Source organism: Coenobita brevimanus, chromosome 83 (assembly GCF_032717465.1).
Source record: "Coenobita brevimanus isolate Jiangsu-jjx chromosome 83, ASM3271746v2, whole genome shotgun sequence".
Classification (NCBI taxonomy): Eukaryota; Metazoa; Arthropoda; class Malacostraca; order Decapoda; family Coenobitidae; genus Coenobita; species Coenobita brevimanus.
In genome coordinates, this window is record NC_137036.1 from 9,157,635 (window position 1) to 9,301,813 (window position 144,179).

Sequence of the window (144,179 nt, forward strand, 5' to 3'; positions counted from 1 at the left end):
TGGTAAAGGCTTGTGGGTCCTCCCCAAAGGTTGTTCCACAGGCAGATGGGTCACTCCTTATAGAAGCCAGGGATGCTGACCAAAGCGCTTGAATCCATGCATCAAATGTTTAGCTTCCTGTGATGTTACAGTCGCCAGTCATTCCACCCTGAACCAGACTTGGGGTGTTGTCTTCTCTAAGGAGTTCCTTAGGTACTCGAAGGATTACCCCCTGGATGGGCTGAAAGACCAGGGAGCAATGAAAGTGAGAGAATAAAGAAGAAGGTCTATCTATCTATCTATTGCCAGACGCCTCAATCCCGTTTGGGGTGGCCACAAACAAATCGCCTCCAAGTCGCCCTGTACCCCGCCATTTCACTGCCCTGCTCCCAACTCACACCCCCCTCTCTCATATACCTCTCCACCCCATCCCTCCATCTCATCCTCGGCCTCCCCCTCCCTCTTCCCCCCTCCACCTCACTCACACACACTCTCTTCGTCAGTCTTTCACCCTCCATCCTCTCCACATGGCCAAACCACCTCAGTGTGTTCCTCATAACGCTTCCTATCACAGCCACATCAACACCACAAGGTAAATGGGATATTGACCATCACACCATCACTGATTGTCACCTTTGATTGGTCGACATTCTGCTGTCTTAGAGGCAGCTTACTACCGCCTTCGTTTTATGGCATATGTGCCAAGACCTAGGCGGTGCTTTCATTGCCAGAGACTTGGGCATGTCAGCAGGTCTTGTTGCAGGAACATGCAAGATCTCCCACAGGTGTGTGTTAAATGTGGTGGTAATTCACGTGGTGAGATGGACTGCCCGAATCCCCCCTCACGTATCAACTGCATTGGTACTCAGCCAGCATCATCAACACAGTGTGACCAGTTTAAGTTTGAGAATGAAGTCATGTCAGTTCGAACTCGGGAGAAGATTTCTTTTGCATAGGCAAAGGAAAGGGTCAGAGGGATGTTTATCTGTCCTGGGGTCACCTTTGCTTAAGCTCTGTCACGTTGTAAGGAGGTCCCACAGTACAAAGAGACTACACTTCATGCTGCCCCACATGATTCTTGGGGTAATAAGTCATCACAGACGTCCCAGCTGGGGGATGCTATGTGACGGCAACACATGGAAGGGGCCCCATTCCATTATCCACTCCTTCAACTTGTGAATGCAGAATCATGTCCTCATTGTCAATAATATTTGTGAGAATGACGCTTGCCTGACCGCTGCTCCTCCGCACCCTCTGTGGTGGCACAGTTCTTTTATGGTGGCAGATGTCCACGTTGACCGGACTCCTCCCGTCTTACCCAGTATGACCGAGCCTCCATCTGTACCTGGCAAACATCACTGTTGTTCGTCAGAGTCCTCTGAACATAAAGACCGGCCGACCATAAGGTCTCTAATCTTGACTTTTCCGTTGACACCTCTCCTGTTCCCTCTGCCCTGCAGGCTGAGAGATCTTGCCAGGTGACATCTGAACCTGATCATTCATCTCTGATCCCATCCCCACCCAGGGATGTTGTTGGACAGCACATTGGTGCTTCAGATCTGAAGCATAGCATGGCATCCTCAAATGATTCGAGGCCTGTGGACTATACTTCCACTTCTGGGGCTTCTGGTGGGGGCACTAGCCATCCTACATCTCCAGAGGTGGCCCCAAAGCCGCCTTCCAAACAAACTGGTATGCCCAATCCAGGAAGTAGTGTTGTAAAACTTACTTCCTCATCCTCACGTTTGCCTTCAGATGTTAAACCCCTCCAAAGGGGTTTCATAAGCATCAATCCACACTCACTCGCTTGTTAGGTGTACAGTCCTGCACGTAATCATCATCCCTCCACAATGGGTTCTATCATCCAGTGGAATTGTCGGGGTTTACATGCAAACTATGAGGAACTGTGTCATCTTGTTTCTCAATTTGCTCCTCTGTGCATGTGCATCCAGGAGACCATGGTAGGTGATGCTGTTCCTTCTAGTCTTCCTGGTTATCATGCATTTTATTCTGATCCTATACCTGGCCAAGGACATCATGATGGTACCGCAATCTTAGTTTGCTGTGATGTCCCATTCACCTGTCTGAGTCTTTCAACTCCACTACAGGCTGTTGCCATTCAGATTTCCCTTCGCCACCAATATACGGTGTGTAGCCTTTATCTCCCTCCAAGTACTTCTGTTGAGAGGGTAGATCTTGCCTGCCTTATTCATGACCTTCCATCTCCCTTTCTTCTACTCGGTGATCTGTGGGGTGACAGTACAACTAACCCTAGAGGTCCTTTTTTGGCTTCTTTGGTGGAGGATGAAGTGTTGAATTCAGGTGTTGAATTCAGGTGCGATGACATTTTCATAGTCAGACTGATGCTTTCGTGGCCACTGATTTGTCTCTTTGTTCATCTACTGCTATTTTGGATTTTAAGTGGGGTGTGTTGCCAGATTTGCATGACAGTGACCACTTCCCGATTATTTTAACCTCTGCTGAGTGTGAGCCACAATGTCGTCTTCCTCGAAAGTGCCTGGACAAGGCGAACTGGCCACTCTTTAGAATGTTATGTTCCACTGACCGCACTGTGAACGATTTTGGTAGTGCTGATGGTTCCGTGGCGTATACACCTGATGTAATGCTCTCAGCAGCCCTTTTATCTATTCCCAAGACTTCTGGTCGATTTCCTAAACGTCCAGTTCCCTGGTGGATCCCTCTGCAGTGAGGGCCAAATGGATTGCCTTCTCTCAGCTTCACCATCATCATACGGTCAGTCAATATTTGGCGGCTTTTCGGAGGGCATGCGCTCATGCACGTCACGTATTGAACGAGGCCAAACGTGCTTCATGGCGGGAGTACGCTTCCTTCCATCACTCGAGGACTTCTTTCGCCCAAGTGTGGCACCGGGTCAGAAAGATTTCTGGCAAGTTTCCTGTTCCTTTCCCTCCTGTTTTATCTGATGCAGATGGGACTGTGACTGATCCCTTTGCTGTTGCTGAAGCGTTTGTCAAGCATTTTGCTGGTGTTTCTATAAAGAACACTGAATCGCCTTTGGCATGCCAATGTTGGCTCCAGAAATCCTGAAGCCTCAGCTTCACACCTTCTGGGGAAGTGTCTTACAATGTCCCCTTGTCTATTTTTTAGCTTTGGTCTGCTTTGTCAAAGTGTCATGATTCGTCTCCAGGCTGTGATGATATTCTGCATGCCTTTTTATGTCATATGTCTGATGAATCCCTTCCCTTTTTGCTGGCATTGTATAGCAGTATTTGGTGTACTGGTGAGTTTCCGTCTTCTTGGGGAGTTGCTGTCGTAATCCCCATCCCAAAGCCTGAGAATGATCATCTGCAGGCAACATTTTATCGTCCCATCTCTCTGACCTCTTGTGTTTGCAAGGTGTTGGAGAAGACGGTTAATGACCGGCTCATGTGGTATTTGGAGAGGGGCAATTACATATCACCAGTCCAGGATGGTTTTCGTAAAATGCGATCTACCACTGGTGCCCTACTGTCCTTCGAATCTTCAGTCTGTGTGGCTTTCTCCATTAACCAACACCAGGTCACGGTCTTCTTCGATTTGGATAAGGCATACGACAGTGTCTGGCATCATGGCATTTTACTTTCACTTCATGAGTTTGGTCTTCGTGGGCACTTGCCTAGTTTTATTCAACATCTTTTATCTAACCGTTTTTTAAGGGTCCAAGTGGGAGGAGTGCTTTTCAATGCCCTAGCACTTGAAGATGAAGTGCTACAGGGGAGTATCCTTAGTGTTACCCACTTCGCTGTGGCCATCAACAGGGTAATCAGCGTACTTCCTGATGGTGTGCAAGGTTTATTATATGTAGATGACCTCTTAGTTACCTTCACTGCATCTAGAATGTCTCTGATAGAGAGGAAGTTGCAGCTGGCTCTTAGTAGAATTTCTGAGTGGGCTGAGTCTCGCTGCTTCCATTTTTCTTTGCTAAAGGCAGTGGTTATGCAGTTTTGTCGTTTTAGGGTGGTTCACCCAGTCACTGATTTGTATCTTTATGGTCGGAGGATATCCTGTGTGGAGGAGACTCGGTTTGGGGATCTTCTGTTTGATAGACGACTAACCTGGGTTCCTCATATTCGTTCTGTGAAGGCAACTTGTGTTAAAGATTTGAGTCTTCTGAGGATTATGGGACATACTTCTTGGGGTGCTGATCATCAGACCCTTCTCCTCTTGCACAGATCTCTTATCCTTTCTAGACTTGAAACTGGGTGTGAGGTCTACTCCTCTGCAACAGATGCCCAACTCCGATTATTAGATTCTGTGCATCATATTGGTGTATGGCTGGCAACCAGGGCATTCAGATCATCCCCGATTTCAAGTTTGTTAGTGGATGATGGCGTACTCCCCTTGGATTTGCGATGCCAGTTGTTGATAATATGTTGGAATGGTTTGTGCCACATTCCAGACTCAATTTCTTGTACCATAGTCTCCCAGGATTCCCGATTTTCTGTTTATGACACCTCTTCTAGTTTCTCGAAGCCCTTTGGTTACTGGGTCCGGTCTGCTATGTTAGTCCTCTCTGTTCCAGGACTGGCAGTGTGTCCACATCGGATCCCAAGGGTAGGTTCTTGGCTACCCCCTTGTGTGACATTTTGTAGGTCCGTTGTTGAAAAAAAGGGGCTCTCATATCTCTCAGGTGTCCCTCTATCTCTTTTTAGAACATGCCTCCACTCATGAGGCTTCTCTCCCTGTCTACAGTATACTGACGGGTCTAAGATTGCTATTAGAGTACGATTTGGTGTTGTCTTCCCTTCCTTTAGTAGGGGTGGTAGCATTCCTGGCATTACTTCATTGTATACGGCGGAACTGACTGTCATTTATTATGCACTTAAATTCATTTTTACTCTCCCCCAATTCGTTTTTGTGATTTTTAGTAGCTCGCATAGTGCTGTGTCTGCACTAGAGTCTTTTAATGCATCACATCCATTGATTTTATTAATTTTAGAATGGCTTTTTCTTCTTGGCCGTCGTGGCCGCCATGTGGACTTCTGTTGGGTTCCCGCACATGTTGGTGTGGTGGGCATTTACTGGGCATAAACATTAGCTAAAGCTGAGTCTTCTCAGCATGCCCCAACTAAATACCCGCTTACTGCTTCTTAAGTAACACCTTACTTGCGGCACGCGAATCGTACGTGTTAACAAAGACACTTTTATTTTTATTATGCTGTGAAGAAGGAACCAAAGGCCACGAGCCAGCAATACTGTTCCTTCCAAGAGAAAAACTAAATACAAGAGAGAGCAAAATTCAAGATCCGATCATTTCGAGATGCCTGGACACACTGCGTTTGAAAGACTGGACATCATAGCTATCAGGAAATACAGACAGAGGGAGACAGTTCCAGAGCTGACCTGTTGCATAAATGAAGGACTGGGAGTAATGGTTAACTCTTTCATTAGAGAGCTGGACAGAAAAGGGATGAGAGTTTGCTGCTAGACGGGTGATACGTGCCCGTCGTAGAGGTGGAGGGATGCAAGCAGACAGTTCAGAGGAGCAGTGACCATTGAAGTAGCGTTACAAAAGAGATAAAGATGCAACAGTGCGGCAAAGAGACAGAGGTTGAAGGAAGCCAGTAAGAGAAGGAGAGTTAATAAGACGAAAAACCTTTGACTCCGGCCTATTGAGGAATGTTGTATGTAGGGAACCTTCCCACACATGAGAGCTGTACTCTACACAGGGGTGGATAAAACCCGTGTATAAAGTCAACAACTGGGCAGGGGTAAAGAGCTAGGGAACGGAGTAGGCCTAGCACTGGTATGGTGTTGCTCATAATAAACTAAAAGAAATCTTTCAGAGAGTGCTGGTGCCAAGGGTTCTCCCCTCCATGTCTCGACGATTGGAGGTAGCTCTTGCTAGGCTTCACACTGGGTGCTCTCGGCTTACACATGGGTTCCTCATGGGTGGTGAGACTCAACCGTTCTGTGATGACTGTCTTCTTCCCCTTACTTTCCGTCACATGCTGGCCGAGTGTCCGAGTTTGGGGGGACCTACGTCAGAGATTCCTCCACAGGCATAAGGGGGCAGATGGTGCCTACTGTTAGTCTTCGATGCTTAGTGAAGCCTCTAGCGATTTTACTGATGTTTTTAGTTTTCTTCAGGAGGACGGCATCCTTCCACTTTTGTAAGTAATTACTACTTTATAAACCATTCTTTTATTATTTTTAGGGTTTTATTCCTACTAACAGATGTTAACTTTATTTTGATTATACCTTTTGTATTTTTCTGAGTCATTTACCTTGTTGTCCAGTGGTGTATGGCCCTGGCAGTTGCGCCGCCATTTATTAATACAATCAATCAATCATCACACTCACATATTCCATTTCCTCCTCATGCAGCCTCACTGTAGATTCAGTAACTTCATTTCTCTCAAAGACAATAACTTTACCCTTCCCTACTTTCACTTTTAGATTCCGCTTCTTACAGACACTCCCAAACTCATTCACCAAGCCTTGCAGTTCCCATTTGTCTTCACTTAACAATACAATATGATCTGCAAACAGCAGTACAGGAAGTTTCCATAACTGCCCTCTCCTGCTAGGGTCGCTCCAATATCCACTGCCCTACATTGTTTCTCTTTTATAACCCCATCCGTATACACTTTGAACAACCATTGGGACATAATACATCCCTGTTTCAATCCAACATTCAGATAAAAAAAATTCCCTCATTTCACTATCCACATGCACTGCAACCTTTGCACCCTCATACATACTCTTCACAGCATTCAACAACTTCCCATGTACTCCATAATTATATCCTTAATAATTTCCACATTCCACGTCTATCTACCTTGTCATATGCTTTCTCCAAATCCATGAAGGCCGCATACATCTTCTTTCCTTTCTCTGGAGACTCTTCCATTAAGGACGTAAGGTTGAATATTTGAATATCTGCTCTACACAACCTCTTGCCATCCTAAAACCTCCCTGTTCTTCTCCAACTAATTCCTATGTTATTTCCCTAACTCAGACAATAGATTTAATATTATATACTTTTCCTATTACACTAAGAAGACAAATGCCCCTATGATTACCACACACTTCATTTTCCCTTTTTTCCTTGTACAGGGGAAAAATTATACCTAACTTCCAATCCTCCTGGATTCTACCTCCCTCCTAGGCCAATATGCACATCTACCGTATCCATTCTACCACTATCTTTCCCTCATTCTTCAGCATTTCACCACGCATTTCATCAATGCCTTGGGCTTTCCCCATTTTGACTTTCTTCATTGCTTCCACTACTTTCATCCCACCATAATCATCATCATTGGTTTATCTTGTTTCTCAAAGGAGCCAGTTATCCAAAATAATTCCCTAGCCTCACAAGTCTAAATAATATAATGATTAATTTATAAGCTGAACAGAGTGAGAACAGTCGTTAGCGTCTGATAAGAAAGCAGTACAGTAGATTTAAACAGGGGCAATGCAATTTAGTGGATCAGTAGCTTTGAGTCGTTACTGCAGATTGTCAAACGTTTTATCAAATTCGAAGCAGGCAGGCTGCTTTCTCATGTTAGGTGGGGTTTCACCTAAATGCACGTAAAAAACTAATTACTGTTCATAAATGCAAATGAAAAGAAACAGCGGTTTCTAACAAAATAATATATGAATATTTGCTACTCAACATGACAGAAATATGCCCTAATCAGCGTGATACAAATATTCCATACTTAGCATGGTAGTAATATTCGCTGCTCAGTTTAAAGAATTTCATTTGGGAGGACGAATATACAGAGAATATAAAAGTATCGACTTAGCGGTTGATTTTATAATAAAAAACTGGAATAGAATAAACAAAAATAAGGTACCAGAAAAATAGGTATTGCTGATGAAATCAATGACATACAGTAAGTGTAACGCTAGTGGCTCACCAGAGCCGACTGATCCCCAGGTTAGTATAACTTCGAGGTTAAGGGATGAAAGCCAAAGGAATTTCAAGCGGATTGCGAAACATGAAAGATATAAAGATCATTCTCTTCTGAATTAGTGACTGAAAGGGAGAGTAGCAAACAATAAAAATAATAATAAACAGGAAATAAGAAATAATGTATACTTCAGAAGAAAGAGTAATGTTTATGCAACATAAAGAATCGAGGACACAAAAGCCAGCTGAGTACGGAAAAATCTGTGAATATCATGTTGAGTATAATGATGTCGTAGGAAACGTGAAACAGGTAATGCTTATGGTCATATACTGTGAGTTGGCCCTGTAGTTAAAACTGTTTTCATGATACTAGTAGCAGTATCAGAAATAAGAGAATGGATTCCATATCAAGCAAACATACTCACGTGACCGGCCTTCCTTAGTTGAGGAGAATAATATTTATCGGTAAATGAACTGAAAGACCAGTTAGTACTGAAATATTTCGAGATGTAAGGAAAATCGCAGCTACTAAAGAGGATGTTAATGCATCCTGATTGATTTGGATAAATTAACATGTGAGGTGAAAACTGTTAAATGAGATTAAATGACTGTTAGTATACACGCTGAAACCGAGAAGCTAACGTTTGATACTCCGTGAACAGAAATAATGGATGCAGGAGATCTGGGAAATCTGCTATGTTTCCAAAAAAGCAATAAATATCAATCAATCAATCAATCATTTCCTGTGGCACCCTCGGGGATGCATAGGGCCTCGATGAACTCACACCACCACATCCTATCTTGTGTTAACTCCTCAAGATTTCCCCAACACTCATCTCCAGCTTCCCGTCTCATTGTCCTCACCCACGTCTCTTTTGGCCTTCCTCTACCTCTCCTACCAGGTGCCACCCACCCTGGTGTACCTCGTACTATTCCCTGTCTCCTATACACATGCCCTAGCCACTTCCATCGTGAGAATCTAACATATTCATCGATCGGCTGCACTCCCGTTATTTCTCTAATTCTACTATTTGGTATCCTTTCCCACCACTTAACTCCTAATATTCTTCTAAGTGCTTTATTTTCAAACACCAAGAATTTATTTTCCATAGTCACTGTGCTGTACCAAGACTCGTGTCCATAAATTAAGATACTCCTAACCATTACCTTATAAAGTTTGATTTTTGTATGCACAGAGAAATTGTTATTATTCCAAATATTTTTAAGCATTCCCATTGCCTGATTAGCCTTCTTTAACCTTTCCTCGAATTCAAAGTTCAAAGAACCATCCTTGGCTAAATAAGTACCTAAATATTTAAACCTATCAACTTGCTTTACAACCATACCTCCAATTACACATTCCTGCGCATTTTCCATATTCATATTGATTATTTCAGTTTTTCCACAATTAATAACCAAACCCACCTTGCGACCTTCACTCACCAAACAGTCCAACACTCTCTGCATCTCTTCTGGCCCATCACAAATCAAAACTATATCATCTGCATAATCTAAATCCAAAAGTTTCCTGTTCTCTCCCCAAAGTATACCTGCACCGGTTTCTGTTCCAACACGTTTCATAATGTAATCAATGACCAATATAAATAGTAAAGGCGATAGAACACCACCTTGAATTACTCCGGACTTGACTTCAAACGAATCACTCAGACAACCATCAACCATCACTTTACAAAATGTGTCCTCATGCATGTTCATAATGACCCTCACAAACTCCTCTGGTATTCCATAATGTCTCATGATCTTCCCCATAGTCTCTCTCGAAACACTATCAAAAGCCTTTTCAAAATCAACAAAACAAAGACTTAACGGTACTCTCATTTCATTAACTTGCTGCATCAAATGCCTAACTATAAAGATCTGATCATTGCAACCACGTCCCTTTCTAAAACCAGCCTGTTCATCCCTCAGAATACCCTCAACCAGCAATGGTTAAAAAACATAATAGTAGGGAGCTTCATCACAAAACACAAAGTTAATCTCTAACTTTATTAGTCAAAAGGTAAACCACATCTGGAAAATTGTGTTCACATTTCCACGAACCTTCAGGCTATTGTAAAGTCGAGATGGTGCAGCGAAGACCCACTGAACCCATCACCGCGGAATTTGTTTTACGAAGACTGAAAAACGTGTGTTTATTAATTATTATTTTTATTTTCTTTTGTCTCTATTTTGTCAGTTATAAAAACTTCATATTATATCGCGATTAAAAGTAGCTGTTGTTATAGCGCAGTTACTCTTACCTAACAAAGATCTACAATCCCTTTAAGCTGAGTTAATACCCAAATAATGTCAGATTAGAGAGGTCGATCTGGCTTGTAAGCAAGAATAGTAATTTCTGCCCAAGTTTCATCGTTATTTTATGCATATGACAATAGCTTACTGATGATTGTATTTATGTATGCACTCATTTTTGCCAACATAAAATAATGTCTGTCTGTATGTATGTGATAAGTCTGTCTGTCTGTCTGTATGTGTTAATTAATTGACTTTAAGCATTAATATCCTCAAACCCCAAATACTTCCTATTACACATCTACCTGCGGTCGTTTTCTTATAACTTGAATCTGTCGGAACAGGTTTTAAAGATCTTCATGAATAATATACCAAAGTATTATCCCATGTATTTAATGGGAAGTGAAAAATATACAGCAAATACACCTAAAGAAATCATTTATTCCTTTTAATAGTAATGGTCCACTGCTATGCACTAATTAGGCGCTGATAGTAAGTTAATATTTCACACGGCAATGAGTTTCTCAAATACTGGCACTTCCCAGTTTCCAATTTCCAGGCAGGACTAAGGTGATGTGCATCAGATGATTGATTGACTGACTGAGTACAATTAAAATCTGGCGGCGCAACTGCCAGGGTCATATGCTACCAGACAAGGTAATAGAAGTCGCAAAAGAAAAAGTGCATATTTAAAATAGGGTTAAAACCCATTAGTGGAAATAAAACACTGGAAATAACAAAAGAATAGTTTATAAAATATCAATTACTTATAGAAGTGGAAGAAGGCCCACCTCCCGAAGGAAGCTAAAAACACCAGTAACATCACTAGAGGCTCCATCAAGCATCGAGGACAAACAGTAGGCACCATCTGCCACTTACGCCTCCGGAAAAATCTCTGACATAGGTTTTCCAGACTTGGACACTTGACCAGCAAGTGACGGATATTTTTTTTTTTATGCTAGGAAGAAGGAACCAAAGGTCACGAGCCCGAAATAACTGTTCCTTCCAAGAGAAAAACAAAATACAACAAAGAGCCAAATTCAAGATCCGATCATTTCGAGATGCCTGGACACACTGCGTTTGAAAGACTGGAGATCGTAGGAAGCAGGAAATACAGACAGAGGGAGACAGTTCCAGAGCTGACCTGTTGAGTAAATGAAGGACTGGGAGTAATGGTTAACTCTTGCATTAGAGAGTTGGACAGAAAAGAGATGAGAGTTTGCAGCTAGACGGGTGTTACGTGCCCGTCGTAGAGGTGGAGGAATGCAAGCAGACAGTTCAGAGGAGCAGTGACCATTGATGTAGCGATAGAGAAGAGATAAAGATGCAACAGTCAGGCGAAGAGATAGAGGTTGAAGGGAACTAGTAAGAGGAGGAGAGTTAATGAGACGAAAAGCTTTTGACTCCACCCTATTGAGAAGAGCTGTATGTGGGGAACCTCCCCACACATGCGAGTTGTACTCTATACAGGGGCGGATGAAACCCGTGTATAGAGTCAACAATTGTGCAGGGGTAAAGAAGGAACGGTGTCGGCTTAGCACACCTAATCTCTTGGAAACAGATTTTACAAGAGATGTAATATGATCTTTCCAAGATAAGCCCCGAGTGAATGAAACCCCAAGCATGTTCAAGGATGATGTAGGATTAAGCTGAATATTATTAAACATTAGTGGGTACACCTGTGGAAGATTTTGTCGGGTTGATAGGTGTAAGAACTGAGTCTTTGATGCACTAAAAACAACCAGATTATTTTTACCCCAGTCAGAGATACAAGCCAAGTCAGACATTAGGTGTGCCATAGCCTCATCTCTTGTTTGCTGAAGTAACTGGTGAGATGGACTTTGCGGGAACAAGGCAATCGTCACAGTACGGTTGAGTCCCACCACTCATCAGGAACCCATGCGTAAGCCGAGAGTGCCCAATGCGAAGCCTGGCAAGAGCCACCTCCAATCGCTGAGGCATGGAGGGAACTCTTGGCACAACCACCCTCTGAAAAATTTCTTTTAGCTTATTATTAGCAACACCATCCCACTGTCTTTACCAACATAAACGAATTGCGTACTGCAAGTAAGGTGTTACACCGGAAGTGGGCAGTGGGTAGTCGGTTGGGGACCATCGAGAAGACATAGCTTTAGCTAAAGTATCTGCCCTCTCATTGCCCACCACACCAACACGCGTGGGAACCCAACAGAAATCCACACGACGGCCACAACAACCAGGAAGAAAAAACCACTCCAAGATTGATAAAACCAGTGGATGGGATGCATTAAAAGACTCCAGTGCAGACAGAGGGCTACGGGAGTCACTAAAAATCACAAAAGCAGATTGGGGGAGAGTAAAATTAATTTCGAGAGCATGTATAATCCCAATCAGTTCTGCTGTATACACTGAAACAATACCAGCAAGGCAACCCCTCCTACTGAAGGAAGGGAAGACAACACCAAAGCCTACCCCAGTGTCAGTCTTAGATCCATAAGTATAAACAAGGACAGAACCCTCATGAGTGAAGGCATGTTCTAAAAAGAGAGAGAGAGAGAGAGAGAGAGAGAGAGAGAGAGAGAGAGAGAGAGAGAGAGAGATCTGAGAAGGAAGTGAGCCCTTTTTTCGAATAATGGACCTACAGAATGTCACACGAGGGAGTAGCCAAAAACCCACCTTCGAGATCTGATGTGGGCAGACTGCCAGTCTTCGATAAATGGTCTACCATAAAAGACCGGATCCTGTAACCAAAGGGTTTCGGGAGACTAGGACAGGTGACATAAACAGAAAATAGGGAATCCTGTGAGACGAGGCACACGAAACTGAGTCCAGAAGGCAGTGAAGATGATTCCAACACCTCATCATCAGTGACTGGTGACGCAAAGCCGAAAGGAGGGCGTCAACATCCATCAACAAACTCGAAATCGGGGGTGACCTGAATGCCTCAGTTGACAGACGTACACCAGCATGATGAACAGAATTTAATATCCAGAGACGGACATTGGTTGCAGAGAAGTAGATCTCACACCCATATTCAAGTTTAGAATAGATAAGAGACCTATGCAAGAGGAGAAGGGTCTGACGATCAGCACCCAAAGAGGTATAACCCAAACCCCTCAGAAGACTAAAAACCTTAATACGTACAAGTCGCCTTCACGGAACAAATATGAGGAACTCAGGTTAGTCGTCTATCATATGGATTACCCAGAAACCTCGTCTCATCCATACAGGATATTTTCCGACCATAGAGGTACAAGTCAGGGTCTGGGTGAACCCCCTGAAGATGAAAACATTGCAAAGCCACTGTCTTTCTAAAGAAAAACGAAAACCACGAGATTCAGCCCACTCAGAAATTCTAGTAAAAGACAGTTACAACTTCCTCACTATTGGAGACAGTGAAGGAAATTGAGAGGTCATCTACATATAGTGAGCCTCGTACACCATCAGGAAGCACACTGAGTACACTGCCACAGCAAAGAGAGTAACACTAAGGATACTCCCTTGTGGTATCCCATTTTCAAGTGCACGGGCATTAGAAAGCACTCCTCCCACTCGGACCCTTAAAAAACGGTTAGATAAAAATTGCTGAATAAAAATAGGTAAGTGCCCACGAAGACCAAACTTACGAAGAAAGTGTTAAATTACATAAAGCCAGGCAGTGTTGTATGCCCTCTCCAGATATAAGAAAATCGTTACCTGGTGTTGTTTGGTGGAGAAAGCTTCACAGACAGAAGATTCCAAGGACAGTAGGGCATCAGAGGTAGATCGCATTTTGTGAAAACCATACTGGACTAGTGATAAGTAATTGCCCCTCTCTTAATACCACACAAGCCGTCCAATTACAATCTTCTCGAACACCTTGCGAACACAGTGGGTCAGAGAGATGAAATGGTATTTTGTTGCCTGCAGATGATCCCTTCCAGACTTAGGGATGGGAGATAACCACAGCCATACTCCAAGAAGATGGAAACTCACCACTACACCAACTCTGTTATATAGCACCAGTAAAAAGGAAAGGGAATTATCAGACTGATAACTTAAAAGGGCGTATGGAATATTGTCATAGCCTGCAGACGAATCATGACACCATGACAAAGCTGCCTGAAGCTCAGAAACAGAGAACGGGATACTGTAAGACTCTCCTCCATAAAATGTGTAACTGAGAGTGCATTATTCCAAGCACCTACGTTGGCATGCCAGGGACGAATAAGTGCCCACTTTAAACGCACTAGCAAAATGCTGGACAAGCGCTTCAGCAACTGTGAAGGGATCTGTTATAGTCTCACTTGCATCAGATAAAACAGACGGGGAAGGAACTGGAAATCTGCCAGAAATCTTTATGACCCGGTTCGACACATGGGTGAGAGAAGCCCTTGAGTGAAGGGAGGAAACATACTGACGCCAAGATGCACGTCTGGCCTCTTTCAACACGCGATGTGCATTAGCATGCCATCTCCGAAAAACCACCAGATATCGAGTGTCCCCACGATGGCAGTGAAGCTGACAGAAGGCGACTTATTAGCCCTCAGTGCTGAGGTGCATTCAGGGGTCCACCAGGGAACTGGATGTTTAGGAAATTGACTGCAAGTCTTGGAAATAGATGAAAGACTTGCAGAGTGCATTACATCAGTGTTATTTGCCACCGTCTCATCAGCACTACAAAAACTGTCCACAGTGCAGTCAGTGGAATATAACTCCCTGAAGAGTTACCAGTTTGCCTTATCCAGGTGCCAGCGAGGAAGACGACCTTGTGGCTCACACTCAGCAGAAGTTAAAATAATCGGGAAGTGGTCACTGCCATGAAAATCTGGCAACGTTGTCAGGGTTTGGCTTCGATAATTCCTTCACAGAGTTAGACAATGAAAGTGAAAAAATTACCCTGACTCCAAGGTTGTTATAAAAAGACTCCAGATGATCAAGTTAATAACACAGTGTCGGGGTACGTCAAAAGAATGTAAAAATTAAGATATTTATACAATTAAATATATATATATATATATATATATATATATATATATATATATATATATATATATATATGGTAGGTGGGGGCGCCCATCATCCACCCCTTTAGTGTAGTGGTACTCTGTTTTTAGGGTAGCTCTACATCGAGTGGCCAAATGATTTCCTGTAAACCAGGTAAGCATTTACAACGCTGGGTGGTAACCTTATAACCAACTGACACGTGTTCCCTACATGACAGCAAGTGGGTTTGGGAGGGTTAGTGCTCCTCCCCAGAAAATAACTAACTAAAAATACGAACAGAAGCCTTGGACAAGGACGGATCAAAAGATGACGACTAAGGACCGAACAAAGGACATGACACGGATGGCGAAGTGGAATGTAAGAGATGCAAATGATGAGGTGAAAGAGAGAGAGACTGTCCAAGTACTTGGGGGTGTGAAAGTGGATGGATGTGGGAAGGTGAGAGCATGAGAGAATGAGAGTGGTGAGATTGATTGATTGATTGATTGACTGGAAATAATTAAAATCTGGCGGCGCAACTGCCAGGGTCATATGCCACCGGATGGCAAAGTAAAATACACAGCAAAATAAAAAGTGCATATTCAAATAAAAATTAAAATCTGTTAGTAGGATAAAACACTGAAAATCATACTAAACTAGTTTATAAAATATCAATTACTTATAAAAGTGGAAGGAGGCCCACCTCCTGAAGAAAACTAAAAACATCACTAATCGCTAGAGGCTTCACCAAGCATCGAGGACAAACAGTAGGCACCATCTGCCCCCTTATGCCTATGGAGGAATCTCTGACGTAGGTCCCCCAGACTCGGACACTCGACCAGCAAGTGACGGATAGTAAGGGGAACAAGCCAGTCACTACAGTACGGTTGAGATTCACCATTCATCAGGAACCCATGTGTGAGCCGCGAATGCCCAATGCGAAGCCTAGCAAGAGCCACCTCCAATCGCAGAGACATAGAGGGAAGAACCCTTGGCACAACCACTCTCTGAAAGATTTCTCTTAGTTTATTGTGAGAAACAACATCCCAGAGTCTCTTCCAACACACACGAATTGCATACTGCAAGTAAGGTGTTGCATCAGAAGCAGGAAGTGGGTAGTTGGCTGGGGGCTGTTGATAAGACGCAGCTTTAGCTAAAGTATCTGCCCTCTCATTGCCCACCACATCAACATGTGCGGGTACCCAACAGAAATCTACACGGTGGCCACGACAGCCAAGAAGAAAAGGCCACTCTAATATTGATAAAACCAATGGATGGGATGCATTAAAAGACTCCAGTGCAGACGAAGCACTACGTGAGTCACTAAAAATCACAAAAAAGGATTGGGGAAGAGTAAAAATAATTTTAACAGCATATAAAATTCCAGTCAGTTCTGCCGTATACACTGAAGTAATGCCAGGAAGGCTACCGCCCCTAATAAAGGAAGGGAAAACAACACCAAATCCTACTCCAGTATCAGTCTTAGACCCATCAGTATAGATGGGGACAGAACCCTCATGAACGAAGGCATATTCTAAAAAGAGGGAAAGGGACACCTGAGAGGGAAGTGAGCCCTTTTTTTTTCAACAAGGGACCTACAGAATGTCATGCGAGGGAGCAGCCAAGAACCCAACCCTTGGGATCCGATGTGGACAAATTGCCAGTCTCGGAACAGAGAGGGCTAACATAACGGATCGGACCCTGTAACCAAATGGCTTTGGGAAATTAGGACGGGTGTCAAAAACAGAAGATCAGGAATCCTGGGAGACGATGGCACAAAAAATTGAGTCTGGAATGCGGTGAAGACAATACTCACACCTCATCATTAGCAACTGGCGTCGCAAATCCAAGGGGAGTACACCAGCATCCACCAATAAACTTGGAATCGGGGATGATCTGAATGCCCCGGTTGCCAGACGCGCACCAGCATGATACACAGAATTTAACAACTGGAGATGGGCATCTGTTGCAGAGGAGTAGACCTTACACCCATATTCAAGTTTAGGAAGAATAAGAGACCTATGCAAGAGGAGGGTCTGACGGTCATCACCCCAAGAGGTATGAGCTGAAACCCTCAAAAGACTCAAAGCTTTAAGACAAGCCGCCTTAACAGAATGAATATGAGGAACCCAGGTTAGCCATCTATCAATCAGAAGACCCAGAAACCGCGTCTCGTCAATACAGGATATTCTCCCACCATAGAGATACAGGTCAGGGTCTGGGTGAACCCGTCGAAGATGACAAAAATGCATAGCCACTGTCTTTGTTGAAGAAAAATGGAAACCGTGAATTTCTGCCGAGTCAGACATTCGATTAAGAGCCAGCTGCAACTTCCTTTCAATCTGAGACATTCTAGATGCGGTGAGGGAAATCGAGAGGTCATCGATATATAGTGATCCTCGTACACCGTCAGGAAGTACACTAATGACACTGTTAATGGCTACAGCAAACAGAGTAACACTAAGGATACTCCCCTGTCGTACTCCATCTTCTAGTGCTCGGGCAGTAGAAAGCACTCCTCCCACTCGCACCCTTAAAATTCGGTTAGATAAAAACTTCTGAATAAAAATAGGCTAATGTCCACGAAGACCAAACTCATGAAGAGAGAGTAAAATACCACGACCCCAGGCAGTGTCATATGCCTTCTCCAGATCGAAGAAGACCTTGTCATGGTGTTGGTTACTGAATAAAGCCTCACAGACAGAAGATTCCAAGGACAGCAGTGCATAGGAGGTAGATTGCATTTTTCGAAAACCATACTGGGCAGAGGATAAGAAGTCACCTCTCTCTAAAAACCACACAAGCCTAACATTGACCATCTTTTCCAAAACGTTACATATACAAGACGTCAAAGAAATAGGCTGATAATTCGTCGCCTGTAGGTGGTCCTTACCTGGTTTGGGGATGGGGATAACTACAGCAACACCCCAACAAGCCAGAATCTCCCCAGAACACCAGATCTTATTAAACAGTGAAAGCAAAAACAACAGGGACTCATCAGACAAGTGGCGTAAAAAGGCATAAGGGATATCATCATAGCCAGGAGAGGAATCATGGCACTGCGACAGAGCAGCTTGGAGTTCAGAAATTGAAAATGGAACATTGTAAGGCTCTCCTCCAGTAGAGGCAAAACTGAGACCATGAGACTCTAGGCGCCAACGGTGGCAAGCCGAAGGCGTATCTGCATCCTTCTTTGACACACTGGCAAATTGATCAGCAAGCAACTCTGCAACAGCAAGTGGATCAGCCACAGATCCACCTGCTGCAGATAAAACAGGAGGGGAGGGAACAGTAAATTTTCCTGAAATTTTCCTTACCTTGTTCCACACCTGGGTGATGGAAGTCCTCGAATTAATGGAAGAAACATAACCCTTCCAGGATGAACACCTGGCCTCATATAAAACCTGCCTCATATGAGCTCGTGCCTTCTGAAACACCACCAAATACTGAGGATCCCCACAGTGATGACGAAGTCGAAAGAAGGCGACTCGTTTGGCTCTCACTGCGGAACCGCACTCAGAGTTCCACCAAGGAACTGAACGTTTAGGAAACTAACCCTATGTTTTTGGAACAGATAACAGGGATGCTGAGTGCAACACAGTATCGAAATATGACAGCCTCAGTAAGACAGCCAAACTCGTTGACAGAAAGGGAAATGGAACTTAATTCCCTGAAACTTGGCCAGTCAGCCTTATCCAGAAGCCAGCGAGGAAGACGTGGCTGAGGTCCACCAGCACTAGTAGTTAAAAGTAACGGAAAATGATCGCTGCCATACAGGTCTGGCAACACATCCCAGGTAAAATCTAAAACAGCATCAGCTGAGCATAAAGACAAATCAATGGCAGTAAAAGTTCTGGTCTGACTATGGAAATAAGTCATTTTATTGGCATTGAAAATGCCTCCTCATCTTCCACTAAAGATGCCAGCATTACAGGGTTGGCCTCACTGTTTCCCCATCGCGGATGGTGGCCATTCATATCTCCTAATAACAGAAAGGGAGAAGGAAGGTCATGAATAAGGCGTTCCAGATCAGCCCTTTCAACAGTAGCACTAGGAGGAAGATGAAGACTGCAAACTGTATACTGCCGACGTAAAAACATCCGGACAGCGACAGCCTGAAGAGAAGTGGGGATTTCCTGATGATTGTATGGAATATCCTTGTGAAGGAAGATAGCAGCACCTCCATGATGACCTTGGCCTGGCACAGAATCAGAATAAAAGGCATGGTAGCCAGAAGGACCGGAAGGAACAGTATCACCCACCATAGTCTCCTGGATACACATTATCAGAGGAGTAAATTGAGAAACCAGATGACGCAGTTCCTCATAGTTGGCACGTAAACCCCGACAGTTCCACTGGATGATGGAACCCATAATGGAGGAATGATGATTAAGTGCGGGACTGTACACCTGACAAGCGAGCGGGTTTCAATTAATGCCTATGAAGGCCCCCGACAGGAGCCTGTCCAGCACCAGTAGCCCGCACCCTCTGTTGAACAGCCGTAGGTTAATGAGAGACTGAGGAGTAAGTTTTACAACCCTCCTTCTTGGAGTGGGCATACCAGTTTGTTTGGAAGGTGGCTTGGAGGCTGTTTTTGAAGGTGTAGGACTGCCAATGCTCCCACCAGAAGCCCCAGAAGTGGAAGTAGAGTCCACAGGATTCGAATCATTTGAGAGGGACATCCTATGCTGTAGATCTGAAGCACCAGCAAGTTGTCCAACAACCTCCCCAGGTGGGGACCGGACCAGCGGTGAACCATCAGCTTCAGCTATCACCTGGCTAAATTCCTCTGTCTGCTGGGCTAAGGGAACAGGAGAGGGGTCGACACAAGGGTCGAAAACAGAGACCTTAGGTGGCCTGTCTTCATGCTCAGAGGACTCTGACAAACAACGGTGACGTTTGCCAGGTACAGATGGAGCCTCGGTCATACTGGGTAAGACAGGAGAAGGAGTCCGGTCAACATGGACATATGTCACCACCACAGAAGTGTGCAAGCAGTCAGCCACCATAGTGGCGGTGGAATCGGTTGGAGCAGCGGTTGGGCAATCATCATTCTGGCAATCATCATTCTCATAATCAGTACTAATCATGGGGACAGCATCCTGCAAATCACGAGTTGAAGGAGTGGGTACTGGCATGGTTGGAGGCTGCCTCTGAGATAGAGGATGACGCACTGACGTTCCAGAAAGGACAGAAGCATAAGTAGTCCTGGGCTGAAAGAAGAGAGTCTGGGCTCTCCTTTTTGCTTCAGGAAATGAAACCCTTGCACGTGTACAAATGGTCAAAATCTCCTTTTCCAGGCGGTATCTCGGACAGTTTTTTGAAGAGACAGCATGAGGACCTCCACAGTGATAGCATTTAAGGGGTGCTTTACAATCACTGGTATGGCTTGGTCCTCCACAGGAGACACAGACACCAGGAAGGCCAGCCTGTGCACAGCGACAAAATTTGCTGACATGTCCATACCCCTGACAGTGGAAGCACTGCCTTGGGGTGGGCATATATGGCTTCATCGGAAATGACAGCCAAGCCAGCTTCACGGAGGTAGGTAGGGTCAACCTGTCAAAAGTCAGGAAGAGGGTCGGAGTTGGAGTCAGGACACCATCATTTTTTTTCTGCAGTCGCTCAACACATATCACACCATGAGAACTCAGCTCCTCCAACAGCCGCGCCTCCGGGTATCGAAGGAGGTCACGGGAAAAAATGACTCCATTACACCTGTTAAAAGTAGCATGGGGAGCACAATCAACTGCAGCACCAGAAATAGACTTCAGTGCCTGTAAACAGGAGCTCTCCTCTGGGGAGGACACCTCAATAAGGATGTTTCCATCCTCTTGGGAACAGATTTTAGGTTCCCGCCACAAGCCGAGACAATGGTACGGTGCAGAACGAATATGTCAAAATCCAGCATTGTCCCTTTCGTACAAGGTTTCATAACCAGATATTTCGCATATTTCTCTGCGCCGAATCCCAGAGCAGAATCAACCAGACGGGATCTCCTCCTAGTCCCAGTTGTACGCTGGGGCAGAGAAGGAGAGTCCCTAGGGGCCTGAAAAGGCTCCAGAGTGACAATGAGGGAGGTGCAGTCCGAAGAGTGTCAAGGGGCCGATGCAGTGTCATCACCAGATGTATTATTAATATCAACTATGAAACAAACAAAAAAATTCATTCCCCCACCCCTCCACCCACCATGGAGCCCAACAAGGGGAAGTCATATGCCAGGGATAACACCACTGGTGACTCCAGAGGTAGCGGGAGAGTATACGTGGGTAATCACTGGGGGACCTGGGCAAGGGTGACTCCAGGATGATAGGAGCCACCAGGCCCCCCAGTGCCCACTTGACCCTAGCCAATGCATGATCAGCCGCTTGACCTGGTCAGGCCCAACCAGGCTGCCCATCTAGCCAGAATAAGGGACCAAAGAGGTGTATTGCTAGCTGCAGGGTGCATCGTGCAGCATCGCTCAACCCCCTGGACTCCCGTCTCCTAGCATTATGGGGTGCCATGCACGGCAAACACATGGGGAGGCAACAGTCCTGCTCTCAATGGCACCATCAGGCCTCCTCCACCAGTGATATAGGGGGTGCTTGGTCCACGAGACTGACAAATGCCGAACCCTACAATGGTTGGCTTGCCTCCAAAGTAGGTGGCACCGCAAACCATGCTTCAAGCCCCACCACCACGTTAAGGTGACCCCCTGCAGCCGGGGAGAGTGGTGAGAACGAGAGGGAAAAAGAAAGAGTGTGTATTGTTGTGAGTAACAGATGGAAGGAGAATATAAGAGAGTATGGATCAGTTGGTTCAAAGGAATGTGTGGGTAAGATTGAAAGTTGGAATTGGGCGATTGTGTGCATGTATGCGCCAACACAAGATCGTGTAAGCAGAGTAAGAGAAGAGCTCTGGACAAATGTGGAAGTGTGCATGGAAAAGTTTGAAAGGAATGAGAGTGTTTTTGACTGGTGATATGAATGGTAAAGTAGGGAATGTGAAGGTGGATGGAGTAGTTGGTGAGTGAGGTGTAACTGCTGAGATAGATGAGAATGGCCGTGCTTTAGTGGACATTTGTGCTGGAAGGGGGTTGGTGATAACCATTACCCTATTCAGACACAAAATGATCCATAGGTATATATGGCGAGTGATGAGAAGGGTGGGTGGTGAACTGAATGAAAGGAAGGCAATGACTGATTATGTGTGTGTGGATGAAAGGATGCGAAGATGTGTAATGGATGCAAGAGCATTTGGAGGTTGGGGGAGTGGACTCTCTAACCACCACTTGGTGGTGTTCAGAGAGTCCACATAAAATGGAGAAATAGAAGAAGGGAAGTACGGGACGAAGGAGTAAATGCAAGGAGAGTGGAAAACTTACAAAAGGATGAGAAAATGCCAGATGGGGGATGGGTAAGGTGTGTGCAAGACATTCACAGAAGAAATATGTGCTGCATGTGAGGTGGTGTGTGGGGTGAAAAGAAGACGACAGGGGGTGCAAGGAACAGCATGGTGGAATGAAGAGGTGAGGCAGGCTCTGGCACAAAAAAAGAATGCATATAATGAATGTATGAGAAAGAGGGACATGGAAGAGGTTGAGAGATGGAAGAAAGAGTTATATGTAGAAAGGAAGAGAGAGGTGAAAAGATTAGTAAGAGAGAGTAAGAAGAGAGTGGATGAGGAATTTGGAAGGAATTTGAGTGTTGTTACGGAACAGAGAAAGATAATGTACACTTTAAGTGAGAATACGAAGAGTCACTACTGTCCCGTAAAGTTCCAGGTTCAAAACAAAAGAGTTAGGTAAAATTACAAGTTAAAGTTTAATGCTTAAATTAACAACAAAACATTCAGGACTCATAAGGATAATGTAATGTCAAAAACAGGTTAAATATATGGTTAACTGCAATAGCCTCTATTAACACGAAATTAGCAAGAGTAAATTTATCTAAGTCAGCCCTGATAAAATGAGATACCAGATAATACTCAGTGAATGCCAGATAAATAATTACAGATACAAACTATTATCAAAAATAACTGACACAACCCAACATTAATCAAAACCTCACTAGGCCTAAGAATTAACCTTATGCTACACAGTACAAGAAAAAATACAACAACAGTTATACTCAAATTACACACAGCTGCTAGATGTTTGGAGATTTCTTGAGCACTCACAATAATAATAATAGTACAGGGGAGGACAGAGATGTGAACAAAATGAGGAGCAGATCTAAGTGGCAATGATGCAGAGACTGAGCTCATTATATAGGGGCCGGCAGAGCCTGACACAACTTGTAAGAGGGACGCGCAAATGAAGCCATGGGGACATAGAGTTGACAATCCCGCTCTGGACAACAGAGAGAACGACTTACTCTACTATAACGGTAGAAAGGGGGGGACTGAGGCAGAACACGCTCGTGATCAAACATGCAGCATACTGTGCGTTAATTACACAAAGGATGATGAAATCATAGGCTATGTAACACCTCCCCACAAAGAAAAAGAAATTTACAAAGGAAATTTCTTATTACTCTAAAACAATCTGTCTAAAGTCTAGATAAGCAATCTGCAATAACATTTTCTTTCCCCTTGACATGTTGTATGTCTAATGAATACTCATGAAGAAGTAGACTCCATCTTGTCAATCTCTGATTTTTATCTTTAAACTTACTAAGGAATTTCAGTGGGTTATGATCGGTATAAATGACTATGGGGTCAAAACCAGAACACAAATAAAATGAAAAATGCTGTAAACCCAAAATCAAGGCCAAAAGCTCTTTCTCAATAGTTGAGTAGTTCCTTTGAGGTGGAGTGAACTTCTTACTGTAATAAGATACAGGATGTTCAATACCCTGATCATCCTCTTGCAGCAAAACAGCCCCAGCTCCTGTATCACTTGCATCAACAGCCATCTTAAAAGGCTTAGCAAAATTTGGAGTAGCGAGCACTGGCTGACTTAATAGAATAGCTTTAAGTTTGTTGAAAGAGGATTCACAGTTATCGGTCCAGACAAATTCAACTCCCTTTTTCAGTAGGTCTGTAAGTGGTGATACAAGAATAGAAAAGTTAAGAACAAATCTCCTGTAATAACCTACCATTCCCAACAATCTTTGTAGCTCTTTCCTACTTTTAGGTCTGGGAAGATCACTTATAACCTGAACCTTAGCTCCTGGTGGTGCAACATGTCCATCACCAATTACATACCCAAGGTACTGAACTTTAGCTTGACCAAACTCACACTTTGATAAATTAGCTACAAGATTAGCATGAACTAAACGGTCAAGAAATTTACTGACATGGCATAGGTGATCTTTCCAGTTGTCACTGAAGATTAATACATCATCAATATAAACAACACACCCTGCCAAACCCTCTGTTACAACATTCATGAGATTCTGAAATGTGGCTGGTGCATTCTTCATACCATACGGCATTACAGAACATGCAAAAGCCTTTCCTAGTGTTACAAAACATGAGATCTCCCTAGCACGTTCAGTCATAGGTACTTGCCAGTATCCCTTTAACAAATCAAACTTACTTATGTACCTAGCCTTTCCGATCTTGTCTATGCAATCTTCCACACGAGGGAGAGGGTAACTGTCCGTTTTAGTTATCTGATTAACACGTCTGTAGTCGATGCAAAGCCTCTGTGACCCACCTGGCTTAGGGACCAGAGTGACAGGAGAACTCCACTCGCTCTGACAGGGCTCAATCATCTTGTGGTCCAACAGGTAGCCAAGCTCCTTCTGGATGAGAGGAACTTTCACTGGGTTCACACGGTAAGGAGGCAATTTAATTGGCTTTGCGTCTCCAACATCGACATCATGCATCAACACAGTGGTTCTTCCTGGAGTGGCACGGAACACTTGCGGGTACTCCTGCAGTAATGCCGAAAACTCCTGCCTTTCCTTGGGTGGTAGATGAGAAAGCTTAGTCTGGAGATCATTCATGATATCAGGATTCTTCCCCAAACTATCACTCAGGCTCATACTGCATGGGAGAGCTTCACTTGCAGACTCGGGTGGAACAGCTACAGTGCAGACTAGACTATTTTCGTCCCGCCTGTGATATAACTTTAGCATGTTGATGTGACATAGTTGCTTGCTCTTTCTACGATCTGGTGTGGCGATGACATAGTTGACATCACTGAGTTTCTTCTCCACGAAATAAGGGCCACTAAACTTGGCTTGAAGAGGTTGCCCATGAACTGGTAGCAGAATCAAAACCTGATCTCCTGGCTGAAAGTGGCGTAACCTGGACTTCCCATCATACCAAGTCTTCATCTTCTCCTGAGCAGCTCCTAAATTCTCTATCGCCAGCTGTAAAGCAGTGGACAGCCGTTCTTTGAACTTCATCACATACTCCAGCAGGTTGACGTCATCTTCCTCCGACAGCCAGCATTCCTTGAGTAACTTAAGGGGTCCTCTTACTTCATGGTCAAACAGTAGTTGAAAAGGTGAGAAGCCCAGTGATTCATATGGAGATTCTCTTGCAGCAAACACAACGAATGGAAGACCTTTATCCCAGTCTTTCTGATGTTCCAAACAGTATTTCTTGAGCATCGATTTGAGTGTTTGATGATATCTCTCCAACGCTCCTTGGGTCTGGGGATGGTAAGCTGAAGACGTGATCTGAGTGATGCCCAACTCTTTCAGAGACTGCTTGAAAACATTTGACATGAAATTACTTCCCCGGTCTGACTGTACCTCCTTAGGCAGACCAAACTTTGTGAAGAACCCTAGCATTTCCTTAACCACGTTCTTTGCTGAGATATTTCTAAGTGGAATGGCTTCAGGATAACGAGTAGCCATATCAATCATGGTCAACACATAAGAAAATCCTGAAGAAGTCTTAGGAAGAGGGCCCACAATATCCACCAACACACGGGTGAGAGGCACCTCAAAAGGAGGAATGGGAACTGGAGGTGCAACCTTTTCGGTCTGATTACACTTCCCCACAACTTGACAGGTGTGACAAGACTTACAATACCAGGAAACATCCCTGAAGATACCTGGCCAGTAGAAGTGTTTCAAAATGCGTGCCACAGTCTTCCTCACTCCAAGGTGTCCTGCCAAACTGGAATCATGAGCCACTCTAATGATATCCTGCCTACAAACACGAGGGATGACAACTTGATGTACAACCTCCCATTCACAGTCGGCTGATGCTGTTGGGGGTCTCCACTTCCTCATAAGTACTCCTGACTTTACATAATAACAAGTAGAAGCACCAGCTGACTCTTCCTCACTGCAAGCAGAGTTAGCTAGACCTTTCAACTCAGGGTCAGCAACCTGCAACTCAACCAACTCCTGACGAGACAAATTATCAGCACTACGGGGTACTGCCTCATCTGGTGAGTGGTCCAAATTAGCAAGAAAAGTGTCAGCTAGGATAACATCATCATCATCATTATCCTCTAAATCACCAGTAACTTTAGACTTAGCCCTAGTGACAGCACATGCAGGGAACACATCAGGGACATCACAATCCTGGGACGCAGCCACTGGCTCACTAGACAACTGAGGAGCTGGACACACTTGACTTCCACCAATATCATTTCCAAGTAAGAAAGTTACACCTGACATTGGGAGTGTCTCAACCAACCCAACCATAACGGAACCATTAACAAAACCAGACTCTAAATTCACTCTGCACAGAGGGACAGGGAAGTAATTATTTCCTACACCTTGTAAGATTACAGTTTCATCAGAGGAATTAACATTAGAGCCTAGAACCCTGGTCAGCATAAGGGATTGGCAAGCACCTGTATCACGATATATTTGAACTGATTTCCTGTCATTACTGTCCAGAGGACTGACAAAACCATCAGACAGGAAATTAGCACATGAACTCTTGAGAGTGTCACCCACGTTACTGCTCAAAAGAGGAGCTCCATCATGAGAATTTAAGTTACCCCTCAAAGCAGGTTCAGTTAACTCAGTTAAAGAATTCTGGGAACTCTCAAGAGTGGACACTAGACCAATTGACTGAATATTTAAAGACTCCTTTTTGTTCACATCACGCTGTCTCCTGAAACATCTCTCCGTAGTATGACCAAGCTTACTACAATAAGTACATTTACTTTTCTGAAATCTAGAGGTGAAGCTGGTATTTACTTCCTGAGAAACATCATCCTTATTCTCTTTCCTGTTACCTGTACTCTGAGTAGAGGCAACGTACTTACTCTCAGCTTTCCCTCTTTCTCTAGAATATCTCTTGTGAGTGAGAACATACTCATCAGCTAAAACTGCAGCATCAGACAAATTATCTATTCTTTTCTCATCAAGATATAGGCTTACATCTTTACTAATACACCTTTTGAAATCCTCCAGCAAAATCATCTGCTTAAATTTACCAAAATCAGAATCCACATTCTTAGAATTTAACCACTGCTCTAACAGATCTTCTTTGATTTTTGCATACTCAACATGGGATTCCTTATCTTGCTTATAAGTTGTCCTAAATTTTACTCTATAAGCTTCAGGAACAAGCTCATAGGCCTTAAGAATCAAGCTCTTAACTACATCATAATTATCAGACTGATCCTGAGGCAAAGATGCATAAGTTACTTGAGCTTTACCGGTGAGAACAGTTTGAAGGAGTACTGGCCAATACTCCTTAGGCCAATTAAAACCTGTAGCTACCCTCTCAAACAACTGAAAATACTTTGTTAAATCAGATTCATTAAAAGGAGGGACAAGTTTAACATTTTTAGCCACATCAAAACCATCAGAGCAAGATGATCCAGTTCCACCTTGTTTCATGCGATACTCATGGTCTGCCTGAATCCTAGCAATTTCAACTTGTGCCTCAGCCTCCTTAGCTTTTGCCTGAAATTCAGCTTCCTTCACACGAGCCTCCTGCAGGGCTAGCTGTAACTTAGCTAATTCAATCTGCGTTTGCTCATTTCGAGGAGTTACATTAAACAAGCTTTCATTAATCATGGCAACAATTTGATCTTTAGACTGATGAGAGCGAACAACAAATCCCAATTGTTGAGCAACAATCTTAAGTTCATTCTTTGTTCTGTTTTCTATATCACACACTGTTTGCACATTTGACAAAAAATCTTTGGCTTCATCAAGTGTAGAAATAGTAGCCATCATGAATATATCACAGTCACAAAATATCAAACAATATCCTTATGATAATATCCTGAATATCCTGATATGAGGTCGCCAAATTTATGTTACGGAACAGAGAAAGATAATGTACACTTTAAGTGAGAATACGAAGAGTCACTACTGTCCCGTAAAGTTCCAGGTTCAAAACAAAAGAGTTAGGTAAAATTACAAGTTAAAGTTTAATGCTTAAATTAACAACAAAACATTCAGGACTCATAAGGATAATGTAATGTCAAAAACAGGTTAAATATATGGTTAACTGCAATAGCCTCTATTAACACGAAATTAGCAAGAGTAAATTTATCTAAGTCAGCCCTGATAAAATGAGATACCAGATAATACTCAGTGAATGCCAGATAAATAATTACAGATACAAACTATTATCAAAAATAACTGACACAACCCAACATTAATCAAAACCTCACTAGGCCTAAGAATTAACCTTATGCTACACAGTACAAGAAAAAATACAACAACAGTTATACTCAAATTACACACAGCTGCTAGATGTTTGGAGATTTCTTGAGCACTCACAATAATAATAATTGTACAGGGGAGGACAGAGATGTGAACAAAATGAGGAGCAGATCTAAGTGGCAATGATGCAGAGACTGAGCTCATTATATAGGGGCCGGCAGAGCCTGACACAACTTGTAAGAGGGACGCGCAAATGAAGCCATGGGGACATAGAGTTGACAATCCCGCTCTGGACAACAGAGAGAACGACTTACTCTACTATAACGGTAGAAAGGGGGGGACTGAGGCAGAACACGCTCGTGATCAAACATGCAGCATACTGTGCGTTAATTACACAAAGGATGATGAAATCATAGGCTATGTAACAGTGTAAAGTGGAAAATTTGTCAGAAAATGTTCTGGAAAGAGGTAAAGAGAGTTAGACAGGTGCCAAAGAAGTTAGTAGGGGATTGAAAGATAAAAATGATAGATTACTAGTGGAGAAAAGAGATAAAGTGAGCAGATGGAGAGAACACTTTAAGGAATTGTTGAACATAGAGAATGGAAGTCTATCTACCTATCTATAGCCCGAAGCCCTAATCCCGCAAAGGGTGGCCACAGACAAAACGCCTCCAAGTCGCTCTGTCACCCACCAGTTGACTACCCTCCCCCCAACTCACCCCCCCTCGCTCATATACCTTTCAACTCCATCCCTCCACTTCATCCTCGGCCTACCTCTCACTCTCCCTCCCTCCACCTCACCTACATATACCCTCTTAGTCAGTCGTTCATTCTCCATTCTCTTCACATGTCCAAATCACCTCAGTGTATTTCTCCTAATCTTCTCAACCAGATCCACATCCACCCCACAGCGTTCCTTCACTTCTTCATTCGTCAGCCTGTCCCTCCACGTCACTCCACATGCTCCTCTCAAGTAACTCATTTCCACTGCTTTCACTCTTGACTTGTTCCCCTCTTGCAAGGTCCATGCCTCGCTTCCATACGTCAGGGTAGGGATCACAATACTATCATGCAGTGACTTCTTAACTTCCATACTCACCTCCCTATTTCTCATCACTGCTTTCAGTGTGCCAACAACCTTCCTTCCCTGCTGTACCCTTTCACGCACTTCATCTCCCAAAGTTCCATCCTTACTCATTATACTAATGCGAGTATAAATGGCTGAGGAATGGCTGGGAGAAGGAGGGAGGTGAGAAGACAGGAAGAAATCAGTAGGATGGAAGTTGTGGAAGCAATGAAGAAAGTAAAAATGGGGAAAGCCTCAGGAATTGATGGAGTGTGTGGTAAAATGCTAAAGCATGGGGAAGAGATAGTAGTAGAATGGATGTGGAAGATGCGCAGATTGGCCTGGGAGGAAGGTAGAGTCCCGGAGGATTGGAAGTCAGGTATAATTATTCCTTTGTACAAAGGGAAAGGGGTAAAAGAAGTGTGTGGTAATCATAGAGGCATTTGTCTTCTTAGTGTAATAGGAAAAGTATATGGTAGTGTAATAGGAAAAGTGTATGGCAGGATACTTATTGACAGAGTTAGAGAAAGAACAGAGAAATTAGTTGGAGAAGAACAGGGAGGCTTTAGGTAGGGAAGAGGTTGTGTAGATCAGATATTCATTCTTAGATCTTTAGCAGAAAACTTTCTAGAGAAGAGCAAGAAGTTGTATGCGGCCTTCATGGATTTGGAGAAAGCATATGACAGGGTGGATAGACAAGGATTGTGGAACGTATTAAGAATATATGGAGTAGATGGGAAGTTGCTGAATGCTGTGAAGAGTATGTATGACGGTGCTAAGGCTGCAGTGCATGTGGATAGTGAAGTGGGTGACTTTTTCTATTTGAAGGTTGGGTTGAAACAGGGATGTGTCATGTCTCCATGGTTGTTCAATCTGTACATGGATGGGGTTATAAAAGAGATACAAGGTAGGGCAGTGGATGTTGGAGTGGTCCTAATGAGAGAGGGCAATGTTTGGAAACTCCCGGTGCTGTTGTTTGCAGATGATACTGTGTTGTTAAGTGAAGACGAAGGGGAGCTGCAAGGCATGGTGGATGAGCTTGGGAGAGTGTGTAAGAAACGGAATCTAAAGGTGAATATAAGGATGAGTAAAGTTATGGTCTTCGAGAGAAGTGAAGCCAGTGAATGTACAGTGAGGTTGGATGATGTGGAAATACAAAATGTGAGTATGTTTAAGTACTTCCGTAGTGTGATGAGTAAGGATGGATGTTTAAAGGGTGAAGTGCTTAAAAGGTAAGGGTGCTGGTTTCTTGAAAGAACATGGAAGTGAAAAAGTTACTACATGACAGTATTGTGATACCAGCTCTACCGTATGGAAGCGAAGCTTGGACGTTGTTGGAAGGACACAAGTCAAGAGTGAGTGCAGTGGAAATGAGTTAGCATGTGGAGTCACAAGGAGAGATAGACTGACAACTGAGGATGTGAAGGAGAGTTGTGGTGTGGATGTGGACGTGATAGGAAGCGTTAGGAGAAACAGACTGAGGTGGTTTGGCCATGTGGAGAGGATGGAGTGAGAGACTGACGTGGAGAGTGTATGTGAGCGAGGTAGAGGGGGAGAGAGGGAGGGATAAGCCAAGGATGAAATGGAGGGATGGAGTGGAGAGGTATATGAGAGATGGGGGTGTGAATTAGGAACAGGGCAGTGAAATGGTGAGGGACAGAGCGACGTGAATGCGATTTGTTTGTGGCCACCCCATATGGAATTAAGGTATCCAGGAATATATATACTGTATATATATATATATATATATATATATATATATATATATATATATATATATATATATATATATATATATATAATGTAAAGAAACAGAGAAAGATAATGTACACTTTAAGTGAGAATACTAAAAATCACTACTGTTCCGTAAGGTTCCAGGTTCAAAACAAAAGAGTTAGGTAAAATTACAAGTTAAAGTTTAATGCTCAAACTAACAACAAAACATTCAGGACTCATAAGGATAATGTAATGGCAAATAAACAGGTTAAATATATGGTTAACTGCAATAGCCTCTGTTAACACGAAATTAGCGAGAGTAAATTTATCTAAGTCAGCCCTGATAAAATGAAAATACACCAGGTAATGCTCAGTTAATGCAAGATAAATTATTACGGATACAAACTATTATCAAAAATGACTGACATAAAACCCAACATTAATCAAAAACCTCATTAGGCCTAAGAATTAACCTTATGCTACACAGTACAAGAAAAAATGCAACAACACTTATACTCAAATCACACAGCTGCTAGATGGTTGGAGACTTCCTGAGAAATTCACAATAATAATAACTGTACAGGGGAGGACAGAGATGTGAACAAAATGAGGAGCAGATCTAAGTGGCAATGATGCAGAGACTGAGCTCATTATATAGGGGTCAGCAGAGCTTGATACAACTTGTAAGAAGGACGCGCAAATGAAGCCATGGGGGCAAAGAGTTGACAATCCAGCACTCAACAAAAGAAATGACGACTTACTCTACTTTAACGGTAGAAGGGGGGAACTGAGGCAGAACACGCTCATGATCAAACATGCAGCATACTGTGCGTTAAAATTACACAAAGGATGATGAAATCATAGGCTACGTAACACCTCCCCACAAAGAAAAAAGAAATTTACAAAGGAAATTTCTTATTACTCTAAAACAATCTGTATCTGGCATTACAGAACATGCAAAAGTCTTTCCTAGTGTTACAAAACATGAGATCTCCCTAGCACGCCCAGTCATAGGCACCCGCCAGCATCCCTTTAACAAACCAAACCCACTCATGTACCCAGCCCCTCCGATCTTGTCCATGCAATCCTCCACACGAGGGAGAGGGCAAGCGTCTGCCCTGGTCATCTGATTAACACGTCTGCAGTCAATGCAAAGCCGCTGCGACCCACCCGGCCCAGGGACCAGAGTGACAGGAGAACCCCACTCACTCTGACAGGGCTCAATCATCTTGCGGTCCAACAGGCAGCCAAGCTCCCTCCGGACGAGAGGAACCCTCACTGGGCTCACACGGCAAGGAGGCAATTTAATTGGCCCCGCGTCTCCAACATCGACACCATGCATCAACACAGCGGTCCCCCCCGGAGGGGCACGGAACACCCGCGGGCACTCCCGCAGCAACGCCGAAAACCCCTGCCCCTCCCCGGGAGGCAGATGAGAAAGCTCAGTCTGGAGATCATTCATGATACTAGGACTCCCCCCCAAACCATCACCCAGGCTCATACTGCATGGGAGAGCTTCACTTGCAGACTCGGGTGGAACAGCTACAGTGCAGACTGGATTATTTTCGTCCCGCCTGTGATATAACTTTAGCATGCTGATGTGACAAAGTTGCTTGTTCTTTCTACGATCTGGTGTGGCGATGACATAGTTGACATCACTGAGTTTCTTCTCCACGAAATAAGGACCACTAACCTTGGCTTGAAGAGGTTACCCATGAACTGGTAGCAGAATCAAAACCTGATCTCCTGGCTGAAAGTGGCGTAACCTGGACTTCTTATCATACCAAGTCTTCATCTTCTCCTGAGCAGCTCCTAAATTCTCTATCGCCAGCTGTAAAGCAGTGGACAGCCGTTCTTTGAACTTCATCACATACTCCAGCAGGTTGACATCATCTTCCTCCGATAGCCAGCATTCCTTGAGTAACTTAAGGGGTCCTCTTACTTCATGGCCAAACAGTAGTTCAAAAGGTGAGAAGCCCAGTGATTCATTTGGAGATTCTCTTGCAGCAAACACAACGAATGGAAGACCTTTATCCCAGTCTTTCTGATGTTCCAAACAGTATTTCTTGAGCATCGATTTGAGTGTTTGATGATATCTCTCCAACGCTCCTTGGGTCTGGGGATGGTAAGCTGAAGACGTGATCTGGGTGATGCCCAACTCTTTCAGAGACTGCTTGAAAACATTTGACATGAAATTACTTCCCCGGTCTGACTGTACCTCCTTGGGCAGACCAAAATTGGGAAGAACCCTAGCATTTCCTTAACCACGTTCTTTGCTGAGATATTTCTAAGTGGAATGGCTTCAGGATAACGAGTAGCCATATCAATCAGGGTCAACACATAAGAAAATCCTGAAGAAGTCTTAGGAAGAGGGCCCACAATATCCACCAACACACGGGTGAAAGGCGCCTCAAAAGGAGGAATGGGAACTAGAGGTGCAACCTTTTCGGTCTGATTACACTTCCCCACAACTTGACAGGTGTGACAAGACTTACAATACCAGGAAACATCCCTGAAGATACTTGGCCAGTAGAAGTGTTTCAAAATGCATGCCACAGTCTTCCTCACTCCAAGGTGTCCTGCCAAACTGGAATCATGAGCCACTCTAATGATATCCTGCCTACAAACACGAGGGACGACAACTTGATGTACAACCTCCCATTCACAGTCGGCTGATGCTGTTGGGGGTCTCCACTTCCTCATAAGTAATCCTGACTTTACATAATAACAAGTAGAAGCACCGGCTGACTCTTCTTCACTGTAAGCAGAGTTAGCTAGACCTTTCAACTCAGGGTCAGCAACCTGCAACTCAACCAACTCTTGACGAGACAAATTATCAACACTACGGGGTACTGCCTCATCTGGTGAGTGGTCCAAATTAGCAAGAAAAGTGTCAGCTAGGAAAACATCATCATCATCATCATCCTCTAAATCACCAGTAACTTTAGCCTTAGCCCTAGTGACAGCACATGCAGGGAACACATCAGGGACATCACAATCCTGGGACGCAGCCACTGGCTCACTAGACAACTGAGGAGCTGGACACACTTGACTTCCACCAATATCATTTCCAAGTAAGAAAGTTACACCTGACATTGGGAGTGTCTCAACCAACCCAACCATAACGGAACCATTAACAAAACCAGACTCTAAATTCACTCTGCACAGAGGGACAGAAATAATTATTCCCTACACCTTGTAAGATTACAGTTTCATCAGAAGAATTAGCATTAGAGCCTAGAACACTGGTCAGCATAAGGGATTGGCAAGCACCTGTATCACGATATATTTTAACTGATTTCCTGTCATTACTGTCCAGAGGACTGACAAAACCATCAGACAGGAAATTAGCACATGAACTCTTGAGAGTGTCACCCACGTTACTGCTCAAAAGAGGAGCTCCATCATGAGAATTTAAGTTACCCCTCAAAGCAGGTTCAGTTAACTCAGTTAAAGAATTCTGGGAACTCTCAAGAGTGGACACTAGACCAATTGACTGAATATTTAAAGACTCCTTTTTGTTCACATCACGCTGTCTCCTGAAACATCTCTCCGTAGTATGACCAAGCTTACTACAATAAGTACATTTACTTTTCTGAAATCTAGAGGTGAAGCTGGTATTTACTTCCTGAGAAACATCATCTTTATTCTCTTTCCTGTTACCTATACTCTGAGTAGAGGGAACGTACTTACTCTCAGCTTTCCCTTTTTCTCTAGAATATCTCTTGTGAGTGAGAACATACTCATCAGCTAAAACTGCAGCATCAGACAAATTATCTATTCTTTTCTCATCAAGATATAGGCTTACATCTTTACTAATACACCTTTTGATGTTCTCCAGCAAAATCACCTGCTTAAATTTGTCAAAATCAGAATCCACATTCTTAGAATTTAACCACTGCTCTAACAAATCTTCTTTGATTTTTGCATACTCAACATGGGATTGCTTATCTTGCTTGTAAGTTGTCCTAAATTTTACTCTATAGGCTTCAGGAACAAGCTCATAGGCCTTAAGAATCAAGCTCTTAACTACATCATAATTATCAGATTGATCCTGAGGCAAAGATGCATAAGTTACTTGAGCTTTACCGGTGAGAACAGTTTGAAGGAGTACTGGCCAATACTTTTTTGGCCAATTAAAACCTGTAGCTACCCTCTCAAACAACTGAAAATACTTTGTTAAATCAGATTCATTAAAAGGAGGGACAAGTGTATCATTTTTAGCCACATCAAAATCATCAGAGCTAGATGATCCAGTTCCACCTTGTTTCATGCGATACTCATGGTCAGCCTGAATCCTGGCAAGTTCAATTTGTGCCTGAGCCTGTACCTGTGCCTCTTGAATACGAGCATTTGCCTCATTAACACGAGCCTCCGCCTCCTTAGCCTTAGCCTCCTGCAGGGCTAGCTGTAACTTAGCTAATTCAATCTGCGTTTGCTCATTTGGAGGAGTTACATTAAACAAGCTTTCATTAATCATGTCAACAATTTGATCTTTAGAATGATGAGAGCGAAGAGCAATTCCGAATTGTTGAGCAACGAGCTTAAGTTCATTCTTTGTTCTGTTTTCTACATCACACACTGTTTGCACATTTGACAAAAAATCTTTGGCTTCATCAAGTGTAGTAATAGTAGACATAATTAATAAGTAACAGTCACAAAATATCAAGCAATATCCTTATGATAATATCCTGAATATCCTGATAAGAGGTCGCCAAATTTATGTTACGAAACAGAGAAAGATAATGTACACTTTAAGTGAGAATACTAAAAATCACTACTGTTCCGTAAGGTTCCAGGTTCAAAACAAAAGAGTTAGGCAAAATTACAAGTTAAAGTTTAATGCTCAAACTAACAACAAAACATTCAGGACTCATAAGGATAATGTAATGGCAAATAAACAGGTTAAATATATGGTTAACTGCAATAGCCTCTGTTAACACGAAATTAGCGAGTAAATTTATCTAAGTCAGCCCTGATAAAATGAAAATACACCAGGTAATGCTCAGTTAATGCAAGATAAATTATTACAGATACAAACTATTATAAAAAATGACTGACATAAAACCCAACATTAATCAAAAACCTCATTAGGCCTAAGAATTAATCTTATGCTACACAGTACAAGAAAAAATGCAACAACACTTATACTCAAATCATACAGCTGCTAGATGGTTGGAGACTTCCTGAGAAATTCACAATAATAATAACTGTACAGGGGAGGACAGAGATGTGAACAAAATGAGGAGCAGATCTAAGTGGCAATGATGCAGAGACTGAGCTCATTATATAGGGGCCAGCAGAGCTTGATACAACTTGTAAGAAGGACGCGCAAATGAAGCCATGGGGACAAAGAGTTGACAATCCCGCACTCAACAACAGAAATGACGACTTACTCTACTATAACGGTAGAAGGGGGGAACTGAGGCAGAACACGCTCGTGATCAAACATGCAGCATACTGTGCGTTAAAATTACACAAAGGATGATGAAATCATAGGCTATGTAACAATATATATATATATATATATATATATATATATATATATATATATATACGTTTAAGTACTTGGGTAGTGTGATGAGTAAGGATGGAGGTTAGGAGGTTGAAGTGCTTGAAAGGGTACAGCAGGGAAGAAAGGTTGCTGGTTCTTTGAAAACAGTGATAACAAACAGGGAAGTGAGCATGGAAGTGAAAAAGTTACTGCATGACAGTATTGTGATACCAGCTCTAACGTATGGAAGTGAAGCTTGGACGTTGTTGGAAGGACACATGTCAAGAGTGAGAGCAGTGGAAATGAGTTAATTAAGAGGAGCCTGTGGAGTCACATGGAGAGACAGGCTTACGAATGAGGATATAAAGGAGAGTTGTGGTGTGGATGTGGATGTGATAGGAAGCGTTATGAGGAACACACTGAGTTGGTTTGGCCATGTGAAGAGGATGGAGGGTGAAACACTGACGAAGAGAGTGTATGTGAGTGAGGTGGAGGGGGGAAGAGGGAGGGGGAGGCCTAGGATGAGATGGAGGGATGGGGTGGAGAGGTATATGAGAGAGGGGGGTGTGAGTTGAGAGCAGGGCAGTGAAATGGCGGGGGACAGGGAGACTTGGAGGCGATTTGTTTGTGGCCACCCCAAACGGGATTGAGGCATCTGGCAGTAGATAGATAGATGAAGCCACTGGTTTTCTGTATTTGATTTTTTTTTTTTTGTAAACAATACCGCACTCATTTTTCCATAATATCTTTGTTTCTAATATGAGGCGTCTAGAACCAAAAGGGAATCGGCCCAAAAGTGTACTTTTGAGTTATGGGCTGTTAAAGTTATGCAGTAATAAACGGCAATAATAAACGGCAATATATTAACAGGTTATACACCAAAATGATCATACCTGTGCTATCATGGAGAGGAGGGATATGCCTCTTACATCCAACCCCAACTCAAAACTGTCATATGGCAGTGATGCCCTTTTGGTTCTAGAATAAGTTTCATTAAAGAAACTTTCGAGTTAATGATGCAGATGTTACGACTAGTGCAATTTACGCAAAATTCGTCTGGCATTGTGCCAACTACTAAATTCTTTAAAATCTCCACGTGTGGTAGCCGGGTTCTGTCATCATCTCTACTTATGCAAAAACTATGTAAAACCATGATTATCCTGTAAAAAAAAAAAAAAGCGAAATATCGTGTGAAAATGCTGAATGCAGCAGTGCACTTTGAATTATCATAGTTAATCATTACTGTATGAGTTTCACAGTGTCACACATTTTAACAGTGAACAGCAGATGTTGATACAAAAAAAAATAATAATAAAAAAGCAAAAAGGTGTCAAATGCAACAATAGAAGCATAAGACAATACATATGAATGTGTAATAATACAAAACCGTCGATAATTATAATAAAGTAGCAAAAAAAATACCGTTTTAACCATGGGTAGACCTAGGTTTTTTCTAGTAACACCACAGGCATACCTGGATATTATTCACCCAGCCCTGGAAGAAAATATAAGAAAAAAATGTTCTAATCAATATTTATTCATGAAACTTGCTATGAGTGTGGAAGAACCTCTCTTGTTCACACTGATATAAGTATTAAAGAAAATTTAATGAAAGATACTGTAGCAGTGTAAAAACAAAAATCTGAGATCATTTTTGAAAAATAAAACAACGAAGTTCGAGATGTTGAAAGCTAAATATATACAAGAGTAAAAACATTTTATACTCCTTGCCTGCATCCTCAAAAACTCCCAAACAGAGGCCACTATCTCCACTTTTATCAGAAAACCATAAGTGAAAAATAATACTCACACAATAGGCGTAGCTGGGTGAAAATCACCAGACCACTGTAAACAATATATGAAGACCGAAGTATAGAGCGTCAACCACACACCTAACACCGAGTCTCAACACACTATGCAGCTACTGAGAGAGAGAATGTTCTGGAGATAAATGAACCATGTGTATAATACAGTGTTGTAATGTCACTGGGTGAATTTCGTTATATTTGTATCCGACTCTACCCTGCATTAAAATTTCACATTGTCATAAATTTCAGGTCAGAGCTGCTACATCTGCATTGAAACTGGGTTTGGTGAAAGCCATTTGATTTAAATTCAACGTAACACTGCGATTTTTTTACAGCACTGATTTTAATTCAGATCATTTAGTGGCAGTTAATTAGTTTAATTTCGCCATATATTTTAAATCTGTTATATTTTTTCGGGGGGTGCAAACGGCCAGTGATAGTTTTAAAAAATACTGAATGAGAAAATGGACAAAAATTAGATTGCAAAGAGAATATGTGAGAACAGTATCAAAGGTAGATGTGTGATAGGAAGACCACCAGTCAGCTGGGAAGGCAGAGTGGAGGAATACATAAACTATTAAGCCACAGCATATGTCTAAATATATCAATAGGTGGATGCATCGATAGACAGATAAAAAAAATATATGTAAGACAATTTCGCAATACAAAAATCATATTAAATACTTCACAAACAACACTAGAATACTGCACAGAAAGCAGCAGATATTTCCCACAAGCTTACATCTGCAGGTGCCAACTGAGGTCATGGTCAAGAGGGAGGTTACAACAGGGAGGGAGAAACACTTGCACCCTGTATACAGTCGTAAGCCTGTTGAAAGAATCCCTACTAATACAGGGAAATGAGATTTTATATATGGTTTGCTCACAGCAAGTTTATACCTGCAAATTGCATAAAAAGTGTTGCCACTTAGCCATATTTTTTCTTGCTTGTTCATTGGTCCAGTGATGTTGAAACATTGCAGACATATGTTGGAGCGAGAGGATGTATGAACAATATTAACTCTCAAACACCGGGGTACTTTAAACAGTCATCGCCTCACTACGGGCAATTTCCCGGAAACCGCTGAAAATTGCATGTTTTCAAACCTTAATACCTCGACAACTATAGCACTTAGGGAAACGAATTACTAGCTATTTTATTCAACAACCCTTCCCCTTGGAAATGAAACTATTCTCACGTCTCTAGGTCGTTGCTTTGATAAGTAATTACGTAAGGAATAGAACAAATTTTTGCCGCGAGAGCAGGAAGTGTTTGTGTGTCTGCCCACGGCGCCGACAATGGTTTTGCTCTTAACGTGATAACTTCTCCGCTACTAGATAAAACTAAACACTGTTGCATCCAAAGCATGCCTTATGGCACTGTCACTGAGCCCATTTCTAATATCCTTTGGAAAGAGGCTTGGCAGGGATGGATGATGCAATAGGCAGTGTGGATGGAATCAGACAAATATGAACCTGAAGATATCGTTGTACACCTGGCAGAAGCATGCAACAGACTGACTCTCGCCTGTGTGCTATGGAGGGAATCCCTCCCTACCCTTTGGTGGCAACATGAAATGCGGCCAGTTCAAACGGTGGTGGGAAGACACTTGCGTGTATAGATGTCACCCAGAGGCCCTGTAGCAGCCATCCTGGCGAATGGGGGTTAAACACGCGGTCCCTTCACCAGAGTGTAAGGCAGACACACTCTGATCTACTACTTACACTAGCCCACCATGGCCCCCATTAAATTCTGCCGTGGGGGCCATGGCTCCCAGTTTGAGAATCAGTGGCCTAGCATATCATACTGTAAATCATTTAGCAAGTAGTTATAATTAAGACACACAAGGAAATGTTAGACAAAAGTTTACACACAAACACAGAAAAGAGAAACTTAACACACACACACACACAAAGATAACTGTTATAAATAGACTTCCAGACAAACACAGATACACTATAACTGTTACAGGTAGAATGACTTACCCTCCTGGCCACCAATCCAATCTTACTGGAACTTGAGCCGTCTTATTAATGTAAGGTTTTATGTCAGTCATTTTTGATACTAGTTTGGATCTGTAATAATTTATCTTGCATTAACTGAGCATTACCCGGTGTATTTTCGTTTTACCAGGGCTGACTTAGATAAATTTACTCTTGCTAATTTCGTGTTAATAGAGGCTATTGCAGTTAACCATATATTTAACCTGTTTATTTGCCATTACATTATCCTTATGAGTCCTGAATGTTTTGTTGTTAGTTTAAGCATTAAACTTTAACTTGTAATTTTACCTAACTCTTTTGTTTTGAACCTGGAACTTTACGGGACAGTAGTGACTCTTCGTATTCTCACTTAAAGTGTACATTATCTTTCTCTGTTCCGTAACATAAATTTGGCGACCTCATATCAGGATATTCAGGATATTATCATAAGGATATTGCTTGATATTTTGTGACTGTGATATATTCATGATGGCTACTATTACTACACTTGATGAAGCCAAAGATTTTTTGTCAAATGTGCAAACAGTGTGTGATGTAGAAAACAGAACAAAGAATGAACTTAAGCTTGTTGCTCAACAATTGGGAATTGCTGTTCGCTCTCATCATTCTAAAGATCAAATTGTTGACATGATTAATGAAAGCTTGTTTAATGTAACTCCTCCAAATGAGCAAACGCAGATTGAATTAGCTAAGTTACAGCTAGCCCTGCAGGAGGCTCGTGTGAAGGAAGCTGAATTTCAAGCACGTGCTAAGGAGGCTGATGTTAAGGAGGCTGAGTTTCACGCACAAGTTGAACTTGCTAGGATTCAGGCAGACCATGAGTATCGCATGAAACAAGGTGGAACTGGATCATCTAGCTCTGATGATTTTGATGTGGCTAAAAATGTTAAACTTGTCCCTCCTTTTAATGAATCTGATTTAACAAAGTATTTTCAGTTGTTTGAGAGGGTAGCTACAGGTTTTAATTGGCCCAAACAGAATTGGCCAGTACTCCTTCAAACTGTTCTCACCGGTAAAGCTCAAGTAACTTATGCATCTTTGCCTCAGGATCAATCTGATAATTATGATGTAGTTAAGAGCTTGATTCTTAAGGCCTATGAACTTGTTCCTGAAGCCTATAGAGTAAAATTTAGGACAACTTACAAGCAAGATAAGCAATCCCATGTTGAGTATGCAAAAATCAAAGAAGATTTGTTAGAGCAGTGGTTAAATTCTAAGAATGTGGATTCTGATTTTGGTAAATTTAAGCAGATGATTTTGCTGGAGAACATCAAAAGGTGTATTTATAAAGATGTAAGCCTATATCTTGATGAGAAAAGAATAGATAATTTGTCTGATGCTGCAGTTTTAGCTGATGAATATGTTCTCACTCACAAGAGATATTCTAGAGAAAAAGGGAAAGCTGAGAGTAAGTACGTTGCCTCTACTCAGAGTACAGGTAACAGGAAAGAGAATAAAGATGATGTTTCTCAGGAAGTAAATACCAGCTTCACCTCTAGATTTCAGAAAAGTAAATGTACTTATTGTAGTAAGCTTGGTCATACTACGGAGAGATGTTTCAGGAGACAGCGTGATGTGAACAAAAAGGAGTCTTTAAATATTCAGTCAATTGGTCTAGTGTCCACTCTTGAGAGTTCCCAGAATTCTTTAACTGAGTTAACTGAACCTGCTTTGAGGGGTAACTTAAATTCTCATGATGGAGCTCCTCTTTTGAGCAGTAACGTGGGTGACACTCTCAAGAGTTCATGTGCTAATTTCCTGTCTGATGGTTTTGTCAGTCCTCTGGACAGTAATGACAGGAAATCAGTTAAAATATATCGTGATACAGGTGCTTGCCAATCCCTTATGCTGACCAGTGTTCTAGGCTCTAATGTTAATTCCTCTGATGAAACTGTAATCTTACAAGGTGTAGGGAATAATTACTTCTCTGTCCCTCTGTGCAGAGTGAATTTAGAGTCTGGTTTTGTTAATGGTTCCGTTATGGTTGGGTTGGTTGAAACACTCCCAATGTCAGGTGTAACTTTCTTACTTGGAAATGATATTGGTGGAAGTCAAGTGTGTCCAGCTCCTCAGTTGTCTAGTGAGCCAGTGGCTGCGTCCCAGGATTGTGATGTCCCTGACGTGTTCCCTGCATGTGCTGTCACTAGGGCTAAGTCTAAAGTTACTGGTGATTTAGAGGATAATGATGATGATGATGTTATCCTAGCTGACACTTTTCTTGCTAATTTGGACCACTCACCAGATGAGGCAGTACCCCGTAGTGTTGATAATTTGTCTCGTCAAGAGTTGGTTGAGTTGCAGGTTGCTGACCCTGAGTTGAAAGGTCTAGCTAACTCTGCTTACAGTGAAGAAGAGTCAGCCGGTGCTTCTACTTGTTATTATGTAAAGTCAGGAGTACTTATGAGGAAGTGGAGACCCCCAACAGCATCAGCCGACTGTGAATGGGAGGTTGTACATAAAGTTGTCATCCCTCGTGTTTGTAGGCAGGATATCATTAGAGTGGCTCATGATTCCAGTTTGGCAGGACACCTTGGAGTGAGGAAGACTGTGGCACGCATTTTGAAACACTTCTACTGGCCAGGTATCTTCAGGGATGTTTCCTAGTATTGTAAGTCTTGTCACACCTGTCAAGTTGTGGGGAAGTGTAATCAGACCGAAAAGTTGCACCTCTAGTTCCCATTCCTCCTTTTGAGGCGCCTTTCACCCGTGTGTTGGTGGATATTGTGGGCCCTCTTCCTAAGACTTCTTCAGGATTTTCTTATGTGTTGACCATGACTGATATGGCTACTCGTTATCCTGAAGCCATTCCACTTAGAAACATCTCAGCAAAGAACGTGGTTAAGGAAATGCTAGGGTTCTTCACAAAGTTTGGTCTGCCCAAGGAGGTACAGTCAGACCGGGGAAGTAATTTCATGTCAAATGTTTTCAAGCAGTCTCTGAAAGAGTTGGGCATCACCCAGATCACGTCTTCAGCTTACCATCCCCAAACCCAAGGAGCGTTGGAGAGATATCATCAAACACTCAAATCGATGCTCAAGAAATACTGTTTGGAACATCAGAAAGACTGGGATAAAGGTCTTCCATTCGTTGTGTTTGCCACAAGAGAATCTCCAAATGAATTACTGGGCTTCTCACCTTTTGAACTACTGTTTGGCCATGAAGTAAGAGGACCCCTTAAGTTACTCAAGGAATGCTGGCTGTCGGAGGAAGATGACGTCAACCTGCTGGAGTATGTGATGAAGTTCAAAGAACGGCTGTCCACTGCTTTACAGCTGGCGAGAGAGAATTTAGGAGCTGCTCAGGAGAAGATGAAGACTTGGTATGATAAGAAGTCCAGGTTACGCCACTTTCAGCCAGGAGATCAGGTTTTGATTCTGCTACCAGTTCATGGGCAACCTCTTCATGCCAAGTTTAGTGGTCCTTATTTCGTGGAGAAGAAACTCAGTGATGTCAACTATGTCATCGCCACAGCATATCGTAGAAAGAGCAAGCAACTATGTCACATCAACATGCTAAAGTTATATCACAGGCGGGACGAAAATAATCCAGTCTGCACTGTAGCTGTTTCACCCGAGTCTGCAAGTGAAGCTCTCCCATGCAGTATGAGCGTGAGTGATAGTTTGGGGAAGAATCCCGATATCATGAATGATCTCCAGACTAAGGTTTCTCATCTACCTCCCAAGGAAAGGGAGGAGTTTTCGGCATTACTGCAGGAGTACCCGCAAGTGTTCCGTGCCACTCCAGGAAGAACCACTGTGTTGATGCATGATGTCGATGTTGGAGACGCAAAGCCAATTAAATTGCCTCCTTACCGTGTGAACCCAGTGAAAGTTCCTCTCATACAGAAGGAGCTTGGCTACCTGTTGGACCACAAGATGATTGAGCCCTGTCAGAGCGAGTGGAGTTCTCCTGTCACTCTGGTCCCTAAGCCAGGTGGGTCACAGCGGCTTTGCATTGACTACAGACGTGTTAATCAGATAACTAAAACAGACACTTACCCTCTCCCTCGTGTGGAAGATTGCATAGACAAGATCGGAAAGGCTAGGTACATAAGTAAGTTTGATTTGTTAAAGGGATACTGGCAAGTACCTATGACTGAACGTGCTAGGGAGATCTCATGTTTTGTAACAGTAGGAAAGGCTTTTGCATGTTCTGTAATGCCGTATGGTATGAAGAATGCACCAGCCACATTTCAGAAGCTCATGAATGTTGTAACAGAGGGTTTGGCAGGGTGTGTTGTTTATATTGATGATGTATTAATCTTCAGTGACAACTGGAAAGATCACCTATGCCATGTCAGTAATTTTCTTGACCGTTTAGTTCATGCTAATCTTGTAGCTAATTTATCAAATTGTGAGTTTGGTCAAGCTAAAGTTCAGTACCTTGGGTATGTAATTGGTGATGGACATTTTGCACCACCAGGAGCTAAGGTTCAGGTTATAAGTGATCTTCCCAGACCTAAAAGTAGGAAAGAGCTACAAAGGTTTTTGGGAATGGTAGGTTATTACAGGAGATTTGTTCTTAACTTTTCAATTCTTGTATCACCACTTACAGACCTACTGAAAAAGGGAGTTAAATTTGTCTGGACCGATAACTGTGAATCCTCTTTCAACAAACTTAAAGCTATTCTATTAAGTCAGCCAGTGCTCGCTACTCCAAATTTTGCTAAGCCTTTTAAGATGGCTGTTGATGCAAGTGATACAGGAGCTGGGGCTGTTTTGCTATAAGAGGATGATCAGGGTATTGAACATCCTGTATCTTATTACAGTAAGAAGTTCACTCAACCTCAAAAGAACTACTCAACTATTGAGAAAGAGCTTTTGGCCTTGATTTTGGGTTTACAGCATTTTTCATTTTATTTGTGTTCTGGTTTTGACCCCACAGTCATTTATACCGATCATAACCCACTGAAATTCCTTAGTAAGTTTAAAGATAAAAATCAGAGATTGACAAGATGGAGTCTACTTCTTCAGGAGTATTCATTAGACATACAACATGTCAAGGGGAAAGAAAATGTTATTGCAGATTGCTTATCTAGACTTTAGACAGATTGTTTTAGAGTAATAAGAAATTTCCTTTGTAAATTTCTTTTTCTTTGTGGGGAGGTGTTACATAGCCTATGATTTCATCATCCTTTGTGTAATTGTAACGCACAGTATGCTGCATGTTTGATCACGAGCGTGTTCTGCCTCAGTTCCCCCCTTCTACCGTTATAGTAGAGTAAGTCGTCATTTCTGGAGGTCAGAGCAGGATTTTCAGCTCTTTGTCCCCATGGCTTCATTTGCGCGTCCTTCTTACAAGTTGTATCAAGCTCTGCCAGCCCCTATATAATGAGCTCAGTCTCTGCATCATTGCCACTTAGATCTGCTCCTCATTTTGTTCACATCTCTGTCCTCCCATGTACAGATATTATTATTGTGAGTGCTCAAGAAATCTCCAAACATCTAGCAGCTGTGTGTAATTTGAGTATAAATGTTATTGCATTTTTTCTTGTACTGTGTAGCATAAGGTTAATTCTTAGGCCTAGTGAGGTTTTTTGATTAATGTAAGGTTTTATGGCAGTCATTTTTTATACTAGTTTGGATCTGTAATAATTTATCTTGCATTAACTGAGCATTACCCGGTGTATTTTCGTTTTACCAGGGCTGACTTAGATAAATTTACTCTTGCTAATTTCGTGTTAATAGAGGCTATTGCAGTTAACCATATATTTAACCTGTTTATTTGCCATTACATTATCCTTATGAGTCCTGAATGTTTTGTTGTTAGTTTAAGTATTAAACTTTAACTTGTAATTTTACCTAACTCTTTTGTTTTGAACCTGGAACTTTACGGGACAGTAGTGACTCTTCGTATTCTCACTTAAAGTGTACATTATCTTTCTCTGTTCCGTAACAACATACACAAGAACATCAAAAAAAAAAATTATACCAGCAAAACACACAAGAGATTGGTAAAGATTTCTCGATATACCGGGAGAAAGAATTTATATATTTATTAATATATAATAATATTAATACATAAATATGTGTGAGTGTGTGTGTGTGTGTGTGTGTGTGTGTGTGTGTGTTCTTACCTAATTCTTACCTAATTGTATCTTTACAGGAATGAGTCAAGCTCGTACTGTCCCGTGTCTTAAACCATATTTATCGTACATATCCTTAAATTTGTGATTTGTTTTGGCACACACTATTTCATTCGGTAGTGCATTCCATTGATCAATTGCTCTGTTTGGAAAACTGAATTTCCTTACGTCTTTATCACCTCTCTTCTTATGAAGTTTTTTGCAGTGTCTTCTTGCTGATGCTTCTTCATATGTTAAGTAATCATTTATGTCTATTTTCTCCTTTCCTGATATGCACTTATATAGCATTATCATGTCACCTCTTTTCCTTCTCTCCTGTAGTGTTGGTAGATTCAGTTTATTTAGTCTTTCTTCGTAGCTTAGGTCCCTTAAGCTTGGTATCCATCTTGTAGCGGCCCTTTGAACTTTTTCAATCTTGTCTATATGGTTTTTGAGATGAGGACTCCAGACTACTGATGCATATTCCAGGGTTGGTCTAATGAATGATGTTATTATCCTTCTTAGCATGTCTTCATTTATGTATGTGAATGCTATTCTCATATTTGCAAGCAGTGTATACATGTTCCGTACCTTTTCACTGATGTGGTCAGCCGGAGATAGTCTGTTATTGATAATCACACCTAGGTCTTTCTCTCTTTCTCATGTGTATAGGGTTTTATTTCCCAACTTATAATCCCAATCAGGTCTTTTTCCACTTTTCCCAAACTTGATTACATGACACTTGTCCACATTCAATTCCATTTGCCATGTACTACTCCATTCATGAAGTTTATTTAATTCTTCTTGTAGCTCTTTACAAGAGTTTGTGTTAGTAATTCTCCTTTGTATTTTTGCATCATCTGCAAGCATATTCAGATACCTCTCATTTCCAGTGTCACTGTTTATATCATTTATATACACTAAAAACATGATTGGTGCCAGCACTGAACCCTGTGGTACTCCACTAGTCACTTCTTTCCATGATGAGTAGTTTCCTCTTAGTACTGTCCTCATTTCTCTTTTTATGAGAAAGTCTTGCATCCAACAAAACAGTTTGCCTCGAATTCCTCCTTGATGGTATAGTTTCCATAAAAGTCTTTGGTGTGGTACTGTGTCAAAAGCTTTCTTGTAATCTAAATAGATACTGTCCACCCATCCTTCCCTTTCCTGTATTGAGTTTGTTACTCTGTCATAGTAGCTCAACAGATTAGTAACACATGATTTTCCTTTTCTGAAACCAAACTGTCTTTCTGTTATCATACTGTGTTCTTCTAGATGATTTACCCAAGCTTTTCTTATAAGTTTTTCTAATACCTTGCTGACAACACTGGTCAGTGATACTGGTCGGTAGTTGAGTGGGTTTTGTCTATTTCCTTTCTTGAATAAGGGGACAATAATTGCTTTTTTCCAAATATCAGGTAGTTTACCTTGACTCAAGGATTTCTTGAAAATTAAAAATAATAGTTTACTTAACTCCTTTGCACATTCTCGTAATACCCAACATGAAATTTCATCAGGACCACTTGCTTTTCCTCTGTCTAATCTACTTAACTCCTCCTGTATTACTTTTTCTGCTATTTGTATATCTGGTAGTATGTGTGGACATGTGTGTTCCACATAGTCCCTCTCAAAATTTTTTTCTTCTGTAAAAACTAATTGGAAACTCTTATTTAGTGCTTCACAAATATCTTTCTCTTGTGTATAAGTGATTCCCTCGTCCGTAATGGATTGTATTATATCTTTTACTTTGTTTTTTGCTTCTGATATAGCTGTAAAACAGCTTTGGTTGATCACTACTTTTTTTAATTATATCCTCCTCAAATTGTTTTTGGGCTTCCCTCCTTATTCTTGTATAGTCGTTTCTTGCCTGTTTGTAATTATTATACGCCCTTTCACTATTATGTCTTCTGTATCTACTGTATTCCACAACAAATCTCTTCTTTCTTTTGATTTTTTACATTCTGTATTGAACCATTTCTGTATTTTCTTATCTGCTTCTTTGTGCTATGGGATGTACTTCTGGACTCCTATTTCATAAAATGCACAAAAATTTTTATATACTGCATTTAAATCTTGTCCTCTAAGCTCATTTTCCCAATCAACTTCTAAGAAATACTTCTTTAGGTCTTGATAATTTCCCTTTTTATAGTTTAGGCTCTTTTTGTAACTGTCATTGCTGTTTACTATGTCATATGCTATCCTGAAGTTATAATTTAGTACTGCATGATCGCTTTTGCCGAGTGGAGGGTGATATATTAAACTGTCAATATCATTTTCTTGCCTAGTAAATATTAGATCTAGCACTGAAGGTACATCAAGTCCTCTTTTTCTGGTGGTTTCCCTCACATGTTGCGTTAAGAAAAACTCTTCTACGAGATCCAGGAGCTTCTGGTCCCAACAGCTTTCTTGGCTATTTATATCTAGAGTATTCCAATTTATATTTGTATTGAAGTCCCCAGCTAGTATAATTCTTTCCGATTTCTCTTCCATTTTATGTAGCAATGATCTTATACTCTGAATTGTACTCTCTGCCAGGTCCTCATATTCGTCTCTTTCCCATGTGCTTGATCTGGGTGACATGTACAAATTGGCTACAATTACTTTACCTTCAGATGTGTCGATCTCTACTGCAATCAGTTCTACTTGTGATGGTATATCTAGTTTTATTTCCTTTACTTTTAGATTTTTCTTAGTAAATATTATAATTTCGCCTCCTTTTTTTAAATTTCTGTCTCTTCTCCATATATTGTATTCCTCTAAGTTTAGTATGTCATTGGATATCCTTGGTGTTAATTTTGTTTCAGTTAGGCATATTATTTGTGGTTCATTTTCTCTGACATAATCATTCATCTCTAGTAATTTAGATACCATTCCATCCACATTTGAGTACATCAACTTTATCATCTTGTTTATATACTTGTCATGACATGGTTCTACTACCTTCCTCCTTTTTCTTCCATCCTGTTTGTGTACCACTTTCGTACCTGCAATCCTATTACTTAAGAAAAAAAAAATTCTTCTTCTCCTCTTCTGATCTTCCCTCATTTTTTGTTTTTGCTTCCTCCCTTTTCTCTTTCAGTAATTCCAGTTCCTCTTGTGTTAGGCATCTTTTTATCCATACATTTTTGAACTCCTCTTTTTCCATAAGATTCTTTGCATTTTTTAGTATCTCTTCCACAGTGTTTAAACTCTGGAAAGTCACCTTTAGAGGTCTTGTCTTGCTTTTCTCGTATTTCCCTAACCTTTTGTGTTCCTCTATGTCTTTACTACAGATTTCCTCTGATACTTCTTTCAGTAAGCTCATTACATTTGCCATCTCCTTTTTGTCTCTTGTGATCTTGTTTTTAACTTCTTCCTCCTCTATACCAGTGATTACTATTGATTTGTTTATCTTTACTGAATCTCTGAATAACTTTGGATAGTTTTGGATTATTCTTTTCACTCCCTGTTTAATGCTTTTTTCCTCCACCCTTGTTTCTAAGTCTTTCTTTACTTTCACCATTTCAGCATACGTGGTTTCTACATCATTTTTGTAGCTTTGCACAGCTTCATTCACCTGTGTTATCTTCTCCTCAATATCACTGCTCTGGTCCATAAGACTGCTTGCTTGCCTAATTGTTTCTGTGTCATTTTTGAACTCTTCCATAACACTCTCGTGATTGACTACAGTACTTGCCATTTCACTCACTTTCTTCCTAAGCTACTCAATTCCACTGTTAGTTCACTGATGGTTGTGTCTTTCTTATTGGCCTCCCTTCCTAGTTTTTCTATCTCTTCCTTTTGCAAGTGCATTTGCTTCTTTAATTCATCAATTTCATTTTTGAAAGCCATTTCTAGTTTGTGTACACGTTCAACCAGTCTATTGTTAGTCTCCACTTCAACTAGTTCTTGGTAGAAATCATCATTTTGCTTTTTACTTTTATCCCTTTTCTTTTCCAAATTTGTTTTACTGAAGTATGTATCCATTTTGTAATACTAAATGAATAGAGTATGTACTTACAGAGTATGTACACTTTCTCCATGTTGCTGTAGTCTAAACAAACCCAGCTGACTCAGCGCATTTTTTTCCTCGTGGTTCTTTGTTATGTTTGAACCAGTCTTGTTTAAATTTTTTTTTTTCCTTTTAATAATGAAAAATCATTTAGTCTAACCTGGTACAGAGCTTGACTCATTCAAAGATACTAATTTAGGTAATGCCACTGGCCGTGTTGGTTTGGTACGGAGCACCGATGTCGGACGTCTACCTCTGATGACTCCCTGTGTGTGTGTGTGTGTGTGTGTGTGTGTGTGTGTGTGTGTCCCTATGGCCTGTGGCCATATGGGGGTAATGTACCCCTTGAATGCCTCGAAACCATTTGCCAAGGCCGTTTTTTTTTTTTTTTTTTTTTTAATCAGGGGACACGAATGTTCCCACAATTTTAGAGTTTTACTAGTGTCAAGTCATAGGCATAGTGGGACCCTCCAGTGCCGCCCCACAAAGGGGGAGCAGCTCCAGGGGTCCTGGCCAAAGACTATGCACAGTTATGGTTTTGAACTTGAGAACACAAATTTTTGCATAATGGTAGACGCTCATCCCTGCCATGGTTAAGGCAGTGCACGACCCCAGATGCCCCCCCTCCCCAAGGGGGCTATTGTCCCTAGGGGTGACGATGCCATAGTTTTTATGTAGGTACACGAAATTTGGCACAGTATAGACCTTCACCCAGGTCCGTGTTTGTAGAGGGTGGGAGTCTGGGGTTCACCCCTCCACCTCTGCTGTAAAGAATTATTGCTTTTCCCATACAATAATCCAAGGGCAGGTGCTGCTGTCAGAGATGTCATTTGACTTCTTGCAACTTTTCCATAAAAGGAATAACTTTTTTTATGCGAGGAAGAAGGAACCAAAGGCTGAGCCCGCAAAACGTTCCATCTAAGAAAAAAAAAATACAAAAGAGAGCCAAATTCAAGATCCATTCATTTCGAGATGCCTGGACACACTGCGTTTAAAAGACTGGAGATCATAGGAAGTAGGAAATACAGACAGAGGGAGACAGTTCCAGAGATGATCTGTTGCATAAATGAAGGACTGGGAGTAACGCTTAACTCTTGCAGTGGAGAGTTGGACAGAAAAGGGATGAGAGTTTGTTGCCAGACGGGTGCTACACGCCCGTTGAAGAGGTGGAGGGATGCAACCAGACAGTTCAAAGTAGCAGTGACCATTGAAGTAGCGACAGAAAAGAGATAAAGAGGCAACAGTGTGGCAAACAGACAGAGGTTGAAGTGAACCAGTAAGAGGAGGAGAGTTGATGAAACGAATAGCCTTTGACTCTACCCTATTGAGAAGAGCTGTATGTGGGGAGCCTCCCTTCACATGAGAGTTGTACTCTAAACAGGAGTGAATTAAACCCGTGTATAAAGTCAACAACTGTGCAACGGTAAAGAAGGTATGGAGTCGGCTTAGCACACCTAATCTTTTGGAATCAGATTTTACAAGAGATGCAATATGATCTCTCCAAGATAAGTCCCGTGTGAATGAAACCCCAAGCATGTTCAAGGATGATGCAGGATTAAGCTGATTTTTATTAAACATTAGTGAGTAATCCTGTGGAAGGTTTTGACGGATTGATAGGTGTAAAAACTGAGTCTTTGATGCTTTAAAAACAAGATTATTTTTACCCCAGACGGAGATACAAGCCAAGTCAGACATAAAGTGTGCCATAGCCTCATCCCTTGTTTGTTAAAGTAACTGCTGAGAGGGACGTTGCAGAAACCAAATGGAAAGGTGAAGGGTGGAATCATCAGCATACGAATGAATAGGATTTGATGTACAGCTTAGATCATTGATGAATAAAGGAAGAGAGTTGGTGATAGGACAGAGCCCTGAGGAACACCACTGTTGATAGATCTAGAAGAAGAACGATGGCCGTCTACAACAGCAACTATAGAACGACAAGAAAGGAAGCTACAGATGAAGGCACAGATAGGATAGGAACCGTAAGAGGGCAGTTTAAAAATTAAAGATTTATGCCAGACTCGATAGAAAGCCTTTGAGATATCAAGAGCAATGCCAAAGCTTTCGCCAAAGTCCCGAAAGGAGGATGACCAGGAGTCTGAAAGGTATGTAAGAAGATCACCAGTTGAGCGTCCCTGACGGAACCCATACTGACGATCAGGAAGAAGATTGAGATAGGAAAGATGCTTTAAAATTTTTCTTTTAAGAACAGACTCAAAACCTTTTGAGACACAGGATGTTAAATCAATTGGACGATATTTACAGGATTGAGAATGGTCACCCTTCTTTGGGACTGGCTGAATGAGAACAAACTTCCAGCAAGAAGAAAAGATACAAGCTGAAAGGCAAGGGGAAAAGAGTTTACCTTGGCAGGGTGTAAGCACAGAAGCACAGTTCTTGAGAACAACAGGAGGGACTCCATCAGGCTCATATGCCTTGTTAGTATTGGGGCCAGTGATGGTAGAAAACACATCAGCTGAAGAAATTTAAATGTCAGCCATGAGGAAGTCAGAGGGGGAAAGTGATGGAGGAACAGCACTGGAATTGTCTATGGTGGAATTGGAGGAGAAAGTCTGAGCAAAGAGATCTGCTTTATAAGTAGAAGAAATTGCTACAGAGCCATCAGAGTAGAAAAGAGGAGGGAAGGATGATGAAGTAAAGTTGTTAGAAAGGTTTTTGGTAAGGTGCCAGAAGGAGCGGGAAGAATTCGAGTTGGAAAGTTGAGAGCATATAGTATAGATGAAATTATTTTTAGTAGAGCAAAGAACAGACTTAGCACGATTCCGAACAGAAACATAAAAAAGATGTGATTCAGGGGCGGGTTGGCTCCAGTACCTTTTATAGGCCCTCTCCTTGTTGCGGACAGCATTAGAACAAGCGTGATTAAACCAAGGTTTTCTTGCATTAGTCAAAGGATATGAGAAAGGAATGTATGCATCCATGCCCGAGAGAATAACCTCCGTAATGCGCAAGGCACACTCAGGTGGCTCCCGGCCATGGAAGCAACAATAATTCTAGGGAAAATCAAAGAAGTACTGCCTAAGGGCCTCCTAATCTGCAGCTCCAAAGTGCTACAGATGACGTTTCTTTGGAGGATCCACAGGCTGTACCGAAGCGATAGGACAGGTTAAGGTAATAAGGTTATGATCAGAGGAGCCCAAGGGAGAGAAAAGATTAACAGTGTAAGCAGGATTAGTTGTAAGGAAGAGGTCAAGTATGTTGGAGCTCTCTCCAAGGCAGTCAGGGATACAGGTAGGGTGCTATACAAGCTGCTCTAGGTCATTAGGGATAGAAAAGATACAGGCTTGTTCAACAGGTGGATCAGTGAAAGGAGAGGAGAGCCAAAGGTGCTGGTGAACATTGAAATCTCCTAGATTGGAGATTTCAGAGAAAGGAGAAATGGATAGAATATGTTCCATTGTAGAAGTAAGATTGTCGAAGAAATTTTTATAGTCAGTAAAATTAGGAGATAAGTAAACAGCACAGATATATTTAGTCAGGGAATGACAGGAAAGCCGAAGCCAGAAAGTAGAGAAATCAGAAGAATCAAGTTCAGGAACATGAGAGCAAGATAGGTCATTGCGTACATATACACAACATCCACCTTTGGCTTTGAAATGAATATAGAGAAAGTAGGAGGATACAGAAAAGGGTTTGCTGTCAGTTGCCTCAGACAGCTGAGTCTCAGTAAGAAAGAGAATGTGAGAATTAGAGGAGTAGAGGTGGTGTTCGTCAGAGAGAAAGTTACAGGAAAGGCCGTGAATGTTGCAGAAATGAAGAAGTGAGTGAGACACTGGATCCAGGCAGCTGAACGAGTCGTAACCGGGAGAGGGGCGGATGGTGGGACATTTATGGTCCCCCCACCCCGGGGACTCCTAGGCATGGTATGGGTGCGCCATTTTCCTTTTTTTTTTTTTTTTTTTTTGAAAAGGAAGTGTAGTGTGTACTGTGCATGTAGATTGGTGTTGACAGAGAAACTTGTATTGAAGAGCACTCTGACCTACTCTGTGTGTTACTGAAACACTGAAAAAGTTTAGCAAAGCAGGATGGTCAGGAACTAGTCCCTAGGGCTGATGAAACAGGAGCTCCAGCTCTCCCTGTCATCAGCTTTCCATCCACCTTTGGAGTACTGCCCTGCTCGACTGGTGCTACAGTCTACTCCTCACAGTGTTGTTAAGAACTGAATGCTGGTATGAAAGTAAGTAGCTATGTGAGTGTCAGTGCTGGGATACGATAAGCAGGTGTGATGTCGCATGGGCTGTACAATGCTTTGGTCATGTAGATGTGATTATTTGTGATTAATAACTCGAGTGACAGAGACGGGAATAAGAATAATACTGAATGTTGAAGGGTGGGGTACTTCTGATGTATGCAGATGATGATGTGCTGCTGGCTATTAGTTAACAGGAAGCAGAGTGATAGAGTGTCTTAAAAAATGTAGGAAGAGTAAAATGATGGTTGTTGAGAGAGAAGGTGACTTATCGTATAATGTTCAGGTGAATTGAAGAGACTCGAATTGGTGAAAGAGTTAGGTACGGACAGAGACACGAGTATCTTCCCAAAGTCTTATACTGTAATTACATAGTGGAAAATGGATCTATCTGAAACATGCACTACTAGAGCTGGAGTTTTCATTGTATTCGCCACTTTTAAATTTTCTGCAGCCAGAACAGGGAAGGTAGTTGTTTCTTTGTACTAAGGTACCAAAGTCAGTGAATAAAGTGAACAAATTCCACCTATGAGAAATTCATGCCATGAGCCAAGTACTCTGCTGTGTGGTCTTTTCTGCGGCCACTTGGATCGGCCCCCTGGACCTCACTGGAATGGAAAGCCTCAGTTGCCACAGCCTGGGTGGGCCGCTGCAGGAACCTTAAAAAATGACCCCAAAGGATTAAGTCTAGCAGGGTAAATCCTCGTTACAAGCCATTTTCTTAGGTGTGTACACCGCCATCTGTTGTGCGTAGGAAAGCTGCTGGAACTCTCACTCCATCTTGTTCCCTATATGACTTTCTTTCACTTCATATCTGAGTTGCCAATCTTTTGTCCTGTATGTCCATCTTTTATCTCTATGAAAGATTTAGCCGTGGCCATTTCTTCCTTTTGTGTGCTAATATCGTCTACATTCCTTTCTTCTCGGTTCAGTCTTTCCGTGTACTACCTAACATGGTCCTTCCCATTCCTATCAGAACAATTATTACCATACTTCCAGGTGACTTTCATGCATGGTCGTGGGGAGTACGGACGTGTTTTTCCGGCTCTCCTCTAGCTTTTAGGGCTGCCTCACCGGCGTTAGTTTTGTACATAGGACAAATAAAAGTTAGGATAGCTATCTCATATTCCTTCCTACCCTCGATAGAGATATAGTAGGTGTCTATATCTACTTACTGAGATTGCCTTTGCTTACTCACCTCTGGAGTGTATCCCCCACTGATCGCTCTGGGGTGTGAGTTACACACAGGCGCGTCCTCCCGAGAGTGGTTTGAGAGGGGAATCTCAGACTAGGTGTGTCTTCCCTGGGTACTTTGTCCCTTGCTCGTTCTTCTCTTTCTTCCCACTTCCACCTCACGGAGGAAGTGGTTACTATGGCGGACGCAGGGGGGGAGGTAGTCCTGACCGACTCCCGACTGTTTAACCGAGAGACTGCCCCTAGACTGAACGGCCCATGACACGCATCCCTCTAGACAAGAATGCCTCGTTTGTGCTTATTCATGCGGTTGGTTCTACTCCCCTGTCCAGCCTCAATCCCTTCATCATCAAGAATGTGATTGATGGGTGTGCCGGTGAGGTAGAACATGTGAAAAAACTTGCAAATGGAGACCTCCTAGTAAGGCTCTCAACTCCTCTCAGGTTAAGGACTTGCTGAAGCTGTGCAAGTTTCACTGCCATGATGTCGAGGCCAAGATCACAACATCCATGAATTCCTGCAAGGGTGTTATCACTTGCAGGGATCTCATGGTGATGAGTGAGGAAGAGACTATACAGGAACTTGCTCAGCAAGATGTCATTGATGCCCGCTTTATCACTCGTTTCCAGGAAGGCTTAAGGAAGAAGACAGCCGCAGTAGTCTTGACTTTTGGAAAAATATCTCTACCTACTAATGTGAAAGTAGGATATGAAATTATAAATGTCAGACCATACATTTCCAATCCCCTTCATTGCTCAAAATGTCAGCTCTATGGACACCAAGAAAAGACTTATCGGGCTTCTAACTTCGTGTGTGGCAAGTGTGCAGGTGTAGGTCACTCTGCTGACAAATGTACATCCGAAACTGAGTCCTGCTTTCACTGCAAGGATGCTCACTCCACTTCCTCGAGGGCTTGTCCCAAGTGGAAGAAGGAGAAGGAAGTCTGCACAGTGAAAGTGACAGAGGACATTTCCTTCTACGATGCTAGGAAGAACGTGAAGGAGTTGCATGCAACTCCCAAGCCTAATATCCCCTATGCATCGGCGGTTGTGTCCCGTCCCGTGATGTGCACCGTGGAGACACAGACTGACCTTACCTTCGCTTCTCTTGCCACCCGCCCTACCTCTCAGTCTAGACCCCCTGTACATTCCAACTCTCTTACAGACATCCTAGTCGCTACTTCCTACTCTCAGGCTGCCGCTGCTCCTTCGAAGTCAGTGCAGCCAAAATCGAAGCCCGACAAGTCTTATAAGATTAATCTGACCACCCTCACCAAACCGGTATGTCCTCATGTCCTTCCCGCCCCTGGTCCAGCAAGGGAGAGAAAGAATAGCTCTTCCTCGGTGGAGTCTGGGAGCCTTGTTATTAACGAAAATATGGAGGTCCCCATGAGCAAGCACCGGGAAAGGTCCCCTGGTAGCCACTCGCCTGTTGGCGGGAGGCATAAAAAAACTAAGAGCACTGGCCACCCTCGTAAATCTTAAACTGTTGCTTTCACTGTATTACAAAGGAATTGTAGAGTTGATGCGAATAAGTTACAAAATATAGCAATCTTGCTTTCCCTACACAGGCCAGACATTGTTTGTTTAAAGGAGATGCACCTGGAGGATCATCCTGATCCTCCTCAGTTCCAACTCTACCATTCGCATAGTAGTTATGAAGGTCACGGAGTTGCCATATACACACACAAATCACACCCACAAATGAAGATGATGCTAAATTTTACTCTGGAAGCTGTCGTATGCAGAGTAAAATTTAATAACACGTATCTGTCTATTTGTTCTCTGTACTGTCCTCCACATGGCCTCATTGATAGTGATGCTTTAAATTCACTATTTGAACATCTTCCTGGAAATAAGTTAGTGTTGGGAGACTTTAACACCCATCACTATCAGTGGGGTAGCTTGAGGATTGATGGTCGTGGGGAGCAAGTAGCCGACCTAGTACTACAGTCCAACCTCTGTCTTCTGAATGATGGTAGAGCGACTCGCGTAGATGATCATACTGGTAACTTTTCGTCCATTGACTTATCTTTGGCCTCCCCTGGTATACATCAAGATTTCTCATGGGACCCTTATGGCGACTCCTTGGGAAGTGATCATTTACCCATCTGTCTTTCTTATACACGTGACATCATTTCGGACCCTCCACCTCCAAAATTTAACTATTAGAAAGCAGATTGGGGATCCTTCTCAAGGATCGCCAATTTAGATATATCTGTAGAGACCATAGATGTTAAGGTCGAAAATGTAACTACTTCCATATTACACGCGGCTGAGGCTGCTATTCCCAAGACTTCTACAGTTCATGCAAAGCATAAAGCACATTGGTGGACGCCAGATTGCCGACTAGCATTAAGGAAATGGAATAGGAGATACAGGATTTTTGATAGTCAGCCTACTGAGGAAAACTTTATTGCATACAAACAGTCACGGGCTGAGGCAAGGAGAATAATAAGAAGGGCCAAACGTGACTCCTGGCGGTCCTTTGTGTCCACGGTGACTCATACTGCACCTTTATGTATAGTCTGGTCCACTATCAGGATATTAAATAATAAAGGCCCATACTTCCCTGTCACCATCCTGCAGGTGAACAGCACCATCTATGATGAGCCTGTGGACGTTGCTAACATCCTCGCCAGGAGTTTTTCTCATGTAAGTAGCTCAGCCAATTACGACCTGCGTTTTCAACACCATAAATGCACGGCTGAGCTACAGATCATAGACTTTGCCACAGAAGACGTAGACTCCCTGTACAACCAAGAGTTTATGCTAGATGAACTGCTCCTTGCCTTTAAATCCTGTAAAGACACCAGCCCTGGACCTGACACCATCACGTACGGTATGATCCAGCATATTAATCAGGACAGCCTGATAAAGATGTTAGCATTGTACAATGAGATTTGGGCGTCTCGAACGTTCCCAAACTCACGGCACTTTGTGCACGTCATACTGATACCGAAAGAGGTTGGTTGTATTATGAATCCCACATCATTTCATCCTATTGTGTTGACTTCTTGTCTATGTAAGGTCATGGAACGTATGGTAAACAATAGGCTTCTTTTTGTTTTAAAGTCAAAGAATTTGTTAAATGATCAACAATGTGGCTTCTGTAAATACAGTTCACTAGATCATTAAATGAATTTGGAACATTGTATTGCAGAGGCATTTGCCACTAAAGAATTCATGATAGGGGTGTTCTTGGACATCCATAAAGCCTATGACATGACATGGCGATACGGTATACTAATGAAGCTCTATGCTTATGGTTTAAGAGGAAATTTGCCTATTTTTATTTCAAACGGGGTGCCGCAGGGAAGTGTGCTTAGTCCTGCTTTATTTAGCATTATGATCAATGATATTCTGTCATCAGCTCCCATCCCGAGGAATCTTAAATACTCGTTCTATGCTGACGATTGTGCAATATGGCACTCTTCCCATAATGCACAATTTTTGGCTGGGCGGATTCAAGCAGCCCTTGATTTCGTCCACCAGTGGGCCTTGCAGTGGGGATTTAAGTTTTCCATCTCTAAGTGTGCTGCTGTAGTTTTTACGACTCGTAACGTACCTAATTTGTGCTTAACTTTGGATAATCAGAGGGGTACCTTTTCAAAATTCTTTAAAGTTTTTGGGAATACATTTTGATCGTCGTTTGAACTTCAAAATTCATGTTAATAATTTGATTGTTCGTTGTGATAAATCTTTAGATCCTCAAGTACCTAGCAGGTACTACATGGGGTGCCGACAGAAAATCTTTATTAATGGTGTATAAGTCTCTTATTCGTTCACAGGTGTATGGCACACAGGTGTATGGCTCTGCATCCGATGCCACGCTGAAAGAATTGGAAGCATTGCAGAATAAATGTTTGTGAATGTGTCTTGGAGCCGTCCAGTGAGCCCGTGTAGCTCGTATGGAAGTGGAGGCGAATGTGCCTCCCCTCCGTATTCGCCATGAACATCTGGCCTTATCATACGGCATACGAACATCAAGGAAAAGTAATATCGGCAATGTGGCCTGTACCCCCCTACGTCAGTACCACCATCTTCTGCGGGGGGTGCATCGGCCACTTGCCGTTCACCTCCACTTACTAACCCAGGAGCTTGGTGTGGACCTCAGTGACTGTGACAAGTTGGTGACTAAAAATATAGCGCCTTGGGAGCCACCTGGTTTCACTGTTGATGTGTCATGGCTCCCAGCACCAAAGACCAAGGCGCTGGAGGCAGAGGTCCATCATTTGTTTCGTAACATGATTGTGCGTCACTTGGGGTCCCACCAATTGTACACAGATGGCTCCAAGTCAAGTGAATGTGTGAGTGCTAGTGTGTGGTCGACTGAATGTCCACTCAGGTATCGGTTGCCGACCCATACATCTGTGTTTATCTTCGAACTTTTTGCTATTGACAAAGCCATAGACTATGCTCTCAATTCTAGGCATAATTCATTTGTCATATTTTCAGATTCAAAATCAGCCCTTCAGGCAATTGCATCTTGTACTACGGACTCTCACGAGATCCAGGGCAGCATCGTTAATAAGATCCATTCATGCAACAAGTCCGTCACGCTGATCTTGGTGCTTGGCATCGTCGTATCTACGGCAATGAGCAGGCTGACTTACTTGCAAAGTCGGCTGTAGAGCTCGAGAAGACTTGGGACATTCCTCGTGATCTACGGTCGAGTCTCTTTCTTGGAAAGAAAGAAAGAAATCTTCTGTGGCAAGGTCAGTGGACCAGACTAAATATTCCAACTTGTAAGCCGCACTTGGGCGACTGGGACACTGCCAACCATCCCAGTCGCCTTGAAGAAAAAGTATTGGCAAGATTACGGCTCAATGCCACCGTTTTAACTCATATGAAACCATATATGGAACGACGATTCCCACCGCATTGTGACATCTGTGATGCGGTGTTATCTATCAGTCATATCATCCTGCGCTGTCGGCGGTTTATTCGTGAACGTGCTTCACTTATAAATTACTGCGGCACAGCAGACGTCTCCTTCACCCTTTCCACCATCCTGGGTGATGGGGACATTGTTATGACTGATAAATTGATGGCTTTCTTGAGAGAGACTGAACTGATCAGAGTTATCTGACTTTTTTACTGTATGGGTATGGATTTTATCGACTGTAAATATGAATATATTGTAATATTAATTAGGGTTGACAGTTGACGTATTTGAAATAGTTCCTCCTTCCCACTGATTTATTTCTAATACTGATGTCCCCTACATTAAACACGGTTCCTCGACTGACAGTCACCAGCTGATGAGTGTCAGTGTGCAATATAGGAAGGTATTGGGCACTTGCAGTCGATGGTGGTCGGTTGGGCGAGGTCCCTCACTTTTTGTACATATTATGTAAATATATTATATCATCTTGCTTAAATTATTCTAATTAGGGCCGAAAGCTGACGTATATGGAAAAGTTCCTGACTCGTCTGGTTCTCTTTCATATACTGATGTCCCATATATTAGGTTGTGCCTCGACTGACAGTCAGCAGGTGATGAGTGCAGGTATGTAATGTAGAAAGGCATTACATATCTGCAGTCGATGGCGTTCTCTTGGTCGAGGCTTTTTTACCATTAGTGTAGGTCTAGTTATTTGTCTCTTAGGATTTAGTATAGGTTAGCGATTTGTCTGTTAGGTGATTAGTTTTAGGGTTTTTAGATTAGGTATTTTTGTTTATGAATAATAAAGTCAAAAAATATAAAAAAAATAATAAATATATATATATATATATATATATATATATATATATATATGTACATGTGCATTAAAGTGTGTGTGTATATATGCATGGAAGTGTGTGTGTGTGTGTGTGTATATATATATGTTTGCATATATATATATATGGCCTGAACCCCTTAACTGCGGGCTTGTTTTCTTCGACTTGCGGCTCCCGTGGGCATAATCGCGCTCCGACAGACTCTCTAAAAATATTTGCCAAAAATCAGTTATTAGTCCTAGAAGATTAAAAATCATATTATGGCACATACATTCAGCTTTCTCCTGGGGTGTTTGTTGAGCCTTCGTCGAGTACCGTAGGACTTGTGGAGACCTCTGAAGTTGGGTAACGAAATCTCCACTTTACACTTTCCGACAACCCTTAATATGATTACCACAGCCTGCTAGAAACACTATTCTATGATTCTCAAATAGTTTGGAATCCATACTTAAAAAAAAAAGACACTGTAAAAGCAATGAAAATTATGAGGGCGTATGACCTTCCCACTTGTGATCGTTCGCCGCTGGTGTTCTGTCATTTATTATTCATAAAAGAACTCACAGTTTATATTTCTATTATTATATAACACTTATACATATCTACAGTCTTTATCCAAAAGTTTCCTTCAGTAATAGTAGTTTATTGTCGCTGTAGGCATTCAATTTCTCTTTCAGTAAAATATGTATCATTCACTTGCTCGTCCTGTATACTAGCGTTGAGAGTGAATGTCACTTTCACCTTCCCTCTCATAATTCATAGTATTCATACATGCTAGAGTGAAACTTTCATTTTCATTACTCCTAGTATATATACTCGTATTCTTATAATACTACTCATTTACATTTCTATTTACGTTCTCTATTTTATTTACATTATTTACATTTCTATTTTATTTACACTGTGTTAGGCACTGTCACTTGCAGTAACTTATAAAACTATTTTCCATTGTTCACTTATATTTACGTTCAGTGCTTTCACTTGCTGTTTACACTTTATTTACACATTATTTACAGTTCCATTTGCACTGTTTTACTCACCAGAAAGATCGTAGTCACTTTCTATCATTTGTCAGCCCTTTACCTCTTTCCACACGAGGTTTAGTAGGGGGTAGAGGCCACAGGGCCCTTTGCATGGGGCTAAAAAGCGGCGGAATTTAGCAGGCGCGAATCCGACGTACTTTGATCTTGAAAGACGACAGTAAACTGATACTGGTGGGCCAGGGTGGCCTACCTAGGGAGAGTGCATTACTGTCAATGTCAGCCTCGTGAAAGCTGCTAATATATAGCTATGAAATGATTAGCAGGAAGTCTAGACAATACATTATAAATTAGGTAGTTCCAGGTGAATGTAAATATCACTTAGGCTTCTCCCTTCCCTCCTTATATATATTTTTATTACGAGAATAGATTATACGGCATATTTCAAGGGGAAATAAACAGCGAAATTAAGCGAACGAGTGCACGTGAGGTGTTGTCAGGTGATAATTAGCCAATTCCAGGTGTATGGCACTATCACTTACCTTATTTCTTTTTGGTATATATTATTTGGTATAAGAATAGGGCATAAGGCTTATTTCAATGGATGAAATCAATGGAAAATTCCAGGGAAGATTTACTTAGCATAGAATACAGTATGGTGGCCTGCAATGATTAGGTAGTTCCAGGTGAATGTAAATATCACTTTGGCTTCTCCCTTTCTTTCTTATATATATTTTTATTACGAGAATAGATTAGACGGCATATTTCAAGGGGAAGTAAACAGCGAAAATTAGCGAATGAGTGCACTTGAGGTGTTGTCAGGTGATAATTAGCCAATTCCAGGTGTATGGCACTCTCACTTACCTTATTTCTTTTTTGTATATATTATTTGGTATAAGAATAGGGCATAGGGCTTATTTCAATGGATGAAATCAGTGGAAAATTCCAGGGAAGATTTACTTAGCGTAGCACGGCCGGGCAGGTGAGAGAAGAGGGTAATGGAGGGGAGGTAGGGAGGGGAGTCAAGAACGGGGAGAAATGGCTAAATTGTCAACGATGGATGGGAGTACAGATGAGATTAGGAATGCTGACTAGTGTTGGACATTGGCAGTACTGATAGATGATACAAGCCACCACTTGAAAGCCCGGGAGAATTCAAAATAACACAGAATCACAAAAGTGATGCCCCACGGTATGATCCCTTTCTCCCAAGCATCACGAAAGTGACACCCCGCGGTTAAGGGGTTAATGACCAGGGGCTTCGGCCCCAATGGTCGATAGCCCGGAAAATACCCCTCCCCCCAAAAAAAAGCTTCCAGTGCAAGTTAGAATAGGAAGGATACACTGACTACATACTTTTTGTACTGATACTGATATATTACTATCCTTCAAGATGTTGCTTTGCCTAACAAGGCACCTCCATCTCGTTCTTATTCTTCATTTGATTTCGTTGTCGTGTAAGGGGACTGTCCGAAAGGTCTAAGTACACAGACCACCTACATGTATTTTTTACACATCTCATTTGTACAGGAATGGACTATCTGTTCAACAAAATTGTTGTTTTCTTCGTATGCTTACTTTCAGACTGCCCATATTCAGATTAATTGTAATTTCACGTAGTTCCTTCCCGGATTCACTGAAAAGAAATGTTATTAGAGAATCGCTGTGTGATCAAACACTCTCAGTATAATATGATTCTCTTGTCATCTCATTCTATATTTCCAAAGCGCCCTCTATGCATGCACTGAATTACCCGGGGGATACGGTGTTGCCTTGTGTTTTACCGCTCTTTACTGGTAGGTTATACTGTAGATGTACTTATGAAGCTTTATGTTAACAGTGACGTCTCCATATAACATGGAGTTTATAAATATATAAATATATATACAGTATATATATATATATATATATATATATATATATATATATATATATATATATATAATGTTTGTTTTTATTAGTTAGTTTGCATGTGCATGCTTCTGTATCAGAGTGAGGCTAGACTGATGTCCGCTAAGAGAATGTATTTGCTGCTTTTGCCATCCTGAAAGGGCAAGACTGTTGGCGGCCCAGCTGGAAAGGAAAGTGCCATCACGAGTGGAGCAAGTGAAACTTGTATATTCTAATACCTATAAATATGATTTATTCCACTACCTAGCCTTTGCATTGTTGTGACTGACCCTCTTAACTTCGTCAATGCTTTTTTATCATAATCATTTATTGTCTTGAACTGCCATGTTAAAATGAATTAATGGACATCCAAAACCACACATAACTTGTTAACAATTAACAACCGTAAGTCCCTATAACACAAAGTCCAGCTTGCAATGTGTATGTCACGTAACAACGTAAAACTGGATGAAGTAGTTGGCAGGTATATCGAAGTATTGCATGGTATTGATTTGTTGGTCCTTAATACAGAGGTGTATGATATTATAAATGTGATCAATACCTGATGGAGCATTTGATCATCATCTTAGTGTTTGTTGCTTAACAAAGGGTGGTAGTGTGGGACGAGAGAGTAAAAGAAAGAGAAGCGTTTGGTGCAGACAGGAACCCAGAGAGAAGGGTGATGGAGGTGGGAGCGAGAATGGATGAGAAAAGACATCTTTCAACAGGCGTTGTTCACTATACTATATTTATTTGTAACATTATAATATAGGAAGTAAATATGTAGACAATAACACATAAAACATTGGTCTTTGATTTTCGTGCCTTTCTTATTTTGTGGATAACAGCACACTTATACACATTACATACCATTATATACTTATCCCTATTGGTTCTGATGGTCGATAAAAACAATACTGACACACTGTAACCTCACCAGCTTTGGCCATTCCACATCTATATCTATCCAACAATGTTTACACTGGGGTTGGGGTAGGGGAGGTGGGTGTGGGGTGTTCAATTGGGAAATGGGTGTGGGGTGTTCAATGGGGAGGTGGGTGTGGGGTGTTCGATGGGGAGGTGGGTGTGAGGTGTTCGATGGGGAGATGGGTGTGGGTTGTTCGATCGCCCGGTCGTCACTGGCCGGGACTCGGGCTATGGGGGGGAGGAGGAGCGAATTCGTGCTTTTCGGTGTACTCTGAACCCCAAAGAGGGCATATTAAAGGAGTAGTATGCCAAATAAATAGCTAAGGAAAAGGTTATATGAAGCGCCCAAAATAATTCTATAAGACAGAGATTCACGAGGTCCCCAAAATAATTCGCTAAGAAATAGATGTTAAGAAATTATTAAGCCATTGAAAAAAATCCATTGATTAAACTAAGAAAAATGAAGGTGGTAGGGTAGGTGGAGATAGTTTTCAAGTAGACTGCTGAAAACCCGTATTTTATACATTTTTAGTGCTCCTGATTCTGTCCTTTCCCTGGCTGATGAGAGCTCAGGATTTTTTGCTGAAATGTGAAAAAGCAGAAAAAAGGGTTGGTTCCAAAAGCGTCACGGGTTATTTTGTGTGTTGTGATGTCTACATTAAGCATGTCTGGGTGGCCTAATGTGGCACTCCAGCTTGTGACCCTCTCTGAAGAAGGTTGAGAAAACATTGTTCTAAACATACATACATACATCATCTAATCCTGTGTTGCCCCAGAAGGAGCGTAGGAGCCCGGGCCTAGGCAAGTTGATCCCAACATTTAAGATGAATGACCAGCCTCACTCATCCCTGAGTAGCATTACTTGAGCAACAAACCACAACCATCCCTTGGATATAAACCTGCACCTGCTCAGTCCGACTGGAGCACCGTAATTACCCACTAAACCACCAGGCGCCATAATCTGGTTACATGGTACTACCCAGTGTAGTAAATGGTTTCCTGGTGTTCAGCAAACCATTTGGCTTATCACTTGGTGTAGAGTCACCCATAGGCAGAAGGAAGAGGAAAGAAAGAAGGAAAAAAAAAAGGAAAGAAGAGGAGGAAAGGAGGAAAGATAGACATAAGAGGAAGGAAGAAAGAGAGGAAATGGCAGCCACCCACGAGCAGCACTACATCAAATGAGCAGATGGTGAGCGCCCCCACCTACCCATTGTCCTAAATCACTGAGATTATTCAAGGCTTACAGTATGCAGTGGTGGTGATGGAGGCAGTGAAAAGGATGTGATCGGCTGGAGTTGCGACGGCCGAATGAAATCTCAAGCCTCAGGTAGGGCAACTTAAGTAATCTAGGCCTCCACACCTCCTGCTACTTCATCGGCTGATGTGGAGGGGGAAGGGGAAGGGGCCTGATTCTTATTTGTCTTTTAACTCGCTCCGTCCCGACCGATTTTCCACCACTGACTCCCCCCAATCCTGACCAATTTAGGATTTTTTTATTTTTTTTGGCTCAAACCTCCGCTTTTGGTGAGAAACATCAAAAATTCATAGAGAAATCACTCACCTGAGGTTTAAAATACTCGAAACAGGTAGCAGTACCCCTTATCTTAATGGGTTTTCTATCAGGCTGGCTCCAAAGAAAACGAGTTCTATGGAAGGGTAACTATTCCACACCACTCATAAACAGTATTTATTTATTTAGTTGGTACATATTTACATGTAGTACGAGAGTATATTGGTTCTCACACAGTAATATAGGCAGCTTAAGCATTGTTTCACTCACCAAACACATCAACAAACTTGACCTTTTTTGGCGACATTACCTGATCACCATTTCTGACCGTTTCTTCCTCTAGTGCTACATAAACTTTGTCCTCCACATTGTCATCGATTGGGGAATCACTCTGGCCTTGAATTTCGTACAGTGGCATGACATGTCTTTACTGGCCAGGTCACTGGTAACAGGTGAATTGCCAAGACAATGGCATGCAGGGGGGGGGTCATGCAGGGTAAGGCATTGTCCCTGCCTGGCATCTTGTAGAGGAAGGTGTCCCGTGTATACGTACCAAAAGTCACGCACAGAATTTGAAAAATGTGCAAATGATAGACCTTGCAATTGCGGCATGTTTATATACGTCAGCGGGAGTCACAGTGACAAAATGTTCGAACATATATATACGTCAACAGGACCCGGCGGGTTAAATACAATAATACAATTACTTCAGCACACACAAACTCCATGATTTTCAGCACTTTATTCTTATTCATACTGAAGGTTTTGTGACACCTTCCTCGGCGTTTTATTTTGACTCAGCAGCAGCCTTAACTCCTTGTATTAGCCAATTTATTATAGTAATTAATTCCTTCAGGTTCTCAATGTCTACTGTTTATTCTACATAGGAGAGTACCCCTAATGGTAAGGGGGTTAATGAGGACTATTTTTGACCTCTCCTGTTGAAAAATTCTCTCCTGGGCTGAGGTAGTCTATAGGGGGCAAGAATAAAATTGATAATGAAGGGGTTAATATATTTTACTTCGCACACTTGAACAATACAATTTCTCAAAGCCACAGAAGCTAAGGATTCATAGCATTTTATAGAGAGATATATAAACAGACAGACAGAGATACAGGTAGAAAGATATACAGTAGATACAGTAGATAGGTAGACAGATGGACAGAGGAATGGACAGATTGATAAATATACAGATATATAGATATACAGTCAGTACAGAGACACAGAGATTAATAGATAGATTGACTGTGGTTCGTATTATCTATTACTGTACACCTACTGTCATCTCGTCCTGTGCGATTTGTTTTTATCTATTACACCTCTGTCCCTTTCATTAACATGTCGTGTTATATATTTTCAAACTTCTATCTTCAGGCATTTTTGTGAAGCTTAACACAGCACCTGGTTGTCAAGTTTATAACAAAGGCAAAAATCTATCCCCTACAAGTCTAAAAATCTCTTCCAAACCACATATAATTGCGCCAGTCATTTCACCTTAACTTGACCCATATTTTCGTCCTTTTGCAGATTATTTCACTTAGGTCAGTAGCAGAAAAAGACAATACTATGGCTCAACATCCTTTCCATCGCAGCCCCTACGTGACTAGCATCATATTCTAGCGTTAATTTAATATTGCGACTCAGCATTAGAGATGAAGCGATGGCAGTTTCTAGGTCAAGTTAGAGTAAAAAGGGTATAGTTGAGAGTACAGTTTTAAAAAGAAGCCATCGGATTAAAAAACACTTAATATGCTCAGCTCAAATCACAATACAATATCTCCATCACACAGAAATGCAAAGATTTAAAATTGTATTTTAGTTACTGTGACATATTCTCTTATCTAGTATTCTTGCCAGTTTAGAAAGCTCCCATACACCTCGTCCTCAATGATATATTATGGAAATAGCTGGTTAATATAATTTTTTATATTATTTATGAAGAGCATGCCGATATTGGAACGATTTATGCAGCACAGGATAAGACAGTAAGGTGCAAAAAGCAAAATAAATCGCCTAAGAAAAGGTGTTAGGGAACTTCCTTAATCGATGTGAATACGGGCCCTTGACTGTGCTCTCATTGATTTGTATATTCATTCGCTATGTAGTACTTTTTTATATGGCTGGTGAGTATAATTGTGTATGCTATTTTTACAAAGTATGGCAATAGTATTTATTCATATAAATCAGAAGAGGATAGTAAGGTTTATTATGCAAAATAAATCGCCTAGGAGGAGTTGCTAGGAAATAAGAATCATTGACACAAAGGGACATATTCTTGGTGGCACAGGAGGCTTTGTAGCACCTCTTCCTTGGCAATATTTTTTGCCTATTTCACAGTAACTTCTTGTGGTGCTGAAGAGGGACGCCTTCATGTGGTGGCACCGATACAGCTGGGTGGTTTCACTACAGTTATACAGACGTCCTTCAGTTGCCTCTCTATCCACCAAGAGGAGGATGGTGGGCTGGGTGGACCTCATACAGCCTTCACTAATTCCTCTTTTACTAGGGTTCTCTCCTAAGCTGAGAATTAAGCAATGAAACACGTCGTCTGTTTTAACCTGCCGCGTGCCAGTGCCATTTTAAAATGGTATGACATAATGCCGTAGCCAGTACCAGTGCCGTTTTAAAGTGGTCTAAAATAAAAAACTTCACTGTGACCGCATTTTTCAAGATTCGCGGGTAAAAATCGGCAGGCATGTAAGGTAACTGTTCCTCTACCATCCCCCAGGCGTCAAAGCCATACACTCACTCTCTCCCCCCCTCACGCTCGCTCTGCTTCACTCTGCCTGTGTGCCTCACCCAATGCTGTACATAGTGACGGCATTTTGTAAATATTTTCATGTAAGTGTAAGTTGTAAATATTTTCTTGTAAGTGTAAGGACTATATAGTGAAGTCAAGTTGTAAATACCTTCTTGTAAGTGCCAGGACTGTATGTAATGAAGTCAGGTTGTACCTATCTTCTAGTAAGTGTAAGATAATGCATTCACAGTGAGAAAGACACGCAAATTGTGATAGATGCTGAAGTAATAAATGATCAGAAAAATGTACTGAACATTGCTATACCTTCTCAGCATCAATACCTGAGTATACCTTACATAGAAAAAGGCTATCTCTCACGTACGTGGTGAGCGTGAGAGCGGCTATACCTGTACATGAGTATGCAGGACTCAATCAAACTCATTTTTGAGCCTCGGTGAGCATTTTAATGGCGAAATTCACTGTTTCCACATCAAAATATATCATTTTAGCCAAAAAAAAAAAGGTCAAAAATGGCCGGCACTGGGGTGACCCAGAGGGCTAAAAATCGCCGGCACGCGATTGGTTAATGGGTTTATGGACTCAGAACCATCACAATTATACAGTCATATAGAAACTATAATATTTACCAGATTTTTACAGCCAGTGGATGTATTCTACTGTAGTTGACTTTGGTTTTCAAGCATATTTCTTTAATGACTTAATCCACAAAATTGCCACTTCGGCTTTGAATTCTTCCTGTTGCCTGTTATAATGGGTTAATATCCTGAACACACGATATTAATCCGATTTCACAAAAAAGTTAAAGTATTAACTGGGTTCTTCTAGCTATTGCATGTATTTTCCCTGGAATGATTATTGCTTCCATGGCCAGGAGCCACATGGGTGTGCCTTGTCCATTACGGAGGTTATTCTCTCAGGCATGGAAGCATACTGTACATTCCTTCTCATATCCTTTGTCTAACTCAAGAAAGCCTTGGTTTAATCACGCCTGTTCTAATGCTGTCCGCAACAAGGAGAGGGCCTATAAAAGGTACCGGAGCCAACCCACCCCTGAATTACATCATTTTTACTTTTCTGACCGGAATCATGCTAAGCCTGTTCTTCGCTCTGTAAAAATAATTTCATCCATACTAAATGCTATCAGCTCTCTAACTCGAATTCTTCCCACTCCTTCTGACATCTTGCCAAAAACCTTTCTAACAACTTTACCTCATCATCCTTCCCTCCTCTTTTCTACTCTGATGGTTCTGTAGATATTTCTTCAACAGATAAAGCATATCTCTTCACTCAGACTTTCTCCTCCAATTCCACCTTAGACGATTCCAGTGCTGTTCCACCATCACACTTCCCCTCTGACTTCCTCATGGCTGACATTAAAATTTCTTCAGCTGATGTATTTTCTGCCATCACAGGCCTCAATACTAAAAAGGCATATGGGCCTGATGGAGTCCCTCCTGTTGTTCTCAAGAACTGTGCTTCTGTGCATACACCCTGCCTAGGTAAACTCTTTTGCCTTTGTCTATCAACTTGTACCTTTCCTTCTTGCTGGAAGTTTGCTCTCATTCAGCCAGTCCCAAGGAATGGTGACCATTCCCAACCTTCTCACTATCGTCCAATTGCTTTAACATCCTGTATCTCAAAAGTTTTTGAGTCAATTCTTAATAGAAAAATTTTAAAGCATCTTTCCTATCACAACTTTCTTTCAGATCGTCAGTAGGGGTTCCGTCAGGGAAGCTCCACTGGTGATCTTCTCACCTACTTCTCAGACGTCTGATCATCCTCCTTGCCGGACTTTGGCGAAAGCTTTGCCATTACATTTGACATCTCGAAGGCTTTCGATCGAGTCTGGTGTAAATCTTTAATTTCCAAACTGCCATCTTACGATTCCTATCCTTCTATCTGTGCCTTCATCTATAGCTTCCTTTCTGGTCGTTCTATAGCCGCTGTTGTAGACGGCCATCGTTCTTCTCCTAGATCTATCAACAGTGGTGTTCCTCAGGGCTCTGTCCTATCACCAACTCTCTTCCTTTTATTCATCATTGACCTAATCTGTACATCTAACCCTATCCACTTGTACCCTGATGACTCCACCTTTCACTTTTCCATTCGGTTCCTGCAACGTCCATCTCAGCAAATACTTCAGCAAACAAGGGATGAGGCTATGGCACACCTAATGTCTGACTTGGCTGGTATCTCTGACTGTGGTAAAAATAATCTTGTTGTTTTTAATACATCAAAGACTCAGTTCTTACACCTATCAACCCGACAAAATCTTCCATAGGTGTACCCACTAATGTTTAATAATATTCAGCTTAATCCTGCATGATCCTTGAACATGCTTGAGGTTTCATTCACATGGGACTTATCTTGGCAAGATCATATTACATCTCTTGTAAAATCTGCTTCCAAGATATTAGGTGTGCTAAGCCGACTCCATTCCTTCTTTACCTCTGCACAAGTGTTGACTCTATTCACGGGTTTTATTCGCCCCTGTGTGGAGTACAACTCGTATGTGTGGGAAGGTTCCCCACATACAGCTATTTTCAACAGGGTGGAGTCAAAGGCTTTTCGTCCCATTATCTCTCCTCCTCTTACTGGCTCCCTTCAACCTGTCTCTTCGCCACACTGTTGCATCTTTATCTCTTTTCTATCGCTATTTCAATGGTCACTGCTCCTCTGAACTGTCTGCTAGCATTCCTCCACCTCTATGACGGGCCTGTAGCACCCGTCTAGCAGCAAATTCTCATCCCTTTTCTGTCCAACTCTCTAATGCACGAGTTAACCGTTACTGCCAGTCCTTCATTTATTCAACAGGTCAACTCTGGAACTGTCTCCCTCTGTCTGTATTTCCTGCTTCCTATGATGTCCAGTCTTTCAAATGCAGTGTGTCCAGGCATCTCGGAATGATCGGATCTTGAATTTGGCTCTCTCTTGTATTTTGTTTTTCTCTTGGAGGGAACAATTATTGCGGGCTCGTGGCCTTTGGTTCCTTCTTCCTAGCAAACAAAAAATCATGGATTTAGCTTTCCTAACACCTTTTCTTCGGCGACTTATTAGGCAAACCACAGCTCTGCAATATTTTTTTCCTATAAATACGCTTATACTACCAAAGCCATTATCGATGCAGTATTGTCAAGATTTTCTATATAACTATTGCTATATGGTGGTAGGAGTCGAACTGAGGCCATGTGACGATGATCTCCATGATCCTGTGATCTCCAGCCTTTCAAATGCAATGTGTCCAGGCATCTCGAGATGAATGGATCTTGAATTTAGCTCTCTGTTGTATTGTTTTTGTTTTCTTGGGAGGAACGATTTGAAGGCTCCTGGATTTGGTTCCTTCTTCCTTGCATTAAAAAAAAAAAAAAATGTTTTCACTGTCCTGGGTCCGTGTTTTCGTTGGTTAAGGAGGCTCCCTAACAACTCTGTTACCAGTTTGAGAGCCAAGGTTGATCCCAAATGTCCACTGGGTTTTGACGACTTTATTGTGGACTACATTGTTAATGATGTGCCCTTCATGAGGTCTGAAGCTGAATTAACCTGGGAACCGATGGATTCCATCTCCCATTGGACTCAGCATGGAGTGTCCAAATCTTTGTCGTATAACCTCAGGTAGTGGGGTGTTCGTAGGGAGCCTCTTCTTGACAAGGAAGAGGACAACGAGCGCATATGTGAACGGCATCTTTATTTCAAAAGTTTCAACATTTAAACAGTCATCATTAGTGATCTAAAGGGAAAAAAACTGTCTTAATACTAAATTTCAATCTCAGTATTATGTAAGTAAAAAAAAAAAAAAAATTCTTTTAACAGAAGAGAGAAATGGGTAAGTGTAAGAGTGTACTGCAGACATAAGTGTTAGAGATTGGTTATGGATCTTAATACAATTCTAGCAATCTTAAGTTACTGTTTGATGACCAAGATAATATTTTAAAATACTCTTTTAAGTTTGATATAACAAGATTCACAATGATCTCTTACTACTGACTGAGGAAGGGACCTGATTCTTCGGCCTGTCCTCCTCGACTGACCCATATGTTCGTCTGTCCTAACCTCTGTAGTACATCCAGTATCCCTAAAAGTGCTTGTCATAAGAGAGACCGGAGGAAGTAGAAAATAAAATTATTTTAGCTGGGCCTGGAATCTGATCAGATTAATTTAGGTAAGATGTTACTGTAAAAAAATAATTAATTTAATAAATAAAAAGTCAGTTTGCTTGTTTTATATCAACACATCATATGATCCTTAACTAGCATACTCAGCTTATTCAAACTCCGCATTGCTTTGCTACTCACAGCTTGTATACTGTTTAATATTTATGTGTACTCAGTATCTCACACATTTTTAATTTCCATTTTTTAGTCAAACTGCTCTCACCTTTCTGAACGGTGAAAAAACAAAAAAACAAACAAGTACTTTTCACTCAGTTCCTCTCTCAGACATGCCCTCGCATTTACGCGTTGTACGTGCCATAAGAATGTGGAAGAGATCTCAGTGTATGGTCGGGCAACGTTATCTGATGCATATTCTTCGACACAAAAGTGTCAGCAACAACATAGGAGGTCCATAGCTACTCATTAAACACACACACACACACACACACACACACACACACGGGCGAGCAAACATTCATACAGTTCAGCATCACACTCTATATTGTTGACAGTAGTCTCAAAGTTAAATACTCATAATCGAACTTCTGTGACTGACCAACCTCATAGCAAGGTCGGCATCACCACCTGGTGCTGCCCCAGCCTCAGAATCAGTTAACCTGGGAAGAAACGTGTCAGCAAGACAGATGTCATCATGTACAAGTGCAAATAAAAGGAGACACAGCTTTATCCCAGGTGAACAAGAACTGCGTCATTCTGGTGGTTGATTTACAGTGTAGAGTGGGCAAATGGAAGCACCTTACACTCACTTATCTCCGTCAAATACCATTCCCTCTATCTCCCCAGTTGCACCTCATCAGCCAGAAATTACCTAATTCTTCTGCTCCTCGGCAAAGGCAATGGCTATGTTCTTTTTGTCCATACCTTTACATTTTGTGTTTCCTCGGTTACTTTATGAGACCTGGCAGACACCCACTCGCTGTAAAAGCCGGGGACAGATTAGATTCATTATTCTCCATCAGTTTAGTGCTCTAACACTTTTACCTCTTATGCACACATGAGGAACTGTACCCACTTGTCTTCTCGCCAAGTAATTACCCATAAGGAATGTAAATCTGACACACCCAACTGTTCCACAAGGCCCACCCTCACTGTGTCTGTAACTAGATCTGACTGGAACCTCGACCCCATCAAAATGACAAACAAATGTTGACCAACCAGCTTTTCCCTGCAACAAGGCATGTTCATAAGGATCAGCGACATTTGCCAGACTCTGAAGAAGGAGAAACTAGCGCACCAGTAGCCTACCACTTCAAGTGGTGGCCGGTTTGGTACTTACGCCATTTAAAAAGCCGAGCCTTCAGACAGGAAGCTTGTGTACATTTTTTGTAGAGTTTCACATTCATTATTGGTTATGAAGAAATGCAGAAGCTCAGTCTTACATCCTTTTCCCTCAAATGAAAGACTAGAGCTTAAGACAACAAGTGAATTTTCAAATGCGGACACCAAAGCGCTCAATGTGGCTCCGTCCTGTCGATTGCCTTCATCCATCACTCCTTTTCTGTATGCCCCTTCTTTTCACGGCACCCACACCCATTGATACGTTGCACCAGCAATGTCCTCAACTTTAACTGTATCTGGCTTGGATAGTTCATGGTAAGCTAATCTTATAAGAAAAACATTTTATATAAATAATATGGTGCACTTCTTTCACTTTTAATTATCTTTATGACTTATCAGTCATTCTAATGTATTATGCTCTTCGTAACAGTCATAAGAGTATAATCAGAAATATTATCCACTCCCATCATTGTTCACTGGGTGGAAGCATCCACAAAGTACACCTAGGAGGGTTTTGTAGTATCTTAAGTTCTCGTACATTAATAAAATCGGTAATGACATTCTTGGAATATAATCTTCGGGCAAACAATCCTTTATTATTCTAGCATACTCTACATCAGTGGTTCTTAACATTTTTTCCCTTTTCCCACTCCTCGCAAAACACCAGAAAGCTCTCACACCTCTACCCCAATTTCATGAAAAAGCAATGCTATTCTCAAGGGTATCTAATAAAAGATCTATCGCGGTGTTTAATATTAACCTGCAAGTTTATATACCTGACAGCTAAATGATTCATTAGAGCCAATGATTCATTTCTTTAGTCGCTGTAGTGCTGTTTGAAGAAGATGTGCTTGCCTTCCAAACTCGGTGACTTTGCTGCTGTTGTTTATTCTCTGTTATGGCACTGAACCTTGGATTCTTGGTGCTGAGTGCTACTCGCATGTCATGCTGAACATCCAGCCGATTTCTGCACATACTTTTGATATGGAGCAGGCACGAGAATCCAGTTTCACAAAGAAAGTGGTAGCGAATGGCACCAGCACGGCGAAAGCTTTTCTTGCTAGTATAGGATATGTTTCCAGCCAAGAAACGCATAAGTGTTTCACATAGCTCTCCACAAAATCAATTTGGATTGCATGACTGCTTCTCAAGTCAATGAGATATTCCTTGATGTCACTGCCATCCTCAAAATCATTCAGATTCATCCGGAGAGGGTACCTGATATAGTTATCACAGGCTTTCAGCTCTCCACACGATAAACAACCATCGAATGAAGTTTGCAGGATCTGCAGATGCTCAACAATATTTGAAACAGTGACAGGTTGCAAGGAAGCATTTGCCGGGACTATGCCCGCAAGAGATGGAAAAGTGATAAATTTCTCTTCGTTTCACATCTAGTCTATAAAACAAGTTTTTCTTTGAAAGCAACAACCTTCTCGATTGCAGTTTCAATTGCGAATACTCTTCCATGCAGAGAGCAATTGACCTACCTAAATGCTGTGAATAAATCAGTCAGACATGGAAGCATTTGAACAAACTCAGGGGCATCAAAATATTCAGCCAAGTCTTGTCCCTGTCCACGAAGAAATTGCTGAATTTCATCTCGCAGTTCAAACACACGAGATAACACACGATCACGTGACAGCCACCCCACTACTGTGTGTTACAAAATCACACTCAGTTCATGATCCATTTCCCCGCCGAACAACTGAAACGGTAGATGATTCAGAGCACGGCCACGATTCATGTTAACAACTTTCACACAAACATCCAAAATCTTCCTCAGGTTTGGAGGCAATGATCTTGCTGCAAGTTAGTGCCGGTAAAGAAATCAGTGTTTGAGATTCATGTCAGGAATTTCTTTTGTCATTAAAGCGTGTGGTAATAAATATAAATAGATTAATTGTGGTCTTATTTGTAAACTTGCCCAATTATTATGTAATGAAAACTGCACGCAAATCGAGAGCAGTAATTTGTATGTGGTTGTCTGAATCTTTAACCCATTTTTTTTTTACGAGTTTTTGTTGCCAGTCATTTGCGCTGAGTTGTTTTTTCCATTTGTTGCTACAGCTGTAGTTTTGCCTGTGGATGATCCCTAACCTCATTCCGCTCTGTTGATGGCCAACTATAGTGAGACTGGAGGGTCCAGTTGAATATTAAAGAACACACAGTAAGACTTCCCAAATTTTCTACAACCATATGGGTCAGTCGAGCAGGACACGTCAAAGACCTAGGTCCCCTACTCACTCACCAGTATGAGGCCAGTGTGAATCTTGTATTATCATACTTGAAAAAGAGTTTTATAATATTAGCTTCAGCAAAAATTAACTTAAGATTGCTAGAATCAGTATATATATATATATATATATATATATATATATATATATATATATATATATATATATATATATATATATATATATATTTTTACGGAACAACGAAAGATAATGTACACTTTAAGTGAGAATACTAAAAATCACTACTGTCCCGTAAAGTTCCAGGTTCAAAACAAAAGAGTTAGGTAAAATTACAAGTTAAAGTTTAAGGCTCAAACTAACAACAAAACATTCAGGACTCATAAGGATAATGTAATGGCAAAAAAAACAGGTTAAATATATGGTTAACTGCAATAGCCTCTATTAACACGAAATTAGCAAGAGTAAATTTACCTAAGTCAGCCCTGATAATATGAAAATACACTGGGTAATGCTCAGTTAATGCAAGATAAATTATTACAGATACAAACTATTATTAATGATGGCTGACATCAAGAACCCCATATAAATTACAAAAAACCTTACTAGGCCCAAGAATTAACCTTATGCTACACAGTACAAGAAAAAATGCAACAACAGTTATACTCAAATTACACACAGCTGCTAGATAATTGGAGACTTCCTGAGCACTCACAATAATAATAACTGTACAGGGGAGGACAGAGATGTGAGCAAAATGAGGAGTAGATCTAAGTGGCAATTAATGCAGAGACTGAGCTCATTATATAGGGGCCGGCAGAGCTTGATACAACTTGTAAGAAGGACGCACAAATGAAGCCATGGGGACAAAGAGTTGACAATCCTTTTCTGAACAACAGAAAGGACGACTTACTCTACTATAACGGTAGAAGGGGGGACTGAGGCAGAACACGCTCGTGATCAAACATGCAGCATACTGTGCATTAGAATTACACAAAGGATGATGAAATCATAGGCTATGTAACACCTCCCCACAAAGAAAAAAGAAATTTACAAAGGAAATGTCTTATTACTCTAAAACAATCTGTCTAAAGTCTAGATAAGCAATCTGCAATAACATTTTCTTTCCCCTTAACATGTTGTATGTCTAATGAATACTCCTGAAGAAGTAGACTCCATCTTGTCAATCTCTGATTTTTATCTTTAAACTTACTAAGGAATTTCAGTGGGTTATGATCGGTATAAATGACTATGGGGTCAAAACCAGAACACAAATAAAATGAAAAATGCTGTAAACCCAAAATCATGGCCAAAAGCTCTTTCTCAATAGTTGAGTAGTTCTTTTGAGGTGGAGTGAACTTCTTTCTGTAATAAGATACAGGGTGTTCAATACCCTGATCATCCTCTTGCAGCAAAAAAGCCCCAGCTCCTGTATCACTTGCATCAACAGCCATCTTAAAAGGCTTAGCAAAATTTGGAGTAGCGAGCACTGGCTGACTTAATAGGATAGCTTTAAGTTTGTTGAAAGAGGATTCACAGTTATCGGTCCAGACAAATTTAACTCCCTTTTTCAGTAGGTCTGTAAGTGGTGATACAAGAATTGAAAAGTTAAGAACAAATCTCCGGTAATAACCTACCATTCCCAAAAATCTTTGTAGCTCTTTCCTACTTTTAGGTCTGGGAAGATCACTTATAACCTGAACCTTAGCTGCTGGTGGTGCAACATGTCCATCACCAATTACGTACCCAAGGCACTGAACTTTAGCTTGACCAAACTCACACTTTGATAAATTAGCTACAAGATTAGCATGAATCAAACGCTCAAGAAATTTACTGACATAGCATAGGTGATCTTTCCAGTTGTCACTGAAGATTAATACATCATCAAGATAAACAACACACCCTGCCAAACCCTCTGTTACATGACATTCATGAGCTTCTGAAATGTGGCTGGTGCATTCTTCATACCATATGGCATTACAGAACATGCAAAAGTCTTTCCTAGTGTTACAAAACATGAGATCTCCCTAGCACGTTCAGTCATAGGTACTTGCCAGTATCCCTTTAACAAATCAAACTTACTTATGTACCTAGCCTTTCCGATCTTGTCTATGCAATCTTCCACGCGAGGGAGAGGGTAAGTGTCTGTTTTGGTTATCTGATTAACACGTCTGTAGTCAATGCAAAGCCGCTGTGACCCACCTGGCTTAGGGACTAGAGTGACAGGAGAACTCCACTCGCTCTGACATGGCTCAATCATCTTGTGGTCCAACAGGTAGCCAAGCTCCTTCTCGATGAGAGGAACTTTCACTGGGTTCACACTGTAAGGAGGCAGTTTAATTGGCTTTGCGTCTCCAACATCGACATCATGCATCAACACAGTGGTTCTTCCTGGAGTGGCACGGAACACTTGCGGGTACTCCTGCAGTAATGCCAAAACTCCTGCCTTTCCTCGGGAGGTAGGTGAGAAAGCTTAGTCTGGAGATCATTCATGATATCAGGATTCTTCCCCAAACTATCACTCAGACTCATACTGCATGGGAGAGCTTCACTTGCAGACTCGGGTGGAACAGCTACAGTGCAGACTGGATTATTTTCGTCCAGCCTGTGATATAACTTAAGCATGTTGATGTGACATAGTTGCTTGTTCTTTCTACGATCTGGTGTGGCGATAACATAGTTGACATCACTGAGTTTCTTCTCCACGAAATAAGGACCACTAAACTTGGCTTGAAGAGGTTGCCCATGAACTGGTAGCAGAATCAAAACCTGATCTCCTGGCTGAAAGTGGCGTAACCTGGACTTCTTATCATACCAAGTCTTCATCTTCTCCTGAGCAGCTCCTAAATTCTCTCTCGCCAGCTGTAAAGCAGTGGACAGCCGTTCTTTGAACTTCATCACATACTCCAGCAGGTTGACGTCATCTTCCTCCGACAGCCAGCATTCCTTGAGTAACTTAAGGGGTCCTCTTACTTCATGGCCAAACAGTAGTTCAAAAGGTGAGAAGCCCAGTGATTCATTTGGAGATTCTCTTGCTGCAAATACAACGAATGGAAGACCTTTATCCCGGTCTTTCTGATGTTCCAAACAGTATTTCTTGAGCATCGATTTGAGTGTTTGATGATATCTCTCCAACGCTCCTTGAGTCTGGGGATGGTAAGCTGAAGACGTGATCTGGGTGATGCCCAACTCTTTCAGAGACTGCTTGAAAACGTTTGACATGAAATTACTTCCCCGGTCTGACTGTACCTCCTTGGGCAGACCAAACTTTGTGAAGTACCCTAGCATTTCCTTAACCACATTCTTTGCTGAGATATTTCTAAGTGGAATGGCTTCAGGATAACGAGTAGCCACATCAATCAGGGTCAACACATAAGAAAATCCTGAAGAAGTTTTAGGAAGAGGGCCCACAATATCCACCAACACACGGGTGAAAGGCGCCTCAAAAGGAGGAATGGGAACTAAAGGTGCAACCTTTTCGGTCTGATTACACTTCCCCACAACTTGAAAGGTGTGACAAGACTTACAATACCAGGAAACATCCCTGAAGATACCTGGCCAGTAGAAGTGTTTCAAAATGCGTGCCACAGTCTTCCTCACTCCAAGGTGTCCTGCCAAACTGGAATCATGAGCCACTCTAATGATATCCTGCCTACAAACACGAGGGATGACAACGTGATGTACAACCTCCCATTCACAGTCGGCTGATGTTGTTGGGGGTCTCCACTTCCTCATAAGTACTCCTGACTTTGTATAATAACAAGTAGAAGCACCAGCTGACTTCTTCCTCACTGCAAGCAGAGTTAGCTAGACCTTTCAACTCAGGGTCAGCAACCTGCAACTCAACCAACTCTTGACGAGACAAATTATCAACCCTACGGGGTACTGCCTCATCTGGTGAGTGGTCCAAATTAGCAAGAAAAGTGTCAGCTAGGATAACATCATCATCATCATTATCCTCTAAATCACCAGTAACTTTAGACTTAGCCCTAGTGACAGCACATGCAGGGAACACATCAGGGACATCACAATCCCGGGTCGCAGCCACTGGCTCACTAGACAACTGAGGAGCTGGACTCACTTGACTTCCACCAATATCATTTCCAAGTAAGAAAGTTACACCTGACACTGGGGAGTGTCTCAACCAACCCAACCATAACGGAACCATTAACAAAACCAGACTCTAAATTCACTCTGCACAGAGGGACAGAGAAGTAATCATTCCCTACACCTTGTAAGATTACCGTTTCATCAGAGGAATTAAGATTAGAGACTAGAACACTGGTCAGCATAAGGGATTGGCAAGCACCTGTTTCACGATATATTTTAACTGATTTCCTGTCATTACTGTCCAGAGGACTGACAAAACCATCAGACAGGAAATTAGCACATGAACTCTTGAGAGTGTCACCCACGTTACTGCTGAAAAGAGGAGCTCCATCATGAGAATTTAATTTACCCCTCAAAGCAGGTTCAGTTAACTCGGTTAAAGAATTCTGGGAACTCTCAAGGGTGGACACTAGACCAATTGACTGAATATTTAAAGACTCCTTTTTGTTCACATCACGCTGTCTCCTGAAACATTTCTCCGTAGTATGACCAAGCTTACTACAATAAGTACATTTACTTTTCTGAAATCTAGAGGTGAAGCTGGTATTTAATTCCTGAGAAACATCATCTTTATTCTCTTTCCTGTTACCTGTACTCTGAGTAGAGGCAACGTACTTACTCTCAGCTTTCCCTTTTTCTCTAGAATATCTCTTGTGAGTGAGAACATATTCATCAGCTAAAACTGCAGCATCAGACAAATTATCTATTCTTCTCTCATCAAGATATAGGCTTACATCTTTATTAACACACCTCTTGAAGTCCTCCAGCAAAATCATCTGCTTAAATTTACCAAAATCATAATCCACATTCTTAGAATTTAACCACTGCTCTAACAGATCTTCTTTGATTTTTGCATACTCAACATGGGATTGCTTATCTTGCTTATAAGTTGTCCTAAATTTTACTCTATAGGCTTCAGGAACAAGCTCATAGGCCTTAAGACTCAAGCTCTTAACTACATCATAATTATCAGATTGATCCTGAGGCAAAGATGCATAAGTTACTTGAGCTTTACTGGTGAGAACAGTTTGAAGGAGTACTGGCCAATACTTTTTGGGCCAATTAAATCCTGTAGCTACCCTCTCAAACAACTGAAAATACTTAGTTAAATCAGATTCATTAAAAGGAGGGATAAGTTTAACATTTTTAGCCACATCAAAATCATCAGAGCTAGATGATCCAGTTCCACCTTGTTTCATGCGATACTCATGGTCTGCCTGAATCCTATAAATTTCAACTTGTGCCTCAGCCTCCTTAGCACGAGCCTGAAACTCAGCCTCCTTGGCATGAGCCTGAAACTCAGCCTCCTTAGCCTGAGACTCAGCCTCCTTAGCAAGTGCTTGAAATTCAGCCTCCTTAACACGAGCCTCCTGCAGGGCTAGCTGTAACTTAGCTAATTCAATCTGCGTTTGCTCATTTGGAGGAGTTACATTAAACAAGCTTTCATTAATCATGCCAACAATTTGATCTTTAGAATGATGAGAGTGAACTGCAATTCCCAATTGTTGAGCAACAAGCTTATGTTCATTCTTTGTTCTGTTTTCTACATCACACACTGTTTGCACATTTGACAAAAAATCTTTGGCTTCATCAAGCGTAGTAATAGTAGACATCAAGAATAAATCACAGTCACAAAATATCAAGCAATATCCTTATGATAATATCCCGAATATCCTGGCGATGTCGCCAAATTTACGTTACGGAACAGAGAAAGATAATGTACACTTTAAGTGAGAATACTAAAAATCACTACTGTCCCGTAAAGTTTCAGGTTCAAAACAAATGAGTTAGGTAAAATTACAAGTTAAAGTTTAATGCTCAAACTAACAACAAAATATTCAGGACTCATAAGGATAATGTAATGGCAAAAAAAACAGGATAAATATATGGTTAACTGCAATAGCCTCTATTAACACGAAATTAGCAAGAGTAAATTTACCTAAGTCAGCCCTGATAAAATGAAAATACACTGGGTAATGCTCAGTTAATGCAAGATAAATTATTACAGATACAAACTATTATTAATGATGGCTGACAACAAGAACCCCACATAAATTACAAAAAACCTTACTAGGCCCAAGAATTAACCTTATGCTACGCAGTACAAGAAAAAATGCTACAACAGTTATACTCGAATTACACACAGCTGCTAGGTGGTTCGAGACTTCCTGAGCACTCACAATAATAATAACTGTACAGGGGAGGACAGAGATGTGAGCAAAATGATGAGTAGATCTAAGTGGCAATTAATGTAGAGACTGAGCTCATTATATATGGGCCGGCAGAGCTTGATACAACTTGTAAGAAGGACGCGGAAATGAAGCCATGGGGACAAAGAGTTGACAATCCTATTCTGAACAACAGAAAGGACGACTTACTCTACTATAACGGTAGAAGGGGGGACTGAGGCAGAACACGCTCGTGATCAAACATGCAGCATACTGTGCGTTAGAATTACACAAAGGATGATGAAATCATAGGCTATGTAACACCTCCCCACAAAGAAAAAAGAAATTTACAAAGGAAATTTCTTATTACTATAAAACAATCTGTCTAAAGTCTAGATAAGCAATCTGCAATAACATTTTCTTTCCCCTTGACATGTTGTATGTCTAATGAATACTCCTGAAGAAGTAGACTCCATCTTGTCAATCTCTGATTTTTATCTTTAAACTTACTAAGGAATTTCAGTGGGTTATGATCGGTATAAATGACTATGGGGTCAAAACCAGAACACAAATAAAATGAAAAATGCTGTAAACCCAAAATCAAGGCCAAAAGCTCTTTCTCAATAGTTGAGTAGTTCTTTTGAGGTGGAGTGAACTTCTTTCTGTAATAAGATACAGGGTGTTCAATACCCTGATCATCCTCTTGCAGCAAAAAAGCCCCAGCTCCTGTATCACTTGCATCAACAGCCATCTTAAAAGGCTTAGCAAAATTTGGAGTAGCGAGCACTGGCTGACTTAATAGGATAGCTTTAAGTTTGTTGAAAGAGGATTCACAGTTATCGGTCCAGACAAATTTAACTCCCTTTTTCAGTAGGTCTGTAAGTGGTGATACAAGAATTGAAAAGTTAAGAACAAATCTCCTGTAATAACCTACCATTCCCAAAAATCTTTGTAGCTCTTTCCTACTTTTAGGTCTAGGAAGATCACTTATAACCTGAACCTTAGCTGCTGGTGGTGCAACATGTCCATCACCAATTACGTACCCAAGGCACTGAACTTTAGCTTGACCAAACTCACACTTTGATAAATTAGCTACAAGATTAGCATGAATGAAACAGCTCAAGAAATTTACTGACATGGCACAGGTGATCTTTCCAGTTGTCACTGAAGATTAATACATCATCAAGATAAACAACACACCCTGCCAAACCCTCTGTTACGACATTCATGAGCTTCTGAAATGTGGCTGGTGCATTCTTCATACCATATGGCATTACAGAACATGCAAAAGTCTTTCCTAGTGTTACAAAACATGAGATCTCCCTAGCACGTTCAGTCATAGGTACTTGCCAGTATCCCTTTAACAAATCAAACTTACTTATGTACCTAGCCTTTCCGATCTTGTCTATGCAATCTTCCACGCGAGGGAGAGGGTAAGTGTCTGTTTTGGTTATCTGATTAACACGTCTGTAGTCGATGCAAAGCCGCTGTGACCCACCTGGCTTAGGGACTAGAGTGACAGGAGAACTCCACTCGCTCTGACATGGCTCAATCATCTTGTGGTCCAACAGGTAGCCAAGCTCCTTCTCGATGAGAGGAACTTTCACTGGGTTCACACTGTAAGGAGGCAGTTTAATTGGCTTTGCGTCTCCAACATCGACATCATGCATCAACACAGTGGTACTTCCTGGAGTGGCACGGAACACTTGCGGGTACTCCTGCAGTAATGCCAAAAACTCCTGCCTTTCCTCGGGAGTGTAGGTGAGAAAGCTTAGTCTGGAGATCATTCATGATATCAGGATTCTTCCCCAAACTATCACTCAGACTCATACTGCATGGGAGAGCTTCACTTGCAGACTCGGGTGGAACAGCTACAGTGCAGACTGGATTATTTTCGTCCAGCCTGTGATATAACTTAAGCATGTTGATGTGACATAGTTGCTTGTTCTTTCTACGATCTGGTGTGGCGATAACATAGTTGACATCACTGAGTTTCTTCTCCACGAAATAAGGACCACTAAACTTGGCTTGAAGAGGTTGCCCATGAACTGGTAGCAGAATGAAAACCTGATCTCCTGGCTGAAAGTGGCGTAACCTGGACTTCTTATCATACCAAGTCTTCATCTTCTCCTGAGCAGCTCCTAAATTCTCTCTCGCCAGCTGTAAAGCAGTGGACAGCCGTTCTTTGAACTTCATCACGTACTCCAGCAGGTTGACGTCATCTTCCTCCGACAGCCAGAATTCCTTGAGTAACTTAAGGGGTCCTCTTACTTCATGGCCAAACAGTAGTTCAAAAGGTGAGAAGCCCAGTGATTCAATTGGAGATTCTCTTGCTGCAAATACAACGAATGGAAGACCTTTACCCGGTCTTTCTGATGTTCCAAACAGTATTTCTTGAGCATCGATTTGAGTGTTTGATGATATCTCTCCAACGCTCCTTGAGTCTGGGGATGGTAAGCTGAAGACGTGATCTGGGTGATGCCCAACTCTTTCAGAGACTGCTTGAAAACGTTTGACATGAAATTACTTACCGTGTCTGACTGTACCTCCTTGGGCAGACCAAACTTTGTGAAGTACCCTAGCATTTCCTTAACCACATTCTTTGCTGAGATATTTCTAAGTGGAATGGCTTCAGGATAACGAGTAGCCATATCAATCAGGGTCAACACATAAGAAAATCCTGAAGAAGTCTTAGGAAGAGGGCCCACAATATCCACCAACACACGGGTGAAAGGCCCCTCAAAAGGAGGAATGGGAACTAAAGGTGCAACCTTTTCGGTCTGATTACACTTCCCCACAACTTGAAAGGTGTGACAAGACTTACAATACCAGGAAACATCCCTGAAGATACCTGGCCAGTAGAAGTGTTTCAAAATGCGTGCCACAGTCTTCCTCACTCCAAGGTGTCCTGCCAAACTGGAATCATGAGCCACTCTAATGATATCCTGCCTACAAACACGAGGGATGACAACTTGATGTACAACCTCCCATTCACAGTCGGCTGATGTTGTTGGGGGTCTCCACTTCCTCATAAGTACTCCTGACTTTGTATAATAACAAGTAGAAGCACCAGCTGACTCTTCCTCACTGCAAGCAGAGTTAGCTAGACCTTTCAACTCAGGGTCAGCAACCTGCAACTCAACCAACTCTTGACGAGACAAATTATCAACCCTACGGGGTACTGCCTCATCTGGTGAGTGGTCCAAATTAGCAAGAAAAGTGTCAGCTAGGATAACATCATCATCATCATTATCCTCTAAATCACCAGTAACTTTAGACTTAGCCCTAGTGACAGCACATGCAGGGAACACATCAGGGACATCACAATCCCGGGTCGCAGTCACTGGCTCACTAGACAACTGAGGAGCTGGACTCACTTGACTTCCACCAATATCATTTCCAAGTAAGAAAGTTACACCTGACACTGGGGAGTGTCTCAACCAACCCAACCATAACGGAACCATTAACAAAACCAGACTCTAAATTCACTCTGCACAGAGGGACAGAGAAGTAATCATTCCCTACACCTTGTAAGATTGCCGTTTCATCAGAGGAATTAAGATTAGAGACTAGAACACTGGTCAGCATAAGGGATTGGCAAGCACCTGTTTCACGATATATTTTAACTGATTTCCTGTCATTACTGTCCAGAGGACTGACAAAACCATCAGACAGGAAATTAGCACATGAACTCTTGAGAGTGTCACCCACGTTACTGCTCAAAGAGGAGCTCCATCATGAGAATTTAATTTACCCCTCAAAGCAGGTTCAGTTAACTCGGTTAAAGAATTCTGGGAACTCTCAAGGGTGGACACTAGACCAATTGACTGAATATTTAAAGACTCCTTTTTGTTCATATCACGCTGTCTCCTGAAATATTTCTCCGTAGTATGACCAAGCTTACTACAATAAGTACCTTTACTTTTCTGAAATCTAGAGGTGAAGCTGGTATTTACTTCCTGAGAAACATCATCTTTATTCTCTTTCCTGTTACCTGTACTCTGAGTAGAGGCAACGTACTTACTCTCAGCTTTCCCTTTTTCTCTAGAATATCTCTTGTGAGTGAGAACATATTCATCAGCTAAAACTGCAGCATCAGACAAATTATCTATTCTTCTCTCATCAAGATATAGGCTTACATCTTTATTAACACACCTCTTGAAGTCCTCCAGCAAAATCATCTGCTTAAATTTACCAAAATCATAATCCACATTCTTAGAATTTAACCACTGCTCTAACAGATCTTCTTTGATTTTTGCATACTCAACATGGGATTGCATATCTTGCTTATAAGTTGTCCTAAATTTTACTCAATAGGCTTCAGGAACAAGCTCATAGGCCTTAAGACTCAAGCTCTTAACTACATCATAATTATCAGATTGATCCTGAGGCAAAGATGCATAAGTTACTTGAGCTTTACTGGTGAGAACAGTTTGAAGGAGTACTGGCCAATACTTTTGGCCAATTAAATCCTGTAGCTACCCTCTCAAACAACTGAAAATACTTAGTTAAATCAGATTCATTAAAAGGAGGGATAAGTTTAACATTTTTAGCCACATCAAAATCATCAGAGCTAGATGATCCAGTTCCACCTTGTTTCATGCGATACTCATGGTCTGCCTGAATCCTAGCAATTTCAACTTGTGCCTCAGCCTCCTTAGCACGAGCCTGAAACTCAGCCTCCTTAGCATGAGCCTGAAACTCAGCCTCCTTAGCATGAGACTCCGCCTCCTTAGCATGAGACTCCGCCTCCTTAGCCTGAGACTCAGCCTCCTTAGCAAGTGCTTGAAATTCAGCCTCCTTAACACGAGCCTCCTGCAGGGCTAGCTGTAACTTAGCTAATTCAATCTGCGTTTGCTCATTTGGAGGAGTTACATTAAACAAGCTCTCATTAATCATGCCAACAATTTGATCTTTAGAATGATGAGAGTTAACTGCAATTCCCAATTGTTGAGCAACAAGCTTATGTTCATTCTTTGTTCTGTTTTCTACATCACACACTGTTTGCACATTTGACAAAAAATCTTTGGCTTCATCAAGCGTAGTAATAGTAGACATCAAGAATAAATCACAGTCACAAAATATCAAGCAATATCCTTATGATAATATCCCGAATATCCTGGCGATGTCGCCAAATTTACGTTACGGAACAGAGAAAGATAATGTACACTTTAAGTGAGAATACTAAAAATCACTACTGTCCCGTAAAGTTTCAGGTTCAAAACAAATGAGTTAGGTAAAATTACTAGTTAAAGTTTAATGCTCAAACTAACAACAAAATATTCAGGACTCATAAGGATAATGTAATGGAAAAAAAAACAGGTTAAATATATGGTTAACTGCAATAGCCTCTATTAACACGAAATTAGCAAGAGTAAATTTACCTAAGTCAGCCCTGATAAAATGAAAATACACTAGGTAATGCTCAGTTAATGCAAGATAAATTATTACAGATACAAACTATTATTAATGATGGCTGACAACAAGAACCCCACATAAATTACAAAAAACCTTACTAGGCCCAAGAATTAACCTTATGCTACACAGTACAAGAAAAAATGCTACAACAGTTATACTCAAATTACACACAGCTGCTAGATGGTTGGAGACTTCCTGAGCACTCACAATAATAATAACTGTACAGGGGAGGACAGAGATGTGAGCAAAATGATGAGTAGATCTAAGTGGCAATTAATGTAGAGACTGAGCTCATTATATATGGGCCGGCAGAGCTTGATACAACTTGTAAGAAGGACGCGGAAATGAAGCCATGGGGACAAAGAGTTGACAATCCTATTCTGAACAACAGAAAGGACGACTTACTCTACTATAACGGTAGAAGGGGGGACTGAGGCAGAACACGCTCGTGATCAAACATGCAGCATACTGTGCGTTACAATTACACAAAGGATGATGAAATCATAGGCTATGTAACACCTCCCCACAAAGAAAAAAGAAATTTACAAAGGAAATGTCTTATTACTCTAAAACAATCTGTCTAAAGTCTAGATAAGCAATCTGCAATAACATTTTCTTTCCCCTTAACATGTTGTATGTCTAATGAATACTCCTGAAGAAGTAGACTCCATCTTGTCAATCTCTGATTTTTATCTTTAAACTTACTAAGGAATTTCAGTGGGTTATGATCGGTATAAATGACTATGGGGTCAAAACCAGAACACAAATAAAATGAAAAATGCTGTAAACCCAAAATCATGGCCAAAAGCTCTTTCTCAATAGTTGAGTAGTTCTTTTGAGGTGGAGTGAACTTCTTTCTGTAATAAGATACAGGGTGTTCAATACCCTGATCATCCTCTTGCAGCAAAAAAGCCCCAGCTCCTGTATCACTTGCATCAACAGCCATCTTAAAAGGCTTAGCAAAATTTGGAGTAGCGAGCACTGGCTGACTTAATAGGATAGCTTTAAGTTTGTTGAAAGAGGATTCACAGTTATCGGTCCAGACAAATTTAACTCCCTTTTTCAGTAGGTCTGTAAGTGGTGATACAAGAATTGAAAAGTTAAGAACAAATCTCCGGTAATAACCTACCATTCCCAAAAATCTTTGTAGCTCTTTCCTACTTTTAGGTCTGGGAAGATCACTTATAACCTGAACCTTAGCTGCTGGTGGTGCAACATGTCCATCACCAATTACGTACCCAAGGCACTGAACTTTAGCTTGACCAAACTCACACTTTGATAAATTAGCTACAAGATTAGCATGAATCAAACGCTCAAGAAATTTACTGACATAGCATAGGTGATCTTTCCAGTTGTCACTGAAGATTAATACATCATCAAGATAAACAACACACCCTGCCAAACCCTCTGTTACGACATTCATGAGCTTCTGAAATGTGGCTGGTGCATTCTTCATACCATATGGCATTACAGAACATGCAAAAGTCTTTCCTAGTGTTACAAAACATGAGATCTCCCTAGCACGTTCAGTCATAGGTACTTGCCAGTATCCCTTTAACAAATCAAACTTACTTATGTACCTAGCCTTTCCGATCTTGTCTATGCAATCTTCCACGCGAGGGAGAGGGTAAGTGTCTGTTTTGGTTATCTGATTAACACGTCTGTAGTCAATGCAAAGCCGCTGTGACCCACCTGGCTTAGGGACTAGAGTGACAGGAGAACTCCACTCGCTCTGACATGGCTCAATCATCTTGTGGTCCAACAGGTAGCCAAGCTCCTTCTCGATGAGAGGAACTTTCACTGGGTTCACACTGTAAGGAGGCAGTTTAATTGGCTTTGCGTCTCCAACATCGACATCATGCATCAACACAGTGGTTCTTCCTGGAGTGGCACGGAACACTTGCGGGTACTCCTGCAGTAATGCCAAAAACTCCTGCCTTTCCTCGGGAGGTAGGTGAGAAAGCTTAGTCTGGAGATCATTCATGATATCAGGATTCTTCCCCAAACTATCACTCAGACTCATACTGCATGGGAGAGCTTCACTTGCAGACTCGGGTGGAACAGCTACAGTGCAGACTGGATTATTTTCGTCCAGCCTGTGATATAACTTAAGCATGTTGATGTGACATAGTTGCTTGTTCTTTCTACGATCTGGTGTGGCGATAACATAGTTGACATCACTGAGTTTCTTCTCCACGAAATAAGGACCACTAAACTTGGCTTGAAGAGGTTGCCCATGAACTGGTAGCAGAATCAAAACCTGATCTCCTGGCTGAAAGTGGCGTAACCTGGACTTCTTATCATACCAAGTCTTCATCTTCTCCTGAGCAGCTCCTAAATTCTCTCTCGCCAGCTGTAAAGCAGTGGACAGCCGTTCTTTGAACTTCATCACATACTCCAGCAGGTTGACGTCATCTTCCTCCGACAGCCAGCATTCCTTGAGTAACTTAAGGGGTCCTCTTACTTCATGGCCAAACAGTAGTTCAAAAGGTGAGAAGCCCAGTGATTCATTTGGAGATTCTCTTGCTGCAAATACAACGAATGGAAGACCTTTATCCCGGTCTTTCTGATGTTCCAAACAGTATTTCTTGAGCATCGATTTGAGTGTTTGATGATATCTCTCCAACGCTCCTTGAGTCTGGGGATGGTAAGCTGAAGACGTGATCTGGGTGATGCCCAACTCTTTCAGAGACTGCTTGAAAACGTTTGACATGAAATTACTTCCCCGGTCTGACTGTACCTCCTTGGGCAGACCAAACTTTGTGAAGTACCCTAGCATTTCCTTAACCACATTCTTTGCTGAGATATTTCTAAGTGGAATGGCTTCAGGATAACGAGTAGCCACATCAATCAGGGTCAACACATAAGAAAATCCTGAAGAAGTTTTAGGAAGAGGGCCCACAATATCCACCAACACACGGGTGAAAGGCGCCTCAAAAGGAGGAATGGGAACTAAAGGTGCAACCTTTTCGGTCTGATTACACTTCCCCACAACTTGAAAGGTGTGACAAGACTTACAATACCAGGAAACATCCCTGAAGATACCTGGCCAGTAGAAGTGTTTCAAAATGCGTGCCACAGTCTTCCTCACTCCAAGGTGTCCTGCCAAACTGGAATCATGAGCCACTCTAATGATATCCTGCCTACAAACACGAGGGATGACAACGTGATGTACAACCTCCCATTCACAGTCGGCTGATGTTGTTGGGGGTCTCCACTTCCTCATAAGTACTCCTGACTTTGTATAATAACAAGTAGAAGCACCAGCTGACTCTTCCTCACTGCAAGCAGAGTTAGCTAGACCTTTCAACTCAGGGTCAGCAACCTGCAACTCAACCAACTCTTGACGAGACAAATTATCAACCCTACGGGGTACTGCCTCATCTGGTGAGTGGTCCAAATTAGCAAGAAAAGTGTCAGCTAGGATAACATCATCATCATCATTATCCTCTAAATCACCAGTAACTTTAGACTTAGCCCTAGTGACAGCACATGCAGGGAACACATCAGGGACATCACAATCCCGGGTCGCAGCCACTGGCTCACTAGACAACTGAGGAGCTGGACTCACTTGACTTCCACCAATATCATTTCCAAGTAAGAAAGTTACACCTGACACTGGGGAGTGTCTCAACCAACCCAACCATAACGGAACCATTAACAAAACCAGACTCTAAATTCACTCTGCACAGAGGGACAGAGAAGTAATCATTCCCTACACCTTGTAAGATTACCGTTTCATCAGAGGAATTAAGATTAGAGACTAGAACACTGGTCAGCATAAGGGATTGGCAAGCACCTGTTTCACGATATATTTTAACTGATTTCCTGTCATTACTGTCCAGAGGACTGACAAAACCATCAGACAGGAAATTAGCACATGAACTCTTGAGAGTGTCACCCACGTTACTGCTGAAAAGAGGAGCTCCATCATGAGAATTTAATTTACCCCTCAAAGCAGGTTCAGTTAACTCGGTTAAAGAATTCTGGGAACTCTCAAGGGTGGACACTAGACCAATTGACTGAATATTTAAAGACTCCTTTTGTTCACATCACGCTGTCTCCTGAAACATTTCTCCGTAGTATGACCAAGCTTACTACAATAAGTACATTTACTTTTCTGAAATCTAGAGGTGAAGCTGGTATTTAATTCCTGAGAAACATCATCTTTATTCTCTTTCCTGTTACCTGTACTCTGAGTAGAGGCAACGTACTTACTCTCAGCTTTCCCTTTTTCTCTAGAATATCTCTTGTGAGTGAGAACATATTCATCAGCTAAAACTGCAGCATCAGACAAATTATCTATTCTTCTCTCATCAAGATATAGGCTTACATCTTTATTAACACACCTCTTGAAGTCCTCCAGCAAAATCATCTGCTTAAATTTACCAAAATCATAATCCACATTCTTAGAATTTAACCACTGCTCTAACAGATCTTCTTTGATTTTTGCATACTCAACATGGGATTGCTTATCTTGCTTATAAGTTGTCCTAAATTTTACTCTATAGGCTTCAGGAACAAGCTCATAGGCCTTAAGACTCAAGCTCTTAACTACATCATAATTATCAGATTGATCCTGAGGCAAAGATGCATAAGTTACTTGAGCTTTACTGGTGAGAACAGTTTGAAGGAGTACTGGCCAATACTTTTTGGCCAATTAAATCCTGTAGCTACCCTCTCAAACAACTGAAAATACTTAGTTAAATCAGATTCATTAAAAGGAGGGATAAGTTTAACATTTTTAGCCACATCAAAATCATCAGAGCTAGATGATCCAGTTCCACCTTGTTTCATGCGATACTCATGGTCTGCCTGAATCCTATAAATTTCAACTTGTGCCTCAGCCTCCTTAGCACGAGCCTGAAACTCAGCCTCCTTGGCATGAGCCTGAAACTCAGCCTCCTTAGCCTGAGACTCAGCCTCCTTAGCAAGTGCTTGAAATTCAGCCTCCTTAACACGAGCCTCCTGCAGGGCTAGCTGTAACTTAGCTAATTCAATCTGCGTTTGCTCATTTGGAGGAGTTACATTAAACAAGCTTTCATTAATCATGCCAACAATTTGATCTTTAGAATGATGAGAGTGAACTGCAATTCCCAATTGTTGAGCAACAAGCTTATGTTCATTCTTTGTTCTGTTTTCTACATCACACACTGTTTGCACATTTGACAAAAAATCTTTGGCTTCATCAAGCGTAGTAATAGTAGACATCAAGAATAAATCACAGTCACAAAATATCAAGCAATATCCTTATGATAATATCCCGAATATCCTGGCGATGTCGCCAAATTTACGTTACGGAACAGAGAAAGATAATGTACACTTTAAGTGAGAATACTAAAAATCACTACTGTCCCGTAAAGTTTCAGGTTCAAAACAAATGAGTTAGGTAAAATTACAAGTTAAAGTTTAATGCTCAAACTAACAACAAAATATTCAGGACTCATAAGGATAATGTAATGGCAAAAAAAACAGGATAAATATATGGTTAACTGCAATAGCCTCTATTAACACGAAATTAGCAAGAGTAAATTTACCTAAGTCAGCCCTGATAAAATGAAAATACACTGGGTAATGCTCAGTTAATGCAAGATAAATTATTACAGATACAAACTATTATTAATGATGGCTGACAACAAGAACCCCACATAAATTACAAAAAAACCTTACTAGGCCCAAGAATTAACCTTATGCTACGCAGTACAAGAAAAAATGCTACAACAGTTATACTCGAATTACACACAGCTGCTAGGTGGTTCGAGACTTCCTGAGCACTCACAATAATAATAACTGTACAGGGGAGGACAGAGATGTGAGCAAAATGATGAGTAGATCTAAGTGGCAATTAATGTAGAGACTGAGCTCATTATATATGGGCCGGCAGAGCTTGATACAACTTGTAAGAAGGACGCGGAAATGAAGCCATGGGGACAAAGAGTTGACAATCCTATTCTGAACAACAGAAAGGACGACTTACTCTACTATAACGGTAGAAGGGGGGACTGAGGCAGAACACGCTCGTGATCAAACATGCAGCATACTGTGCGTTAGAATTACACAAAGGATGATGAAATCATAGGCTATGTAACACCTCCCCACAAAGAAAAAGAAATTTACAAAGGAAATTTCTTATTACTATAAAACAATCTGTCTAAAGTCTAGATAAGCAATCTGCAATAACATTTTCTTTCCCCTTGACATGTTGTATGTCTAATGAATACTCCTGAAGAAGTAGACTCCATCTTGTCAATCTCTGATTTTTATCTTTAAACTTACTAAGGAATTTCAGTGGGTTATGATCGGTATAAATGACTATGGGGTCAAAACCAGAACACAAATAAAATGAAAAATGCTGTAAACCCAAAATCAAGGCCAAAAGCTCTTTCTCAATAGTTGAGTAGTTCTTTTGAGGTGGAGTGAACTTCTTTCTGTAATAAGATACAGGGTGTTCAATACCCTGATCATCCTCTTGCAGCAAAAAAGCCCCAGCTCCTGTATCACTTGCATCAACAGCCATCTTAAAAGGCTTAGCAAAATTTGGAGTAGCGAGCACTGGCTGACTTAATAGGATAGCTTTAAGTTTGTTGAAAGAGGATTCACAGTTATCGGTCCAGACAAATTTAACTCCCTTTTTCAGTAGGTCTGTAAGTGGTGATACAAGAATTGAAAAGTTAAGAACAAATCTCCTGTAATAACCTACCATTCCCAAAAATCTTTGTAGCTCTTTCCTACTTTTAGGTCTAGGAAGATCACTTATAACCTGAACCTTAGCTGCTGGTGGTGCAACATGTCCATCACCAATTACGTACCCAAGGCACTGAACTTTAGCTTGACCAAACTCACACTTTGATAAATTAGCTACAAGATTAGCATGAATGAAACGCTCAAGAAATTTACTGACATGGCACAGGTGATCTTTCCAGTTGTCACTGAAGATTAATACATCATCAAGATAAACAACACACCCTGCCAAACCCTCTGTTACGACATTCATGAGCTTCTGAAATGTGGCTGGTGCATTCTTCATACCATATGGCATTACAGAACATGCAAAAGTCTTTCCTAGTGTTACAAAACATGAGATCTCCCTAGCACGTTCAGTCATAGGTACTTGCCAGTATCCCTTTAACAAATCAAACTTACTTATGTACCTAGCCTTTCCGATCTTGTCTATGCAATCTTCCACGCGAGGGAGAGGGTAAGTGTCTGTTTTGGTTATCTGATTAACACGTCTGTAGTCGATGCAAAGCCGCTGTGACCCACCTGGCTTAGGGACTAGAGTGACAGGAGAACTCCACTCGCTCTGACATGGCTCAATCATCTTGTGGTCCAACAGGTAGCCAAGCTCCTTCTCGATGAGAGGAACTTTCACTGGGTTCACACTGTAAGGAGGCAGTTTAATTGGCTTTGCGTCTCCAACATCGACATCATGCATCAACACAGTGGTACTTCCTGGAGTGGCACGGAACACTTGCGGGTACTCCTGCAGTAATGCCAAAAACTCCTGCCTTTCCTCGGGAGGTAGGTGAGAAAGCTTAGTCTGGAGATCATTCATGATATCAGGATTCTTCCCCAAACTATCACTCAGACTCATACTGCATGGGAGAGCTTCACTTGCAGACTCGGGTGGAACAGCTACAGTGCAGACTGGATTATTTTCGTCCAGCCTGTGATATAACTTAAGCATGTTGATGTGACATAGTTGCTTGTTCTTTCTACGATCTGGTGTGGCGATAACATAGTTGACATCACTGAGTTTCTTCTCCACGAAATAAGGACCACTAAACTTGGCTTGAAGAGGTTGCCCATGAACTGGTAGCAGAATGAAAACCTGATCTCCTGGCTGAAAGTGGCGTAACCTGGACTTCTTATCATACCAAGTCTTCATCTTCTCCTGAGCAGCTCCTAAATTCTCTCTCGCCAGCTGTAAAGCAGTGGACAGCCGTTCTTTGAACTTCATCACGTACTCCAGCAGGTTGACGTCATCTTCCTCCGACAGCCAGAATTCCTTGAGTAACTTAAGGGGTCCTCTTACTTCATGGCCAAACAGTAGTTCAAAAGGTGAGAAGCCCAGTGATTCAATTGGAGATTCTCTTGCTGCAAATACAACGAATGGAAGACCTTTACCCGGTCTTTCTGATGTTCCAAACAGTATTTCTTGAGCATCGATTTGAGTGTTTGATGATATCTCTCCAACGCTCCTTGAGTCTGGGGATGGTAAGCTGAAGACGTGATCTGGGTGATGCCCAACTCTTTCAGAGACTGCTTGAAAACGTTTGACATGAAATTACTTCCCCGGTCTGACTGTACCTCCTTGGGCAGACCAAACTTTGTGAAGTACCCTAGCATTTCCTTAACCACATTCTTTGCTGAGATATTTCTAAGTGGAATGGCTTCAGGATAACGAGTAGCCATATCAATCAGGGTCAACACATAAGAAAATCCTGAAGAAGTCTTAGGAAGAGGGCCCACAATATCCACCAACACACGGGTGAAAGGCCCCTCAAAAGGAGGAATGGGAACTAAAGGTGCAACCTTTTCGGTCTGATTACACTTCCCCACAACTTGAAAGGTGTGACAAGACTTACAATACCAGGAAACATCCCTGAAGATACCTGGCCAGTAGAAGTGTTTCAAAATGCGTGCCACAGTCTTCCTCACTCCAAGGTGTCCTGCCAAACTGGAATCATGAGCCACTCTAATGATATCCTGCCTACAAACACGAGGGATGACAACTTGATGTACAACCTCCCATTCACAGTCGGCTGATGTTGTTGGGGGTCTCCACTTCCTCATAAGTACTCCTGACTTTGTATAATAACAAGTAGAAGCACCAGCTGACTCTTCCTCACTGCAAGCAGAGTTAGCTAGACCTTTCAACTCAGGGTCAGCAACCTGCAACTCAACCAACTCTTGACGAGACAAATTATCAACCCTACGGGGTACTGCCTCATCTGGTGAGTGGTCCAAATTAGCAAGAAAAGTGTCAGCTAGGATAACATCATCATCATCATTATCCTCTAAATCACCAGTAACTTTAGACTTAGCCCTAGTGACAGCACATGCAGGGAACACATCAGGGACATCACAATCCCGGGTCGCAGTCACTGGCTCACTAGACAACTGAGGAGCTGGACTCACTTGACTTCCACCAATATCATTTCCAAGTAAGAAAGTTACACCTGACACTGGGGAGTGTCTCAACCAACCCAACCATAACGGAACCATTAACAAAACCAGACTCTAAATTCACTCTGCACAGAGGGACAGAGAAGTAATCATTCCCTACACCTTGTAAGATTGCCGTTTCATCAGAGGAATTAAGATTAGAGACTAGAACACTGGTCAGCATAAGGGATTGGCAAGCACCTGTTTCACGATATATTTTAACTGATTTCCTGTCATTACTGTCCAGAGGACTGACAAAACCATCAGACAGGAAATTAGCACATGAACTCTTGAGAGTGTCACCCACGTTACTGCTCAAAAGAGGAGCTCCATCATGAGAATTTAATTTACCCCTCAAAGCAGGTTCAGTTAACTCGGTTAAAGAATTCTGGGAACTCTCAAGGGTGGACACTAGACCAATTGACTGAATATTTAAAGACTCCTTTTTGTTCATATCACGCTGTCTCCTGAAATATTTCTCCGTAGTATGACCAAGCTTACTACAATAAGTACCTTTACTTTTCTGAAATCTAGAGGTGAAGCTGGTATTTACTTCCTGAGAAACATCATCTTTATTCTCTTTCCTGTTACCTGTACTCTGAGTAGAGGCAACGTACTTACTCTCAGCTTTCCCTTTTTCTCTAGAATATCTCTTGTGAGTGAGAACATATTCATCAGCTAAAACTGCAGCATCAGACAAATTATCTATTCTTCTCTCATCAAGATATAGGCTTACATCTTTATTAACACACCTCTTGAAGTCCTCCAGCAAAATCATCTGCTTAAATTTACCAAAATCATAATCCACATTCTTAGAATTTAACCACTGCTCTAACAGATCTTCTTTGATTTTTGCATACTCAACATGGGATTGCATATCTTGCTTATAAGTTGTCCTAAATTTTACTCAATAGGCTTCAGGAACAAGCTCATAGGCCTTAAGACTCAAGCTCTTAACTACATCATAATTATCAGATTGATCCTGAGGCAAAGATGCATAAGTTACTTGAGCTTTACTGGTGAGAACAGTTTGAAGGAGTACTGGCCAATACTTTTTGGCCAATTAAATCCTGTAGCTACCCTCTCAAACAACTGAAAATACTTAGTTAAATCAGATTCATTAAAAGGAGGGATAAGTTTAACATTTTTAGCCACATCAAAATCATCAGAGCTAGATGATCCAGTTCCACCTTGTTTCATGCGATACTCATGGTCTGCCTGAATCCTAGCAATTTCAACTTGTGCCTCAGCCTCCTTAGCACGAGCCTGAAACTCAGCCTCCTTAGCATGAGCCTGAAACTCAGCCTCCTTAGCATGAGACTCCGCCTCCTTAGCATGAGACTCCGCCTCCTTAGCCTGAGACTCAGCCTCCTTAGCAAGTGCTTGAAATTTAGCCTCCTTAACACGAGCCTCCTGCAGGGCTAGCTGTAACTTAGCTAATTCAATCTGCGTTTGCTCATTTGGAGGAGTTACATTAAACAAGCTCTCATTAATCATGCCAACAATTTGATCTTTAGAATGATGAGAGTTAACTGCAATTCCCAATTGTTGAGCAACAAGCTTATGTTCATTCTTTGTTCTGTTTTCTACATCACACACTGTTTGCACATTTGACAAAAAATCTTTGGCTTCATCAAGCGTAGTAATAGTAGACATCAAGAATAAATCACAGTCACAAAATATCAAGCAATATCCTTATGATAATATCCCGAATATCCTGGCGATGTCGCCAAATTTACGTTACGGAACAGAGAAAGATAATGTACACTTTAAGTGAGAATACTAAAAATCACTACTGTCCCGTAAAGTTTCAGGTTCAAAACAAATGAGTTAGGTAAAATTACTAGTTAAAGTTTAATGCTCAAACTAACAACAAAATATTCAGGACTCATAAGGATAATGTAATGGAAAAAAAAAACAGGTTAAATATATGGTTAACTGCAATAGCCTCTATTAACACGAAATTAGCAAGAGTAAATTTACCTAAGTCAGCCCTGATAAAATGAAAATACACTAGGTAATGCTCAGTTAATGCAAGATAAATTATTACAGATACAAACTATTATTAATGATGGCTGACAACAAGAACCCCACATAAATTACAAAAAAACCTTACTAGGCCCAAGAATTAACCTTATGCTACACAGTACAAGAAAAAATGCTACAACAGTTATACTCAAATTACACACAGCTGCTAGATGGTTGGAGACTTCCTGAGCACTCACAATAATAATAACTGTACAGGGGAGGACAGAGATGTGAGCAAAATGATGAGTAGATCTAAGTGGCAATTAATGTAGAGACTGAGCTCATTATATATGGGCCGGCAGAGCTTGATACAACTTGTAAGAAGGACGCGGAAATGAAGCCATGGGGACAAAGAGTTGACAATCCTATTCTGAACAACAGAAAGGACGACTTACTCTACTATAACGGTAGAAGGGGGGACTGAGGCAGAACACGCTCGTGATCAAACATGCAGCATACTGTGCGTTACAATTACACAAAGGATGATGAAATCATAGGCTATGTAACACCTCCCCACAAAGAAAAAAGAAATTTACAAAGGAAATTTCTTATTACTCTAAAACAATCTGTCTAAAGTCTAGATAAGCAATCTGCAATAACATTTTCTTTCCCCTTGACATGTTGTATGTCTAATGAATACTGAAGAAGTAGACTCCATCTTCTCAATCTCTGATTTTTATCTTTAAACTTACTAAGGAATTTCAGTGGGTTATGATCGGTATAAATGACTATGGGGTCAAAACCAGAACACAAATAAAATGAAAAATGCTGTAAACCCAAAATCAAGGCCAAAAGCTCTTTCTCAATAGTTGAGTAGTTCTTTTGAGGTGGAGTGAACTTCTTCCTGTAATAAGATACAGGGTGTTCAATACCCTGATCATCCTCTTGCAGCAAAAAAGCCCCAGCTCCTGTATCACTTGCATCAACAGCCATCTTAAAAGGCTTAGCAAAATTTGGAGTAGCGAGCACTGGCTGACTTAATAGGATAGCTTTAAGTTTGTTGAAAGAGGATTCACAGTTATCGGTCCAGACAAATTTAACTCCCTTTTTCAGTAGGTCTGTAAGTGGTGATACAAGAATTGAAAAGTTAAGAACAAATCTCCTGTAATAACCTACCATTCCCAAAAATCTTTGTAGCTCTTTCCTACTTTTAGGTCTAGGAAGATCACTTATAACCTGAACCTTAGCTGCTGGTGGTGCAACATGTCCATCACCAATTACGTACCCAAGGCACTGAACTTTAGCTTGACCAAACTCACACTTTGATAAATTAGCTACAAGATTAGCATGAATCAAACGCTCAAGAAATTTACTGACATGGCATAGGTGATCTTTCCAGTTGTCACTGAAGATTAATACATCATCAAGATAAACAACACACCCTGCCAAACCCTCTGTTACGACATTCATGAGCTTCTGAAATGTGGCTGGTGCATTCTTCATACCATATGGCATTACAGAACATGCAAAAGTCTTTCCTAGTGTTACAAAACATGAGATCTCCCTAGCACGTTCAGTCATAGGTACTTGCCAGTATCCCTTTAACAAATCAAACTTACTTATGTACCTAGCCTTTCCGATCTTGTCTATGCAATCTTCCACGCGAGGGAGAGGGTAAGTGTCTGTTTTGGTTATCTGATTAACACGTCTGTAGTCGATGCAAAGCCGCTGTGACCCACCTGGCTTAGGGACTAGAGTGACAGGAGAAGTCCACTCGCTCTGACATGGCTCAATCATCTTGTGGTCCAACAGGTAGCCAAGCTCCTTCTCGATGAGAGGAACTTTCACTGGGTTCACACTGTAAGGAGGCAGTTTAATTGGCTTTGCGTCTCCAACATCGACATCATGCATCAACACAGTGGTTCTTCCTGGAGTGGCACGGAACACTTGCGGGTACTCCTGCAGTAATGCCAAAAACTCCTGCCTTTCCTCGGGAGGTAGGTGAGAAAGCTTAGTCGGGAGATCATTCATGATATCAGGATTCTTCCCCAAACTATCACTCAGACTCATACTGCATGGGAGAGCTTCACTTGCAGACTCGGGTGGAACAGCTACAGTGCAGACTGGATTATTTTCGTCCCGCCTGTGATATAACTTAAGCATGTTGATGTGACATAGTTGCTTGTTCTTTCTACGATCTGGTGTGGCGATAACATAGTTGACATCACTGAGTTTCTTCTCCACGAAATAAGGACCACTAAACTTGGCTTGAAGAGGTTGCCCATGAACTGGTAGCAGAATCAGAACCTGATCTCCTGGCTGAAAGTGGCGTAACCTGGACTTCTTATCATACCAAGTCTTCATCTTCTCCTGAGCAGCTCCTAAATTCTCTCTCGCCAGCTGTAAAGCAGTGGACAGCCGTTCTTTGAACTTCATCACATACTCCAGCAGGTTGACGTCATCTTCCTCCGACAGCCAGAATTCCTTGAGTAACTTAAGGGGTCCTCTTACTTCATGGCCAAACAGTAGTTCAAAAGGTGAGAAGCCCAGTGATTCATTTGGAGATTCTCTTGCTGCAAATACAACGAATGGAAGACCTTTATCCCGGTCTTTCTGATGTTCCAAACAGTATTTCTTGAGCATCGATTTGAGTGTTTGATGATATCTCTCCAACGCTCCTTGAGTCTGGGGATGGTAAGCTGAAGACGTGATCTGGGTGATGCCCAACTCTTTCAGAGACTGCTTGATAACGTTTGACATGAAATTACTTCCCCGGTCTGACTGTACCTCCTTGGGCAGACCAAACTTTGTGAAGTACCCTAGCATTTCCTTAACCACATTCTTTGCTGAGATATTTCTAAGTGGAATGGCTTCAGGATAACGAGTAACCATATCAATCAGGGTCAACACATAAGAAAATCCTGAAGAAGTCTTAGGAAGAGGGCCCACAATATCCACCAACACACGGGTGAAAGGCCCCTCAAAAGGAGGAATGGGAACTAAAGGTGCAACCTTTTCGGTCTGATTACACTTCCCCACAACTTGAAAGGTGTGACAAGACTTACAATACCAGGAAACATCCCTGAAGATACCTGGCCAGTAGAAGTGTTTCAAAATGCGTGCCACAGTCTTCCTCACTCCAAGGTGTCCTGCCAAACTGGAATCATGAGCCACTCTAATGATATCCTGCCTACAAACACGAGGGATGACAACTTGATGTACAACCTCCCATTCACAGTCGGCTGATGTTGTTGGGGGTCTCCACTTCCTCATAAGTACTCCTGACTTTGTATAATAACAAGTAGAAGCACCAGCTGACTCTTCCTCACTGCAAGCAGAGTTAGCTAGACCTTTCAACTCAGGGTCAGCAACCTGCAACTCAACCAACTCTTGACGAGACAAATTATCAACCCTACGGGGTACTGCCTCATCTGGTGAGTGGTCCAAATTAGCAAGAAAAGTGTCAGCTAGGATAACATCATCATCATCATTATCCTCTAAATCACCAGTAACTTTAGACTTAGCCCTAGTGACAGCACATGCAGGGAACACATCAGGGACATCACAATCCCGGGTCGCAGTCACTGGCTCACTAGACAACTGAGGAGCTGGACTCACTTGACTTCCACCAATATCATTTCCAAGTAAGAAAGTTACACCTGACACTGGGGAGTGTCTCAACCAACCCAACCATAACGGAACCATTAACAAAACCAGACTCTAAATTCACTCTGCACAGAGGGACAGAGAAGTAATCATTCCCTACACCTTGTAAGATTGCCGTTTCATCAGAGGAATTAAGATTAGAGACTAGAACACTGGTCAGCATAAGGGATTGGCAAGCACCTGTTTCACGATATATTTTAACTGATTTCCTGTCATTACTGTCCAGAGGACTGACAAAACCATCAGACAGGAAATTAGTACATGAACTCTTGAGAGTGTCACCCACGTTACTGCTCAAAAGAGGAGCTCCATCATGAGAATTTAATTTACCCCTCAAAGCAGGTTCAGTTAACTCGGTTAAAGAATTCTGGGAACTCTCAAGGGTGGACACTAGACCAATTGACTGAATATTTAAAGACTCCTTTTTGTTCATATCACGCTGTCTCCTGAAATATTTCTCCGTAGTATGACCAAGCTTACTACAATAAGTACCTTTACTTTTCTGAAATCTAGAGGTGAAGCTGGTATTTACTTCCTGAGAAACATCATCTTTATTCTCTTTCCTGTTACCTGTACTCTGAGTAGAGGCAACGTACTTACTCTCAGCTTTCCCTTTTTCTCTAGAATATCTCTTGTGAGTGAGAACATATTCATCAGCTAAAACTGCAGCATCAGACAAATTATCTATTCTTCTCTCATCGAGATATAGGCTTACATCTTTATTAACACACCTCTTGAAGTCCTCCAGCAAAATCATCTGCTTAAATTTACCAAAATCATAATCCACATTCTTAGAATTTAACCACTGCTCTAACAGATCTTCTTTGATTTTTGCATGCTCAACATGGGATTGCTTATCTTGCTTATAAATTGTCCTAAATTTTACTCTATATGCTTCAGGAACAAGCTCATAGGCCTTAAGACTCAAGCTCTTAACTACATCATAATTATCAGATTGATCCTGAGGCAAAGATGCATAAGTTACTTGAGCTTTACTGGTGAGAACAGTTTGAAGGAGTACTGGCCAATACTTTTTGGCCAATTAAATCCTGTAGCTACCCTCTCAAACAACTGAAAATACTTAGTTAAATCAGATTCATTAAAAGGAGGGATAAGTTTAACATTTTTAGCCACATCAAAATCATCAGAGCTAGATGATCCAGTTCCACCTTGTTTCATGCGATACTCATGGTCTGCCTGAATCCTAGCAATTTCAACTTGTGCCTCAGCCTCCTTAGCACGAGCCTGAAACTCAGCCTCCTTAGCATGAGCCTGAAACTCAGCCTCCTTAGCATGAGACTCCGCCTCCTTAGCATGAGACTCCGCCTCCTTAGCCTGAGACTCAGCCTCCTTAGCAAGTGCTTGAAATTCAGCCTCCTTAACACGAGCCTCCTGCAGGGCTAGCTGTAACTTAGCTAATTCAATCTGCGTTTGCTCATTTGGAGGAGTTACATTAAACAAGCTCTCATTAATCATGCCAACAATTTGATCTTTAGAATGATGAGAGTTAACTGCAATTCCCAATTGTTGAGCAACAAGCTTATGTTCATTCTTTGTTCTGTTTTCTACATCACACACTGTTTGCACATTTGACAAAAAATCTTTGGCTTCATCAAGCGTAGTAATAGTAGACATCAAGAATAAATCACAGTCACAAAATATCAAGCAATATCCTTATGATAATATCCCGAATATCCTGGCGATGTCGCCAAATTTACGTTACGGAACAGAGAAAGATAATGTACACTTTAAGTGAGAATACTAAAAATCACTACTGTCCCGTAAAGTTTCAGGTTCAAAACAAATGAGTTAGGTAAAATTACTAGTTAAAGTTTAATGCTCAAACTAACAACAAAATATTCAGGACTCATAAGGATAATGTAATGGAAAAAAAAACAGGTTAAATATATGGTTAACTGCAATAGCCTCTATTAACACGAAATTAGCAAGAGTAAATTTACCTAAGTCAGCCCTGATAAAATGAAAATACACTAGGTAATGCTCAGTTAATGCAAGATAAATTATTACAGATACAAACTATTATTAATGATGGCTGACAACAAGAACCCCACATAAATTACAAAAAAACCTTACTAGGCCCAAGAATTAACCTTATGCTACACAGTACAAGAAAAAATGCTACAACAGTTATACTCAAATTACACACAGCTGCTAGATGGTTGGAGACTTCCTGAGCACTCACAATAATAATAACTGTACAGGGGAGGACAGAGATGTGAGCAAAATGATGAGTAGATCTAAGTGGCAATTAATGTAGAGACTGAGCTCATTATATATGGGCCGGCAGAGCTTGATACAACTTGTAAGAAGGACGCGGAAATGAAGCCATGGGGACAAAGAGTTGACAATCCTATTCTGAACAACAGAAAGGACGACTTACTCTACTATAACGGTAGAAGGGGGGACTGAGGCAGAACACGCTCGTGATCAAACATGCAGCATACTGTGCGTTACAATTACACAAAGGATGATGAAATCATAGGCTATGTAACACCTCCCCACAAAGAAAAAAGAAATTTACAAAGGAAATTTCTTATTACTCTAAAACAATCTGTCTAAAGTCTAGATAAGCAATCTGCAATAACATTTTCTTTCCCCTTGACATGTTGTATGTCTAATGAATACTGAAGAAGTAGACTCCATCTTCTCAATCTCTGATTTTTATCTTTAAACTTACTAAGGAATTTCAGTGGGTTATGATCGGTATAAATGACTATGGGGTCAAAACCAGAACACAAATAAAATGAAAAATGCTGTAAACCCAAAATCAAGGCCAAAAGCTCTTTCTCAATAGTTGAGTAGTTCTTTTGAGGTGGAGTGAACTTCTTTCTGTAATAAGATACAGGGTGTTCAATACCCTGATCATCCTCTTGCAGCAAAAAAGCCCCAGCTCCTGTATCACTTGCATCAACAGCCATCTTAAAAGGCTTAGCAAAATTTGGAGTAGCGAGCACTGGCTGACTTAATAGGATAGCTTTAAGTTTGTTGAAAGAGGATTCACAGTTATCGGTCCAGACAAATTTAACTCCCTTTTTCAGTAGGTCTGTAAGTGGTGATACAAGAATTGAAAAGTTAAGAACAAATCTCCTGTAATAACCTACCATTCCCAAAAATCTTTGTAGCTCTTTCCTACTTTTAGGTCTAGGAAGATCACTTATAACCTGAACCTTAGCTGCTGGTGGTGCAACATGTCCATCACCAATTACGTACCCAAGGCACTGAACTTTAGCTTGACCAAACTCACACTTTGATAAATTAGCTACAAGATTAGCATGAATCAAACGCTCAAGAAATTTACTGACATGGCATAGGTGATCTTTCCAGTTGTCACTGAAGATTAATACATCATCAAGATAAACAACACACCCTGCCAAACCCTCTGTTACGACATTCATGAGCTTCTGAAATGTGGCTGGTGCATTCTTCATACCATATGGCATTACAGAACATGCAAAAGTCTTTCCTAGTGTTACAAAACATGAGATCTCCCTAGCACGTTCAGTCATAGGTACTTGCCAGTATCCCTTTAACAAATCAAACTTACTTATGTACCTAGCCTTTCCGATCTTGTCTATGCAATCTTCCACGCGAGGGAGAGGGTAAGTGTCTGTTTTGGTTATCTGATTAACACGTCTGTAGTCGATGCAAAGCCGCTGTGACCCACCTGGCTTAGGGACTAGAGTGACAGGAGAACTCCACTCGCTCTGACATGGCTCAATCATCTTGTGGTCCAACAGGTAGCCAAGCTCCTTCTCGATGAGAGGAACTTTCACTGGGTTCACACTGTAAGGAGGCAGTTTAATTGGCTTTGCGTCTCCAACATCGACATCATGCATCAACACAGTGGTTCTTCCTGGAGTGGCACGGAACACTTGCGGGTACTCCTGCAGTAATGCCAAAAACTCCTGCCTTTCCTCGGGAGGTAGGTGAGAAAGCTTAGTCTGGAGATCATTCATGATATCAGGATTCTTCCCCAAACTATCACTCAGACTCATACTGCATGGGAGAGCTTCACTTGCAGACTCGGGTGGAACAGCTACAGTGCAGACTGGATTATTTTCGTCCCGCCTGTGATATAACTTAAGCATGTTGATGTGACATAGTTGCTTGTTCTTTCTACGATCTGGTGTGGCGATAACATAGTTGACATCACTGAGTTTCTTCTCCACGAAATAAGGACCACTAAACTTGGCTTGAAGAGGTTGCCCATGAACTGGTAGCAGAATCAGAACCTGATCTCCTGGCTGAAAGTGGCGTAACCTGGACTTCTTATCATACCAAGTCTTCATCTTCTCCTGAGCAGCTCCTAAATTCTCTCTCGCCAGCTGTAAAGCAGTGGACAGCCGTTCTTTGAACTTCATCACATACTCCAGCAGGTTGACGTCATCTTCCTCCGACAGCCAGAATTCCTTGAGTAACTTAAGGGGTCCTCTTACTTCATGGCCAAACAGTAGTTCAAAAGGTGAGAAGCCCAGTGATTCATTTGGAGATTCTCTTGCTGCAAATACAACGAATGGAAGACCTTTATCCCGGTCTTTCTGATGTTCCAAACAGTATTTCTTGAGCATCGATTTGAGTGTTTGATGATATCTCTCCAACGCTCCTCGAGTCTGGGGATGGTAAGCTGAAGACGTGATCTGGGTGATGCCCAACTCTTTCAGAGACTGCTTGATAACGTTTGACATGAAATTACTTCCCCGGTCTGACTGTACCTCCTTGGGCAGACCAAACTTTGTGAAGTACCCTAGCATTTCCTTAACCACATTCTTTGCTGAGATATTTCTAAGTGGAATGGCTTCAGGATAACGAGTAACCATATCAATCAGGGTCAACACATAAGAAAATCCTGAAGAAGTCTTAGGAAGAGGGCCCACAATATCCACCAACACACGGGTGAAAGGCCCCTCAAAAGGAGGAATGGGAACTAAAGGTGCAACCTTTTCGGTCTGATTACACTTCCCCACAACTTGAAAGGTGTGACAAGACTTACAATACCAGGAAACATCCCTGAAGATACCTGGCCAGTAGAAGTGTTTCAAAATGCGTGCCACAGTCTTCCTCACTCCAAGGTGTCCTGCCAAACTGGAATCATGAGCCACTCTAATGATATCCTGCCTACAAACACGAGGGATGACAACTTGATGTACAACCTCCCATTCACAGTCGGCTGATGTTGTTGGGGGTCTCCACTTCCTCATAAGTACTCCTGACTTTGTATAATAACAAGTAGAAGCACCAGCTGACTCTTCCTCACTGCAAGCAGAGTTAGCTAGACCTTTCAACTCAGGGTCAGCAACCTGCAACTCAACCAACTCTTGACGAGACAAATTATCAACCCTACGGGGTACTGCCTCATCTGGTGAGTGGTCCAAATTAGCAAGAAAAGTGTCAGCTAGGATAACATCATCATCATCATTATCCTCTAAATCACCAGTAACTTTAGACTTAGCCCTAGTGACAGCACATGCAGGGAACACATCAGGGACATCACAATCCCGGGTCGCAGTCACTGGCTCACTAGACAACTGAGGAGCTGGACTCACTTGACTTCCACCAATATCATTTCCAAGTAAGAAAGTTACACCTGACACTGGGGAGTGTCTCAACCAACCCAACCATAACGGAACCATTAACAAAACCAGACTCTAAATTCACTCTGCACAGAGGGACAGAGAAGTAATCATTCCCTACACCTTGTAAGATTACCGTTTCATCAGAGGAATTAAGATTAGAGACTAGAACACTGGTCAGCATAAGGGATTGGCAAGCACCTGTTTCACGATATATTTTAACTGATTTCCTGTCATTACTGTCCAGAGGACTGACAAAACCATCAGACAGGAAATTAGCACATGAACTCTTGAGAGTGTCACCCACGTTACTGCTCAAAAGAGGAGCTCCATCATGAGAATTTAATTTACCCCTCAAAGCAGGTTCAGTTAACTCGGTTAAAGAATTCTGGGAACTCTCAAGGGTGGACACAAGACCAATTGACTGAATATTTAAAGACTCCTTTTTGTTCACATCACGCTGTCTCCTGAAACATTTCTCCGTAGTATGACCAAGCTTACTACAATAAGTACCTTTACTTTTCTGAAATCTAGAGGTGAAGCTGGTATTTACTTCCTGAGAAACATCATCTTTATTCTCTTTCCTGTTACCTGTACTCTGAGTAGAGGCAACGTACTTACTCTCAGCTTTCCCTTTTTCTCTAGAATATCTCTTGTGAGTGAGAACATATTCATCAGCTAAAACTGCAGCATCAGACAAATTATCTATTCTTCTCTCATCAAGATGTAGGCTTACATCTTTATTAACACACCTCTTGAAGTCCTCCAGCAAAATCATCTGCTTAAATTTACCAAAATCATAATCCACATTCTTAGTATTTAACCACTGCTCTAACAGATCTTCTTTGATTTTTGCATACTCAACATGGGATTGCTTATCTTGCTTATAAGTTGTCCTAAATTTTACTCTATAGGCTTCAGGAACAAGCTCATAGGCCTTAAGACTCAAGCTCTTAACTACATCATAATTATCAGATTGATCCTGAGGCAAAGATGCATAAGTTACTTGAGCTTTACTGGTGAGAACAGTTTGAAGGAGTACTGGCCAATACTTTTTGGCCAATTAAATCCTGTAGCTACCCTCTCAAACAACTGAAAATACTTAGTTAAATCAGATTCATTAAAAGGAGGGATAAGTTTAACATTTTTAGCCACATCAAAATCATCAGAGCTAGATGATCCAGTTCCACCTTGTTTCATGCGATACTCATGGTCTGCCTGAATCCTAGCAATTTCAACTTGTGCCTCAGCCTCCTTAGCACGAGCCTGAAACTCAGCCTCCTTAGCATGAGCCTGAAACTCAGCCTCCTTAGCATGAGACTCCGCCTCCTTAGCCTGAGACTCAGCCTCCTTAGCAAGTGCTTGAAATTCAGCCTCTTTAACACGAGCCTCCTGCAGGGCTAGCTGTAACTTAGCTAATTCAATCTGCGTTTGCTCATTTGGAGGAGTTACATTAAACAAGCTTTCATTAATCATGCCAACAATTTGATCTTTAGAATGATGAGAGTGAACTGCAATTCCCAATTGTTGAGCAACAAGCTTATGTTCATTCTTTGTTCTGTTTTCTACATCACACACTGTTTGCACATTTGACAAAAAATCTTTGGCTTCATCAAGCGTAGTAATAGTAGACATCAAGAATAAATCACAGTCACAAAATATCAAGCAATATCCTTATGATAATCCTGAATATCCTGGCGATGTCGCCAAATTTACGTTACGGAACAGAGAAAGATAATGTACACTTTAAGTGAGAATACTAAAAATCACTACTGTCCCGTAAAGTTTCAGGTTCAAAACAAATGAGTTAGGTAAAATTACAAGTTAAAGTTTAATGCTCAAACTAACAACAAAATATTCAGGACTCATAAGGATAATGTAATGGCAAAAAAAAACAGGTTAAATATATGGTTAACTGCAATAGCCTCTATTAACACGAAATTAGCAAGAGTAAATTTACCTAAGTCAGCCCTGATAAAATGAAAATACACTGGGTAATGCTCAGTTAATGCAAGATAAATTATTACAGATACAAACTATTATTAATGATGGCTGACAACAAGAACCCCACATAAATTACAAAAAAACCTTACTAGGCCCAAGAATTAACCTTATGCTACACAGTACAAGAAAAAATGCTACAACAGTTATACTCAAATTACACACAGCTGCTAGATGGTTGGAGACTTCCTGAGCACTCACAATAATAATAACTGTACAGGGGAGGACAGAGATGTGAGCAAAATGATGAGTAGATCTAAGTGGCAATTAATGTAGAGACTGAGCTCATTATATATGGGCCGGCAGAGCTTGATACAACTTGTAAGAAGGACGCGGAAATGAAGCCATGGGGACAAAGAGTTGACAATCCTATTCTGAACAACAGAAAGGACGACTTACTCTACTATAACGGTAGAAGGGGGGACTAAGGCAGAACACGCTCGTGATCAAACATGCAGCATACTGTGCGTTAGAATTACACAAAGGATGATGAAATCATAGGCTATGTAACAATATATATATATATATATATATATATATATATATATATATATATATATAAAGACCCATAATCCATCTCTAAATAGCACTATCTGCAGTACCTCTTTGTTACGTAACTGTTTTAGTATCCTTTTCCATACCCCTTTTTTATTTTCTTCATATTTAGACCGTGTGTTTGTGTGTGTATTTTTTCACTTACACAATATTGCGATTAGTTTTTAGTGTTCTCACTTGATTATTTGGTTCCCCTTTTAAATCACTGATGATGACATTTTAAATGTCGAAACGTTTGTAATAAGGATAATGGTCACGTCAACGATCGTTGTCCTATTCCTTCTGAAGTTGAGGTTCCCTACGAACAACCCACTACTTGAGGTCCTACAGCCAAACTTAGAACTCAATTTAAGGCAGTGGCTTATTCCCGTCAGGTGATAAAATACCAATTACAGATCATCTGTTCTGGAAACGAGAAGGAAAAGCACGGGAGAAGCAGTAGCGATTTCAAGCTTGTTTTACTTCGAACAACAGCAATGAAGAAAAAGTATGGTCTATTCACACCTACAAATGATATATGGAAGTGCACTGTAATTTCGACTATGGCCTATAATAGTCTGATTCAGTTTGTGGGCGTAGTCTCTCTCTCTCTCTCACACACACACACACACACACACACACACACACATACACACACATACACACACAAACACACATACACACACACACACATACACACACACACACACACACACACGCGCACTTAAAGCTGACCTTTTACTACAGAAGAGGACGCCTGCTATACCCACAAGGAGACAATGTTTCTCATTGTCTTTGGTGCCAAGGTGTGTTACTGTGCAGACCAATCCTGGATCCACACAGTCGGCCATTCGAGTCCTGGTTAGCCGGGAACACTGTTTTAGTTGTGCCTCCATTGTCTACACTCTTGTCTGGCGTGGTTCCAAGCGTCTTCGAAATGTATGGTTCCTGCACTGAAGAGGGCTCACCATTATTCTTTGTCCGAGACATTGGTTTCAAGATCTTTTGGTATGATGTATTTCTTCAGAGATGTCCTTACACGATCTTTCTCTCTCTTCTTCTGTCCCCCTGGGTTGCAGCGTGATGCAGGGAGTTGGCCATACAGGACCTGGCAAGGAAGGCAGTGTTCAGGCATGCGGAGAGTGTGTCTGACCCATCTCCCCTCTGTGGGGAGATGGGTCAGACACAAGACTTGCTGTTTTTTTTCTTTCTTTCTGTACTTTCAAAAAACACATCAGGTAAATTACAGTATAATAGCTCATCACATGCCAAATATTATCTTTCATTGCTGATCTGCCATATAATGTACATTCTCTGCTGTCGCCTTGACACTTTCATTTTTAACGTATTAGTAGCCTATAAGACAACTTTATGTTAGCATATAAACATCATTCTGACATGATCATTTTTATATTTAACAAGCATTTTGATAAATGTATTAGGTAAAATGACGCAATGAACGCAGAATATCAATACTTTTGGATCGTTAAACAGGCAAATATTATTTGTTTTGGCGCTGATCCAAGCACTGCCAAGAAAGTAGGGCCACAATACAAACTCCCAGGCAGAATATAGAAGTGAGGGTTCTTCATTAATTAAAGAAAAAAAAAAAAAACTCGTTCAAACGAGTGTCCGACTGTTTCTCAAATCAGCGTCTTTCAAATATTTTTAATAATATGGCCTTGACGCTGTATTCTCTTCCTATCATTTGCCTTATCCTGTCCTGTTTTCACCTTTTGTAAACCTTGAAATTACAGGGATGGGAGACAGTGCGATCTTGGATTCTGTTTTGAGTCACATTGTCTTCAGTCACCTCATATTCTTTTCCTCAAAGCTTCCCTCTTTTGTCCCCTAATTTTGTTAACTATTTCTTCAAGCTTTGTGATTCTTGTAACATGTTTCGGTTCATGTTATCGCGAGTCGTCCCAATTATCACTGTCATCAGTTACCCTCCCCCCCCTCCCTCTCTTTCTCTCTCTCTCTCTCTCTCTCTCTTTCTCTCTCTCTCTCTTATAATTGCACGAGTCTCGGTATAAAACCCCCAAACTAACTATTTTCACAATTATAAAAAACCTTGTTTCTCTCTCCTGTGTTCTCTCTTCCCTACATGTACTTATCCTCTGCTTCTCCTGCCCCTCTTTACAACTTTCCTCCCCTCCCATCCTACCTGTCAGGGAGTGCAAAGAATCACAACTTTCACTGTTGTCAATCACCGTCGTTCTCCACCCAGTCGCCCCTTTGCCTGTCCATCAAATTAGCTCTTCTCTCCCTCTCCCTTTCCCCTTTCCCACGTCCCTTGTCACAACTTTCCTTTCCACCAGTCTAGAAATGGAAACTGTCTCACTTCTTTCTGTCAATCGTCACGCACACCTTTCTACATTCTTCCCTTAGTCTGTCCAACTTTGCATTCCTGTCACCCTCATACTTACCACCTTTTCCCCCGCCCGTTTCCACAGTTTTCCTCTCATTCCTACTAAGAATTGGAAACAATTCTCACCGTTTTCAATCACCCCAATTTTCTTGTGTTAATCCTCTATTTCTGTGCGTCACGTATACCTTTTATTCCCTTCCTACTGTCATCTCTCCCCGCCCCCTTCCCACAACTTTTCCCTTCTCCCCATCCACCTGTCACCGAATAAGTAAAATGTTTGCACCACTAAAAGAAATTGTAACAATTTATATATATATATATATATATATATATATATATATATATATATATATATATACTATATATCCAGCCAAGGAGAAGCAAGATGATTTTCCACTTCATATTTATTTCAGGTGACTAGTTTCGGGATGCTTATCCCATCTTCAGACCTAAAAGCATTTAAAACACATATTGCAAATTACATAAAGTTTTAAAAAACATTTTAAAATATCCATAAGAAATGCAAAAAAGTTACCAAAAAAGCATGTGACAATGACTGATTACTATAAAAAATGTATTTTTTTTTTTTAAATAACAGACTCGAGTAATAAAAGTGAGAGTGTTACCTCTGTGAGTTGGCAGCTAACACTGAAAATCCTGAACACAGTGTTTCATAAAGAAAAGTGTCATAAAGCTTCTGAATCGTCAACAAACCAGTGTGAAGCAAAAGAACCAAGTAAAGAATCAATGAACCAAGTATCAAAAGGCTGATTCATCGATACAAAACACTATAATCCTAAGGTATACAACTTTGTTGATGATTCATAGTTATTTAATGAAGGCTTAAGTTTGTGAATGTACAAAGACTCCAAAATTCGCAGTTCCATTCTGTCATTACTACTATGTAAAATACTGAAATTATCCATATTACAAGTATGGCCCATATCGAAACAGTGGTTCCTAATCTCTGACGAAGTTGGGTTAGACAGTGGCAAAGATGTTCTATGAGACAAGCCTCTGTGCTCACACACACGAATTTTGAGGTTCCGAATTGAACTCCCAATATATCTAGCTGTACAGCTAGAACAAGCATATAAATATACTATGTTTGAGCACAGTGGCTTTGGGATATTATCTTTACATCGAAAAATGAACCTACAGTAAAAGGATTTACAAATACAAATCTAAATGAGATTTGAGGATAGACACGCTTGAGTATTTTCAAAAGCTGGTTCCTAATATTATAACTGACATGACCATAAAAGGGAAACCTGATATAATGTATGTCCTTAGCTGCAGTTGCTGCCTTCCTAGAACCACATAATATCTGGTTTAAAAAATCTTTTACCATCCTAGGAAACAACGTAGTAGGGTAATTATTACTGGTGAAGAATTTACTCAGGAAATCAATTTCATCATGAAAAGATGTCCAGTTCAAACTAAGTGCATAGCATCTATGAAGTAAAGTCCTTACTGAATTCAGCTTATATATGTTAGGTACAAATGATAAGAAATTCAGACCCAAACCAGTGAATGACTCCTTCCTGTAAACGGAAGTACCCAAGTAATTACCATAATTGGTTAGCTGAATATCTAAGAAAGAGAGCAAGTTATTATTCTCAATTTCAACAGTGAACTTAATATTAGAATGCTTAGAATCTCATTTAGATTTGTATTTGTAAATCCTTTTACTGTAGGTTCATTTTTTCGATGTAAAGATAATATCCCAAAGCCACTGTGCTCAAACATAGTATATTTATATGCTTGTTCTAGCTGTACAGCTAGATATATTGGGAGTTCAATTCGGAACCTCAAAATTCGTGTGTGTGAGCACAGAGGCTTGTCTCATAGAACATCTTTGCCACTGTCTAACCCAACTTCGTCAGAGATTAGGAACCACTGTTTCGATATGGGCCATACTTGTAATATGGATAATTTCAGTATTTTACATAGTAGTAATGACAGAATGGAACTGCGAATTTTGGAGTCTTTGTACATTCACAAACTTAAGCCTTCATTAAATAACTATGAATCATCAACAAAGTTGTATACCTTAGGATTATAGTGTTTTGTATCGATGAATCAGCCTTTTGATACTTGGTTCATTGATTCTTTACTTGGTTCTTTTGCTTCACACTGGTTTGTTGACGATTCAGAAGCTTTATGACACTTTTCTTTATGAAACACTGTGTTCAGGATTTTCAGTGTTAGCTGCCAACTCACAGAGGTAACACTCTCACTTTTATTACTCGAGTCTGTTATTTTAAAAAAAAAATACATTTTTTATAGTAATCAGTCATTGTCACATGCTTTTTTGGTAACTTTTTTGTATTTCTTATGGATATTTTAAAATGTTTTTTAAAACTTTATGTAATTTGCAATATGTGTTTTAAATGCTTTTAGGTCTGAAGATGGGATAAGCATCCCGAAACTAGTCACCTGAAATAAATATGAAGTGGAAAATCATCTTGCTTCTCCTTGGCTGGATATATAGTATAAGATTCCCCACGGGCACCTCAGTTGTTGATATATATATATATATACACACACACACACACACACACCTGGGCAGTGATAACAACAGCAAGATTTTGACGTGTCAGTGCTGAGAAACAAGCCAGGATGAAACTGATCCGTGCTCATTTTTTTTTACTAAAACCCTGGAAATAAATCAGTGTTAAATGGAAACAAAGTAAGTCCAAGAAATCAACAACGAAGACAAGAACAGTGTAACGTTTGGTCCTTCGCACTAACGCCACCTTGCGGGAGACGGTGACACTCTGGCTCAGGATTGGTCACAGTGGCTCTGCGGACGTGCCTGGCCAGCCTATCACAGCGTTACCCTCTCACTCCGCCATTATCCTCTCACAGCACCGCCTCTCACTGACGTGTGTGGTGCTACTGAGAGAGAAATTGTAGGTGGCGTGGCAGCCATTCATCTTAAAGGCGAGATAACCCGTTATTAAGCACTTCACTACCATGAGGCCTTTTTATAGTTTGGTATGGCTGTTATCATTCTTTATTATATTATTATTTTTATTATTATTTTTATTATTATTATTGTTGTTGTTATATTATTATTATTATTGTTATCCATCCATCATCCAATTCTGTTGCCCATGAGGAGTGTAGGGGCCCGGGGCTAGGCAATTTGGTCCTGACAGGAGTGACCAGCGTCATTCATCCCTGAGTGGCATTACGTGAGCAATAAACCCCAAATACCTCTTGGATATAAACTTGCACAGGCTCAATCCGACTGGAGCGCCTTAATTACCCACTAAACCACCAGGTGCCATAATTTGGTTATATGCTTATCACCCAACTTAGTAAATGGTTTCCTGGTGTACAGGAAACAGTTTGGCTTGTCATTCAGTGCAGAGTCACCCATTGGCAGAAGGAAGAGGAAAGAATGAAGGAAAGAAATACAGATGAGTGAATGTAAAGTCATCTGTAGACAGAAGGAAGAGGAAAGAATGAAGGAAATAAAACCAAAAGGGGAATGGGAGTTCGTTCGTTCGTTCGTTCAAGATTTCCTGCACCCGTGGTGCAGGCCGGGCCATACATTAGCCCAGTCAGTGAGCACGGCGTTAATATATAAGTGGTAGAGGCAGCGTTGGCAGCCCCTCGGCTGTGTCTTAATTCTAATTAAGTAGGAAGATACACACACATACACACAGACAACCACACAGTTATACATATATACACGTACTGACATCCATATGTACCGACACACAGACACAATACACACAGATGTACACATGTATATATGGACAACAACACAGGCACACCCTAGGCATGCATGCTAGGTGGGAGGGGGAGCAGAGCACACAACTTGAGTTAGAACAGGGAGGGGAGTCGTGGCTACAACATAGGCTGCGGCATAGCGGATGGTATTTGTTGATCTTGCAGCTGCCTGGGTACGGGGTATGTCTGGATTGGGGAGAGGGTGTCTTTTTCTGATTTGGGAGGTGGCAGGACATCTGAGGAGGTAGTGCAGGAGGGGGAAGGGAGTGGTTATTTGGCAGTATTGACACTCAGAATCAGGGTCGGCATCATCGTCCATAATCTCAGAGAAACACTTATAACCAAGGCGAAGGCGACGCAGACGATTAAGTGTGTTTGTGTCATACTTGGCGTTAAAAGGCAGGGACTTGTACTGTGTGGCTGCAGCATACCATCTGGCAGAGGGAGAGCCCAGTTGTACTTGAAGACGGTGATCTGCTTTATTTAAAATGGTTGCCTGATGGCTGATAGAACGTTTAACCTGGCTGAAGCTGGTTGGTAGTTCTAGGTCAATATTCGGTCTATCTAGAGCGGTCTTTGCTGTGCGGTCAGCCTTCTCATTCCTGGCGATGCCGACATGACTTGGGATCCAGTTGACAGTGATCGTTCCCCCTGCATTGCAGATTTCCGTGGCTGTGTTGAGAATGTCGTGCATAAGTTTGGTGTTATCGGTGTGAGTTTGTCGGCGAAGTGTATGAATGGCTGAAGCTGAGTCTGTGTGTATGATGGTGGGAGATGTAGGGGCGTGCTCTAGGACGTCAGAGAGGGCAGCAGAGATGGCTGCCAGTTCAGCTTGAAGGGTGGAGGCCCCGTCTGTGATGCGCAAGCTGTGGGAACGATCTCCACATACAAAGGCTGCTCCTGCCCTGGAAGACGTAACCGAGGCGTCAGTGTAGTACGTGGCCGAGTCAAGGACTGCGAGGGAGGCGATTTGTTTGAGGCCCTCTTGACGCATCAGTTGGGTGGGGGTACAGTTCTTGGGTGGAGAGCGTGGGATGATGAGATTGAACAGAGGGGGGCTCCAAGGAGGCTGGGCTTGGTAGGTGACGGCAGGTCCAGCTGAGATCTGTACAATGTGATCAGCCAGGTTGTAGGTGTGAATAGCACACGCGGCACTGTGAATCCAGCTGTGTGACAGTAGGTCAGGGTGGAGATTGACTGCTGCTACAAGTCGGGGCAGGAGTGGGAGGGGAGAGGCGTTGTGGGCTAGCTTGGCCGCGAGCCCAGCCATTCTAGCAGCTATGCGGAGGTGTAGTGACTCCAGGTTGCATTCAAATCGGAGGTTGCAAAGGCGTGTCCACATGGGAGCTCCAGTCATAATTCGCATAGCATGGTTTTGGATGACCTCGAGTTTGTCAAGCAGTGGGGAGTCAATAGTAGGCAGTGCTGGAGCCGCGTAGTCAACCAAGGCTCGGATGGTCTGTGTATAAAAGAGGCGGAGGACTTTGTAAGTAACTCCCCTCCCCTTTCCTGCCAAAGACCTCAGTGCATTAATGCGGAACCTCGTTCGTTCTCGGAGGTGGGAGACTTCTGGTTTAAATGAAAGTCTTGAGTCGAAGATGACTCCGAGGTATTTGTGCGTGGTGACATATTCGATTACAGAATTGCCAAGGTGGAGCTGGTCTGTAGGAGGGTTTATGAGGAAAGGGAGGGCCTTAGTTTTACAGGGGTTGATCTTAAGGCCCAGCTCTGTGCATTTCTGGTGCAGTCTCGACAGGGCCGTCTGGGCTTGAACATAGTAGGGGCCCCCATGGATGACCAAAGTTATGTCATCTGCATAACAGAGGAGACGAGCTCCAGGGCCTAGGTCCACTTGCAGAAGGCAGTCTATTATGATGTTGAAGAGTGTTGGGCTTAGAATGCTGCCCTGTGAAGTGCCATTCGTGTGTTGGTGTTCAGAGGACGTGTGCCCCTGGAAACGTACTGCTGCTTTTCGACCCCGGAGAAACCCCTCCAGCCAGCTTAAGAGACGACCCCTGACACCCCTGCTTGCAAGGGCTGCCAGAATGACATCTGGGCACGCAAGCTCGAAGGCCTTCTCCAGATCAATGAAGACAGCTAGGCCTCTGCCGCCACGCAACTTGGAAAGGAACGAACTCAGGCACTCGGCAGTCCCCTTACCCCTGGCATAGGCAAAAATATGGCTGTGAAGGTCTGGCAGGAGCCAGGTGAGTCGCCGGAGCACCATCCTCTCGGCAGTCTTGCATAGGCAGCTGAGAAGGGAGATGGGCCTGAAGGTGGTGGGGTCAGTTGGTTTGGGGATGGGGTGAATGGTGGCAGTCTTCCACTGATCTGGGAGTTTGCCCATGGACCAGGAATGGTTGATTAAATCATGGAAGGCAGATCGTGCTGTGGTGCCAGCATGTGCTAGCATGGAATATGTGATACCATCGGGGCCCGGGGCAGTGTCAGTGCTAGTTTTGAGCGCGTTCTCTAGTTCATGGATGGTAAACAACTGATCACAGTCTGCTGGGGTGGTCTTGCAGGTGTGTATCAGTTCTGATCTGGCTTGGTGTAAGGCTTCTTGCTGAGGTCTAGTGTTATCAGGAAGCTGGGTGGGAGAGGTCCGCTGAGTGAATGCAGCTGCCAACCTTTCAGCCTCTCTCTGTGGGTCGGGATGAGAGGGGGGACTAGGTGGATGGGGGTTAGAGACAGTCCTCAGCTTCTTCCAGATACTCCCCAGCCGTGAATGGGCCCCTAGGGATCGACACCATTCCAACCACCTTTCTTCCTTGATGTCGGCCTTTTCGGATATGGAGTGCCTGATGACAGCTTGAAGGTGGGCTAGGCTGTCAGGTGTTGGGTTGGCTCGGTGGATCTTCTTGACTCTGTTAAGACGCCTGTTAAGTTCCTGCACTCTGGCACAATAGAACCAGTGGTCCTTATGGAAGACTTTTGGTGGGGCGGTTTTGGGGATGGAAGAGCCTGCTGCTTTGCTGAAGGCGTCTGTGAGTAGAGTGGCATGTTTTTCCAGGTCGACTGGGGGGGTGAATGCTGCTGTGTTCTCCAGTGTGGCAGTGAAGTGTGACCAGTCTGCTTTCTTGGTGTTCCACCTTGGTGGGGGCCCAGAAGGCTTAGGGAGTGGGGCCACATGAATGGTAGTGACAATAGCATGGTGGTCAGATGTGAGGGTGGGGTGCAGTTCCCAGGTGCTATGGGTAGTCAGGCCAGAGGAGACGAAAGAGAGGTCCAGCCTGCCTCCTCGTACATGTGTTGGTATGGTGGGGTCGTTAAGGAGAGCTATATCAGGCACCTCTTCCAGCATCTCGGCTATATGGCAGCCAGCAGTGTTAGTGGTGGACCTGGACCCAAGACTGGGGTGGTGGGCATTGAGGTCGCCGCCGATAAAAAGTCGTGAGGTAGCAGAGAGAGTGGCAACTTCTCCAAGGTTAAGGTCGGCATTGGGGGGGCGATAGATGTTGAAAATGAGGAGGTGGGTATCGGCCATGGTGATGTCAATTCCCTGTATTTCGATGGTCACCACAGTCTGGTAAGGGACTGATGGCTGTGGCTGGGATGTGGCTGCGTACAAGAATTGCACAACCCCTAGGGCCCCCTGGAGAGCTGGAGAGGAGGAAGGTAGTGAAGCCTCGCAACCTGAAAGGTTTGAGAGGTCGGACCAGGGTCTCCTGGAGGAGGATGATGTCAGGTCGGTCCCGGTGGGCTGCTTCCTCCAACAAGTGGCGCTTAGGCGATGCTCCTTGGATATTCCATTGGAGAATTCGTAGTGTCGGGACGGTGGGGGTGTGACTGGGGTCTGGGGGAGGGGGAGGGATATCCCTCAGTCGTCCATTGCTGTGCGTGATGGTATGGGGGACCGTGAGCGAGGCCTGCGAGTGGTTGTGGTTGAGCGTGATGGAGTGGGAGGTTGGCGATGCGATGTGCGTGTCGGTATGTCCGTGGTGAGGGTTAGGCTGCTTGGGTTTGAGGGAGCCGATTGAGGGTGTTCCCGGGGTGTGTTTTGAGAGAGGGATCTGCTCCTCTTGTCTTCCTTGCTTCTTTGTTTGCGGCGTTGTGTGGCTCTGACAGGACAGTGTGCTTGGGGAGGAGTGGGGGAGACGGTATGAGAGGGAGTGGGAGGGGGCATGGTGGGTGGCGGCAATGTTACTGTCTGAGTTGGAGGGGAGTCGTGCTGATGTGTGCTGGGTACGGGAGTCGTGGGTTGTGTTTCTAGACACTGCACTATGGTCTTGTCGATCATAGTGAAAATTCCCTCTGGGTGTGGGATGGGCTTGCCTATCATCATTGCTATCCAGTCGGTGATGAATTCGCCGAGCTGTTGACTGAGGAGGCAGAGGTCTTCTTTGCGCAGCAGGAATGGGAGAAAGAAGGAAGAGAGGAAAGATCAGACACCCGAGAGCAGCACTACATCGAGGGAGTAGATGGTGGGCGCCCTCACCTAATGTACCTGTTATTATTATCATTATTTAATTTCGAACAGCCACTAGTTGACAGGGCATTACTGAAGCTTCTGACAAACCTGTCCAAACAATATACGAGCAATCAGTAGGCAGCGGCTGTAAAGAAAACGTCATCGTTTCTGTGACATATTTATCGTTATGTCCATCACTACAAAAACAGGATCAGTCCACTAGAAACCTCTCTTGGTTAAATGGATGTATACTTTTATCACGAGTCCTTTAAATACGATGAAGAAGTATTTATATTGCTCTTGCTGTTTAGTTCGAATTCATTAACGACATCGTATGAGGTCAAGTGTACAAGAAGAGTGCGTGCTTCTTGTTCTTGTTCTAGTGCTTGACCTCATTGTTCTTGATTCTGTACTTGCTTTTTGGCTGTTCTTGTTCTTCTGCTTCCTCTCTTGTTCTTGTTCTCGTGCTTGTTGTTCTTGTTCTCTCCCTTGCATTCTTCTCGTTTTGTTCTTGTCCTTGTGCTTGTGTCTTGTTCTTGTTCTTAATCTTGCTCTCTTGTTGTTCTTGTTCTTGTGCCTGTTGTTTTGTTGTTCCTGTTCTCACGATTGCTCTCTTGTTGTTCTTAGTCTCATGCTTGTTTTTTTGTTGTTGGCCACCTTGTTCTTGTTCTCGTGCTTGCTTTCTTATTCTTCTTGATCTTTTGCTTGTTTTCTTGTTCCCGTTCTTGTGCTTGTTTTCTTGTTAATGTGTTTGCTTTCTTGTTGTTCTTGATCTATTCTTGGTCTCTTCTTCTTGGTCTCGTGCTTGCCCTCTTGCTGTTCTTGATCCTGTACCTGCTTTTTGGCTGTTCTTGTTCTTGTGCTTCCTTTCTTGTTGTTCTTGTTCTTTTGCTGGTGTCTTGATCTTCTCATTTTTGCATTCTTCTTGTTCTTGTTCTTGTGGTTGCTCTCTTTTTGTTCTTGTCCTTGTACTTGGTATGTCCTGTTCTTGTTCTTATTCTTGCTCTCGTTGTTCTTGTTCTCATGCTTGCTGTCTTGTTGTGTGTCTTGAGAATATCTAGACTGTGTTCTATGCTGATAATCTACATTCACTGGGTTTCAGTGACGGGTGTGATGTTTTGGGTTTCTATGAACCCTTTAATGGCTGATTCTGGATTTGTGTATTCGCCCAATGGGTTAACTCCGATGTGTGATAACGTATTCCCTCTGAACCCGTACTGTCTCACCCTCATTTAACGATAATTTGCTTAATGATGAAACAATTGACAACACATCCGTACCATTAAACGAAGGATACCTGTACAGTGCATCTTTAGATGCTGCGTCCATTAAGGGGGTAAAACAAAAAAAAATAAAAGATAGGAAATGGCATTTAAAGTATCCGATTCTGGACACGTATCATGATGGCGAAGACACAGAAAAGACTTGACAGAATGAGATACTAACCTAATTTTGTCCAGTTAAATGAGTCAACCTCAAGTTCATTCTCCATTCAAGAATCCAGAATCCTGGCTTCTCCTGATCATTCGAAAAATAGCCCACATGTAGCTACACACTCACCTATCTGACAGTCAGTCAAACGACTGTCAAGTTTAAACTGTATGACAAACCATGGTCATACACCCCTTCACACAAAATTCAATCATGCAGCTCGATGGTTTGTCAGTTTCCTAGCCTGGTTAGCTCCTATACCTCTCTGACCAAACATTCACTTCCAAATCTATCCACCTTCTTCACAGGCCTATCACGCTTCTTTCCACCTTCAAATTTGCTCAGAGATGCCCATTAGGCCTTTCAAATGTATAATACATCTGGAGGTAGCAAAGGTAACTAAAGATGATTTCATCGGATTCACTGTAATCCATAAAAAATATAATCTCGAAATACCAACACACTGATGAAGGTTTAATGTCCATTGACTGTACAATGGTTATAAAGACATAAAGAAATATAGCTCGAATTATGATACACACACACAAACACACTTCAGTTGCTGGATTGTCATGGTAACCACTAACTCTTGGCAATACTGTGTGTGTGCATGTGTGTCCTCACGGGAACAGCTTGTCGTGGTAGGGGGCTTGCTTACCCTATAAATCTGGTGGGCCGTACCACTGGGAGGATATCCTCCCAGTCTCAGCACGTGGACAGGTTATCTATGGTGGAGGGGCCATTGAATGAGGGGGTCAGACTAAGTGTTCCCAGGCCCAATGCTTTGTGGATTACCCTTGGATGGGTTAAGGCTACTGGAGTAAACTCCAAACGAAAAATCAATGAGCGGAGTCCCATGGAAGGCTGGGCTCGACTGACAGAACTCCCAGCAGACTCCTACAACCCTGGTCAGTAGATGGTCGTCGTGAATCTTCATGCCATCATCACAGGCTGAGAAGGGCCAAGAAATGTGGTGATAAGGACCATGTACCCTCACCATCGTACCAAACCCTGTGATTGTACAAGTCCACTGCTGTACTCACCCCCCTTTTCATCCTTTCATCAAAATCAAAAGACCTGTGGCGAAAGGATAGGGTGATGGTGATAGGTTATGTATGTGGGTGAAAGGCTTTAGCTTGAGTCCTGAGCAGCCAGAAGCAGACGCCAAACTGCTTACCCCTGACAGGGAGGGATTTAGAAAAGGTACCCTAAACATTTGCTTTTCCACACCACCTTGGCAGATATCCGTGTCAGTCAAGGCATCCCACACTGAGGTTGAAAAACCAAATAAATTCCTCTGACTCTTACTTCTTGGGAAATATGAACCTTGCTTGATACTAACCAATATATACGACAGTGCCGTAGGACTGCTCTTATTGCCCATGAACCGAAACGATAAGTAATTGACATTGCTGCCTTGTATGAGACTCGCCTCTCAGGAGAGGGCAACCAAGCTTGAGAAGGGTATACTTATTTCTTGAGGGGATGCCCAGACAATGTAAGAAGAAACCATGGTATAGGTTTTGCAGTCCAAAGAATCACTTGTGGGTATATCAGAGAGGCCGATGTCCTGGTGCATACCACTATAAAGGCCAATATGCAACACCCATCAGCGCCAGTGCCCCAACACTTGACTCTTAGGACACCGTCAAAGATTCCTTTATGACTCTCTGGATCCTATCATTTACTCATTACCACATAATAACAAACTCTTCCTGCTTGGAGATTTCAGTGCCAGAGCAGGAAAAGATAATCACCACTGGCAAGGCATTATAGGCGGCCATGGTGTTGGTAACATGAACAAAAATGGCCTTGAATTATTTTCCTTATGGTCGGAACACAGTCTGGTCATCGCGAACACCATTTTTCCACTTAACAATACACACAAGGCCACATGAATGCACCCATAATCTAGACATTGGTGCCAAATTAACTATGTCATTGTAAGGCAGTGAGACTAAAGAAAAGATCTCATGACCCACGATATGAGAGGTGCTAATTGCTGAACAGATCATGACCTTGTACTACCAAACTGCAACTAGTCATACGCCTACACATGCGCCATAGACCATCCTCCAAGAAACTAAACTGAAGTATTTTGAAGATGTGGCAACTTGTAACACCTCCTGCAGCATTATTACGGACAAACTTTCAATGCCCACCACTTTTCAAACAACAATGCAGCAAACGTAGATGCCGAGTGGCTGTACATAAAGACACTGCTTCAAAGCATTGCAGAAGAAACCCTAGGTTTCTCCACTCTTCACCATGAAGACTGAGTTGCTGAAAATGCTGAGGGCATACATGACTTTCTTACAATGAAACACAGAGTACATCACAAATGGCTGGCTCATCTTAGCTCCATAACCCTAAAAACTGAATTCCAGAATCTCAGAAATGAAGTCCTGAGAACCCTGCATAACATGGAGGAAAAAAAAAATAGTTGACTGAGGAAACAATAGAGCCGCAAAGACTGGCTGATATCAATGACCAACATGGGTTCTACACGTCTATGAAAACCATCTATTGGCCAAACAAACAAAACATAACCCCTTTTCGATCAGCAGAAGCAGAGCTCCTAAAAAACGAGCAAGTAATCCTAGAAAGATGGGCACAACACTGCAATACCTTACTGAATCGAAGAAATCTAGAGGAACACAACATCCTTGAAAACATGCTAAATTCTCCTCAAGCAGCAAATCTCGGTGTCTCACCTACATCTTGCAGTTGTTCAGGCCATCTGATCTCTTAAAAAATAACAAAAGCCTTGGCCTTGATAGCATACCACCTGAGCCAATAAAAAAGAGTGGCCTGTTGCACCACCACCATCTGCATTATATCATACTGGCTATCTGGAACCAAGAACGAAATCCATATGAATGACTTACTTCTAAAATTGCAACCATCTACTAGAAGAACGGGGACAGGTCAAATTGTGACAGCAACAGCGGAATCCCCCTCCTTGTGAAAGCTAGCAAAGTACTAGCCAATACAATGTTATCCAGATTGACCAAACATCTGGCTGAGACAACATTTCCTGAAACAATGTGGATTTCAGAAGGAATGATACACCTGCCATATGATCTTTGTTGCCCAACAGATGCAAAAGAAATGCCACAAGGAGAACTGTGACTTATATATTTAATTCATTGAGATTACAAAAGCATATGACTCTGTCAACTGAAAACTTTTATGGAATGTTCTTTCAAAATTTGGAGTCCCCCCCACAGAGAGAGAGAAACACATTAAATATATGACGGCCTGAGTGAGTCATTTTGTACTGTCCTGTTCCTGTGTCTGTACTGCCCACCCCATTTATGATAGTGATGATGATGATGATAATGATGATGATGATGATGATGATGATGATACAGCTATCCCGTAAAGAGTGTAAAACATCTTGAGTTTTTCTTTACCTAGTTTAGAATTATAATTGATATAGGCTTCAGTCCCCAGTTGTCACAAAGCAATAATTGTTACTGCTGATATGGGTGAATTACGAAGCAGATGACAAATACTCATTGTATCATCGGTGACTGTAATTTCGTAATGTTTGAGAACAGGTTTGATGTTGATAATGCATTTGATATTTCAAAATTCACTCCCATGTAGGATTTAGTCTGACACTTGTCACAGTGGTCAGGTGATACTCTAGAATTACTCGTTATGTAATTATATGACAAAATATCATAACTTCAGCAGCAACTGAAGGACTAGATAATCAGTATAACAACACTATGGATAAATAGATAAAAATAAATAGCTAGCTAGATAGATTTATTACCTGTACCCATTTCTTTACAACATGTAATGAAACTGGGTATATTACTTTTATTTATATCCTGCATATGCACATCCTTATTATCCTTCTTTATATTATTTATATTTTCACTTTTGATTTTACACAACGGTTTTTATATTAATTGTTATTAATGCGTCAATTTCTATAAGAGTATTTATGTACAGCACATTCTCTCAACTTAGGTCAAGAGCAGCGTATTGATTTTTCTTTTGATTTGCTAATCCATTCATATATTTATGCGTTTATTTTTTTCTTTATATTTAGGATTTGTTTTATTTTTTTGTTATTTTACACAACCAAGCAACGTCTGTTGTTTCTGGTATTTTTTAACCTTTTATCAATCAATCAATCAATCATTTCCTGTGGCACCCCACGGGATGCATAGGGCCTCAATGAACTCTCTCCACCAAAATTTGTCTCTTGCCATCTCCTTCAGGTCCCACCAACACTCCTCTCCTGCTTCTTTTTTCATTGTCCTCAACCACGTTTCCCTCTACCTACCTCTTCCTCTTCTTCCTCTAGCAATCCACTCTGGCACATCCTGTATTAAACAACCTTCTTTTCTGTATATGTGCCCCAGCCACTTCCAGCGAGACAGTCTCACATATTAACTGGTTCCACTCTCGTAATAGCCCTTACTCTTTCATTTGTAACTCTGTCTTGCCACTTTACCCCAAGAATCCTTCTCAGTATTTTATTCTCAAATCCTAATACTTTCTGATCTGTTGCAATTGTACTGTACCATGACACATGCCCGTAAATTAAAATGGGTCTAACCATGGACTTGTAAATTTTCACTTTAGTATGTACCGAAAGCATATTATTATTCCAAACAGATTTCAACATTCCAACAGCTCGCCAAGCCTGTCTAATCCTCTCCTCAATTTCATTGTTTAATGATCCATTAGATGATACAATCGTTCCCAGATATTTAAAGTTTTCTACATTCTTCACCACATTATTCCCAATTACACAATCGATTTGGTTCTCCACGTTCATATTAATAATTTCAGTCTTTCCACAATTTATTACCAATCCCACTTTTTCTCCTTCCTCCACCAGACAATCGAGCACCCTCTGCATCTCGTAAATACTTCCGCAAATCAGTACAATATCATCAGCATAGTCCAAATCCATCAGCTTCTTATTTTCTTTCCATTAATTCCTGCACCTGTTCTCCTTACAACCTTTTTCATAACATAATCCATAACCAAAACAAACAACAATGGCGAAAGAACTCCTCCTTGAATCACTCCTGACCTAACTTGAAATGGATCACTCAAAGAACCACCCACCATTACCTTACAAAAAGTACCTTCATGCAGGCTTCTAATAATATTTACAAACTTTTCTGGTATACCATAGAATCTCATAATTTTCAACATAGCTCCACGTGAAACACTATCAAACGCCTTTTCAAAATCCACAAAACACATACTAAGTGGCATTTTCATCTCATTAGCTTGTTGCATTAGATGCCTTACAATAAAAATCTGATCATTACAACCTCGACCCTTTCTAAATCCCGCTTGTTCTTCTCTTAAAATTTTATCAATTACTGGCTCTATTCTGTTCAACAAGATTTTGGAAAAGACTTTTGCAACTACAGGTGTCAAAGTTATCCCCCTCCAATTGCCACACACACTTAAATCTCCCTTTTTTGGTATTTCTATAATCACTCCATTTTTCCACTCTTCTGGAATTCCACCATTAGCCCAAGCCACATTAAAAAGTTTCAAAAGCGCATTCATCAACTAGTCATTTTCCACCTTAAGCATTTCAGGGAATATTCCATCCTCACCTGGAGCCTTAAAATTCTTTAACTCCTTTATAGATTTTGCTACCTCTTCCAAAGTTATATCCCCTGTTTCTATCTGCAAATCTCTCTCGGCTGGCAAAATGTCCTCTTCAGCTGGGATTGGTCTATTTAGAACAGATTCAAAGTGCTCTTTCCATCTTCCCTTTATATCCAAATCTTTAGTCATCAAATTACAATTTCTATCTCGTACAGGTATTTCCTTCCTTCTCTTTTCAGTCCCAGTTAACTCCATTATGGCCTGATACGCTGCTCTTGTGCTCTGACCGTCATTTTTACTTAATTTAATTTCTGTCTCTGTCGCCTTTTCATCATATAGTCTCCTCTTATCACGTCTAACGAGTCTTTTTACTTCAGAATGTAAACTCCAGTACTTTGCTCTAAGTACTTCAACTACCTGGTCATCAACATGTTGTTCTTCACTTCTTAACTTCTCTTTCCTCTTCTGAATTGCATTCCATGTTTAATCTGACATCCACTTTTTCCTTCTCGCTTTTCCCTTTTTCTTTTTCTTCTTTTTCTTTTTTTTTCTTTTATATATATATATATATATATATATATATATATATATATATATATATATATATATATATATATATATATATACACTGTCATAATTATATAGGTAGATGGTCAGACAGATGTGTGTGTGTGAGATGGATTGAGTTCATAATATATTATTAATAATCTTCCACTTTTCCACTCATGCAGTATCTTTCAGTAAGGTTTTTATTTACATTTTAGAGCCGTTTCATGTTAATTATATCACACTGCTGATCGTAAGTCAAATAAAAACTGTTTTTCTCTCCTTTTCTATATGTCTTTCACCCACTTACTATGAGAGTCTCAAGTTGTATAAATTTGTGTGACGGTCACTAAAATGCAATAGCATATATATATATATATATATATATATATATATATATATATATATATATATATATATATATATATATATATATATATATATATATAATCATTCAGAAGAAATTAAATTATCCTTTTACACTTCCAGCATGAGTGAATTTATTTATAGATAAAAGAACGTCCTGCGACGGGAGAATAATTAATAAACACATCGCACTGATAAAAAGGTCAAGACGTCACCATCCCGAAATGATTTGGTGTCATCTGTCGATTTCAATAGGACGCTTTCAGCAATAATAATAATAATAATAATAATAATTATTATTATTATAATAATAATAAATCTGGAGCTAGGAAGAATATATAGAAATAATTTATTGCACACGGATGTTTATCTTAAGATTTTATTTATTTTTTTTCTGGCGCATTTTCTTTTAGTAATAATTAACTAGAACATCATCGCAGTAAAATGGTAAATGATTTTCACGCAAACCATTTCCAAAGAATGCTTCATTACCTTTGCCTCTGATTCTCGAAAAAATAGTGTAACAAATAAAAAATAAATCATTTAATTGTAAACTATACCCTGGATGGTGAAAATACTTTCACACTTTTTTTATTTTTAAGGTTAATAATATCTTTCAATGTTATGAAAATTTCTATTTCGTACACCATACCCGTGAAAATACTCAACTGAAATAAAAGGTAACTGGATATTTATGCTCCACATACAGGAAGGTGGGAAATCTCAATCTCTCTCTCTCTCTCTCTCTCTCTCTCTCTCTCTCTCTCTCTCTCTCTCTCTCTCCAGAAGCCTAAAGTGTCCAGAATTTAATTTTCGTAGACCCTATAAACAAATAAGAATGACAACTAAGCTACTTACCGGTATAAAAAAAATAAATAAATAAAGCAAGTTCAGGATCTTGTAAGAAGTTGTAGATGACGTTAATAAGCACATAATAGTATTAGAATTGATTATTTTTTTCTGTGTGAGAAAAACTAAAAACAAGGTCTAGATAAGGAGAATATGACAAAAAATAAACAGATGTACGGACAAATAAAGACAGATATACAGACGGATAGATGCTCGTAGATAGACGGATAGATAGATAAAAAGATCAACAGGCAGACAGGTACAGAAAGAAAATTTCAGAGGAGTAAACCGTAAAAGCGACACATTCACATTGTAAAACTTTCTCAAATGTCAACCGTATCGATCGGATGTGAATGCGAAAGATATCAAGAGGAACCAAGAGGAACCAGTAACCTTCATTACACGTACCGCCCCAGGATGAAAATGAAATGTCAACACCTTATACTTTATTTTCTGTGTTCTTCTTCCCGAGAATTACGTGAAAAGAGACATTTGTGATCGTTAGTTGTTATATGAGGATGCTGGGGGGCAGATCAACCTATTACATCCACGCGCTGATAGTTGCCAGTTAACCAGCCAGCGATGACAGTTCCATTAGGTCACATAATTTTTATGCACATCAAAAAGAACTCACGCGGTTAGCGAGATTCGATTCGGAATTCTCTAGACAGTCAGCAAGTCACAGCCATCTTGAGTTAAGTCGCTACAGACTTTTGCATGCAGTGATGTATTTTAACTGTCAGACAAGAACTGTTAAATAGACAGAGGATTTTTGCACAATAAGTTACACATTGCAACGAGTGGGACAGCCTATCAGAGTCTGCTTAAAGGGTTGCCAGTTAGCTGCTCGCGACATTTTCTTTACATCAAGTGGAAAGAGCAGCAGTTTAATATTCTCTAGGTAATGATCAAGCTTTACCGATAATTTGATGTTAATTATGAAACCAATGAGAGTTAACCTAGATAGATTTCTAGTTTAGGAGGGATGGAGTAGTGAGATACATGAGGTAGAGGTGTGAGTTGGAGAAAGGACAGCCAAAAGACAGAGAACAGCGACGTGAAAGCGATTTTTTTGTGGCCACCCCATATGAGACTGAGGCGTCTGGCAATAGATAGACAGATTATTTGGCAACTAGAGATGCTGATTTCCATTTATTGACAGATTATAGCAGTCTAGCGAATACATTTGATAGCTTTTTCCTGAAGTATTTATATCACCTTTAATGATGGTCTGCAATTATCTGTGAAGCTGTGGTAAGTATAACCCAAGTAATTAAGCTCCCAAGCACCACTTCCTTTGCGATTAATTTTTGGATTCGGCTTGTTAATATCATTTTTATCAGGGCTTAAATACGAATTATTTTTCAAATGGTTCGTTCCGAGCAGAAACAGTATAATAAAGTTTCGTTTTTCGTTCTTCCTCGAAACATAACGTTCCTGGACCGGTTAGAAAGATGTAAAAACCAGTTAGAACGTTATTCTCAAACCATGACTGAATATGCTATTAGCCCTATACATGACTACATTCTTATAGATGGTAATAAAGCCGCACATTGAATGAGGGTTGCCAAGTCTCTCCAATATATAAATTGAAGCTAAATATTTTTAAAAAGTTAAAAGCATAATTTATCATTTGGTTTTATGATCTACTGTAGATCAAGCAGCCTATTAAATACATAACTATATCAACAATATGATTAACAATTGTTCGTTATAAAAAATATAAAATACAATGATAAAATCGGATTCAACTAGAAGACTCTCGGCAATATTTTCAAGAAATAAGCAATATTTTTCCTTAATAATTACCCCAAAAGTTTACTTGTTAGTTTATACATGACAGCAAATAATGTCACAATTTCCGTTAAAGTACTAAAACTCCTAACTTGGCAAAGTTATCTAGGACTTAAAGCTGATCCATGTTACTGGCATGGTGTAGGCCTACTGTTAAGACAACGCATGAGATTGCTATTAAATTATGTAATTAAGTTTGTATGCTAAATAATTTATAGTGTTATGTAATGTAAGAAATCTCTGGCATGTTTTGATTGTCTCCGACTTGGTAACTGTTGTACCCATGCTCCCTTGGGAATACACGAGAACTGTGGAGAAATGTAGTTTATTCTAGAACAATGCAAGCTTATAATTATATGGATGGGGAAGAGACTTGAGCAGGTTCAGTCGGTTGTCAATTCTGTTTGAATACAATGCATTGCCAGTGCAGTGCAGTGTAGTTTGTATATTTTCGGTACTTGTGAAAATAGTAAAGTATTGTTGGCAAACAGTGAAGTGTTATTGAAGTTTGTATATTATCGGTACTCGTGAAAAACAGTGTTGTCAAACATTAAGTGTAACTGCAGTTAGTAGAGTTGTTTAGCTCCAGTGCTTGTGAGAATAGTGAAGTGAAGTTGGAGAGCATTAAGTGTAATTATCTAGAAAATAAAGACAATGAACTTAAGAAGCCAGTGTTAATTTACGATGCCTGAGCTGATCCTGTGCCTCTAGGAAGAACAACTCACTGGTCAACGTCTTTCCTATAATGAACTACTGCTGTTGGGGCCTGTGGCAGTGTGGGACAGGGAAGTAAAACTGGTGTCAGGAGTGGGATTATGTGCTGCAGTGAGTCAAATGTTCAGCATGGAGCAAGGGGGTGTGCAGACAAGATCCCGAGTTTGGCAGGAGGACGAGGTGTCACTGGCTGCAATCATGAAGCTACTGCAAGCAAGTGTCCAACTACAAGCACAGAATGAAGGACAGAAAGAACTCAAAGAACAATTACAAGCACAAAGTATAGAACTACAGGCACAGAATGAAGGTTTACAGGCACAAAATGGAGGACAGAAGGAACTCAAAGAATAATTACACGCACATAATGAAAGACAGAAAGAACTCAAGGGAATTACAGGTACAAAATGAAGAAATCAAAGAACAATTGCAAGTACAGAGGGAACAGCTTCAAGAGGCATTACAGGAGCAACAGAGGGAATTATAACTGCTGATGCAAGGGCAGCTGAATGCTTTCATGGGGGAAATGAAGGAAGAACAGGAACAATTGAAGGAGGAAGTATATGCTGAACTACAGCAGGAGAAATATGAGGTAAGCAATAATGTGACAGAAGGCAAACAGGATGTAGATGGCCAGTTGAAGACAATTAGTGGGGGAATAATGATGGAGTGCAGACAGCATGTACATAACCAGTTGAAGCACGTGGTCAACCATGTGAGATAATTGAGGCTGTAGAGAAATATTGCACTGCTGGACCTCAGGCAAGTGTACAGGGAGCAGTTGAAAAGAATGTACTGTGTATGGTGAATCTTGACGGATCCCAAACATCTAAAGGCAGCATTACAGGGTTGAATCATCACAATGCAGACGTTTAAAGTCCTGAACTTAATTATGATGCCCCAGTTATTAGGCCCCAAACCAGTAAAGTGCATGGCTATAATAGGAGTCCAAATAAAAGGAAACCTCAGGAATTTGATGGTAGAGTATCTCGAGAAACTTACCAAGCACAGTTTGAGTTACTTGTTGATCACAATGGTTGGGATGATAGGCAGAGGGCAGTGCAGCTTCCTACTAGCCTTAGGTGTGCCACAATGGAAATTCTGGTACAGATGTCAGTAGAGGAGAGGAACAGTTATCAATCCCTAATAAAATTACTGGAGCACAGATACGGCACAGTGTACCAGACTGAGGTTTACAGGGCAAGATTCCGGACCCATGTACGGGCTCGAGATAAATCCCTACAGCAGCTTCCCCATTGCCTGGAGAGTATGGTATACAAGGTGTACCCTGGAGCAGCACCTAACCTGTTGGCTATTCTTCTGAGGGTTCATCGATGCTCTTGATAGTGCAGAGTTGAAAGTGCAAGTGGAGCAGGCACAAACCACAAGCATGGGAAAAGCACTAGCCAGAGTTCTAGAATTTGAGTCCTATATCGAGTCCAGTACATCTGCCTTTCGGACAGGTCACAATGGGAGATTCAAGGCACGAAAGGTGCAGGTACGTGAAACAGAAAAATTTGAAGAAGGGTGCTGGTCCTGTGAAAAGCCAGGACATAGGAAACAGGAATGCTACAAGTGGAAGAGGGAACAGGAGAAGATCAGATGAAGTTGCTGGTATTGTGAGATGCCAGGTCATCAGAAAGTGGATTGCAACAAGCGGAAGAGAGAACAGGAAAAGACCAGGGGAGGTTGCTGGTTCTACAGGAAGCTGGGACACAAGAAGGTGGATTGTTACAAATGGAAGAAGGAGCAAGAATGGAGTAGTGCAAGGAAACCAACGACTGCAACAAAGGGATGTTGGACATGTGGTGAGGTGGGACACTTCAGCTGTGAGTGTCCAGTTGAGAAGGATGAGGGTAAATTAGTGAAGGCTGGTGAAAAGAGGCAACAGCCAGCCAGTTTTTCCTAAGAAGCCCCACCACTGAGGAAATGCAGGAAAACCTTGACGAAGAATGTGCGAGAAGGCAGAGGAACAGATGGCAAGCAGTGTAGTAGGAATGGGAATTTTGACAAGAAATGCCGCCGTACTGCACTAACAGGGCCAGTGTCACATGAAGAAGACCTGAAGAGGATGCAGATGGAGGATGCAGATTTACAACCAGTACTAGAGTGGCTGCAGCTGAGTACAATGCAACCATCTTGGGAAGAAGTTTCCACGTTCAGCCCTTGGACCAAGAGTTACAGGAGTCAGTGGGACCTTCTCCACTTGAACAACGGACTACTGGAGCGTCAGTGGGAGACACTCAATGGCCTTAGCAAGTATTGGCAGCTGATGGTTCCGAAGAAGATGAGATCCGAGATCTTGGATGTGTCCCATAACCAGATCACTAATGGGCACTTGGGAGTGAAGAAAACTGTAAGTCAGCTGTGACAGAGGTTCTACTTGACTGGCATGCGTCAGGATGTTGATGAGTGGTGTCAGGCCTGTGTTGTATGCTGTGCCAAGAAGGGACCCAAGAAACGTGGTTGTGCTGCTTTGCAGCTGTACCAAGTAGGTGCACCGATGGAAAGAGTCACGGTGGACATTGCTGGACTTTTTTCATTCAATGAAAGTGGAAACTGGTATATATGTGTTGCCATAGACTACTTCACAAAGTTGCCAAAAGCCTGTGCTCTCCCCGATCAAGAGGCTGCGACTGTTGCTCAGGGGTTGGTTGACCAGTTTTTCTGTTGTTTTGGGATGCCTTAACAGCTACATTCCTACCAGGGTAGAAACTTCGAGTCTGCTGTGTTCTGTGAGTGCTACAAGTTACTAGGGATCAAGAAGACCAGAACGACCCCACTAGGGCCACAGTCAGATGGGATGGTGAAGAAATTCAACTGGACCCTGGGACAAGAACTGGACAAGTACTGCATAGAGGGATAAATGGAATGGGACCAGAAATTACCTGTGTTGTTGATGGAATATTGGCCTGTATCCCATGAGTCTAATGGCTACACTCCTCCAAAACTGATGTTGGGTCACGAGTTATGGTTACCTGTTGACTTGCTAATGGGAAGACAACCTGGTGAAGAGCTGCCTATAGACACCAGTTACGCGAAGCACTTTCAGGAAAGGCTGACTGAAGTACATCATCAAGTGCGAGGAGCCCTTCAGTTTTCAGGAGAAGTGATGGAGTGCAAGTATGATGCCAAGGCAAGTGAGGTGAGCTTCAAGGATGATGACAAAGTTTGATTATACAATCCTCAGCGAAAGAGGGTACAGTCACTGAAGCTGCAAAGCCCATGGGACGGGCCTTGCACTGTGTTGGACCGCCTATCAGATGTAACTTACCGGATTCGGGGGGGGGGGCAGGAATCTCTCCCAAAGGTGGTACACATGAATTGTCTGTGGCAGTACCATAGGCCAGGATAGTACAGCTGGGAGGTCTCTAAGGAATCGTACGCTCCAGCAGCTGAGGATGTTGAGGAGGACCAAGGAGCTGAAGTTAAAGAGGATGGTGACAGTTTCTCAAGAGAAGTGAATCTGGAAGAGGACCAAGACCTTGCTGGAGGAGTGGACTGTGTGGGGGAGCAAGAACGTCGTTGGAAGAGGCATAGGAGAAGACCTGAAAAGTTGAAAGATTATTTTGTGTATAATCAGATGTTTAGTTTGGATTAAGGACTATGTATATATTGTGTAGTTTTGTTGTGGCGACAAAAGGACTTGGGAGGGGGTAGTGTTGAGAAGCAGGATTTCCTAGTTAAGTAGTCTAGACGTTTCTTAATGTTTTTGGTATTTTACTGTTGTGTGTCAGAGTAGCCAGTTAGCCTGCTATTGTGGGCGTAATAAATTTCATAAAATTGTACGTTAATTTTTGAGCTCATTTTCTCTATAATGTTTTATTCTTGTGATTGCTTGTTAAATTATGTCATTTAATTTAAGTTTGTATGCTAAATAATTTACAGAGTTATGAAACTTAAGAAAACTCTGGAATGTTTTGGATGTCTCTGAGTTGGTAACTGTTGTAACCATGGTCCCTTGGGAATACACCAGAACTGTGGAGAAATGTAGATCGTTCTAGAACAATGCAAGCTTATATAAAGATGGGGAAGAGACTAGAGCAGGTTCAGTCGGTTTTCAGTTCAGTTTAAGTGTAATGCAGTGTCTGCACTGCAGTGCAGTTTGTATATTTTTGGTACTTGTTGTTGGCAAACAGTGAAGTGTTATTGAAGTTTGCATATCATTGGTACTTGTGAAAATAGTGGTGTTGGCAAATAGTGAAATGTTAGTGAAGTCTGTATATCATCGGTACTTGGGAATAGTGAAGTGTTGTCAAGCATTAACCCGTGCATTGCGAGCCACACCTCATGCTGGGTAGCTTTATGTTGCGAGCCACAGCTCAGGCTGTGCTGGCCGTGCATCACCGTTAGCTACTGCATCCCAACGCAAACTTATGCATGGCACTATGCAAAGACAGAGAGGGAGAGATTTTATCCTTTTCACCAGATGATGCCCTTGATGTTTATCATCAAGTTTATAATAAACAAAAACATTTTTATTTTCATTTTTTCACAACTCTCACGTAAACTTATGCATGGTCCTACGCAAAGATGGAGAGAGATTTTTTTTTTTTTCACCAGATGATGCCCTGGATGTTTATCTTCAAGTTATAATAAACAAAAACTAAAAAAGAAAACTTTTTCTTCATATTTTGCACACCACAGGGTGGGATGAAAAGCGGTAATTGCACAATCAACGGGTTAAGTGTAACTGCAGTTAGTAAAGTTTGTATAGCACCAGTGCTTGTGATAATAGTGAAATGAAGTTGGAAACCATCAAGTGTAATTATTTGGAAAATAAAGACAGTGAACTTAAGAAGCCAGTGTTTATTTACGACGCCTGAGCTGATCTTGTGTACTGTACACCGAAGGATGCCTCTTGGAAGAACAATTCTTTGTGCAACGTGCTTCATATACTAAACTACTGCTGTTGGAGCCTGTGGCAGTGTGGGACGGGGATGTAACAACATATTAAAGTGAACAAATATTACAGAACTGCTTGAAAATAGATAATTTGATTGATGAAAATACCATTTGAATAATTTATTGGTGAACAAATTTGTCACGAAACTTTTATTTAAATATCATCAATTACTTGAAGCAGAAGCCAGTGCCACTGCGAGGGTTAGAAGGCGTACCGAACTTCTCCAAACGTTTGAATAGGTTGAAGAGGATATGGCTGTGTAGCCTGCTTCATCTGTTGCATTGTTCAAAGTCCTCTACTTTTGTAGATGTTGATGGAGTTAAAGCATTGTTCTTCTTGTGCTGTTTCGCCTACTTTTCTCAATTTTTTATGGGCATGACTGCATGGGTTTAACATCTCGTTCCCTTGGGTCCAGCAGCCTTTTGTCAGAAAGCTTTTCATGTCACCACTGTCTATTCGGAATACGTACTAAGGCTGTTTCATTAATGACTGGCACATTGGCATTACAGGGGATCTTTTTATGTTACTGGCTCTCATGGAAGAGCAGTAAATTTTGTGTCACGGAATTTCAGACAAACAGACTGTTCCTTGCACCACCCTGGGCACAAACTCTCACCGTTTCAGACAGTAGACGATCACTAACAACCTGGCTTCATCGCTGGCAGTAAACTTTGATGATAAAGATATACAATAATGGTTAAGGCTGGCAGTATCTCACTCACAAGAAGTTTCGACTAGTTTATATCAGACAAGCAGGGGTACCCGGTGTTGCCAGGCCAAAAAGGTGAACACTAATCGTATTTGTTCTAGTCCAATCTTTCTTTTTACTCCAAAAAGACCATGTACCTCTTATGCTTTTGAAGTGGGATTATAAGGCTCCAGGAACTTTCTATTTCAGCTTTTACAGACTAACACACAGTATTTGTGCGCACTTGTTTACCATAACCACTGGCCTCAAATGACCTCCGACCGGTGACCTCACTTGACCTGGAAGTCAACCTCACATAGCCTATGTCTGAAATGGAAGTCATATGAGTCTCTGTACCAAAAATTGGGCTGCTGGGCCCAGTCTTTCGAGCGTGTATTGCCGGTGACCTCAAATGACCTCAGAGGTCAACCTCATATAGCCTATCTCTTAAATGGAGACCATGTGAGTCTCCGTGCCAGAAACTAGGCTGCTGGGTTCAGACATTCAAGCTTGTATTACATGTGACCTCAAATGACCTCGGAGGTTAACCTCACAGCATATGTCCGAACTGGAGGTCATGTGAGTCTCCTTGCCAAAAATTAGGCTGCAGGGGTACCCGGCGTTGCCCGAGCCAAAAAAGACGAACACACTACCAGTGACCTTAAATGACGCATATCTGAATTTTGACCCCCCTAAAACCATCCTTGGGTCAGCTTGATTCAGAATATATATGGGTCTGGGGGTGTCTAATCCTTGGTTTGGGCGTGACTGAAGGACAGACAAACAACCATAGAAACAATGCAGTTCTTTTACATATATAGGCCTAGATTCTCTCTCTCTCTCTCTCTCTCTCTCTCTCTCTCTCTCTCTCTCTTTTGTTCCCTTCCCTGTCCACATCAAAGTTTATAAGAATTTTATTTTCATCACCCTAATATTAATTTCTAAAAATAAGCTATCATTTTGCGTTTTACTTTCGGTTTATTAAGTCCAATGCCCAGGGGTCGTCACAAGTCCAATACCAATAAACGTGTCATTGCATTAATAATTCCCGACACACGCATTCAGAGTTGTGTTTCTCCACTGTTTAGGATCGTCAGAAAAATTATCAGACTTACTTTCATCACATAATTTTTGAGCATATAATTTGATAATTATATTTACGCCAGTGTTCATTTTAATTATTACATGTGGTACCCATTCATTTAAAGACGCCGGAAGCTGAGACAATAAACAGATCTCAGTATTGGTTTAAAACATCGGCCATATACTGAGAAACGTGGTTGTGCAGAGATTAATTAGGGAAAAGAAGAAAAAAAGATGGGGAATAAAAAGGTTGAAAATTAATCATATCTCAGAGTGGAAAACTATTTGTGAAAGTATGGCTATAATGGTGAAAAAGGGAAGATTGAAAATAAAAGAGAAATTAGTGGCAGATGGAACGACTACCGAGAAGAAAAACGGCCGAGTCGGTTGAGGGTGAGAGTAGGAGTGAAAACTCTTTTTATTACTGCTGCTGCACAAAACCGGAAAGACCTGCGTGAGAAAGTGACACTGTCAGAAACTGAGACGTGAAAAATGTTGAGGAATGCAAAGGCATATAATAACGTTGAAGTATACCGAGAACTCTTAGGCCATTGGCAATGATTAACACGAAGAATGAGGAGATGCCAGAATTTTAAAAAAAGAGGATGATTGCTGTTTTTGTGGGGCGAAAAAACTCTGAGTATACCTTTGTATGGCATATAGTCGAATTAAATATTTATGTAATTATTATTGTGAAAAAGGGCAGTGGAGTGTTGTAAGCAAGGAATACGAGAAAAATAATAGGGACCGTTATGATGTAATGGAATATTAAATTGTGAACGCAAAGTGGCACACATGGGAGAATAACATAGTAAATGAAAGGTTTCAGCAGGCTATTGATAAATAACTTTGTCATGCATATAGCCAAAGTAAGCCATATTGTTTCATAGAATACTGTGAATCAGTCTTTCTCTTGAGGGTTAAATAATGTAAAAATATATCGTAGGCTGTCGTTAAACATGGACCAAATTGGTTATTAATAGGATAAGAGAGTATATTTTGCGTAAATTCTTTATGTGATGATATATTTTGAATAATAACTGTATCACTGTTGCAGGAAATGAATATAGGCTGTCCTCCACTGCTGAATGGAATTCCCTGCAGTCTATAACGGGCCGCACTGGTCACCGCTTGTCTAATACAGATATTTGCATATTACAGGTAAATGTAGTCATCATCATCATCCAGGCCTCCTTTCCCACCCTAGGGGCAGGGTGAGTAGCAACGTTCAGACAGCCAAAGTCTACCCAGTTCAATGGGCCACGCTTCCATTCACTCATCATTCAAGCCCTAGAAATTCTCGCCCCACCAGATAGGAAAAAAATCACCACGTTCGGTAGCTTCACATATACCTATTCTGATAGAGCCAGTTCGAACGCTTTTACGTTAAAAAGGGGTGCCAAATCCCTGGTTATACGCTTTTCCACACAAAATTCGTCCATCCAGTTCGGTCTCTTGTCAGTCCTTTAGCCTTATTAACTTCCATACCTCTCTTCCTCACACACTTATCCACCATATCCCTCCAACGTCTTCTTGGCCTGTCTCACCTCCTTCCTCCTTCAAATTCCCTCAAATATACCTTATTCACCAATCTATTCTCATCTGTTCTCTTCACATGACCAAATCATCTCAATACACTCTCTCTGACCCTGGTGTCCACAGACTTCCTCACTCTGCATCGTTCACAAAACACATTATTCTGTATCCTACCCCCTCTCTACACTCCACATACATTCCTCAGTAGTCCCATCTCCACCTCTCTTACTCTTGACTTTTAATTTTCATGCCACACCATAGTCTCACATCCATGTGTTAAACTTGGTACTAACATTCCTTCATGTAAACCTCGCGCAGCTGAAATACTCATGTCTGTTTTTTTTTTATCATGGCCTTCATAGCACCAACTACTTTCCTTTCATGAGTCACTCTACTTTCCACTTCTTTTGCACATTTTCCCCTCTTTTCTGCCACTGTGCCCAGGCATTTGAACTCTCTCACCAATTCCAGTCTCTCTCCATTCACTGTAACATTACACTGGGTCACCTTTTCTCTCGATTACCTTCACTTTACTCTTTTCTACATTTACTTTCAAGGCACGACGCTCACAGACATCTACAAAACTCCGCACTAGTCTACCAAGCTCTTGTCCGGTATTTGCAAATAGCACTGCATCAAGCAAATTTGAGATATTCCATCCATCACCATTCAATACCAAAGCCATCCCCCTCTCCATTACTTGTGTTTTTACTTCTCTCATCACCCCATCCATATATGTACTGAACAACCACGGGGACATCACACAGACTTGTCGCATTGATCGTGAACCATTCACTTAGATGCCCAGTTTCCCTTACACATGCTCGCTGCTGTCATAAAAACTCTTGACGACACCTAGCAGCTTACCATCTACACCTTACATGCGCAAAACCTTCAACAATCATTCTCTGTCTACTTTGCCGTATGCTTTTTGCAGATCCATAAATGCCATTAACACCTTATGGTCCTTCTCACAAGACTTCTCCACTGTTTGTTTCACTGCAGATATTTGATCCACACATCCTCTGACGCTCCTTAAGCCACCCTCTCCGTCACCCGCTAGGACTACTGATATCTCTCTTACTCTCTCTATAATAATTCATCCATATGCCTTTCCTACAACAATCAATAGACTTATATCACGATAATTCTTGCACTCATTTCGCTCACCTTTATTTTTGTACAGGGGTACGATCACTGCCTTTTCCACTCTACTGGCACAGTATCACTCATCCATGCTTTCTTACATATCTACAACAAGCACTTCTTTTCGCTCTTCCCACTACACTTAATCATCTCTGCATTTACCTTATCAACCCCAGATAATTTCCTGGTTTTCAGCCGCATCATCGCGTTCTTCACCTTTGCTAGGGTCACGTTTCCTGGCAGTGGATTCCTTCTCTTTACATCTCCAATACCAACGATGTTAACAGTCGCTTTGCTGTCTCGATTCCCATTCATCAGACTTTCAAAATATTCCCTCCATCTAGTTCTTACTTCATCCAATTGGGTTAATAATCTACACTTACATCCTTCACACTTTCACATTTCTTTCCACAGTCACTTCTACATTTCCGCACTTCTTTCCAGAATAACTTCCCATTTTCAGAGTAAATGTAGTTAAGGAAATATTTTTCAATAACTGCCAGAACTGGAGCCTTACCTTGTCAGTGGTACCCGGCAACAAAAACTCTACTCACTTCGCACGCTTGCCCTCTGCTGCAGTAGACGCTCACCTTTATGCCTTATACCGGTGGCCATCACGCCGCACCAGAACGCACCGACGTATTGCAAACATTTATTTTCTTTTTCTTATGTGCGTAACATACTCTGACATTTATCTTCGGAAGACTCATCTCTCTCTCTCTCTCTCTCTCTCTCTCTCTCTCTCTCTCTCTCTCTGGGCGGCTAGTCGTGACACTGCATGAGGGGCAATATGGGAACAATATAGTCAAACCT